This window comes from Beta vulgaris, chromosome 1 (assembly GCF_026745355.1).
Source record: "Beta vulgaris subsp. vulgaris cultivar EL10 chromosome 1, EL10.2, whole genome shotgun sequence".
NCBI classification, from domain to species: domain Eukaryota; kingdom Viridiplantae; phylum Streptophyta; class Magnoliopsida; order Caryophyllales; family Amaranthaceae; genus Beta; species Beta vulgaris.
Window position 1 is genome coordinate 54,589,186 of NC_079202.1, and position 144,179 is coordinate 54,733,364.

General features: G+C 35.1%; 10 protein-coding genes across 15 annotated transcripts; 7 read left to right on the plus strand and 3 right to left on the minus strand.

The window, feature by feature from the left end:
- Positions 1–6,543: 6,543 nt before the first annotated feature.
- On the minus strand, positions 6,544–12,686 carry LOC104905261 (hypothetical protein). Its single transcript, XM_010693734.3, has 5 exons — positions 12,108–12,686; positions 10,281–10,718; positions 8,437–8,529; positions 7,722–7,861; positions 6,544–7,181 (listed from the first exon to the last, which is right to left on the minus strand). Exons 1-5 carry the CDS (start codon positions 12,555–12,557, stop codon positions 6,740–6,742), a joined length of 1,563 nt encoding a protein of 520 aa, XP_010692036.2. The 5' UTR covers positions 12,558–12,686; the 3' UTR covers positions 6,544–6,739.
- A 15,907-nt stretch (positions 12,687–28,593) lies between these two features.
- On the plus strand, positions 28,594–34,017 carry LOC104905259 (ribosome production factor 2 homolog). 2 transcript variants are annotated; one of them, XM_048640168.2, is made up of 7 exons: positions 28,594–28,753; positions 29,374–29,450; positions 29,540–29,743; positions 32,723–32,968; positions 33,054–33,296; positions 33,488–33,553; positions 33,802–34,017. In XM_048640168.2, exons 2-7 carry the CDS (start codon positions 29,382–29,384, stop codon positions 33,922–33,924), a joined length of 951 nt encoding a protein of 316 aa, XP_048496125.1. In that variant the 5' UTR covers positions 28,594–28,753; positions 29,374–29,381; the 3' UTR covers positions 33,925–34,017. The 2 variants fall into 2 exon arrangements, with proteins under 2 accessions (XP_048496125.1, XP_048496122.1); XM_048640165.1 differs by lacking the exon at positions 28,594–28,753 and adding an exon at positions 29,114–29,199.
- Positions 34,018–39,427: 5,410 nt separating this feature from the next.
- LOC104905258 (uncharacterized) lies at positions 39,428–45,323 on the plus strand. Of its 2 annotated transcripts, none has more exons than XM_010693732.4 (9): positions 39,428–40,066; positions 40,844–40,953; positions 41,343–41,411; positions 41,595–41,710; positions 41,801–41,855; positions 42,975–43,095; positions 43,844–43,891; positions 43,991–44,085; positions 44,520–45,323. In XM_010693732.4, exons 1-9 carry the CDS (start codon positions 39,985–39,987, stop codon positions 44,619–44,621), a joined length of 798 nt encoding a protein of 265 aa, XP_010692034.2. In that variant the 5' UTR covers positions 39,428–39,984; the 3' UTR covers positions 44,622–45,323. The 2 variants fall into 2 exon arrangements, with proteins under 2 accessions (XP_010692034.2, XP_048496112.1); XM_048640155.2 differs by lacking the exon at positions 39,428–40,066 and adding an exon at positions 40,414–40,540.
- Positions 45,324–46,391: 1,068 nt separating this feature from the next.
- Positions 46,392–49,024, minus strand: LOC104905257 (nucleoside diphosphate kinase 1). Its single transcript, XM_010693731.4, has 4 exons — positions 48,840–49,024; positions 48,522–48,570; positions 48,021–48,252; positions 46,392–46,728 (listed from the first exon to the last, which is right to left on the minus strand). Exons 1-4 carry the CDS (start codon positions 48,888–48,890, stop codon positions 46,614–46,616), a joined length of 447 nt encoding a protein of 148 aa, XP_010692033.1. The 5' UTR covers positions 48,891–49,024; the 3' UTR covers positions 46,392–46,613.
- A 7,870-nt stretch (positions 49,025–56,894) lies between these two features.
- Positions 56,895–63,116, plus strand: LOC104905256 (hypothetical protein). Its single transcript, XM_010693730.4, has 7 exons — positions 56,895–57,438; positions 58,663–58,951; positions 59,043–59,108; positions 59,243–59,375; positions 61,174–61,335; positions 61,420–61,473; positions 62,627–63,116. The coding sequence occupies exons 1-7, from the start codon at positions 57,249–57,251 to the stop codon at positions 62,801–62,803; spliced, it is 1,071 nt and encodes a 356-aa protein (XP_010692032.2). The 5' UTR covers positions 56,895–57,248; the 3' UTR covers positions 62,804–63,116.
- A 100-nt stretch (positions 63,117–63,216) lies between these two features.
- LOC104905255 (ras-related protein RABD2a) lies at positions 63,217–67,661 on the minus strand. Its single transcript, XM_010693729.4, has 8 exons — positions 67,370–67,661; positions 66,415–66,487; positions 65,483–65,530; positions 65,351–65,398; positions 65,092–65,163; positions 64,814–64,969; positions 64,608–64,711; positions 63,217–63,530 (listed from the first exon to the last, which is right to left on the minus strand). The coding sequence occupies exons 1-8, from the start codon at positions 67,381–67,383 to the stop codon at positions 63,437–63,439; spliced, it is 609 nt and encodes a 202-aa protein (XP_010692031.1). The 5' UTR covers positions 67,384–67,661; the 3' UTR covers positions 63,217–63,436.
- A 2,348-nt stretch (positions 67,662–70,009) lies between these two features.
- LOC104905254 (dol-P-Man:Man(7)GlcNAc(2)-PP-Dol alpha-1,6-mannosyltransferase) lies at positions 70,010–88,351 on the plus strand. Of its 3 annotated transcripts, XM_010693728.4 has the most exons (21): positions 70,012–70,361; positions 73,575–73,629; positions 73,737–73,822; positions 73,929–73,970; positions 74,106–74,151; positions 75,537–75,623; positions 75,877–75,932; positions 76,491–76,608; positions 81,036–81,094; positions 81,701–81,772; positions 83,019–83,082; positions 84,001–84,104; positions 84,273–84,344; positions 84,636–84,722; positions 84,799–84,866; positions 85,238–85,306; positions 85,395–85,477; positions 87,041–87,137; positions 87,516–87,581; positions 87,867–87,960; positions 88,038–88,351. In XM_010693728.4, the coding sequence occupies exons 2-21, from the start codon at positions 73,593–73,595 to the stop codon at positions 88,113–88,115; spliced, it is 1,485 nt and encodes a 494-aa protein (XP_010692030.2). In that variant the 5' UTR covers positions 70,012–70,361; positions 73,575–73,592; the 3' UTR covers positions 88,116–88,351. The 3 variants fall into 3 exon arrangements, with proteins under 3 accessions (XP_048496099.1, XP_048496101.1, XP_010692030.2); XM_048640142.2 differs by lacking the exon at positions 87,516–87,581 and having other exon boundaries at positions 70,010–70,361; XM_048640144.2 differs by lacking the exon at positions 73,737–73,822 and having other exon boundaries at positions 70,011–70,361.
- Positions 88,352–89,878: 1,527 nt separating this feature from the next.
- LOC104905253 (pentatricopeptide repeat-containing protein At1g02150) lies at positions 89,879–93,104 on the plus strand. The gene is made up of 2 exons (XM_010693727.4): positions 89,879–90,423; positions 91,395–93,104. The coding sequence occupies exons 1-2, from the start codon at positions 90,055–90,057 to the stop codon at positions 92,631–92,633; spliced, it is 1,608 nt and encodes a 535-aa protein (XP_010692029.2). The 5' UTR covers positions 89,879–90,054; the 3' UTR covers positions 92,634–93,104.
- A 4,622-nt stretch (positions 93,105–97,726) lies between these two features.
- LOC104905252 (iron-sulfur assembly protein IscA-like 1, mitochondrial) lies at positions 97,727–104,090 on the plus strand. 2 transcript variants are annotated; one of them, XM_010693725.4, is made up of 3 exons: positions 97,727–98,008; positions 100,843–100,960; positions 101,254–101,581. In XM_010693725.4, the coding sequence occupies exons 1-3, from the start codon at positions 97,822–97,824 to the stop codon at positions 101,357–101,359; spliced, it is 411 nt and encodes a 136-aa protein (XP_010692027.1). In that variant the 5' UTR covers positions 97,727–97,821; the 3' UTR covers positions 101,360–101,581. The 2 variants fall into 2 exon arrangements, with proteins under 2 accessions (XP_010692027.1, XP_048496093.1); XM_048640136.1 differs by lacking the exons at positions 100,843–100,960; positions 101,254–101,581 and adding exons at positions 101,743–103,538; positions 103,664–104,090 and having other exon boundaries at positions 97,872–98,008.
- Positions 104,091–135,922: 31,832 nt separating this feature from the next.
- Positions 135,923–137,825, plus strand: LOC104905251 (cyclin-U4-1). The gene is made up of 2 exons (XM_010693724.4): positions 135,923–136,309; positions 137,194–137,825. The coding sequence occupies exons 1-2, from the start codon at positions 135,963–135,965 to the stop codon at positions 137,498–137,500; spliced, it is 654 nt and encodes a 217-aa protein (XP_010692026.1). The 5' UTR covers positions 135,923–135,962; the 3' UTR covers positions 137,501–137,825.
- Positions 137,826–144,179: the final 6,354 nt, after the last annotated feature.

Sequence of the window (144,179 nt, forward strand, 5' to 3'; positions counted from 1 at the left end):
GCGGTGATATTGTTGCGGTTTTACCCATACGCAGCAATATATCACGTAAAAAACATAAAATATAAAATAAAGATATTGTTGCGGTTTCTACATAAAACCGCAGCAATATGGTATCACCAAAAAAAAATTCAAAAATATTGACAATTTGACCAGAAATATTGTTGCGGTTTTTGTCAAAAACCGCATCAATATGTTAAAATAATATTAAAAAATAATATTTTAATATATTGCTGCGGTTTTTGTCAGAAACCGCAGCAACATAATTAAAAAAATTATAAAAGACAAAAATTAGGGTTTTTCCTCACATTCCCCCTCTCAAGTCTCAACCTCACAGCAGCCTCTCAAGTCTCAACCTCACAGCAGCCTCTCAAGTCTCAACCCTCTCTTCTCTAACCTCACGCACTTCTCTCTCTCAGCCTCTCAACCCGTCTCACCTTCTCTCTCTCTCTCTCATCTCTCTTCGTCGTCAACTTAGCTTCGCCTCTCTTCATCTCTTCATCGTCAACCTTCGCCTCCCGTCGACCCGCGTCAACTTTCGAACATAGCGACGCGACAAGCCGACGCGATAAAGCTGCTCTCAACCGCAAGCGACGCCCATTCGCCACCTCCGACGAGTTCCTTTTTCGATTTTTTTCGGTTTTGCTTTTTGTTTCCTTTTTTTTCTTTTTTTAGATTTGTTGGTAGATTTTTTAGATCTGTTTTTTTCGTTTTTCTCGACGTTCACCAAACAGGCGCCATCACCGTCGACCCTACCGGCGCCATCGTCGGCCGTTGTTGCGGCCAGATCTTTTAATTTTGTGGAATTTCGTTTTTTATATACTTCTGTATATTTTTTAATTCCTCTTTTATTTCTGTTATTACTATGTAATTTTGTAGTTATGGAATCGCTATGTAATTTCATAGAAAGTTGCTATGAATTTCTGTCGATAACTCATAAAAAAAATTTGTTGTTACCTATATGGACGACTTGCTATGTAATTTTCATAGTCTGATTTTACCAGTTTTAGAATTTTTTTATTAGTTTATATAATTTCATAGTCTGTTTTTTCATCTTTTAGTTATTTTTTTGGATTATAAGTTATCGACTCATTTCATCTTTCTTTTTGTTTGTGAATTGGGTAGATAGTGGATGGATTAATGGCTTAGTTTTAATATTTCAAATTTGATTATAAAATACAAAACACAAAAAAAAAAAAATTTAGCTGTACTATGACCTATTGCTGCGGTTTTTGACCAAAACCGCAGCAATATGTCTATTTTTTATTATTAAATACAACATATTGTTGCGGAAACCGCAGCAATATGCTTTGTAAATCTGATATAAAATAAATATATTGCTGCGGTTTCTACCCTAGAAACCGCAGCAATATGTTCAAATATTGCTGCGGTTTAAAACCGCAGCAATATAATTAATACCTATTGGTACCCCCTTAATTGATGCGCGCCCAAAACCGCCGCAATAGGCCACTTTTTGACCGCAGCAATAAGCATTTATTCTACTAGTGAAGTATCGCTCATTTACAAGAAACCCAAAATTGGTTATGGTATTATCAAATTTTTGGTACCATTTGTTTGGGGGCTTGTTTTAAACCATAAAGGGATTTTACTAGCTTACACACCTTGTGTTCTTGACCCGAAACTATACATCCTTCAGGTTGATCCATACAGATTTCATCCTCAAGGTCGCCATTTTGGAAAGCAGTATTAACATCCATTTGATGCACTATAAGGCCATGTAACGCAGCTAAGGCAATCGGAGTCCTAATTGTAGAAATCTTAGTGATTGGGGAATAGGTGTCAAAATAGTCAATTCCCTCCTTTTAAGTGAAACCCTGATAATTCATATTTATATATAGTTTTTAGGTGCATTTAGGTTGCATTTTAGAGCATTTAGTTTCATATTTAGGTTCATTGTTGCATTATATTCTTAAGTTATACTTTTCTACTCCTATTCGATATGTTTTCTTGTTTTTGATGAATTTCAGGCATTGAGGACGTATTTGGAGTATGATTAGCTAAGCTTGAGGATTAGGAGCACTTGGAGGGAAGCTACAATGCATAAGGATCGTCATAGATATTTAATAGTACGAATTCGAGCGAAAACGAAGCGGAAAATTATTATAAGAAATGTGAAAAAGAGTCATGTCTACTCTTCTGATCATAACTTTTGATGTGTTTCTTAGAATCGAGTAATTCTACCAGATTTGGAAACTATACTTGAAGATCTTTCCAACGATAGGTGGCATGCCCCGAGGAGACTTCTAGTCAAGGAGTTAGGCCTTCTGGAAGATTGCACTGTTTCTGCTGGAATCTGCCACGCGTACGCGCGGATCACTAATCCGCCTATTAATGATTTATTTAAGACTTTCCTTATCTTGTAAATTACTTTCCTAGTGATATTAGGTTAAAAGATATTATTTAGATGAGTTTTCATTATTTTTCTCTCTCCTTCCCCCCTTTCACGTTATTTTCTATTTTCTAGGTTTAGTTTAGTCGTCTCTTTTTCTCTCTAGTTTTTAGTTGTAAACCCTAGTTTTCATCTCTTTCATTAATTCATGATTTCTTTTATAGTTTTACATATGATCTTTTATTTCATGTTAGAGTAGTTTTTTATTTCTAGGGTTTTGGAAATCCATGTTCATATAATATGATTTGATTGATATTTATTCATGGTTTGATTAGTTATTGATTTTTCTAATTGATTAGTGTTTTTCTTGTTAATTTTGCAATCTGATCAATTGTCTGATTAAATATTGCTAATATCGAGTCATAGATCGAGAGATAGTACTCTTTAGAGGCTTACCTACAATTAGCAAATCTGATTATGTTGAGCGACCGTACTAGCATATGTTGATTTGAGAGCGTTAATGCCTGACCAAGGATTAACCTATGCTCTAGATATATGATTAATTGAACTATGATGATTTTTGATAGTTTATAAGTATAAACATGGTGAACCATTCCCTAGATCTTTTTAGTTTGATTTTCCTAGTTTAATTAGTTTAGACTTTAATTCAATTATTCCTGATCTTGTTTAGTTTCTCCGTATATTAGAAGCTAGATTAAAACAACCATCTCTCTAAGGATTCGACCCTACTTACCCTACTACATTGTTAGAAGGTTTTGCATGAATTATTTTTGACGGGTGTACGATAACCTATCAAACCCTTCACAACTAATCTTGCCTTATACTTCTCAATTGAACCACAGGCTTCAATTTCTTTTTAAAGATCTGTTTGCTAGAGATAGGCTTACAACCCCTAAGAAGGTCGGTTAATTTCCAAGTGTTGTTACTCATAATATACTCTAGTTCACTATCTATGGCCTTTTCCAAAAAAACATCATCAACGGATTTCATAGCCTCGGCATAGGTCTTAGGGTCTTCTTCTAAGATAAAGACAGGCTCTAGACTCTCATTAGGACACAACTTTTAGTAATGAAGGAGGTGACAAAATGAGAACCAAAATTGTTGTCTTTTCTAGGTCTTTTACTCCTCCTAGATTCTCTACTACAAGTAAAGTCACTTGAGGACTAGGCACAAACAAAGCATGATCAGTAGAAGAGAAACTAATTGAAGCAATATAAGAACATTTCAAGGAAAAACATGTTTAAAGAATTCAGCATCTCTTGAGTCAACAATAGAACCATAAGCATAAGAACCTCTAGCATCCTTTATTAGAAAGCGATAAGCACCAGTATGAAAAGCATAACTAATGAATATAGATCACAAGTCTTTGGTCCTATCTTATCCCTCTTAAAGGAAGGTATGGCAACCTTAGTAAGACACCCCCCATACTTTCAGGTACTTGAGGTTAGGGATATATATAACCTTTCCACGTCTCATATGGGGTTTTATCTACCTTCTTATGAGGCACATGGTTCAAGACATCACAAGCAGATAAAATAGCCTCCCCCCTCCCACATGTTATCAAGAAGTCTAGAACTAATCAACATAGCATTCATCATGTTCTTAAAGGTTCAATTCTTCCGTTCAGCTATACCGTTTTGCGGGGGTATAAGGGGCAGTCATCTCATGTATAATCTCATTTTGTTCACAGAAGATCTTAAGGGAAGTAGGGTCATACTCTCCTCCCCTATCACTTCTAAGTCTCTTAATTTTTCTATCCAGTTGATTTTCAATCTCAGCTTTATACTTTAAAAACATTTCCTCTGCCTCATCCTTAGATTTCAGAAGGTATACTACAGTGTACGGGAAAAATCATCTACAAAGGTTATGTAGTACTTCTTCCCTCCCCGACTTTCATGGTTCTTAAAGTCTCCCAAGTCAGAGTAATGAGTTCAAGAAGTTTAGATTGCCTATATCAACTGATTTAAAAGGCTTCCTAACAAGTTTAGCTTCAACACAAATTTCATAATTTAGGCAAACCAGAATTGGAGAAGCTAGGTATCAAATTCAAATGTTTAAGTCGTTTTATGGAGGCTGCATTCACATGACCTAATCTAGAATGCCATAATTCGTGAGTAGAAGCAGATATATTCGTGAGTTCAACAGTAGCATCAATAGTTAAAAGCCCCCCATTACAGTATGCATTTCCCCACAAATTCTCCATTATGAGTGATAACAAGTCTATCAGAATCAACAGACAACCGTAAACCAGCCCTAATTAACAAATTTCTAGAAATCAGAATCCTACGCATTTCAAGTTTATCCTTAAGGCAGATTTCTTCCTCAATTTTCAGATGACCAACAAGTTTTTCAAGGATAAGGTCTCTCTTTTTGTGCATAAGCTAGTTCCTATAGTCCTTTCAAGAAGAAGGCAGTTTCTCAATAAGAATGATAGCCTGGTTATACTCACAAATAACAATACCCTTAGTAGCAATATTGGTGCAAATAGTTTCATAGTCATGGACATGATCAATAATGGATTTCCCATCATCTATCATAAAATTAAGCAACTTACTAATGCAGTAGCGTCTAGATCCAGCATCATCAACACCATATTTTTTTTAGGGTATCACAAATGTCCTTAGCATGATTATAAGTAATGTAAATATCAAGCAGCGCATTGGACATATAGTGTAGTAACATCCCCTTACAGGTTATGTCATCCTTGGCAAATTTGGTCTCAAAAGCCAGTTTCTCATAGGACCATCAAGAACATAAGTCACATCAATTTGTTCAAGGTAAAACATGCAGAATCCTGATAGCCCAACGTTTATATTTTTTTCCCTCAAGAGACTCAATCTTAGACATATGAGGAATGGATTAATGAGAAGCCATGATAACAGAATAACACAAATCACCTTTAAGATTGTTGAAACCAGTGGCGAAGCCACATAGCAAGTTGTGGGGTCAATTGACCCCACTCAAACCTAAAAAGTACGAAATTTTCTTTTTTGAGATTGTGGTGTATTTCCTTATAAATTTAACTATTTGACTCTCTGAATTTCTTCAATTTTATTTTGACCACTATATATATTTTTTAGATCCGCCACCGGTTGTAACTAACACGCAAGGAGACAGGATACAGAAAAATAGTTAGAACGATCTTACTTGAATATGAGAAATGAGAATGTTGTGATGTGGAGATCCATTGTCCTTAAATGTGATTTCGCCACAGCACAGGTGCAAACTTCCTCCCGACGACCACCCTACAGGATTAAAACATCGCCGCCCGTTTTTGTGCACTCACAAGCAGACGGATGGAGTGACTGAACTTATCTCGAAATGGAAGAGAAGCTTTTTGTGTAAAGAGGAAGACGGAATTATTTAGTGTGTGTATAACCAGAGAATGAGGTTTTAAATAGAGTACAGAAACAAGGAAAAATGGCAAAGAAATATTCTGGGAGAAGATTAAAGAATAATAGGTGCGACAAAAACGACAAAAATTGATTTGCTGTTACAAACTGATTGCGAGAATCTAAGCAAAAAAAATCTCGAAAAAAACAATCCCAAAAATATAGCAGATCATAAAACAGGTCACAGCTCGCGCCTGGTCCGACCGGCACGCACGCGTGTGGTTTGACATTCTTTTAGCCCATTGCCAAACAAGGCTTAAAGGAACATAATAGTATATAAACAAGTTAGAACCTATATATTATTTCCGGTGGAACTTCGATATTATCATGAATAAAAGCAAACAAAGAAATACTCCATGAATATGGGCTAACTTTGAGGCTTTAATTCCAACAACATGTACTGTAAATATTGCAAAAATGGTCAATGCTAGGATAGAGAAAGAGATTATTGCCAAAATTGTCAATACTGCAAATAAGCATACAACTTTCTAAAATGAAAAACATCACAAGTAAAAAAAATGAAGGAAATATATATTCTTCTTATTGTTATCATTATTCGTACTATAAATATAATTTTTTCTATAATTACGGTCAATAGACCGTTATCTACACCTCAACAAACCACTCGACCCAAGAAAACTACACGACCCAACTTCGCTCACTCTTTCAGAAGGAGCAAGTTTTGATATAACCGTTTCATACTTTTTTTTTTTTTTGGTGCGAACTGTCTCGTACTATATCACTGTGAGACTAAACAATTAAATCCCAAGATAGAAAAACACCTTAAAAAGAAAAGAGTGAATAAGATATTGTCAGATTGTCAAGCTCAGACCATCTCATATAGAAGTATGCACTTGGAACATATAAAGACCACTCCATCATCCACTACTATTCAAAAAAAAAGGGGGGGATGGAATTATTCTGCTCAATTTTAATTTACACTAGAACTAAACAATGTACAAAATTCATATAAGAAACTTTACGCAAGGAGAGGATCTGACCATCTCCTCTTCACCTCCGTTTTCGACCGAACCTCTCGCAGTTTTCCATCCGTTTCATAATCTCTCTCCATTACAAGATTAATCCCTTCATCAGAATACCATCCGACTCCAATGCAAAGGATTCCATCCTTATTGACATCAACATAAGCAGTAACACCACCTGGGAGCCAAAGAACCGCCACGTCCTGCATGTCTATCATCTCTTCTTCCCCGAACCAAGCAGGGTTTTCAGGCAAGTTTCTCTTTTTCATGGTCTCCATGCAAAGGTAAACGTAAGGAGGGCCATTGCTTTTCTCTGCGGCTGTCTCATCACCAAAGATTGGTGTAGCGCTCATCTCAAACACCTTCCATGATCCTGTAAGCTCCGATGGCCGAGTTCTCTTTCTCTGAGAAAATGGCTTCATATCAAGCTCAACCTCACTGATTCACATAAGTTCGGGTTGAGGGACTTGTTAGATTTCAGCAGAGTATTATGAATCTTGAGTTGTTTCACTTCATCTGTTGTGCAATAAACTTAATACTTACTAAAATGGACGTTTAATAAGCTTAACATTGGAATCCTATACAGCTAACCTTATTTGGGGTTCATCTTTTATTGCTGTCCTTATCACATGGGTCTATGTTTACTTCGAATCTATCTCTCACCTTTACTTGTTTTTGTGCCAACAGAATGAAGGTTCTTATGAAAACATGCAAGTAAAACGGATACAAAAAGCTACTCCGTCAGAAACTCACAGGATCAATTTTGAATTGATTCACTTCAAAAAACTGAGGACCCACCAACCACCCCGCCTCACATCACTCACACATCCACCCGACTCCACTTATTAGTTATGAATTATGATGATATTAAAATTCCAGCTAAATGTAAAATATATATTGAATTTGACCCTGCAGATACTGCAAACACGAAATTTGCAAGTTTGCTCACACATTCAAGAATGGAAGAGTTACGAATACCTTTGCTCGTCGATGTTAACAGGACTGACCCATTGTTCTTCATATACAGCAACCCTTAGTATCTGAATGTCCGCTCCACCATTGCTAAATTCAATAGTATGCACAATACGCAATCTCTTGTGGCAGCCCTTGACTAAACACTAAGAACAAAATCAAATTTAAACCAGTCAGACAATCAGGCAAAAAATTGACAGGGAATGAGGGAAGCATTGTTTATAAAAAAAAACAATAGATCTTGGAGCATCAATTCAGGAGTCTAGAGATTGACCGAAGAACATGAGTGTTCAACTAGCACTGATGTTGTATGTATTAATCTAAACGTAAATTATACCAAATATAGTATTCATTCACAAAAACTGAGCATAGTGATATAGGGACAGTATTTGACGTCAAGATTAAATACTCCAAGAAGCAAAGGAGAACAGTAATATAGGGACAGTATTTGACATCAAGATTATATACTCCAAGAAGCAAAGGAGAACATCTCTGGATGCTATATACAAGAAAGCCAAAGTGATCAATCCCCCAATAGAGATGGAAACATGCATAAGAGACCAAGTGCGATAAAAATCAGGCTTCTGAATTCATGAAATTAGTTTCATCATCACTCCCTAGAACATCAATTTTCAGCTTTTTACAAAAGAACAGAGTCTACTTGGCACAATTAAGCCTTATTGAAACAATTCAAAAGAAACTTTCGTAAATTAGAACCTACTTGTTCAAACTTATATGTTGGAGAAAGATAGTACTCAGACTCCTCAACTTCACCAACTGGAATGTCAACTGGCCCTCTGGAATAAGATCCATCCTGCAAAAAGAACAAAGAGAAAATTGAACTTTTATCCTGTAAAGCTTCAATCACATAGCCACATAAGACTGCTGATATACTCCAAGATGACAGCAAACAAAACAAGCTCAACATTCAAAGCTCACCCATGATACGGTTTCATGTCTATGATCCATCACTGTAGGTCATGATCAGATTAACAATATGCATGTGCACTTCCCTACCTCTACAATTTCATGCTTCCAGTCTGATAATGATAATACTTCTCAGATTTATAAGGCTGAGGAAGATTTAAAACGTTAAAATATTTAGATTTTCCCATTAGCAAAATAACTAACGGAAACAGCATTTAAATATCAAAATTGGAGCCAGATATGTAAACAGCTTCATAGAGGGCGCTTTAGTAATTCAGTGGAGCAACATAGATAATGTGGTGAATAGCATTACAAGAGCAGAAATATTACAATAACTTGTGAGACTACCTGTGAGAACATATCTAGCATGTAAACTAAAAACATTCTACAGAGACTAGCTCAGAATTGAGTAAAATTATTCAAGAGAAGGAAAAGGCCACAGCTCAGTGTGGTTTAGTTTGCAGAACAACACACTTGAAGTTCATGACAAACAATTCTGAGGACATACCAGCGAGCACAGTTGCTCTCAAAAAGCCATTGACATCAACAGAATGGTTTTAGAACAGATGAGTTGCCTTTACGATTTAAAATAGATCTGATATCAAATTTGTCAGATTTGCACAAGAAAGAGATCCCACAACCATGACTTCAAGCCTTTCAAATAGCTTTGTTGGTGACTTCTACAGAGCGTGTAAGAAATCATCCTAGAAGAAACTGAAAGATTAGAAGTACTGTCACAAGCAAGTTCGGGACCAATCACGGGGGGCCTTTTTCATTGGTTTGCCTTAGACATTTTAAGACTACATAAAAGTCTAAGGACTCGACCAAACTTCTGCCAGGCATCAACAAGAACGGGTACAAATTTCAGTGCACTGTAGGCAAATTCCTAGGTGTAAACAAAAACTACATACGAAAAGGGGATTCTCTGAGTGACCTTAGAATGCTTACCTCAATCTCTACTCTTGTTTTAGTCATACCCTCTGAATGGACTTGTCAGAAACCCATCTAGAAAGAGGTGAACTAAAATATGTCAAGATTTTCATGTGGGTGCAAGGGATGTAACAATCTTGTACGAGCCTTTGGAACAAACTTGCTAGTGGTCCAATTTATGGTCCTTGATCTTGGCACAGTTTCCAACTCAGGATTCTGTTTGGGAGAGAGATCAGCACATATTTTCAATTTCAGGCAATAATTACTATTTTTTCTTCATTAAGCTGCTATCAGAAAGTTCAACACAGCAAGTCAGCAAGTCAGCAACCCTTAATGCCAATGAGTTCCTTGATATTTATGAAGTTGTTCAAAGTTGGGATTTCTAATCATTTTTCAGGACTAAGGTGTCAATATATAAATAGGACATGCCAATTCTAGACATAATCGATAAGATCTCATTCACCAAAGACCTCTAACAACAACCTCAGATGTAATAAAATAAACATATTCTTATAAGCCTCTTATTGTCCAGGACATGGGAAAAAATACATGCATTAACACACCACAAGGATAAATAAAGGCTAAATTATTTACATCAAGCAGTAGTAATGTGGCAAGAGTGATACTTTTTAGCATTCCTTATACTGTACTATCAACATCAAAAGAAAGGTTTTATAATTAGGGTGGAGAAATAAAGAGTGAGATTACCTCAAAGAAAACAAGACCAGGCTCCACACCCATCAAATCCTCTTCCATCAAATCACTCTTTCCAAAATCAAAAGACTCAAATTTCGGCATAATGTGACCTGCCTTGCTCCTGTGACCTTTTTCTTTCATGCCTGAAGACAAACTATCATGTTTCCCCTCACCTTTGCCACTATCATTGCCTCCATTTTCTAGTGCTTTCTCACCGTAAGGATTTAGAGTAACCCAATTGATTTTCCTCTGGATTTGAGATGCATTACCTCCAGGTTGTGCAGCTTGCAAGCGAGAAAGAATATAGCAATCATACAAGTACTCGCTCTTACCTCCCAAGTCAACCGGCTCCATTTCAGCAGTAATTGGTGAAAATATGGCACCAACTCCCTTCCAAATCCCACTTACACTACTCACAAATGTGTTCCATGCTGGTCGAATTACAGGCTCCTGTGAGAAAATAAACACTCATTAACATAATTAAAAGGGTAGCCAAGGCAGCCCATAGGCTCCAGAAAACCAACAAGAAAACCAGAGCTTGTAGGTACAATAAACCAGAGACCCCAAACAAACAAGGAGGCCGAAGTTCGCACTTCACAAAGGCTTACTTGTACAACAGTTTAAGCCTAATAAGAACAGTGACCTACCTTAAACCACGAATTCATAAAAAACTGAGCATATTATTTTGGCCTGAAGTTAACCACTTTTGCATAAAAAACTGAGCATATTACTTTGTACACCACAAATCATATTCATGCTATTCAATTCTCCATAAAAGACACTATAAGAAATTTTGATCAGATGGAACTCTACATAAAGACACTTCATAGTTTCAACCGCCCATAACTTATTAACACCTACCTTAAACCACGAATTCAATACATAAACAAACACTTCAAATATTCACATTATAAATTGAAATAATACTAAATCATATAAATATACAACCTACATCAGCAATCAGCATAGCACCAGAAACCATAATAGCAACCTTCTATAAAAATCATCCTCTCCATAGAATATTATTCATATCTTCTACAAATCAATCCTATATCATCATAGCAAGCCATAAAAAACTTAGCACTTGAACTCATGCCACCACCGGCGCATGTAATACATGTGTTCATATGAAATTTCTCATAAAGAGACACTCACTACCTCATACTATTGAACGATTCAACCAACCATACAACTTATCAACACTTAGTAAAAACTCCACAAATTCCACACATAAACAAAAACTTCAAATTTCCATGTTATACACTTCTATCAATCAAACCATTACCTGAGTTTGTAAAACACTTTCAACCTCCATCAACATAGCACCAGAAAATCATCCCATATCTTCTAACAACCAATCGTACATCATCATAGCAAGTTATAACTTATAAGAAACTCCAAACACTTTAACTTATACCTTTACTGGCGCATGCAATACATGTGCTCATATGAAACCTCTCATAAAGAGACACTCACTACCTCATAGTGTTGAACAATTCAACCAACCATAACCTGTCAACACTTAGGCTTTGTTCTTTTGGATTGAATTAATGGAAATTCAGTTCAATTCGGTTAGTTTTCTCTCACAGTCTTAAATTCAAATTCAGTTCAGATAAATTAAGTTGTAATTTCAGTTATTTTTCTCTCAGTCTTAAATTCAAATTTAGTTCATACAAATTAAGTTGGAAGTTCAGTTCAATTCAATTCAGACAAGACAAATTAAGTTGAGTTCGATTTGAGTCCAAACGAACAGAACCTTAGTTAAAACTCCACAAATTCCAGAAATAAACAAACACTTGAAATTATGAAGTTATATACTTGTATTAAACAAAGCGTTACCTGAGTTTGCAAAACAGTTTCGAGCTCCATTAACATAGAACCAGAAACCAAAACATTATCAGCTTTGACAACCTTCTTCACTCTCTTACCACTCTTTCCTTTCCCCCTCCTTCTCCTCTGAATTCCTCTTTTCTTTAATTCCGCCTCTTCTGCCACCTCATTATCGATGCTCCAAACATTGTCCTTTCCCTTGGCCTTCAATCTCTCTCCTCTACTTTTACCGCATTTCTCTCTCCTAGGGTTAAGGTTAGGGTTTACTTCGCGGAAGTTGCAGGAAACCCTAAGAGAGAGATTCCGGTGAGAAAAGCAAGAGAGAGAATTTGGAATTGAATGATGATGATGATGATGATGGAGGTGGAGGGAGTCGGAATTGAAGACTGGAGATTGACGGATGTGAGAGATTCCGGCGAAGTTGTTCAGTGCGTCGAAAATTCTTGTCGGAGTTTGCATATCGACGACGGTGAAGAGAAATGTGGTTATTTCCGACCGCCGGCGAACGAAATTTTATCTGAATGGACCTTATCTTGATACCTTCAAATGTGGGAAGTGGGTCTTTGGGCTATGGGCCTACTACTATACGGCTTCCCGAGTTTGGCTATATTCTTTTGAACTGAGTTAATAAAATTCAATTAAATTCAGTTCAGTTTAGTCCATTTTCTCTTATAGTTTTCATTTATTTCAGTTTATTTGAGTTCAGTTTACTTCAGTTCAATTCAAACAAATTCAATTTTGTTTAGTCCAATTTCGTCCAAAATAACAAAGCTTTTTGTCTTACCAAAAATAAGTTGGGGTAAGCAAAACTAAGTTATATTTACTAGAACGAATGGAAGATTGATTGTATTGAGAGGAATTTTGGGGAACGAGATCAAAAATGTATCCTGTCGATTCCATTAAGCTCAAGAGGAGTTAAGGATGAAGTGATTTGGGGTCTGACGAAAGATGGTCTCTACTCGGTAAAGACGGCGTATATGTTAGGTAAGGGGGGAAATTTAGACGACTTCCATTGAGCTTGGGTTGTTTTGTGGGATATTGATGTCTCGCCTAAGGTGAGGCACTTTCCATGGAGACACTGCACGATGTCGTTGCCAACGAGAGATATGCTTCGAGCTCGTCACCTGATCGACAACGACTGCTGCCCATGGTGTCCTAATAGGACGGAAACACAGCACCATGTTCAGTGTGGATGTTATTTGGCATGGAATATTTGGGCTGAAAGGAATCATTTTGTTTTTAACAATACAAGCCAGCCATTAGCGGATGTTAGCCGACAAGTGTGTCGCCAAGTAGAGGAACACAATGAGTACAATATCCGGATTTATGGCCAACAACGCGGAGCCACGCAGGATAGCCCACGGTGCTGGCGGGTTCCCCCCTAGGCTTCATCAAAATCAACACCGACGCATATCTTGGTGAGGAAGGCTGAGTAAGCATAGCGATGGTAGCTCGGGATTCATTGGATGAGGTTCTTTTTGTGAGTGCTCGAAGGCGGCGAGCATGGTGGCCCCCGGATGTTGCGAAATGTAAGGATATATTGTTCGCTACTCGCCTTGCCATGTCTCATGGTCTATTTGACATTATAGTTGAGTCTGATGCCCTCGTAGTTATTTCTAGACTGTCAAAAGGTTCTCTATTTTTTTCAGATTTAGATTCAGTTTTAGGGGATGTCATTTCAGTAGGAACTTTAATTCCATTAGTTGTAATCATGTCAAGAGAGATGGGAATGTTGTTGCCCATAATCTTGCTAGAGTTATGTCATTTGGTGTGGAGCAATGTGGAGGAGAACCATTGTCCAAGAGAAGTTGCTCCTTATGTATTGATAAACGTTTTGTCCCTTGATTACTTCACATCTCTTTTCCCCTCAAAAAAAAAATTATGCTAAGCAAAAATAAGTTTTAGATAAACAAATATTTAACTGATAAAGTCTTGTGAAATAATATGGAGAAACCGAAACCGAATCTAATCTATATCAATGCTTTTAGTCGCTTTATAACACCAACAATAGTACATATATCTCCTAAAAGTTCTTGGTAAGTTTTATGTTTGTCAAGATGAATGATATTATTTTGAAAATAGTGAAAAATAGATGTCTTTTGTCAATAAATCCCCATGTAATAAGTAAATTAGTCAATAAGTTTAATGTGTATTATATCTTTTGTCATGCACTATACATTTATTTTTTTTAGTTATTTTTTTCTCTATTTATATTATATTAGTGTCCTTATTTGTATTAGATTTTTGCGCAACCTGATTTTTAAATAGACTATTGATTGCATTGTCAATGTTCTATTTACTTTTCATGGATTATGCATCACATGTAGCAACTTTCTATAGGTGATCAGTCAATTACTGGGAAATAAAATGTTATCAGGATAAAAAAGACAACTTAAATCTGAGATAGTTCATTGTCTTTTACGGTAGTTGTGGCATAAAACAAAACATTATTATATTTCTACTACTTTGTTCATATTCTCTTATTAGGAATATAAGGAGAAAATAATACTTCCTCCGTTTCAAAATAGATGATACATTTTGACTTTTCCACTATTCATGAATGAGGTTTGACCATGCATTATTTACTATTAGGTAAAATCAAATGTTATAATGTAATATGTTGTTGGATTTGTCTTAATGTATATTTTCAGAAAATCAAAATTTTCTACTTTACTCTAATACATAATTAAAGATATTAGTAGTCAAAGTAGTGCATCGAAAAGCGTTTTAGTCAAAATGTATCATCTATTTTGAAACGGAGGAAGTATGAAAAAAAAGGGAGTGTCAAAAGTAAATAAAAATTGTTTGTTGCCTTAAAATTACAATTTTTCCTTAAAACGCAACAATAGAGTTTTATGTTCCATAAAATACAATTTTGACCATTGACATCTATGATAATAATAAGTTTTGAAAATTTTAAAAATTGATAGTGTACATCAAAATGAAGTTAACAAGATCTCACACTAGTATACTTTTCTTTACATATAAATCACAATAGCTGATCAAAAGAAAACATATAAATAGTGTAAAAGACCAAACGTGATAATGAGTTAGGTCGATTCGTGAACAATTATGGCTTAACTCGGACAGAATTCATCTTAGCATCGGGCTCGACTCGAAACCTTAACGAGCCGAACCAAACTAGGCCAGACTCGTGAACATGCTCGGTTATTATTTTATTTAAAAATTATTATACCTTAAAAAAAGGTTAGTATACATATCTTTTTATATAATTTTTTTCATTGAATTATTCATGTATTTTCTTTTGTGTCCTTTTGGATTTATCGATTTTTTATGTATATTTGTAAGTAATTCATTTGATCAGCATGTAAACGAATTAAAATATGTTTATTCATATTACTTTTTGAAATTAGTTCATAATTCTACCAAATCTGTCAACAAGTTTTTAAAATATTTGAATGTGAAAATTCTTTGGTCCAACATTGTGCTTTTTTTTATTAATTTATCGAGCTCGAGTTTAATCAAGCCAAGCCGAGCCGAGCTCAAATTTTGAGAAAAACTCACAAGCTTGAGTCGAGTTTCACTCACGGGGCTCATCGAGCTAATAAACCGAGCCGCGTCAAACTAAAAAATAAACGAGTTGAGCCAGGACAATAACGAGACCGATACAATTCGAGCTCGGCTCGTACTATAAGCACCCCTAACGAAAACACCGATAGCGATAGTGACAAATTTTTCCCCCTTATCGACGCGACACACAAAAGGGGAAAAAGGAAAAACAGTAGGAAAAAAGAAAATAGGTTAAGTTCCTCAAACCCTCCCTTGTCCCCTTTCTTTTGCTACCGAAAAACCTCCCGCCTCTCTCTCCTTCACTAACACCTGCGGCAGCCGCAGAATACCGTCTCTGTAATTCGTCGTTGGTACGTTCTCTCTCCTCTTTAATTTTGCGATTTCAGAATGTTTTATTTTCGCTATTTTTTTATATATATATATCCCGAACTTTTGCTAAATAATATTGATTGAATGCAAGAGAAATTTATAGAGTGAGTAGATCAAATCGAAAATGAAATTTTGTTATATTTCTCGGGAATTAGGTATAAACTAGTTGTTGTTCGGGGCCATACTTCCCGAATTATTTACCGATGTGCATTTGAAGTCTTCGACCAACATGAGTATTGTAGTGTAGTTGATTTTTTTTTTTTGAAGGGAAACGTGATTTCATTAATCCATGGACAGAGTGTCCATTAAAACATACGGAGCTACATCACTTGGGCAGTGAAATTCCCAACGTTGTTCAACACCAAAAGGAACTATTCTAGCAAGATTATGGGCAACAGAATTCCCATCCCGCTTAACATGAGAAAAACTTACAGAAATGAAATCACGACAAATATCAAAAACATCCCCTAGGATCGCATCAAGATCGGAAAAGAACACCGCAGCTCTTGATAATCGGTTAGTCACCACTTGGGAATCCGACTCAAAAATCACCTCTTGCATTCCATGATTCTTAGCCAGGCGAGCAGCCATATAAACCGCTTTACATTCAGCAACCTCCACGGGCCAGTACGCCCTTACTCGTTTCACCGCCGAGAAGAGAACCTGTCCCTCCGCATCACGCGCCACCACACCGAGCCCTATCCAACCATCTGCGCTGAGGCTTGCATCGGAGTTGATCTTAACCACACCCCTAGGCGGAGCTGTCCAGCGGGACGAGCTAGCTCTCCCCTGCTTCATCGGCCCACCATATATGCGACGAGAGTAGTCGCTAAATTCCTCCACCTGCCTTCGCACTCGCTGACAGACTACTTCGAATGGGGGGCAAGAATTCTCAAACAGAAGGCTGTTTCTGTTAGACCACAAGTTCCACATCAAGTAACACCCACGCTGCACCTTTCCCTTTTCCATCATTCCCCATCTAACCATCGTATCGCACGTCCCTTCACCCTCAACCCCACACACCATCTCGCCACACTCCAGCGCCTCCCAAAATCGCCTAGCATATGGGCAATGAAACAACACATGTTGGGCTGTCTCCACCTCATCCACACACCGCGGGCAGCTACTCTCTTCGACCAAGTGGCGCTCCCTAAGGACTGCTCTCACAGGGAGTGAGTTTGTTGTGACACGCCATAAGAATTGGCGCACCTTTGGTGATACTTCCATACTCCACAAAATTCCCCAAGCCTTATGAAAATCATCTAAATTTCCTCCTTTCCCGAGCATGTAAGCGGTTTTCACAGAGTAGATGCCGTCTTTGGAGTATGCCCACATCAATGTGTCTTGTAAAACTCTGGAACTCAGTGGAATAGCTAGGATACATCGCTGGTCACGAGCCACAAAGTTGCTCTCTATCACATCAGTTTTCCATTCCAACCCATTATCTGTTATTAGATCACTAACAACGTTCAAATTTGCCACCTTCTCACTCATTAGGAATCTTCCTTCTTCATCCCCAACCCATGGATCACTCCAAATATCAATCGATTTCCCATCTCCCACCTTCCACATCATACCTTCCTTTACAAGACTTTTAGCACTCCAGATACTCCGCCAGGAATAGCTATTCGAATATCCTAACCGAGCCTGAAAAATGTCGCCTTGTGGATAGTATTTTGCACTCATAACACGACTCAAAAGGGAATTTTTGTATTGCAGTAGGCGCCAGACTTGTTTCCCTAGTAAAGCATCATTAAAGACTCTGAGATCCTTGAAGCCCATACCACCCATACATTTAGGCCTACACATTTTCTCCCAGCTCAACCAATGCATTTTCCGTTCATCTCCCTTGCCACCCCACCAAAACCGCGCCATTGCCGAATGAACTTTGTGGATAATTTCTATTGGAATTTTATAGACCCCCATGAGATACGTTGGCAATGCTTGAATCACAGCTTTAATAAGCACCTCCTTTCCTGCTCTAGACAACAACTTTTCCTTCCAACCTCTCAGTTTCTTCCACATTCTATCCAAAAGATCCCTGAAAATTACTTTTTTCGAGCCGCTACAGATGGTCGGGATACCAAGATACTTCTGGTGTCTGTCAACTTGCCGCATATGGAGTAGATCAATCAATTCTTCTTTTTTCTCAGCTCTAATCCCTTTACTAAAGGACACTTTCGACTTTTCATAGTTAATTTTCTGCCCAGATGCTGCTTCATACTTGTTGAGAATATCAGCTATAATACCGCATTCCTGTCGGGTAGCCCTCGTAAAAAGGAGGCTGTCATCTGCAAAAAGAAGGTGAGATATTTCTGGACCATTCCGGCTAGCTTTAGCTCCATGAAGCTCCCTAATATTAACCTTCTGCTGTATCATTTGAGAAAAGGCACATCAAGCACAAGGATAAATAAAAAGGGGGACAAAGGGTCTCCTTGACGAAGGCCCCTAGTAGGACAAACCGAACCACAGATTCTGCCATTGATGATGAAGGAATACTGCACTGACGACACACAACTCATTACCAAATTCACCCATCTGCCATCAAAACCCATCGTTAAAAGGTTACGCAGAAAACCCCATTCCACACGATCGTAGGCTTTACTCATATCCAACTTCATCGCCACTAAACCTTTCCTGCTATTATTCCTCTTTTTCATTGTGTGAAAAATTTCCAGCGCTATCAGGGAGTTATCAGAAATCAGTCTCCCAGGAACAAAGGCACTCTGGTTCTCAGTAACAATTGCAGGGAGAAATTGTTTAAGCCTAAGCACGATAGCTTTAGAAGCTATTTTATACAGCACATTACACAAACTGATCGGTCTGTATTCAGAGACAGACTCAGGGGATTTTACTTTTGGGATTAGAGCAATATTAGTACAATTAACATTACCAGTGCAGGAATAATTATGCAGAATATGGCTCACAAAATTAAAAACCTCATCGCCAATAATGTGCCAGAACCTCTGATAAAACATAGCATGCATACCGTCAGGGCCAGGAGCCTTGCAGGGGTGCATCTCACTCAAAGCCGCGAAAATCTCCTCTTTAGTATAGGGTCGGAGCAGCAAATCATTATATTCTTGGGTGATCGACCTCCGAACATGCTGCAAAACCTCCTGTAAACAGTCTGTAGAAGGCAACGTCGAGGTAAATATGGAGTCAAAATAGTGTTCCACTTCCACCTCGATCTTCTCACTCTCCGTCTGCCAACCCCCAAATCTATCACGAATGCCGTGGATATGATTTCTCTTCTTTCTCTGCGATGCTTTATGATGAAAATATGAAGTGTTTCTATCCCCGTATTTAACCTCAGCAACCCGGCTACGTAGGTACCAGTATGCCTCGTTTTTTGCGTGCAAAGAGTCGAGCTCCCTCTCCAAAGCCGAACATTCCTGACAACTCTCTTCCGTTACCGGTTTGCTCTGCGCCATATGCAACCGTTTTTCCATGTTTCCGATTTGTTTACCCAAGTTACCAAAGCCCTTTTTACTCCATGCTTTAAGCTCTCGAGCCATTTCGCCTAATCTGTCCGTGATCACCCCACCAGATGACTTAGCCCATGCACCCAGCACTACCTCTTCACAAGTAGCATCAAGTAGCCAGCTTGTTTCGAACCGGAAACCAGTGTGTCCCCTGTTATTTTGCCGACTCACTTCCCCTCTCAAAATGACAACAGAATGATCGGAGCCATATCTCAATGTGTGATCGATGTATGCCTGAAGAAATAATTGCATCCACGAATGAGATACCACAAACCGATCCAATCGTTCCCTGATACGAGTCTCCGGACTCCTCCCCCTCTCCCAAGTATACCATTGGCCAACAAACCTCAAATCCCCTAGACTACACCGGGAAAGAACCTCACGAAACCCCTCCATAGCACGTCTCTCTCTGGAAGCTCCCCCTTCCTTCTCGTCATAACTTAGAATTTCGTTAAAATCACCCCCAAAAACAATAGGACCCTCGAAATCTGCACAGATAGAACTAATTAAGTCCCACGTCTTATATTTATTTTCTTCTTCAGGCCATCCATAAATACCCACAAAACGCCAATTCACATTTCCCCGACTCTCCACATCACCGCAAATATGATTTTGAGAGAACGACACAACCGAGAAAGAAATCTTCTCACCCTTCCAAAACAAACACAAACCACCAGCTCTACCTACACTAGAAACACCAATAGCATTTGAAAAACCCAACACTTCCTTTTTCTGCTCCACTACAGCCTTAGTCACCTTTGTCTCCGACACAAAGAGTATGTCGGGGGTATTAGAAGAACACATCCTTCTCATTTGTCGAACTGTCCAAGGGTTACCCATACCCTGACAGTTCCAGCATATTATATTCATAATGCCCGGCGGGGTTGGCTATGTCCAACCTCCGCCTCGACAACTCCAAAGTCATTGCCATCAATGTTAGTCCCTGTCACTTTCTGTTTTTTACTGTCATTCTCAACTAAGTCAACATCATCATCAACTACCATATTATCCACAAGTTTGCGTTTTTCACCAACATCAAAATCATTAAAAACATCAAACCTTACATCCACATTTAAGTCACCTACTGGTTTTGGGGAATGATGCTTTAATTTAGTTTTCTTAAACTTTTTTGCAATTTTACCCGAACATGCTTCAAAGAAAAAGGGGTTGGACTTACCACTCGTGATAGGCTGAACATGCATGGTAGTCCCTTGCAGCTCCCCATGCACACGTTGAGGGGATACCAACGCTATCTCCTTGGAGCCTTCACTATTTTCGCCCAACTTCACCTGCTCTCGCTCATGTGGTAGATGGGAAAGAATTGGAGCCTCCTGCTCGCTCGTCTCTCCCTCAATATCCGAGCCGTATGGTATCGCCCCCAAGTCATCTTTCCCCCCTTTGGTTTTAACCTCCAACTTAGAATCTTTCCCAAGAAAATCAAGAACCCGAGCCCCCTTCAAGAAAGCCTTAGCCTCCTCCTCGATCTTCTGACGACCACGTCGAGGCGAAGCTCGAATCCACGACCCCCATTGCTTCTCATCCTCCTTGTTTTCCCCCAAATCCTTCAAACAATCTCTCTCGATATGACCTATCACACCACACATATAGCAGAATGTGGGTAATCTTTCATATTTTATCTCAATAAGGGCCGAGGACCCTCCCTTCAATGATACTCGCTGCACTCTTCGAAGGGGCTTGGTAACATCCAGCAAGATGCGCAATCGAGCCGATTTATCCCATATTATTCCATCAGAATCCATCTCTATAATCTTCCCAAGACTACCACCGATCAGCCGAATATGGGCCTCCGACCTGCTCCGCAGCGGCAGATTGTATAGGCGCACCCAGAAGGGACAAAGTTTCATAACAATATTTGAGGGTTGCACATCCTCTTCAATCTCCTGTAGCATGACCAGGTTCTGATCAAAGGACCACGGACGACCCGCTAAAACCTTTTCTTTATCCCGTTTACACGCAAACTGAACGACGAAAAAATCATTTTCAATTGATCGGAAAAGGGCACGTTTAGAAATCGCCCATATCTGATTAAAGGTCCTCTTCAAAGCTTCGAAATTATGGGAACGACAGGTTAAAATCTTCCCCACCAAGGCTAAAGATAAGTCCTGTTCGTATTCAATCTCCGGAACTTCGTCTAGGGCAATAACCTGATCTTCCTCCTCCGTTATTTTAAGGTTTGAAACCTTCGCTGCTATGTCATCATCCATCACAAAATCCCGACCAATCCCACTAGGGATCATAATTCTCGAACGATCGAGCCCTAGATGTGGAGAACCACGACTTCGGAACACTCAAAACCCTAGCGCAGCTAAGGCAGAGACTTTTTTCCCAAATCTCTTTTGTAGTGTAGTTGATTAGTGCATTAATATATCAAATGAACAGCCCCGTTTCTGAGATTCTGGAGGCCCAAGGGCGAGCCTACATAGTAGGGCCCTGATTAAGTCCAAGTTTTTTGAACGTTTTATTTTTCAGTCTAGACCAAAAAAATAAACAATTTTTTTGTCCAAAATTTTTGAAAGAGACGTTAAAATAAGGAGGTAAGTACTTGATCAGTTAATATGTCAATCAGAAAACCCAAAAAAAAAAATTGAAAAAATGCACAATTAAATGATTAATAAAGAAATTTCAAATAAAGTTACAACCATCGAAACACCAAAGGCGGAAAAATTTAACCTGGACCGAAATAAAGTGATAAAAAATAATTGAAATTTATATTAGATAATATCAAAATTTTATTAAAAAAAATTATGGATTAAAGGTCTGTTCTTTTTAATTAATTTGTTTTGCATTATTTTAATAAAATATCATGAACTACTCTAAACTTATTCAGAACAAAAAACAATAGGGGTAAAATTAAATTTATCATTTTGTTAATAGTTTATATTACACTTATTGATTAGAGTAAAAAGATCCGTTTCTCTGTGGATTCGACCCTACTTCCCTATCTACTTTAATTAGAGATTTAGGTTATTACTTTTGATTGGGTGATATGACTTTAGCCTGTCAGTTAGCAATACTATATTTGCTACATAAACGTCTTATTCACGCCGCTTAATGGATTAAAATTTTTATCAATTCATAAGTTAGACAAGTAGGTTGCAGTTGCTTTTTTTCATCACTTAACAAAGACAATGGAGGAATAAATTTAAGATTGGACAATGTTGAATATTTCTTGTCCAGCACAAGTGCATACTCACTCTCTAACTATCTCAATAAATCCACAATCTAGTGGCTGTTTTGGCCTCCATAGATTAGAAACTCTATGAGAACTACTCACCAAGTAATGGCTAAAGAAAACTAATAGTCTAGATATTGCAATTTCACAAATCAATCTGCTAACAAACTTTCTCCAAATCAAAATAAGATTCCAACCAACACTAAATAAAATACACAATCTGAAGATAAGCCCTCAAATTATCAACAACAACCCCAGAATTACTTCGAATTATTTATATTATTAAATTAAATGCACAAAACAATACATAAAAACATAAACCAAACCACAGATTTTACAAGAAATTACTTCGAATTTGTGTTTATAACAACCAAATAAACTACTACCAACAATATCAAATCATCATAAACTGCATTTTTGAACAATTTCAACCAAAAATTTCAAGCAAATTAATGTACTTCAATTTAATTAATGTACTTCAAATTCGAACAATTTCACACAAATTCACAACAATTTCGACCCATTTCAACCAAATACACAGCATGTTCGAACAATTTCAAGCAAATAAATGTACTTCATTTTCGAACAAATTCAAGCATACATACAACAATTTCGTTCCAACAATTCAATTGGTAAACCCGCACTCACAATTTCGAACCACCAAAATTCACCTTCTTCAGATATAAAGGGTTGTCTGTTTTCCACGACCTACTTCTGAACGCCACCAGCAGCAACGTCCTTCGCCGGCGTCAATTACAGCAGCAGCAGCAACGACCACAAGCCCCACGACCGCCGGCGGGAGTGATTTGGGCCGTCGAAATGTGGGAGGGTTTGGGTATGAAATTTGGGAGGGAAGAAAATTTGGGTTTTTTTTAGAGCAAAATCGTGGATGAGGAGTATATTGAATTGAAATCGAGAAAGGAGGGAAAAAAACCCTGACATTTCATTTCCAATTGGGCGACGGTTTGATTGGGAGGCGGTTCAAACCGCCGCCCATTTCCTACGTTAGATATGGGCGGCAGTTTGAACCGCCGCCCAATTAAAGTTTTTTTTTTTTGAATATTTTGGGTTGCGGTTTGGTTTGAACCGCAGCCCATATACAATTTCGAACGGCAGCCCAAATGCTTTTTTCTACTAGTGGACTCACACCGGAGCTGGACTGTCCCGCCTCATAGACTGAATCAGTGAATAATCTACGAGGTAATGGATGAGTAGGAGTCCAAGAAAAAGGAGGCACAAAAGACATGCTTGAAGCCAAATTGTGTAAACCATTTGTTGATATGGAAAAACCAGATACGGTAGGAAGAGAATCAACGATTGATATTGTGACTTGAGAAGGCACAACTGTACAAATAGGAACCATAGAAGGTTGTGAAACGCTGCTAGGTACATCAATGGTTGACACCGATGGAGAAGAGACATATTGAATCAAGCACGTAAAGGAGAACGTAAAAAAAATTAGGGTTAGGGTTTTTAGAAAAATTTGTTGGCTCTTGATACCATGTGAAAAATAATAATAGGAGGCTCTACCCAATTAGGGAGCCCTGGTATATATATATAAACGAGTAATAATCACAATTACAAGAATAACCTTAGGGTTACACTATTACCAACCAAAACCCACCTTAACTCCGACCCAAAACCACGAAGTTATATTCTTTGTTGTTTCCTTCTTCGTATCTTAAATCTTCTTCAATTTATTGTTTTTATAGAAATTCTTTCTCAAATATGAGTAATTGATTTAGGAGGATGAAATTTATGTTGATGCAAGAAGTTGAGGTTGAAGGAGGAGAGAGAAAATGAAATTGGTGTTGATGAAAATGGTTGAAGTTGAAGGAGGAGAGAGAAAATGAAATTGGTGTTGATGAAAGTGGTTGAGGTTGAAGGAGGAGATAGAATGAATGGAAAAATCTGATTTTCTTGGTGAAATTAGCAAGGAGATTAAGTTAGATTAGAAATTTGATTAATGTTGGATGAGTATACTAATTGTTGGTTTAAGTTTTATGATAAGGGTACTTTGGTCTTTTTATTGAATTTTTTTTACTAAATAAGGATAGTTTGTAACTTGTTTCACATAATTTTAACATCCCTTTATAGTTATTGTTGCAGATAAAAACTAACGGAGGTAGTATAAAACTATATTAGCCATTCAAATGAAAAATCTGCAGTATAATATTTATGTTGAAAAAACAATTAAAAAAAATACAAACTACACATTTTCAATATCTAAAAAACTTGTAATTGAACAACCATATTAAACAAAGCACCACAACGCATAAAATACATATATTTTGGGTTCTGATACAAAATTAATAAAGGAATATTTTGCCATTGTGTTATATAGAATGGACATACAAGATACCTTGATTAAAATTGAAGTCTTGCTGCAACAATTTGGTGTCAACGAATTTCCAACAATATATTTATTTATGGTGCTTGAAGGTGTAATTACTTAAGGTGATGTAAATATATCTACCATATGATATCAATTATACATCACTCGCTTAATATTTCATCATCTTTTAATGGAACCCTACGTTGTTTGGCGGAGCATTATCAAGATATTATGGTTGTAGTTTGTGAGTTGAGTTCTCCTAATTTTTTCACAACTTTCACTTGAAATTGAAGGTGACTAAAAAAAGGGTCACAAGGGGCCTTACGATTGAGTTAATATGTAATCTCATGCCCAAATATTGGGCTAACAAGTAAATTAAAATTGTACTTTTAGTCTTGCCAAAACCGCCATTTTTCTAGCAGATCGGGGGGACCATGAAATCCGAATAAGAAAGATACAATAAATGATTTATTGTGACATATTGGCTGTCGTTTATATAATATTCTCCAAAAGAAAGAATAGGAAAATAAGAGTGGCGGTGGTACCTCAAGTAAGATGGAAAGGAAAATATTATTACTTAGAATAAGACATCCACAAAATTAAACTATCTATTCAATCCTTTTCAATGTTTCTTTTTTTCGGCAAAAGGTAAATAACCGCAGCTAGGAGCCCTTCCTTGCCTTTATGGCAAGATTGTGCCTTTTCAATGTTTTAACATTTTATATATTTTATATTAACCACATAGAAATAAAGTGATGCTTTTTTAAAAAAAAACGGAGTAAAGAAAGGGTAAATTCATGTTTCTCTTCATGATAAGCATAACATGTTTCTCATGAGGGTCGGGTATTTGTGTCATTTCATGTAATAACTGGGGCTAATATTGTAAATTGTTCTTCTTCTTCTTCCTCTATTCTCTCAACTCCATCAATGGCAGCTGGGTCTTCTTCCTCCATTCTCTCACGGTCTCACCTCCATCAATGACGGTGGGTTTTCTTCCTCCATTCTCTCACCTCCATCAATGGCATTCTAAGACTTCAATGGAGAAATCAGTGGCTTCAATGGAGAGATTGACACTCACAAACATCATCAATGGAAAAGGAAGATAAATCCTACCCTATGGGGTTAACCATGCCATTATTTCTCCAATTTTGTTAGGGTTTTTTGTTTAATTCGATGACGAAGTCGTCGGAATCGTGAAGGAGGAGGAAGAAGATAGAGAACGACGAAGAAGATGATGGTGAAGGTTCAGCCATTACAGATGAGGGAAGGAGGAAAGGAGGAGGAAGGAGGGAAGGAGGAAAATGATGATGAGTAAGCAAAAAAAAAAATTATAATATTGGTAAGTTTCACAAGAGAAACCGGGATTTGCTCGAAAAAAAATATATAAAATTGTGATGCTATTTCTTTTCCCGTAATTTGTGTTTAAAAAACATTATTCTTATGTTATTTTTACATCAACTATTTTTAAAAACAGATTTTCATCACCTATAACTAAGTTAAAACCCGTGCATTAGAACAGGTACATGTTCGCATACAGTTAAAACCCTCTCTAAATATTTCAACTGGCGCTAGACAATTTTACTTGGCGCCAGACTATTGCACTTCGCTCCATTTTAAATAAGTAAATTATACTAGCAGTACTGCAGCAGTAGGCTAGTAGCCGACTAATTCTATCTCACTTCACTCCTCAGTCCTTACTACTCACTTCCTGTTACTCTTCATTTTCTTTCTACCTCGCTATCTCGACTCTCGCATTCTCTACTTCTCTCTCAGATTAATTCTCAGTCTCTCTGCTTCCTCTCAACTTAGATTATGGTAAGCATCTAATTCAACTTTTTATTCATAATATTTTACTTTAATTTAAGCTTTCAATCTAATTTGTGGATTTTGCTCAAGCATCTCAAAAAACGTTGTGAATCATTGAATCTAAATCGGGAAAAAAGATATAATAATCGGACTGGACTGGACTGGATTCGGACTCAAGAAAAAATTATCGGACTGGATTGGACTGGACTCAAAAAATATTTGGATCGGACTTGGACTCAATTTCTCGAGTCCAAAAAACTTTGGACTAGATTTGGATTTGGCAAAGTCCAATCAGTCCAATCCATTTACACCCTACATAAAACTATTTCTAGAACCAAAATTATCCTTTTATGCATCAATCTGATTTATATTGCCTCTTTTTTACTCTAACCATTTGACCTTCACCTGGAGCAAATGGGAATCATTGGGATGTACTTCTATAATACCCTCAGATTCACCAAACTCAGTAACAAACCAACTCATGGAGCCCGTCACAATGGGTTTTCCTTCACAATTCTTCAAAAAAGCCTCAAGGATTAGATAACCACCTACAGGAATTACACCCCTTAGCATAGCAAACAACTGAAAATGAGAGGAAAAGGAAAACTAATTTTCATGGAAAAATATTTTACACACTACCAAACGGAGCATGAATCCAACTGATTGTAACTGAATTGAAAATAAGATGGAGAGAACAGGCTAGGAATAATAACCCTATTTATATGATAATATTTAGAATTCTAACAGATCATCGATGTACAATAAGCTATTACTAGTCTCATATGCATATTTATGTTAATGTATAAGTTCTTACTTTTTAATTGTTTGAAATTGCTTTAGTTAGATTAGTTTCATTTTCAATCAAAAATATCTCTTTTAAGCATATTATTTTGGAAAATATTTTATGTGTATTATATCTTATTATAAATTAAACAATCTTAAGTTTCCTTATTAGTTATTACACATAAATATAGATCAAGAAAGAATTGAATATTTTATAATTAGCATTTTTTTAATAAGTAAAGGGGTAGAACAGTAATTTTACAAGACGACACCGTAGTTCATCACTTTGCTTATATAATAGAGATAAACTCGTCAATTTATGTTACATCTTCAAGTGTTGTGCATAAAAAAAATGAGTTTTGCTATTTGACGCCCTAAATTTTTTTATTAACGCCCTAAATACATTGTATTTTTATACGGTATTTAGTACTTTACCTTTTCTGTTCCTTGCTCGCATATACCCTTAAACGCGAAAGTGGTGACTAAGCCCCCTAAGTTTGCTCAAAAGTGATACTAGGCCCCTCAAGTTTCTCTTGTGGTGATTAACTCCCACAACTTTTACCCAAATGTGAGATTACACACTTATTATAATATTCAGCTATTTTTCTTTATTAAAATAATTTTTTTTAATATTAAGATATTACATTATACGTATTTTTATATAATCTATTCTTCCTGGCAAGGCTATGAGGAAGATGAGAATGATTGCATAGTGATAGGGCCTAATCTGGCAAGGCTATGAGGAAAAAGAGATGCACGTCCAGTGAAAAAGTTTTTTTTATTTATGTAAATTTGTACTTAATATGTATAATTTATGTATTTAAGATATTTTATATCATCATAAATGATTTTTGAATTTTTTTTTCAGGTATTTTTCCTTAAAAAAAACATTTATAAAGAAAAAAATGATTATATATACAAATAAGTGTGTAATATCATATTTGAGTAAAGTTGTGGGAGTTAATCACCACAAGGGAAACTTGAGGTCACTTTGCCCTAGTCGTAAACTACATAGGTATATAGCCTATATGCGAGTAACACTCCAAAAACGCTCACGGTGCCGGCGCCAAACTCATAAGCAAATTAGAACCTCTGGAATCTGGAACCTCTCATATGTGATACGCAAAGCTCGAATTGCAGAAGCTCGTTCCAGGTTGTTGTTTTGTTCCTTAGATGAATCTACTTGTTTTGTTGCGGATTTTGGTGTGGAATTGCGATTTTTGAGATCTACTTCATGTGATTATTCATGCGATTGGTTTTATGCTATTTGTTTCATGAATTCAACTTATTTTTTCTTTCTCATACATGCTATCTCATGTTTTTAGTGCTAATTTACATGTTATAAACTTAGTTATGACTCGAGTTTCTGGTTTAACTTCTTATCTCATCTCATCTTTGTTTCATGGAAGTAAATGATAAGAAAATTTATGTTACAATTTGTAGATGCGCATATTTGTGTTCACTTGTTCTTGTTTAATTTCATGAGATTAATTTTTCAAGTGTTGTGGCTGGAAATCAGTAATGAATGACCTGTCATTCCCCGGGACCAGGGCGGCCGCCCCTCTTGCCCTGGCTCAGGGACGGGCCTGCAAATGAAAGGTTATGAATTCGAGTTTTGAAACACACATTTATATTGTTTGATGTCTCATTTGAATTGGGGGGATAGGGAAGACTACATGTGGCTGCGTGACATTTGTTTGTCTTGGGTTTTAGACTTATATATGGATAAGTAATTATAGTCTTCCATATTAATTTTTAATAATAATGGTGCAGTTGTAGAAATGTTGAGAATTAAAACGGCAAAAACACACAGAGGTAGACGAGAGCTTGAGAAACGAGCACCAAAACTTGTAAGTTTTTCACTTTTCTATTTGCTTGATTTTTCCGCTCTTTTTTGTTATGATTGTGTGTGATTTCTGTAATTTTGTTGTTTTGGTAGGTGGAAGGTCAGAAGAAGACACTGATTCTTCATGGTACAAAGACAAGTAATGTACTTAATTCAGTTTTAACTGAACTTTATCTTCTTAAGAAGGAAAGTTCGGTGAAGTACACTAGGAAGAATGATAAAATTCGGCCTTTCGAAGCTGGGGGTGAAACTAATTTGGAGTTCTTTTCTCAGAAGACTGATTGTTCACTCTTTTTGGTGAGTACAGCATCTAACAATTTTATGATATCGCTTATGGCACGATTACGATGTGGTTAATTGGATTGTGTAGTTGAGATTTGAATGGGAGCTCGTTAGGTGGAAGGGATGGTATTGAAATTTATGTGTTAAGTTTCATGAAAAGGCTCTTATTGAATACTAAGATATAGCATATCCACTAGCTTGTATCGCGTGTTGTCTTTTCTTATCTATTTTCAGTAGGGCAGTTTATCGGCATCTCTATTGAAAATAGTGAAATGGATATGTGTTTGCTAGTAATGATGCAATATCTTCAACATTCACGTGAGACAGTCAGTTCACGTTAAAAAACACTGATCTCATTACCTTTCCTTTATTTACTATCCACATGTGCATGGACTTGGAGAGCTAAGCTGTTGACTATGGTATTTAAGCTCGTAGATATGCTTTCAACTGTCTACGGCACCTTTGTGTCTTTTCTTTCTCTGGACAAATGTTTTTGGGCCTTCCATATCTAGGCCAAATAGGGGGCGCCACACTGCCAATGTTTTTGCACTGCAACTTGTTTCTTTTTTTGTGCTGGGATAAGGGTAGATCATCATTTTGAGCAACTACCTTGACTAGGGGTTATTGATGCAAAATGGAATGGAGTATAGGTCTCGGTCATCTTTTTTTCTCACAAATATAATGTTTTCTTAAGGGTGTACCTTGTAGCATCTCTGGGTGGTGTGGGGGGACATCTAAATTAGGGGTCTCGTTTTAGATTATTATCACATTACTTTGGAGCATATATTCCAAGGTGCACCTAAGGGAAGCTGCATATATTGGTGTCAAAATGATTAGACTAAAATATATGTGCTCTATGCTATGTTTTATTTTGGCATTGTTTTGTCAGAATTAGCCTCTATATATATCTAGATCATGCACTTGAGAACATGCCAATGATGAAATTATAATGTATATATTTGGATATTGTTGTTGATGTTGTTACTAATCATGGAGAAACAAGAAGAGATATCTAGGAATGAATGTTGGGGATGAGACATAATATTTTATGGAAAATGTTTGATTTATAATTAAATTGGTTGATGGTTGCACTTTTTGAACGGTATTAAGTGATAGATACACACTCTTTGGAAAAACATTTTTATTTTCTTCGTGCTTCAAATTTTAGTTTAGCACAAGCGATATATATTTTACTGGTCTTTTATTTGTAACACTTTTCCGTTTTGAAGGTTTTGAATTAGTAACAAAGAACCTTTTTTAGCTTGTGGCTTCACATGGTCTTTTCACCTTTTCTCTACATCTCTCCTCATCATGTTCATCTCGTAAAATTCCATACTTCACTTCATGTTGCAACTTATGAAACAAAGGAATTATTTACAATGTCATGATGTAAAATTTTGCCATTGTTTTGTGGCCCTTTTTTATTTGTAGTGGTAATTCTCCTATTCAAGTAATATGACGGGTTTTCCTATGCTATTTGGATATTCTGAGTTGGTTCATCAATGAGAGGAACTAGGTGATTTGGCAAGGTTTTCACAGCTGATAGAAGTTATATGTATATAGTCTCTATAAGGTTTGTTACTAGTGGCTTGATGGTGGCTAATTGCAGTTGGAGACAATTCTGTTTGGTGTTATTGCTTGAAAGACTATATAATATGTTACTTGGATTCGTAAAGGTTTTGTATTTCCTTGAAGATGTGCACTTTCCCTATGTGTATCTAGATAATTGCTTTTTTTTTTCTTCTTTTGACATCCCACTTGGGTGATCTTGCCAATTGTGGCAGCAAGGATAAGAGTTGGACTTTCGATATTGAAACAAGTTAATGATTAAGTTTGTATTTGGTGTCTTCCAAGCATTATGTTTTATTTGATAAATATGAAAGGAGATAGTCAATTTGCTGCTTTAGCATTTTGTACTCCTCGCAAAATATTAGAAACCTACGCTAGCTTGTTACAAGTATTAGTCTGTGATAAGCATGACTTTGTGGTATATCTTACTATCTTAGTATGCTTCAGGTAATTTGTTGAATCACAAACCCTGATTCACATAGATCATAATTCATAACCTAGTGCTGCACAAGAATCGTGAAGGTTTATGGTAAATTGCACAAATAGAGTCTAGTGCCTTACTGTGCCATGTTATTGCAAACAATACTCTACTCCTATTCGGGCCTTGTAAGGTGGCATTAATATTTCGGCAGGAAAGTTCCATATAGATTATGGACTAAATTAATGGGTAAGGGTTTTAGGGGTTTGCCTGGTCTTTGGATTGAACAGTTGTCTCCATGATTGTATCGTTATGCCAACTCTAGCATTGCTAAATACATTTTTTATTTTCTAGGTTTTTGTTAAAATTTGTGTGACATACATATAGTTTCGAAATGTATTCCCATGTTGTGGTTTGTAACAGTGAGTAGACCTTAGTTGGCTTATTTGGGAACCAGCTAAGATAAGGGAGGAGAAGAAGTTATTTGATTCCTAGTATATATATGAGCGACTTTCTTTTTGAATGAAATAATATAGAACTAGTGACATTACGTTTTGGGACGGAATATGAACTATAAACTTTTGTTCATATTAGATGAAACTAAAGCTTGGGTTCATAACTTCATGACTTACAAGATTACATTCTTTTGTTCCAAAATTTAATGTCATTGCTTCTATTTTAGGTTCTTCCAAAAAGAAATATTCAAGCCAAAAGTTGTAGAGGCTCACCAAAATGACGTCTTTTAGCACAATTGGAAGCATTCATGCCTGTCTGTAATTTTTTTTGAGTTTTGCTCCTATCTCCATAGTGTTTCTTGTCACTACTGGAAGCTTATGCTCCTTGTTTACTACTTTGTTACTGTGTTGAACCTGTCTCTTGGGTGAGGCCTCTACCTGTAATGATGGGATTGAGCACTAGGGTTCACAACTTACTTCTGCTGGCTTGTAGATTTCTTATTTATGTGGTGCATCAATTTTCTAAGTTGTTTGTTTGCTTTGTATTGGCAGTTTGGTTCTCACTCAAAAAAACGGCCAGACAATCTTGTTATTGGGCGTTTTTATGATCACCACGTTTATGATCTGGTAGAAGTTGGGGTTGAGAATTTTAGGTCGCTCCAATCTTTCTCATATGATAAAAAGATTGTTCCGAAGTTGGGGTCCAAACCTCTCATAGCTTTCATTGGTGAAGGATTTGAGAATGTTGACGAGCTGAAGCATTTAAAGGAGGTTCTCTTAGATCTGTTAAGAGGAGAGGTATGTATATATGACCCTGAATTTCGTTCTTATTATTGTTTCTAATAAGGCAACATGATGTTTATATCGAATTCAACTGTTGCAGGTAGTTGAGAATTTGAATATTGCCGGAGTGGATCGTATCTACGTATGCACTGCTGTTTCTTCAAATAAGGTGTACCTCACTCACTGTGCATTGAGGCTAAAGAAATCTGGAACTGTTGTTCCAAGAATGGAATTGGTTGAAGTTGGCCCTTCTATGGATTTGGTAGTCAGGCGACATCGTCTTCCTAATGAAGGCTTGAGGAAAGAAGCTATGAAGACTTCCCCTGATCACACAAAAAAGAAGGTTCGCTTGCAAAACTTCTGCTTTTTTCTCCCAAGTGCTGAAATGCACTCTTCTATTAAATAGGCAATAATAACGTGCTGAGAGATTAGGAATATAAATGGAAACAAAACGCACCAAGATTACAGTTTCTTCCCCTGCTTCAAGCAATAACCTTGGGCACTTTGTGTCTTCTTTTGTTTATCATAATGCAGCTCAAAAATGTCAAAGGAGATCCATTACTGGGCAAGACAGGAAAGATCTATATGCCAGATCAGAAGGTTAGTTTGATTCATATCTATTTAGTTTACCAGTTATGTACTTCTTTAGTCCTATATCTTGGCATGACTTTGGCTATTGTTTCTTGGGAGAAGTATCATAAGAATACCCGTGTTTAATTCAATGAGATTAAACATTTGCTTTAAGAAAACAATGTCACTGTAATTCATACTACACAAATTAGTCTGAGTGTCTCAAATTCCATGCATTACTTTACCATGAGCTAATGTATCTAACCATTGGTCTTTAGCTTGGAGAAATGGCCCTTCCTTACAAACCGAAGGGAGTGAAGAGGGAACGCCGAGAAGCCAAGATGAACAAGGGCTCGATGACTCATGTTTCAAAAAAACAGAAAGGCGAAGAGTCTACTTGATATGTTTTCATGCTCGCACAATTTTGACTTGTAATACTAATTATTCAAGCTCTAATTCAAAGACATTACTTTTGGACTTCCAAGTCTTTTCAATTACAGAGCATATGGGTTTGTGGATGATTATAATGATAGATGCGTGTGGACCAAAACAAAGGGGCTTTTGAAGCTATATGTGATATGATCATGCGCAAACAAGTAGAAGCCAACTTTCGGTGGGGTAAATGCGTGGGGTTTTAACATCATATCCGACATGGTGTATGCTATCAAGCAACCCATGTGGTAAGAACCCGGTCATCTCTAGTTTCTTAAAGTGCTTTTTTTTGTGTTGTTATTTGTTGCAATCTAAGGCAAACCTAACTATAGATTATCTTACCATCATTCTTAAACCAGTGGTGCCCATTGACTAAAACCTATCATGGGGCACGCCACAATGTTCCATGTTTACCAACCTTTATGTAGTAGTTGAAGCACCCAAGCTGTTGAAGAACTAGTATAACTATTAACCCTAGTGCCTCTTTTTTTTTCTAGTTAAGAAGGTAGCATATATTAGAATCAATTTGTTGATTGGCGAACCAGTCCACATCGAGATTAGCCTCTTGAGAAGTAGCTTTGAACGGACTTATTCGAAACGATCAAATCATATCCGAATATCTTCAACACGACTTGCAATTTGTCACGGGGATTAGAAAAAATGGTTGAGAATATTGTTGTGAAATTTTCAGCTTTGTTCTATGACTGATTTCCATTAAAATAGTCGACTAAAATTTATCAAATAGGGTTGTGGTTTTAGGGGACACCACATAAGGAGTATGATATAAGTTGTTATAACAAACAACCTTGTTATATCAAAAAATAAGAAATGTTAAAACAGGTTAGAGTTGACATGACATAACAAAGTTTAGTTTGAAAAGTCTATGTAGGTGAAAATTCTTATAGAAACGAAATATATATGGACATTATTTCCGTTTCAAAGAAATTTGCATGGTCATTTTGCATGTAGAAATTAAAGATGGGCATAAATATAAATTAAATATTGGACTTCGATAGATTAAAGGAAAAAGACATACAAGATAGTGTTAGGATAATGTAATAAAAAGTGGGTAATGAAAGAGGGATATTTACCAATAGAATACTATAAGAGGAAGGTCTTAGGTTAATTGGTGACTTGCAAAATATGACACGAAGCGGTTTTTCTAAGACAATTTTTTTTTTTTTTTGGAGGTACTAGTGGATCCCTATCTCAGGGAAATATCCACCAGGAACCTAAAACTAGTAGAATCCCTATCTCAGGGAGAGACTACTAGATAATTAAATTACAAGAAAGAAGAAAAAGAAAAAGAAAAACTAGTTCTAGCTTCTCAGGGAAGCTTTACATTCATATTTCACAACTAAGCAACATCCCCACATCGGCGGAGCAGGGACTATGAGGGGTGGACCATCAACCACCTAACACTGCACCTACCAGATTAGGGATGAGTCGGTTGTGGCGGTAGATCGGATTTTAAGAATTTCGGAGCCAATCCCGGTATGAAGGATGAGTCACTTCAGATCGGGCCATATGGTCTAATACTCTAGGTTTTACCACTATGTACAAGACCGCAAGTGATAATAGTCATTACTTATAATAACAGTACTTGAGACTTGAGAGGTGATAATCATATCGAGTAGGACTTGCCATGAACCAAACTGGACCAAATTCTATCATGACAACAATTAGAAAATTGTTATGATATTGTTTTTGAGATTACCGGTCAAGTTTAGTAAATGCATAATGTTATTAGGTAAAATATTTGAAGTTAAAAAATGTGGAAAATAGTAAAAATGATAAGAATAGTATATTTTAAAAATATACATTGTTATGAATCCAATAAATATGATATACTAATAATTATCTTTTATATTGACAGGAAAAATTACTGTCAACATAAATTTATACATAAAGCAAATCTCAAAGAATTTCAATATAAAGTAAAACTGGTAAGAGGAAACTTCACATCAAATTAAAATGAAATGTAATGCTCAAGGTGCTTTGGGAAAAAGTCTAAGCCCACACACACTTGACCACCATTGAAAAGAGACCATGGTCAACCATGCATGTGACCATGTCATATGTTGAATTAGTGACTAATGGATTAAAAAACAAAAGCCACCTAAAGTTAGAGCACGTCTACCCTACATTTCTTTCCCTAGTTGCTAGGACATTTTAGAATGAGATTACTTTTCCCATATATTTATCATCATTCCCTCTAATCCATAGGAGCATTTGTTCTAAAACATTTAGCAAAAATTAATAAATCTCTAATGTAAATCATAACGAATATAGAGCATTGGTATATAAAAGTATAAGTGATTTACATTTTTTCTCTATAAGTTTAAATCCTCAAAGTTTATAGGATTTGATTGTTTTTCTTAATTAATAGTTCCTCTATTTTAAAATATTTTTCCTTCCGTCAAAAAAAAAAAGTATTTGTCCTATTTTTCTTTTGGTGACTATTGTTTCCATATTTTCTTTAAAGTATGGGCTCAAAATTACCTACCTACTTTTTTTCTCTCTACAAGATATTTCATAAAACGTATAAAGCAAAAATATTTTTCTTGTTTTTAATTTTTTTTCCTTATATGGTAAATAGTTTTTGCAATTGTAAAAAAGATATAATTTAGATTTTATTGGATTTGTTTTAATCAATATTTTTAATATGTTATATCATATATTAATGAGTTTACTGGCATTTAATTAAAAACAATAATAGTCGAACTGGTAATATATTGATCATCACAAATGTTAACCGATGGATAGAGAAATGTAGATGGATTTGGAAAGTATTTAGTTTACATTGAAGTAAAGAAAAAGTAGGTTTCATCCCATTCTTAGATCAGATGGAGGTAAATTGAATGCAAGAAGTATATACAAATTTTTAATAAATTTCAATGTCAAAAATTCTACTTCATGAAAAGTGTAATATCTGCTTGTTTAGTGTGGAAAAATAGAAATCCTCATGGAAAGATCTACAAACAATCGATATAATTAAAAAGTATTGGTTCTAGGTTGGAGGGAGCATCCATTTATTAGAAGTATACAATAATTTCAAATAAGATAAGAATTTCCGAAAGAATGAAAGAGAATATTACCTAATTTTTAATTTTATTTTTTAACTAACATGCTTTCCATTCCTCTCATCTCACAATCAACTTTGCTTTAATATCATCCCAAGGTCCACTCATTCTCAAAATACACAACCAATTTTTAGGCTCGGGCTACGTCCCAAATAATTATATCTTTAATTTATTAATATTTTACTTTGAAATAATAACATGATTTAGTGGTTAAGACATTAATATATATTCTTGTGATCTCGGAATCGAATCTTACACAATGCATTTTCTATTTTTTTAAATGTATGTGGGTTACATAACATAAAATACTCAAAGCGAGCACGCCATGTGTTAAAAACGCATTTTATTGCTATAAATCCTTCATTTCTTGTGTCTTCCTCCCCCTCGCAAAGCTAAAGCCCAAAAGCAACAATTTTAATTTATTAAGCACCTTTTAAGAAATTTTTTCTAATATCATAAACAATCCGACTTGCGTGGACCCGGTTCACACTAAAAATAGTGTGGACCAGGTCCAGGCACGTGACCCGTTATATCACTTTAACATACACTATATCATTTTAGAGAACGTATTGTGTCGGACTCGTCCGATCATAATCTTTGGTCGGACGACTTTCAGGTGGTTCCAAATTTTTTTCAGTTAGTCTTAATTTTTTGTCAGGTAGTCTTCATTTTTTTTCAGGTAGTCTTCATTTTGTTTTCAGTTAGCCTTCTTCTTTTTTTTCAGTTGGTTTTTGTACTTCAGTTAGACTTACTTTGGGTTTCAGTTGGTCTTTATTCTTTTTCAGGTAGTCTTCATTTTTTTTCAGGTAGTCTTCATTCTTTTTCAGGTAGTCTTCATTCTTTTTCAGGTAGTCCAACTGAAAGAAAACAAAGTCCAACTGAAAGAAAACAAAGTCCAACTGAAAGAAAACAAAGTCTAACTGAAAGAAAACAAAGTCCAACTGAAAAGAAAACAAAACACTAACCTCTGCTTTCTCTCACTTTCTCCTTCTTCTTCATGTTGTCACCAGAATTATCACCATCTCCACTTGAAGGACGCGTTATTATTGTTGGTGAATTTGCTTAACCATGTTACTATCTAATTGTTGCAATAATACCGGTTTCAGTTTTGAAATTGACGGCGATTTTCATACCTGCAAAACCAAGTTTCACAGCTGCAGATGCAGTTAGATGTTGCGGAAGCAGAAATAATGAGCATCCAAATGCAGCAAGACCCAACAACAGCATTACTTCAAAACCAGATAGAATTTGAAGATGAGAAATCGCTTCTTTTAGCAACTAGTAACAACTTTAGTAATCTTCAACACTATCTTAATGACTTTGCTGCTTCTGCTGGCAATGTAATTCAAGACCCTTTTAAAAGAGAGTCTTTGTGGACATAATATTTCTTGGCTAACATTCTTTCCATGGGGGATTTTGAGAAGGTTACGAAGAAGAAGGTTTCTTTTCTCCTTTGCTGTATATTATAGTACTGGGCTCAGCCCGTCTGACGAGAATATTGGATCAGACGGTCTGACCCAATACTTTCACATCATTTTAACATACACTATATCATTATAACATACCCTATATCACTTTAACACACCCTATATCACTTTAACATACATTATATCACTTTTAACATACACTATATCATTTTAACACACACTATATCACTTTAACATACACTATACTCCCTCTGTATTTTTTTATCTTTCTCACTTAGAATCTTGACACTATTCACAATTAGAGAGAATCTTTTAAATTTTTCTCAATATATAAGAAAAAATATAGTCATGTGGGTCTTGTTTGATTCGTCTCAATGAGTACTTTATTAATATTCAATCATTCTAATTTTTACTAATATGTAATGAGAGATATTTAATGTAGAATAAGTGCATTGGCAAACGTGCAAAGTCAAAGTAGAAAAGATAAAAAAATACAGAGGGAGTATCACTTTAACATACACTATATCATTGTAACATACACTATATCATTTTAACACACACTATATCACTTTAACATACACTATATCATTTTAACATACACTATATCATTATAACATACATTATATCACTTTAACATATACTGTATCACTGTAACATACACTATATCATTTTAACATACACTATATCACTTTAACATATACTATATCACTGTAACATACACTATATCATTTTAACATACACTATCATAAACTCACGTGATATGGATCGGGTGCACGCTAATTAGTGTGCACCGGGTTCATATTAGTTTTTTTATATCATAAATTTATAAGGGTCACATTACTCATTAACTTACCATATTAATACAAGATTACAAGTCCATAAATAGCATTATTACAAGTAACTTACAAGTTTACATCACACTATTATTAGGAAATATACATAAATGAAAATCTAATTTCCCTTTCATGCTCCAAACACACACAAAAAAGTCGTGAAACACTGCGCTGTCCCATCCTAACAAACGCTTAACGCCTTCGAGGATTTAGAGAGAGAGAGAACGCGAGGTTGAAGAGAGAGAGAAAGTTTGGCAATGGCGATTATCTTGCAGATCTCGAAACCCTAACTTCTCTCTCCGAAGAGATTTTCTCTCTCCATTTTTCTTTCATTCAAGAAATCCTTTCTTGTTTTCTGCGTCGATTTTGAGTTCGAGATCGGCGTTTTTTGGCGGTTCGATTTCTTGGAGACTGTTCATTTTTTACAGACTTTTTTTTTTATCATCACCATTGATTCTTTGAATTTTTTTTTCTTCGCATTATCTTTTCATTTCTCTTTTTTTCCGCATTTGATTGAATTCGCGACTTTCGCATTGATTCCTTCATCTTTCTTAAAGTGTGAAAACGAGAGAAAGTGACGAGAAAAAAAAACTTTTCTGCCGAATAATAATAATCTCGAATTTTCTCAAAATTTTCCATATGAGTTCAAAATTTGAGTTCGTTTAAACCTTAGTTTTCGCCTGATAATGGAGGACCGAGGTGGTTCTTTTGTTGCTGTGCGAAGAATTTCTCAAGGTTTAGACCGCGGTTCTTGCCATTCGAATTCCGGTACTTTCTCTCTCCTCAATCTCTCTCTGTCTTTTGTAACTGAATTATTGATACGGATTACGCAAGCGAAATAAATAATTAAAATGACGCTATATGACGAATTCATTCATTCTGTAATTATTTTATTCAAAAGAAATAATTGCAATTTGTTGAACTAAGTTGCTTTGTTGTTAGTATAGTCAATTGGTGGTAGGAGCTGTGCGTTAGCTGGATATTGATAGTTCAGAGAATGACTGAAGTCTTGAGAATGTTTGGCCTCACGTTGGTCGTTTACTTAGTCACAACAAATAATATTGTATAAAAGTTGTTTTTGTAAGTTGTAGTAGGCTACCTGCTCTAAATCCTAATCGTGTTTTGAGACAAGTTGCTGGAGTGGAGGAGCTGTTGTAATGATTCTTTCTGCTCATTTGTCAGGAAGTTTGAGCAAAAAAAATATGGATCAACTGCACCCACCCATAGTCTTCTATGGAAATGGTGATGATCTTTTTTTAAGTTATTCAAACGTTCGTTGTAGTCGTTCATAATTTGTTAGGTGCTTGGTATGTAGTTGATATACTGTTGAGTGGATGATAATTGGTAGCATTGAAGTTGATTAGGTTGAGAACGATACCGAATGTCTGCTGTGATGCGTTAGTATTGTTAGGTGTTTGTTTATTTATTTATTTTAGAGGTTTTTGTTCGCTTTGTTGGGAATTGATCGTGTTTATATTGGTTTTTTTTAAGAATTTAGTACTCTTGAGGATTGTAATTTCATCAGCTGATGGTTGTGTATTGCAGCTGAGGTTGTTGCAGGATCAACAGCTTGGCTAGGTAAGGGTCTCTCATGCGTTTGTGCTCAAAGACGAGATAGTGATGCTCGACCGTCATTCGATTTGACTCCGTCACAGGTGTGAATTTGAGATTAAAGCAGCTGACCAAATAGGATTCTTGCATTTTGTTTGGGAAAGCTCTTAGCAGCTATGGTTACATGGCACTTTTCTTAGCTGCTTTGTTAATTTCTATGAATGGTTGTGGAGTGTTTTCACTAGTTATGGTTTTGGTACTCATTTAGCATTTGCTTATGTTGGTGGTAATACGTATGGCAAGATGTTTCCCGTGCTGATAGCAAATTTCTTATTTAGTTTATGCTTTAGATGTTTTGAATGTACATGTCATTGAATTAGGAGGAATGTTTTTTCATGTCTTTCATCTGGTATTTTTCTCTTACTTGTTGGACATGCTAAGATTTAGAAGATTTATACGATCCCTGGCTTTGTTTTGGCTCATGCTTTTTCAGGAAGAGTGCTTGCAACGGCTGCAGAGCCGTATAGATGTTGGCTATGATAGCTCAAACCCAGAACATCAGGTACCTTCTCCCATGTCTTTTTGGATTCTTAGAGTTTTGATATGGGTTACTGTTTTAATGTGCCATTTATAATTGCTTTCTATATTTTCTGTCTTCTTAAGTCTGCAAAAGTGGCATGTATTATATATACAGAGCAATGCTTTTATGCTGCTACTCACTATTCTTGGTGATGATGTTGAGAAGGAAGCTTTGAAGGCGTTGTGGAATGCTGCCTTTCCAGATGAAGAACTTCTTGATTTAGTATCTGAACAGTGGAAGGAAATGGGATGGCAGGGGAAAGATCCATCTACAGATTTCAGGTACCTTAGCATCTTTTTGTTTGTTTGGGCCTTCCTTTGTTTTGGTTAATCTTGATAACTGGAAATTACTTGTTCTGCAATTCTTAACAGGGGCGGTGGCTACATATCTTTGGAGAACTTGTTATTTTTTGCTAGAAATTTTCAGGTATGTTAGCATCTTTTTTTCTTTCTTTCCATATTGTTCCTATCAAGAAGCTATACATTAGATCACTGGCAATCAATTTTTTTTTTGACGAACATTTATCTGTGCAATAATTACTTTGCATCCATTCCTTTTAAAATTTTCTGGTTTTGTTTTATTGATTTGGATACATGGAGAAGCTGGTCTCTTCTCAGTAGTTTTGACAAATCACGTCATGCTTCCTCGACTTTGCTGAATGGTCCAAATTATATTTGACTCTTTGTCATGGTATCTTGGCACATTATCCTATTAATATTTTTTTCCATGGTATCTTTGCACATCATCCAATAAATATATTTTCTCATTGTAGCTTGACTCATTATTCCGTCGCTTTTCTTCTTATTTTGTTGGTCTTAGCATTCCTCAAGATATTGCATAAGATCCTGCGCAAAGGCAGGATTTTGGTATATTCTTTGAACCAAATATAAGATATTGCCAATATGGGATTCGAAAGTAATTATTGCATGCTTGGAATTACGTTGCTGTGTAAGTGCAGTTTGTCATGTTGGAGCTCATTTACGTGAGAATTTTATTTTAATTAGTGTGTTATGATGGGCTAGTTGATATTTTGGGTCTGCCCTAGGATTGGGACACCTAAGGTAATGTTGATAATTCTTACAGGATTATCTGAGTCGAATAGGTTTCTTGCCCTCTACTTCTAGGTTCCAGCCCTTAATTATAAATAAAACAGACTTGTTTGATAAGGACGTGTGTTAGGATTACTCATTATACAGAATTGAAGCACCTTGATTCTGTGCCAATGAGTTTAAATTACGAACATTTAATGGCAAAAGTATGATATATATGTTACCATGGTGTTTTGCATACTATCAATGCACCCTGTTGTTATATCTGTTGTTCTCAATACCGTTTGATGTATGCTATACTTTTCGACCATGAGTATGTCAAATCAATTACATGGAGATATTTTATTTAGATTTATACAGACGGAACACCATTGCATGTCTATGTGCCAAAGCCCATCATTAGCCATTCTAAGGCTCTAGCTCACTGCCTTTTTTTTTTGCTTTGTAGTGTTTTTGATAGGTATACTGACATGCAAGATTCGATTATTTTCTCCAGAAATCATTCCAGGACCTTCTGCGCAAGCAGGAAGGAGAACGAGCTATGTGGGAATACCCATTTGCTGTAGCTGGTGTGAACATAACATTCATGCTGATCCAGATGCTAGACCTTGAAGCAGGTATGCAACTTTCTTTCTGTAAGTTTGACTTGTCTAATAAGCAGTCTAGATTTCAGGGTCTAGACTACAGGTTCTGATCGCATCCATTATCTGCTACTCCATTTGAATAGGAACTAGTCCAGAGTTCTGTCTGATGTTTCTAGAATTTAGACAGGTTTTGATTGCATTCATATGTGCTATTTGAAGCGGAACTATTCCAAGTTCTGTCTGATGTTTCATAGAAGTTGGCCATATTTGAATTTTGTATCTAATTATTAATGGTTCCTAGGTTTCAGAGTTATATGTTTTATTGATATTAGCAGTTTGAAATTTATCTTCTTCATCATCCAATATTGCTCTTGTAGAACAGTTGATGTGGGATTGGACATTTATATGTGTAATGTAACACAGGATTTGTGGTGCCTGAAACGTATCTAAGTAGCTGTGTTCCTTGAACAGATTCGTAAATTTCTAACTTGAAATCAGTCAATGCTTTTGATTTATATGTCCTTATTGTTGATATCCTGTTATTATGGTATTCATCTTTCTCTTTTCACAGGTATTGCTCTAATATTCTAAGCTTCGACTTCTGTACTAATTGCACTATATAACTCCTGAAATAATGTGGATTTTATCGTTAAATTGTGATTGTTAATCTAAGTATCTTCTCAATGCAAACTTACTCTTGTGCTGATAATCTTTTTCAGTAATTCTTTTAGAGGAATATTGCTAACTTTGGGTATGCTAACTGTCTGTCTAATATTTCCAGTAAAGCCACGAACACTGGTTGGAGCAATTTTTCTAAAGTTTCTTGCTGGTAATTTCACTTCCATTACAGATGATCCAATATTGATGGGAATATTGCTATCTTGTGTGATTGGCTTTTCTTAGAATATTTTGCGTTTACCTTTGGCAGAGAATGAGTCGGCATTTGATCTACTGTATTGCATCACATTCAAACTGCTTGACCATATATGGCTTGAGATGCATGCTTCATACATGGACTTCAATGTAAGTTCTCTTCAGCAGATATATTGTAGAAGTTGAAAAGGTGGCCCTTTACATGTGTCTTTTCACGCCTAAGTTTGTCTAATCTGCCATTCGTCATAACTTGAAGCTCTGTTTAGCTCCTTTTTCATAGTAATTTGTCTTTACACTCAGTGATCATCCTGTGCTTGCTATTGCTTATTAGATTGTGAGGCTACCTTCTTTTGCTTTGTGCAGTGTGGAACAATTCATCATGTCATTTTGTTACCAACGTTACATGGTCTTGAAATCTTTAGTTTTGGTTTGAGTTTGTGTTCTGGTTCTCCTTTTTGTTTTTTCTATCACTTCAGTGATAAAAAAAATTGAAAAGATTATCTGGGCAGTTCTTCGTGCTTGTTTTCTACCTGCACTGGCTTGTATATTCACTCATTTGCTTATTGTCCTTTTTTTGTGTGTAGTCGGTGATGAAGGCTACGCGTCGTCAGCTTGAGAGAGAAATGATGCTTGAGGACATTGTGCGGCTTGAAGACCTACCATCATATAGCCTTCTCTCTAAATAGGTAGCTTCAAGAAATTCAAGATGAAATCTGTTGGAAACCTTTATACCCTTATTCAATTAGTACATTCCTTCCACGGGTATTTCTCTGGCTTTAGGCCTAACTGGATGGTGCTGGTCCCAGAAGATTTGGTGCGCCATCTTCACAACCCGAATTCATTGTCAGTTTGGTTTTAGGAGAGTGCCTTTTCAGGTTCCCAAGATCATAAATCAGCAGTTTTAGTACCTAACTGAATTGCTTTAGGTGGCCAGTTTTATCTTGTCGATGAAAATATGCCATATTTTAGGGCTTGGGTTTTCTTAATTGGATGTTTCATGTAGTTGCTAGTTCGTGCATCTTTCTTTGTATTTTCAAGAGGCGAGAATGTGAATGTTAAATATCTTGGAAGCAGGAGCAACTAGCACTTATCTGGCCTGAAGGGCGGATGGTATATGTTCTGCTGCCTTTTGAAAATTCATGATGATGGATGCAAAGTGATTAAGAGGCACTTCTGGCTCAAGAATAGACTCTCTTAATGAAGATCAACTGTCGACCTCTCAATTTCTCTTTAGTGGAGCATCTCTTGATTCTGAAATAGAACTCTTTGCTCATACATACGTAATCCTATTGTGTCATCCTTGTATTGTAGTACGAATGGCGAACAGTTAAGCTAGAACATCAAGAACATGCTCATTCCCAATTATCCGGTTATTAGTGTTGGTCTTGCATGTTTTTTTTTAATTGTGGATGCAAGTATCGTGCATCTTTGAGTGGGTGGCAACTGGTAAAACACTTAACACACATACAACAGGCTAGCAGCAAGGCAATTACCGGCTAGGAACTTTGACGTATTCTGGCAATTGGTAAAACACTTAAGACTTAACACACGTAGTAGCAGGCTAACAGCAAGCCATCAAGATGACAACAGTATACTATAAGCATTGTCCCACTGCGTGTGAAATGAGTTCAAAATATAGTCTCCCACAAATTTCTTGCATCCAAGATCACCAGTCTGGAATTCTACAATAAGTTGTAAAAGAAAAGCAACCTACTTGGTTATAGTCCAATGGTGATAGTTGTCAATGAGGCTGCAACCAAAATAAAACAACACAAGCAATAGAAATTTGCCAAAATAATCAGGAGAGAAGAGAATTGAGAGAAGATTAACAATGTAAGAAAAAGACGTGAATAATAACAAGAAATCATGTAAATTTTAAATACAATTCGATTTTAGCTTGGATGATTAGTCAAACAACTTTGTGGTTTTCCTCATCATTTAATCCCACAAAATCAGTTTAAAATATGAGTACTTCCTTTAATGAAATTATGTCCATTAAGATTATGTGTAGATAATACGATGAGAAAATAATATCATTGTTTTTGGACAATGCATAAGCGAATCATCAGATGTACAGCATGTACTTTGAACACAAGCTAGTTGAATTAGCAAATAATCTGGAGTCTACTGGAAGGGAAGGTGTGCATTGGCGCCTTCGTTTGGCATGAGATACTTGATTCCACGGTCCACGCAGAAATTGTAGAACAAGAATTGGCGACTTATTATCATACATTTGAAAGCTAACTTGTTAGAGCCTGTTTGTTTAGGAATTTCTACTTGCACTTTTTCTCAATCTTCTCCAAATTAGCCTTCATCACATGTTTGGAAAAAGCCAGGCTTTCCCAATTTTGGACAAGGAGAATTCAAGACATCAAGTTATATTTTACGGCATTAAACATGACGATTATGCAAAAAAGAACGGCTTATGTAAGCATAAATCACATTGCAATGCCGTATACGGAGCAAAAACACGATCAAAATATTTCATTTAATAGTATAACCAGTCACCAAACTCTCCCGCAAACATACATTAAAGGCAACAGCACGAAACAGAATCACAAACGAAGAAAAAAAGGATAGAATTACCAACCAACACTGTTTTCTCAAGAAATTGACAAGTCTTAACTAATTAAGTTCTAGAGGTTGTGGCAAGTAAAATATTTCAAGCTGGTAAAAGTCTATTCATAAATCCATGAGTGGAGGCTGCTCTGCCAGTGGACAACACCCTCAGGGAACCACAGAGCAATCTCTTTGTTTCCGCTCTCAACGGAGTCACTTCCGTGGATGACATTTCTGCAGAGAATTTAGATTTGTCAGTGCACATTGTGCATGAGAACATATCGATGGAACAACAAGATGTAACAGAAGTGAAATCAAAGCTTTGAAAGAAAGAGGACCAGCAAGAGAGTACTAATGGTTGCATGCATGTAAAATGTAACTAAGCTCATACTGTATCACAGCCTCCAAAGACAAAAACACATAGATTGAACTTATACACAACTGAAGATCAAAAGAGAGGCCCTCAAATATAATTTTTCAGTGACTACACCTGATGTTAAAAGCAAAGTTTTTACTCTATCACCAGCAGCTGCTTCATGCATATAATACTGCTGTGTAAATTGTAATCTCTAAAAAGGGCTTCTATACATGTAGTCTTCTAGAAAAAGAATTAACTGCAGTGGTAGCCCAAAAAAAGCGACCGGTCTTCATGTGCATTACAAAACAAATTCACATGCACATAAAGTGATACATAAATAGAAGTTCAAATAAAATCTAGTAATCTCTTAAGAGGTTTTCAAAAAAAATTAGCCATAAAACTTAAATGGATAGCAGAGAGTAATCATTCAACAGATCACTGCCTAATTTATGTTAAACTTCTCTTTCTCCCCAATTATAATATTAATTGATCCCATTTAGTCATTTACCCTTCTAGAATCCCTCTTCTCTCTATTTCCCATAAGCTTTAACAGGGCGTTTAACATAAAGTAGGTGTTATTAACAAAAGTACTCTCCATTGATAAGGAAGGGTATGTAATTTTTTGGCGATCTTGAGTATACTGGGCGCATTTTAAATAAGTTGACGGTAAACAGTGAATTCTCTGGAACCTTTGGGATACACAATGAAAAATGCTCTAGTCTTATTCATCATTATATAAGAGGTTAACTTTTATTTAGACTTCCCACAGAAAGTTTATGAATGAGTGTGATGAAATTCAATCCATGGTAAAACAGTTTTCCAACATTTTCATATGAACATAGAGCATTTAGTTTCAAATTTGGCATTTCAAAATTACTTTTGATCTTTATTCAATCCCCTGTTAATGTGTGTGTATCCCTTGTGTTTCCGCATTTTATCGTATTAACTCATGAATACACATGCGCAAATCTTAGGATAAGAAACTAGAAATTTAAAGAGTACTAATTGTCTAATTCAGATAAATCATCAAAGCAATAACAGAAAAATCGTTCTCTAAAAAATTTAAACATGTATTCATTAATGATCATACTACATAGGGTAAATCAAAATATGTCAATATGCATAGCATAATTATCAAGATATACCCATCAGAATGCATATAAGTTACCTGCCAATGTCAATGGCAAAATCGCCACGGATGGTACCAGGCTCAGAAGCAAGAGGGTTGGTGGCTCCGATGATCTTCCTTCCGGTTAGCACAACACCCTTACCCTCCCAGACCATAGCAACCACGGGTCCGGAAATAATGTAGTCAACCAAACCACTGAAGAAGGGCTTTGCAGACAAATCTGCGTAATGGCTCTCGGCAAATTGGCGGTCCACATTCACAAATTTCAAAGCTACAAATACACCCGACATTATTCATTAGCTGACATACCAGCCAAAATGAAGAATTTCAAAGCTCCTATGCAATTATTAATGAGATCATTCTAACAATGGTCGGCAAAATTAATGTATAATTCTATTCATAGAGACATTTCAGCATATATAACAATATGAACATCATGAATGATTGAATTCTAGCGCCACAAAAATGGAAATTTCTCTGTAAAAAAAAAACAGAGGAAATTGAATTTTCTTGCACCAAGATTGCAAATTTAGAACTTACCTTTCAAAGAGAAACCCTTCTTCTCAAATCTGCTGATGATTTCACCAACCTAACCATTAAACACAAAAAATTGATTTCAAAATCACAAATGACAATCTGACATTACAAAGTTCAACTGGGTTCTACAGCGAAATTAAACCCATTTCACAGTTTACATTATCCAATTGAATTTGATATCAAACTATAAATTGAACTATGTTTCATAACCAAATTAAGTACCAAAAAGAAAAGAAATCTCTAAGACCCACTTCATAATTTGGAATTTCTAACGGAAAAAAAGAAAAATTGAGAAATATAAAGGTGAAAAATTGAATATACCAGTCCCCTTTGGACACCATCAGGCTTGATCATGATGAAAGTCTGCTCCATTTTGGATAGTTTAGAGTTTAGAAATTGGATGCAAGAGGGAAAGAAGAAGAGTATACTACGATGATCTTTAGTAGAAAATGACGGAAGAAAGAGTATATATATGAGGGAGGGTGAAGCACATACAAAACCCTAACCCTAGTTTATAAATTGGAATATACCTTGGCCAAACCCCTTTTATTCACTTGTGGGTTGTGTGTTAATAATTGTGGAGTTGCACTTCACACGTTAATTTCCCACACGATTAGATATGGTAATTAAGTCCGAATGCGATCCTAGTCCGCTCTGATTCGAAAGAAAATTTTTGAGTCGATTCCGACAAAAAAGTAATAATCCGACTTCGTTTAAAAAATCCGACTCCGAGTTGGAGGAGGGTCGAAGTCGGAGTCGGATCTCATAAAATAATCCGACATCTTAATCTAAATCCGACTTTGAGTCAATAAATCCTTTCTTCTTATTTATATTAATCAGTTAATGTATTATTTATGTATAATCTCACTTCGACTTTCAACCAATTGTATTATATAGGATTTTCCCATTGAAGAAATGATTGTTAAAAATAATAGTAATATTTAGATTATTTGTACTATATAAGATTTCCATATGATGATTATAATAAATTGTAATGATTAAATTATTGTATTATAGAAGACTATTCTATTATAAAAAATTGGCAGAAAAATAAGTTGGCTCGGGTTCGGAGTCGGGTGTTCGAATTTAGTCGGTTGTTCGGATTTTAAGTCGAATTCGGAGTCAATGCTCGTCTTTTAAGTCATATCTGATTCGGATTTTCAGAGTCGAATGTCCGAGTCGGACTCAAAATTAAAATTCGGCTTCTTGTAGGGTCAAAGTCAAATTATGCATAATCCGATCCAAGTCCGGCCCGTTGTTATTCCTACACACGATTATAGAACTATCTCATACCATAAGTTACAGGTTTGAATCTCCCTCCTCTTCTTTGTATATTGTATTGTATTTATTATGACTTATATGGATCGGAAAAAAAATACAAGTATCTTAGATTACTTCCTTAGTATCAATAATGTCTTAGCCTAATAATTAAGGTTGAGTTACTGCGAACGATAATCCACATGTTCGAATCTCCTTCCCTTCTTTGTACTTTATACTGCCTTCGTGGCTCGTATGAGAACTTAAATTCTAGTTGACTTTGTTACATATGAAAACAATGAAAACAATCGATGAAAGTTAGTGGTTTGATTTTCCAAAATATAAATGTAGCAAATAATAAAATGAGTAAATACTAAGGAAATAAGTCATGTTGTTTGGAACAAAGAGGAAAAAATACTATAGATTGAAAGATAGCAGAGAAATGTTTGCTTTCTTACCGTTGTATATTTTGCATCTTACGGCAAATGTCATACTTATACTACAAGAATACTATTACAAGTCAATGTACTTACATTAATCTTAATATAGGTTTTTGGAAAAATTTATCATACATTAAATTCATGGCAATCACTTTTTGACTCATAACGCTCCCCTTGATTTAATAGGATATTATTTGTCTCGTTAAAAACCTTGTTACAAAAAAATCCGGTGGGAAAAAAATCATAACTAGGGAAAAAGAGCACGAAACTATATATCCTTATATGTTTAAAATTAACAGTCTCATTAGAAACCTTGTTAGGAAAAAAAATGTGGGATAAAAACCTGATCAAAAGGAAAAAAAAGTGCAACATAGATAATACTCCCTACATCATGAAGGTGACGCATTCCAATTTATTAGTTGGTAAATAAATATGCAAGATTCTCACATGATTGGCTCTGTTGGATGTTTAGTTTCCTTTTCTTTTGGAGGACATGTGTCAAAAGGAGTTTTGGTGATGAATGTTTAGTTGGGTCTTCTCTAATATAGTCTTTGCTTACTTGGGTGATGCATGCATTATTGCTTTCGTAGATGATAGTTGGATTTGTTGTTATTGTTTCTATTCCACATTCTTCTTGGATATTGTTGATCATTGACCATAGCTATACACATACCTTCCAGGTTCATAATAGAGCAATTAGTTCTACATGATTTGATGATGTGGCCATCAAAGTATGCTTCGTGGATTTTCAAGATATTACAGTACCTCCATAAGTGAATAAATACTCAGACTAAGACTTATCCTTTTGTGGATTTGATAGGTGCCAAATATCTGCATGTTAAGTGACGCATTTGGTTTCGACTGATAGAATAATCCAAGATCTTATGTTCCTCGAAGATAACGTAATATAAATCCACTACAAAGTCTCTTTTTAGGTGCATTGTTGTGTATAGCTAACAACTTTACTGAAAAAGCTATGAATGGTCGAGTATTGTTAGCCAAGTACATTAAGGCATCAATCGCACTTAAATATGGTACCTCATGACCTTCGTTTTCTTCCCGTGGTCTGAATAAGTCATCTTTCACATTCAGGTAATGCACTAACATTGGAGAACTTATTAGGTGAGCTTTATCAATGAAAAAATGTTTCAGTTTTTTTTTTATGTATAGTTTGCTTAATGGACAAAAATCTCATTTCATAAATGTTTCATTTGCAAGTTAAGGCAATATTTTGTCCTTCCAAGATGTCTCAAATTATTTCATCAAGTACTTTGCAATCACTTAAAGTTCTCTACGAGTTCCAATAATATTCAAATCATCGACATGGACAAGAACAATGGCAAATCCTGATTTAGTTAGCTTAATGAATATACAAGGACTAATTTGATTATTTTTTAATCCTTCTTTAAATAATCATTCACTAAGACAATTATACCATATTCCTCCATATTGTTTTAACCCATAAAGTGACTTCTCAGTTTTATTGAAAGCATCTCTTTGAGAATGTGATTTTCTGGTAGTTTTAGTCAACCAGAGACTTCTGTATAAATATGTGTGTCAAGTGATCCATATAAGTATGCAATTATTATACGGTTTTTTCACCAAATACCCCCGACAAATCAAAAAATTCACAATATACCCTCAATGTTTCAACAATTCACCATATACCCTTGACTTTTCATTTTTGTGCACCAAATACCCTTTTTTTAACCGCCGTTAAGTCACCGTTAGCTTTATTTACGATTTTGTCATTATTAACTCCTAACCCTAACTTCTAAACCTAATTCCTAACCCTAATCTAAACCCTAATCCCTAATCATAATCTAACCCCTAAACCACCCCACCAACCCACCCACCCCCACCCAGCCCCCTCCCCCACGCCGGCAACCCCCACCAGCCCCCTCCCCACGCCGGCAACCCCCCACCCAGCCACCCTCCCCCTCGCCGGCAACCCCCCTCCCCTTCGCGCCAAGTTTTCCGGCAGCCCCCCTCCCTCACTCTCTTCGCGCCTCCCCTCCCCCTCCTTCCTTCGCGCTCCTCTTTCCGGCAGCCCCCTCCCCTCCCTCGCTCACTCTCGTCGCTCGTCGCGCGCGTCCTCCCTCCCCCTTCGTCGCGCGCGCCTCCCTCCCCCTTCGTCGCGCCTCCCCTCCCCCTTCGTCGCGCCTCCCCTTCCCCTCCCTCACTCTCACCGGCCGCCGCTGCTGCTGTTGTTTTCGCTGCTGTTGAATTCGCTGCCGGAAAGAGAACCGCGAAGGAAGGAGGAGGGAGGGGAGGGGGCAAGCCGGAAAGGCGGCGTGAGGGGAGGGGCCGACGGTGGGAGGGAGGGGGATGCGGCGGTGGAGGGGGAAGGGGTGGGGCTAGGGGTCAGGGTGGGGGTTGGGCCTAGGGTGGAGGGGTGTTAGGCTGGGTTAGGGTTAGGGTTTGGGGTAAGGGTTAGATTAGGGTTAGGGTTAGATTAGAATTAGGGGTTAGGGTTAATAATGGCAAAATCGTAAATAAAGCTAACGGAGAAACAACGGACGTTAAAAAAAGGGTATTTGGTGCGCAAAAATGAAATGTCAGGGGTATATGGTGAATTGTTGAAACATTGAGTGTATATTGTGATTTTTTTGATTTGTCAGGGGTATTTGGTGAAATAACCGATTATTATATCAATTAATCTCATTTGTTATCCTTTTGAAACTAATAAACTTACATGAAATCGATCTTAGTATAGTTGCATCAACTACTGGAGAATATGTCTCATCATGATTAATCCCTTGCATTTGTAAGAAACCATGTGCTACTAGCATTGCCTTATATCTAGTAACCTCATTTTCACAAATACCCATTTGTACCCAACTAGTTTTACACCTTTTGGTATTTGAGTTATTTATCTGAATATCTCGCGTTTGTAAGTGATTTCAAATGTGTTTGAACTGGTTCTTTCCATTATGGCCAATCTTTTTTGAGAGGCGACTTTTATCTACTAATGTATTCGGTTTTATATCATTTTCATCGTATGTCACTTCAACTGATACGGAGTACGCAAATATTTCATTCAAGACAACATCTTTTTTATTGCACATTGTTTCTTTGTACAAACATAATTAATTGTTGTTCATGTTTTCATGTTCCTTTTCTTCTGGAACATGCTTATCTTTATTTTTGTTTTCATCTTGATCCGTTGGAGGATCTATATCAATTTTATTGTTGTTTTCCCTTGCCTTTTCATTTTTTTTTCGTTTTTGAGTCTGAGTCGGGTGGTCTACCACGTTTTCGATGCACTATTGACTCATTTTCAATGGTCTTATTGTCACTAGGAATTTCAATTTGTGCTCGGGTAATTCTTAGTGGGTACATGTGACTTTGTCACTTTCTTAGTATATGTGAATTCATCTGGCAATTGGCTTACAATACTTTGAAAATGAACAATTTTCTTGACTTATTGTTCACGTGAATTTGTTTTGGGGTCCAATTTGACATTTGTGATGCATTTCACATAATTTATGTCTTTATGTTTCGTGGGTCCACTTTCTCTCCCCATAAGGATGTATGGGAATAATGACTCATTATAATGACAATCGACAAAATGAGCCGTATATAAATCACCGGTTGTTGATTCTAAATATTTGATAGTTGATTGAGAATCCAAATTCAACATATATTGTCATCCTTCTTTGTGGAAACGTTTTGGTACGTTGGGGCGGAGCAATAGGTACATGTACAATGCATCCAAAGATTCTCAAATGTGAGACATTTGATTCTTGACCTGATACTAGTTAATGTAATGGTCAAAATTTGTGTTAGGTTGTCAGCCTTAATCACATCAATGTTGTTGCATGTAATATAGCATGACCCCAAGCAAAAGAGGGCAATTTTTATCTCATTATTAATGGTATTGCAATTAATTGTAGTATCTCGGTTTATGATTTAGCAATATCATTTTGTGTATGTACACGAGGCACATGATGCTCTAAAACAATCTCAATAGACATGCAATAGTCGCTAAAAGTTTGGGATGTAAATTGTTCAGCATTGTCTAATCTTATTCTCTTTATTGTATGATATGGAAATTGAGTTCTTAATCGAACTATTGGAGCCAGAAGTTTTGCAAAAATCTTAATTGTGCTAATAACGTATTGTAGAACAAAGTGAACTGAAATATTATAGACCGAATTATAGCAGAAAAATGCTTGCTTTCTTCTCGTTTTATGTTTTGCATCTTATGGCAATGCCACTACTATAAGAATACTATTACAAGTCAATGTATGTACATTAACTTTAGTATAGAATTTTGAAAGAACTTGCCATACATTAAATGCATGATATTCACTTTTTGACTCATAAAGGGGTAAACAAGTGTTAAAGAAATCATATGGGTTAAATAAGTGTTAAAGAAATCATATGGGTAAATATTAACTCTTCATCTCTTCAACGGGTGTGGACCATTGTGACAAGAACTAAAGACTGACCTGATATAAGATCATCCCCCCACCTATGAGTGATCATAAATATCCGATCAGTGATCTGATCGATCCGATATGACGAAATGGATATTTGACCCGCTTTTAGTGTTAGGATGTTTCGGAACAGATATTCGGAAGTTGTTATACCGCTATGGATAGTAAAAGTTCATTTTCAAATATACGAATCATGCGATCACTTTTGAATATTTTTTGGATTTCTAATTCGAAAATACCTAGCTTCATGATCTAATTTGGTTTGGAACCTTTTTTTTTATCCTTTTCATATAAAAATTCAAAGTTTAAAGTTGTGGGATATCAGTCTAAAGTTTTGGGTATATATTTTCAAATTATGAACAGTTTATCATTTTTAATTAAAGATGATAATAAATACCAATTATCAAAGTATTGCATTGGCAACTGAGAAAATCAAATTGTTGCAACCAAATACGAATATAAAAATTAGTATGTAAATGAAGTGATGATACAATGTAAAGTCTCGTGGGTGGTCGTGCGTTTGAATACGTGACTTAATAAAAACTATAAATTATGTCACGATTATATTTTACTATAGTCATGTCGTGACTGCATATTAAGAAAGGCTTGAAGAGTGATGCATTAAGAATTGCAAGCCACTTTTTTCCAAATAATAATAGTAGAATAACATTTGATTTATGCAATGCACGATAATTTCATCATGTTAACTAAAGAAGGAGAACTAGTAATTAAGGAGCTTTTGATAATGTTGGTCGAAATTTCCAACAGATGGTGGTGTAAAAGGGTGACAAAAGGAAAATGTTTGGTTATCATATCACTCATCTTAAAGTATAACGTCTATTGTAACTCGTCGTTTGAGAAGGTGGTAAATCTGGCTAAAGAATCAAATAATATATACTTATTATTTTAAAATAACTTCGAAAGACGTTTGTGATTTACATATTACCTTCCAAAAGAAACCAAAGAAAAAGTAAAAAAAAAAAATATTACAAAAGTAAAACACTTGAAAAGAACAAGACATAGTAAAGCCAAGCCATTAATATCCTCAACTAAAGAGAAAACAATATTCTTCTAATCTTCTTTCCATGACTTCATCGTCTCATAATGAGATCCATATTTATTTTCCTTATTATCATATTCTAATCATATTGACCCGTATTTTCAACTCTCCCCATATCCTTATAATGTATAACCTCTATCGATATTTCAATCAACCCAACATTATAAATATTTGTGAAATTATAAGCACGTAAACTTTAAATCAACTTAGACTCGATAATCGGATATTTAAATTTAATAGGATATATTAACATAAGAAAAAATTGCTAAAATTGTGTGAATCATCTACGATCTATGTTATGAGTTTATTCATTTTATTGTTCTTATTCATTTTATAGAGCTTTGGATAGAAAGAAATACTCAAAGTTACAACTATTACACTTAATGGTATGTACTCAAATATACAATTGAGTTTTACTAGATACATTTGGTACTATAATAAACGTGCGACGTTAAAATCACCTTAACTCTTTCAATTTGCACTAAGAAAGTATATTGCAAGGAAAAACAACTTAAACACAACTTGTATATTAGCGTGTCTTTGAATCTTTATCCTTTTAGAAAACTAGATAAAACAAATAAAGTCCTTGTTTAAGAATTATGTTAGCTTTTATCTCAATTTTATTAGTCACCCCATGGTCATATCTACATTTGTAGAATTGCCAATTGAGTAGCTAATGCTATAGGTCATCTTGCACCCTTTTCAACAATTATTCATTTATTTCCTAATTATATTCATTTATTTCTTAATTAACAACTATCAAGGAAGATACAACATATAACTCGTTCGCTAGAATACCTAATTTTGTAATACTTCAATTATATATCATGTAAAAAAAATCCAACATAATTAATCCTATTGTTAAATTGTCCATAGTTCACTATTTCAAATTTGATTAGATCAATTTTTAACCATATATTATTTCATAATTTATGAATGTTAAAAAAACAATAAATGAAGATAATCTTCATTCAATCTTTGCAACAAAATCTTATTGGAATACTCCAAAAATATTTTGTAACAAAAGAAGATAACTTCCAAAAATATTTTTGTTGGATAGATTTTCAATAACGAAGTTTTATCCGCAAACTAGAATTGATGCAAATTTAAGAATATTTAAGAAAATTGATTCAGAATTGAAACACAAATAGTAATTCGTAAGAAGTAAGTAAATATGGAGTAAACAAATATTCTATCATTTCAATTTTCACCAGCAATTGAGCTCCATAGAACACGATAAATTTGGGTTTGTAGAGATTCTCTCTCTTCATTCACTGTCAATTGCGGCTAGGGTTTTAGAGCCTCGTCACTCATTTCTCCACTCTCTCTCCTCTTCTTGTCCTTCCTCTATCCCTTTTTTTTTCTTTTCTTTGGTGGATGTGACATTTTTTTCCCTGAAAAATATTGTGCCGATCTAAATCTTTAATGGAATCTCAAAAAAATTAAATCTTTTTCACTTTTTGTTGGGTTAATTTGGTGGGTTTTGTAGCATTTAATTTTTGCTGAAAAACCCAATTCATATTTTGAAGAAATGACAACAATGAACCCTTTTGATTTGTTGGGTGACAATGATAACGATGACCCATCTCAGCTTTTAGAGTCTGCAACTGCTCAGTTGCAGAAAATTGCTGTTAAAAAAACCCCAACTCAGGTTGCTCAACAACCTCAGCAACAGAAAGCTGCAAAGTTGCCCACCAAACCTCTTCCTCCAACTCAAGCTGGTGAGTTTCTGATCAAGTTTTTGTTGTATTAGTATTGATTTTTGTTAGTTTTGAGCATGTTTTTTTTTTTGGGTCTGATTGGAATTGTTAAGCTGTTTTTGGTGTTTGTTGATTGATATTCTTTAATTTGAGTTAGTTTAGTGATGTTTTGTATTATATTATTAGCTGAATCCATTTCTGTGTTGGATCCTATTTCATGTTAATTTGGGTTTTCTGTATGTTTGATTTGTTCCTTTGATTGCAGCAGTTTGTTTTGAGTATTTTGGTGCTTTGAAAGTGAGATAATTGCTTGAGTTGTGGAAACTAAGGATGTTTTAATGATAAAAAGGAACACTTTCAGAAGTTACTTTACATATCATCCGAATCGTCTTAAGTGACCTCAAGCTTCAATATGCCCAGTTGCCCATCTAGACTTAAATTCTGTTAATCTGTTTAATGTGATGGGTATTGTATTGAGTACATTAGGATATGTATGGTGCTTTATGGCTCTTGCTGGGTGTTTCTTAGATGCATAACTTTTTTGGCATCTGAACTTAGGAGGTTTGGATGTTTAATACAATATTATCGGGCTTGTGGAGATTTCATTTTCTTTTCAGGTCGTCAATTCCTATATCAATAGTAAATTGCATTATTCCATGTCATACCTTTGGCGGTTCCGTTGGTGATCGGTACCAAAAGATGTTAATCGTAATGATTTATATGTAATTTTATGAAGAAAGTCTCATGCTAATTCCCCTGGTTATGCAACTTCATCTCCAAATTTGTGTTTTTCTTATAGGTTTTTATTACCACTCAATACCACCTCTAAAGTGGTAATAGATGGTGATGAATTTTTATGAGAGAAAGAGGTACTAAGAATGAACAAGCCCTATGATAGATATTGACATGAGACTTTCTTTGCAAAATTAGCTATTAATTAATTATCATTACCATAATTTATTACCACCTACCGGACTAATAGTAAGAGAAATAAGAAGATGGTTATTAAAGTCTTATCAAGTTTGAAGTAATGGGTTTCTTTGATGATTCATTGTTGTATCTTTTATGGGTAGCTGATTTTTGAGTTTACGTCATACATTTTTTTTATAGTTTTGTTTTGTCTCCATAGCTATTAACTCCAAGTGATATGTTATTTTTTAATTTATATTGTGCTTTCTATATTCATTCCTTTTTTTGTGTTTTTCTGTTTCATCTCATACCCTGGTTTTCATGTGTTTGGTGTAGTCCGGGAGGCAAAGAATGATTCCCAGCGCGGAGGGGGCCGCGGAGGAGGTCGCGGTGGTGGCCGTGGGCGTGGTGGATACAGTAGGGACTACTCAAACAATGAAAATGCTTTTAACAGCACTGGAGTAACTGCCAGTCAAGGGGATGATGGGGAAAGGGAAAGGCGACCTTATGCGGGACCTCGTGGCCCTTATCGTGGTGGTCGCCGAGATGGGTTCAACAATGAGGAGGGAAGAGACGGGGAACGCCCGCGTAGAACCTACGAGCGACGAAGTGGGACTGGGCGTGGGTAAATGATTTTTTCTCTGCTGGTTATAATATCGTGTTTTTTTTCTTGTTAATATCTTGCTGACATTCAATGTTTTTTGTCTAATTTGTAGAAGTGAGATCAAACGTGAGGGAGCAGGACGTGGAAACTGGGGTGCTGAATCAGATGAAGTTGCACCGTGAGATTTCTTTGCACTTGTGTTACTGATGGTCTCCTATGTTACTAGTTCTTCTCCTGTTCCTAGGTTTCAGAGTTTTCTTATTCTTGCTTGGCTTGGTATTCAATATGCCTCATTTGCCTTGTGACTCTCAGGGTTACTGAGGAAGCTGGAGAACAAAATGAGAAAAAGTTGAACCCTGAGAATCTTCCCGTTGTAGAAGATGCTGCTGATGGCATCAAGGAGGGCCAGCCAGATGAGACTGAAGAGAAGGAACCAGAGGAAAAGGTAAATGTCTTTTCGGTGGTGCCATATTCCTTTTATAAAGTTGAGGTTGAATTTATTTGTCGCCTTATCATCTCTGGGTAGAATCATCACTTGGCAATGCACACAATGTAACACTTCTTTTTTTCTACCCAGCTTGAGGATAATGTTCTTCAACATAAAGCTGGCTGTATTTTTTTAGCTGTAAAGTCCACCTTTCTTCCGTTCAGCATGGTGATTTTTGTTTGATGGTCTGTTTGCATTCTTTGTCATGATATCTACAATTTTGCTGTGTGGCTAGGAGAGTATTAGTGGGTGATGTGGGATATATGTAAACTGTAAGAAATATGTTTCTGTGACGAGGACAGCACATCTAAAGCGATTTTTGAAGGAGCTAACAACCTACATATGTATCTTTCATCGTCATTTCAAAATTCATTTCAACTCGCTTTTGGTCAAGCAACACTTCTCACAGTAATTACGCTTTCCTCCACAATATCATAAAGAGAAGTATCAAATACTGAATTATAGGATTATAGGTCTATATCGTCCTTCAATGTCACGATAATTGGCCTAGGGATGGTGAGGTAAAACCGATATTATATGACTTTACAAGGAAAGGGAACAGTGAAAGTAAGAGTATTTTTGAGAAGACCAACAACGAATGCGAGGACAACATGTGTTACTAGTTTGTCTGGTGTTAGTTCTTTTGATAGAGTATTTTACAAAAGCCGGTTTCTTATGGATGGGAAAGGGTCAATTCTTAGGCTTGTTTATATTATAGTGGCTTAGTGGTGTGATTTACTCCCTCAGTCTCAGAATAAATGAGACACTTCCTTTTCCATGCTTATTAAGACGAGGAGAAAGATAGTAAAAGAAGGTAATCTTTGTTTTTTGTGAGGAGAGATGGAGTGGACCCATATACCCAAAAAAGTGTTCCATTTTTTTCCGAAAGAACCAAACTTGGAAAAGGGTTTTTATTGTTTTCAAAATGGATGGAATAACAATCATTTGCTTGTATTTTATCGAATAGAATATATCAGTACAACTGCCAAGGAAGTTCCTTTTAATCCTTAAGCACCAATATGCTTTATGCCTTCTCTTGCAAGTCCTGCCCATCAAGCTGCTCAGAGTGTGGATTTTTGCCTAATAGTCACGAAGATAGCAATCAGAATGGTGCAATATTGAAACTCAGTTTTTCCATGTGATTAAATTAGTACTGGAAACTGGAAAGCCACAGCAATCAGAATGGTGCAATATTGAAACTCAGTTTTTCCATGTGATTAAATTAGTACTGGAAACTGGAAAGCGACAGTGGCTTTGGGAAAGGATAGTTGATTATTTGCTAATTCACATAACATACTGAGCTAGGAACCCAGGAGATGTATAGAATACAATCATTGCTGATTTTCTCGGAACTAGAAACCCGGAATTGGCATGTAAGCTCTTATGTACCTATATGCCTGCTGACTTCTCTAGCAAAACCCACCTGCCAGGCAGGGCAAAAGTGTAAATCTTTTCCCTCTAGGGGAGAGGGAGGACAGGATCGAGAATAGAATATATGTATAGAACCGAAACTTGTTTTTCCATGTTGTCAATTGAATACTGGAGAAAGATTTCTGGCTTTTACAAATCTATCCGATTATTTGCTAATTCACCTAACGCACTGTGCTAGAAGCCCAGGAGGCATATCAAAGATAGGTATTGTTGACTGTTAGCAATTTTCTCTTTTCCGTTTAATTTCCGAAAATTAGAGACTTGTTTCTCCATGCCAGGATGTTGTGCTTGACAATATGTTTTTATGAACATGTGTTAAATATAGGAGATGACACTTGAAGAGTATGAGAAGTTGCTGGAAGAGAAGAGGAAGGCTTTATCAGCACTCAAGGCTGAGGAACGCAAGGTGGAGGTTGACAAAGATTTCGAGTCCATGCAACAGCTTATAAACAAAAAAAAGGATGAAGACTCAGTTTTCATCAAATTGGTAAACTTCTTGATTAATATCTTTTGAAGGTACTTTAGTCATTCTGAATGTGAAGGATACCCTTTTACATCTTCTCCTTTTCAGGGTTCTGACAAGGATAAGAAGAAGGAAGCAGCTGAAAAGGAGAAAGTGAAGAAGGTACATATATGCCATGTTGTTTACCAATTATCAATCCGACTATGCTGCCTATCTTTACTTTCGAGGATGACAAGAGTTTATAACGAGCTTCATTTTACCTGCTCTATGCACTACACTGTTCATGCAATGAAGATTTATTTTGATTGTCGTATTCTCTTCAAAACGAGCTTCGTTTTGCCTGCTCTGTGCACTACACTGTTCATGCAATGAAGATATATTTTGATTGTCGTATTCTCTTCAAAATGAGGGTTTGTCATGCATTTCCAGTGTAGCTTCTCCACACCCATCTTAAGACTTGTCCTTACGCGTCCTTGATTCACTTCTTGTGTTTTGCTTTAGAGAATTATTAAATTACTGGTTCTTTTAGGCTTTTCCAAGGATTAAATGCCAAATTCCTGGGATGACACTCCTGCCTGTCATGTGGTGGCATGATATTCTTATGTCATTGGAGCCAGATAACAATGATGGTTGTAGTGAATGTGGAACTAGAATATTCTGTCATTGATTGTCTGATGTGGATTATGGAATGTGTTTTGCCAGTGTCATTTTGAGGAGAAGTGGTCACAGAATCTTGTATGGCCCAGTCCACAATCAGTTTATAGTTGACCTGTGCTCACTTTTGCACAAGTTACCTCTTCTGTTAAGTTAGTGTTTTAATGCTCTGAGTTAAGCTTACCCCTTCTTCAAATGGTACACTTAAGCTTATATGCCGACTCTAGCATATGGTCACTACAAAACTTAATAAGGTAACTTGTGCATGGGTGTGTTAATACAAGACTTAGTGAAAATTGGTCTATCCATTGCTGTATTAACACACCTCTAATAGACTGTTATAGGCAGTGGGTCTGACTTAAGAACAATAAATATTTTTTTTATCAGTCTATTAAAGCCTTAGAGGTGGGTTTTGTATCCTTCGGGTAGATGTAGGCATGTATCTCCTGATTTTGAGCCCACATGCTTTTTTTATGGGAGCAAATTAGGAAAACATTTGTTTGACCTTGATATCTTTCAAGCCCCACTTTATCTATAATGCTGATCACTGTTAACTGAAAAAGGGTGCTATGAAGTTGTACTTGACTCGATTGAGAATACTTCTCTCATTTGTTTTGAGGTTATGTTGCTGACATAACATTGGTTATACTGTTATGTGCAGTCTGTCAGCATTAATGAATTTCTGAAGCCTGCTGAAGGGGATAGATATGGTGGTCGTGGCAGGGGACGTGGTCGTGGCCCAAGAGGTGGTGGATATGGTGGAGGTAATAGGATGTTTAGTACGGCTGCTCCAGCAATCGAAGATCCAGGGGAGTTCCCAACCCTAGGTGGCAAATGAGGCTACATCTTTGAACTTTGGTCTCTATTTGGGGTTTTACTTGACCCCCTCTGATTTTAAGTCATTTGAGTCACAGGAATGGACTTCCAGCTGTGGGTTTCCTGTACCAAATCCACTTTTAAGAAAATTTTAATGCTTTTTAAATTTGTATATTTATTCTGTTACCTCTCCTGTTTTTTTCTTTTCAATTTCCTTTTCTTGTATTCGATGTTTTAATTTATGGCTTTTAGTTTTTAGGAAGGAGATAAGGTACGAAAACAGAACGATGTTGTGCTCAATTTTGTTATTGATATAGATTAGTCTTTTTGGTCTATCAATTATTATGATAGTGGCCATTGCTCAGGTTTTACCACCGTAGAATTATGCGATGGAACAAAAAGTTGATCAGTAAAAGTTGGTCAATTAGGCAAAAATTAAGGTAAAAGAAGTTCATGCTAAAATTTTCAGTATGATTCATCATTTTATACAAATCTACTTGTAGAAAAGAATGAAAACCTTCAAATTAACAAATTGCAAACCACTAAGAACACGGAACCTAGAAGAGATCATGTTGATGAATATTGAATTTCAAATAATGTTGCAGAATATCAGATTCTTACATGCCACAACGTGGCATCAAATTTCATATTTTCCCTAGGTAGAGCAGCATCCACTCTTCTGTGCAACGGGCTGACCTCGGATCTGAACTGTTGGAGGCCTTGCATTGTTCATCGGTTGGCTGGCCATCCTATCATTACGAAATACATGTAAAATAAGTTATTCTCGAGTGAGAAAATAGAGGCATGACAAAAAGAAAAAAGCAGTAACTGGAAATAGCAAGAAGCAGCAATCCAATTGCAGGTTGAAGTAACCCTTAGGGTGCTTTCTACCTTACCAAGGTAGGTTCAAGGGGTGAAAGTTATTCGGATAAAACCCGAAATCCAATCCAATCCAATCCGAGCTAGTAATTCAGATCGAATTCGAAATATGTTTGGACTAGATTCGAATTGAGATTTTTGGAAAAATTGGATTTTCGGATCGAATTGGATTGAGAGTAATTGAATCTAAAAATCCAATATAACCAAATAGTCATATGCCTTTGTATTATGTATCTGGATTGGGATTAAGTGTTTAGCTGGTTTTTTTTTTATTATTAAAAAAAGCCTAGTCCATAGCTTAGTAGGCGTAGCACATGAACCTTTTCCCTAAAACCCTAAGATCACTTAGTTCAACATTTCCTAAACCTACTAGGATGTTGTTGTGCTTAATTTGTTTAATCGAAAAACTAGAGTTTCAAAAAATCGAATTTTCGGATCAGATCCAATTTAGAGTATGAAGATTCGGATTGGATTGGATCGGATTCAAACTCTAATTGGTTTGGATTCGCATTGGAAAATTAAAATCCAAATTTTGTTCGGCTTGGATTAGATTAGGCCCTTATCCAAACCGTATACCGAACTTTCCCCTAGTTCTAAGGCCTTATGGAAATAAACTTTCAACTATAAGTTTCAATAAATTTAGACAAATTCAGGAAAATAAGGTGCCACCCTAATGAGGTTGCACAACCATTACTCTGGAATAAAGAGAGAGATGCAAAAGGTGTCAATGTGATGAGGAGAGGGAAAGAGCTCGTATGCCAAAGAAAAGGTAAGTTACAACTAATATAAAGTGTTGCAACAAAGAAGGGGTAAAGCGGAGTATGTGAGGAAAGTGACAATGTATACAAGTCACCACTTTATCACATAGAAGATTCGCAGCAGCTGGGAAAAATCATTCCTAATCTATATTCAACCACCATAATGAAGGTTAGGTCAAGAACACATACCTGTTTTTGATTGAACCAGTCATAGCCATGAAAGCCTGTTCTACATTAGTAGCGTCCTTTGCACTGGTCTCCATAAAAGGTATGCCAATTTCATCAGCAAAAGCCTGATTAAGACCATGAGGTGCAAAGATGAGTAAGCATCCCATCGAAAGGCAAAACTAAAATTGAAGTAAAAACGAACACAAAACGTAGGTCGGCTTATTCACCTTAGCAGTTTCATATGGTACAGCCCTGTTGGCAGCAAGATCACACTTATTTCCAACTAGAAGTTTGTTAACATTGTCACTAGCATAACGATCAATTTCATTTAGCCACTGCTTTACATTGTTGAAACTTTCCATATCTGTTACATCATAGACCACCTGTGACGCCATACAGAACAGTTGAGTAAGCAAATCAGCTGGTGATTAAAAGACATTGCAGGAAATAGAAAAGGCAAAATAGCCAAAGCACAAGCATAAGCTACAGTTATTAACCCACTCACAATGATGCCATGTGCTCCACGGTAGTAGCTGCTAGTGATTGTCCTGAAACGCTCTTGTCCAGCAGTATCCCACTGGATATCAGTGAAAGTATTTGTGTAAGATACTTTGCTTAGATGATCGCTAGAGTAAAAACATTTCATAAACTCACTCAGAGGCATAAGCGCCTGACTTCCATTTTAATGATTCCCACTTGTAAATACAATCTAAATAAGTTTTCTGAAAAGATATTGCTGACAGATGGGTAGAAAATAGTCTTACAATTTGAAGTTTAATGGTCTTTGCATCTTGCTCCACAGTGCGTATTTTCTACAGCAACAAATACAAGTGAAAATAGAGCTAAGAAGATCAAGGACTAATCAGCTGCTAAATGTTGAGTCAAGAAAAACATACGAAATCAACTCCAATAGTGCTTATGTAACTCTCCAAGTATGAGTCATCCTGCATCAACAATTGAAGAGAACTGGATGTAAGAACAGGCAAAGTGTAAGCTGTGCAAAAAAAACATTAATATGACAACTGCAAGTTTGCAAGTGCCTCTCAGCAAAACCAAGGTGAAAATCACAAAGATATAGAGGCAAGATTGAGGAATCAACTGTCAAAAGATTGAACATCTAAAAATGCCTTTACCAAAGAGTTCGATAACAACCAAACATAGTGGTTCTGGATGTCTGGATATGAACCACAACCTAACAACTATAAATTCGCAATCCAAACGAAAGAAATGGTCAACGGCAGTATCTAATATCCCAAAGGACAGGAAAGTCAAAGAGGAAGGTTTCAACAGCGTAGAGCACACATGCACAGAGCAAAGCATTGAAGAGACAGTAATGTGAAAGCTTAGTTAATAGACAAAGTCCAAAAAACTTGCATGCATGACACAAGCTGGAAAGAATGGAGGAATCACTTTCTCAAAAGTGAGATTCAAAGCTCATTCTAGTGTTTGAAAGCCTCTTTTCTGAATACAATTACTTATCAGTTCTCATCACACTTAGTCACTAATCATTTCTTTGTAGGGCCTCTGAAGAACTAGGAGAGGAAAGCATTGATAATCTATTTATGAGTGTCTAGATTATCCTATCTTCATCTCTAAAATTGGGAAACGAATTAAGCTAATGTGTCGCATTCTTTCTTGTCAACGTGTCTCATCGATAACAAAGCCTTAGGGTTTGTTCTCTTTGACATACAACAACTAACTTTTTTTAAATACAAACACTACATTTGACTATTAGCAAAACCACAACCACCAAGCACAAAACCACGTTCAGAGATAACAACCTTAAACATATAAATTCACTGGTCAGCATAAAAATTATTAGGCTTACCGCAAATCTCAAGAGGAGGCATGATTTTCCGACACCAGAATCTCCAATAAGCAAAAGCTTAAACAGGTAATCACTGCAAAAGGAAGCATCACCATAAGTAAGGGGAAAAAGCATTTTCTCCAAAACAGAGAGTAAGAAGCCAAGAGCCAAAAGCAGCATAAGGCTGAAATAAACCCAGACCAAACTTAGCCCACGCAATTTCAAACTAACAAAACTTTTCAAGATGAGATCCCAAGCTATGGCCGAGCAAAGGAGTGTCTTCTAATTAAATAGTAGTGAACTTATCTAATGAACAACCAACTAGAGAAATGATTTTCGCGCTTCGAAAATTGCATTTTGCTATCGAATTTCGACAAGCCTGATAAGTGCATAATGGCAAAAAGAAGGCTCCAATCAACTTGAACGTTGACAACCTATCTGCTTCTACGCTAAAAGTCCCCTTCAACTAAATCCTTTTGTCAATTATTTCTTTCTAAAAAAAAAAGTAAAATTGGTATGAATGCTTCCAAAAATCAGCGGCTCAGATAGCTTTGACATACAACAGTATACTGTATATACGTACAACCGTACAAGCCCTATATTCAAAAAGTAGTTCAAAACCCGCCACAACTGAGAATGATTTAAATCCTTCCTGAAATTTCATCTCAATCACGTAATAATCATGTTTCACAGAGTAAATTATTCCTACTTCAAACCTCAAAACCTCAGAATTTTCACAATTTCAACCAAAATTTCACGTTTACGACAAACTTCAAGAAGCGATCCAGCAGAGTAAATACAGTTCCATAATAAATCTTAGCAGCAGTTCCAAAAAACAAGCAAACATCCAAATCTATCAACAAGCATCACAGATCAATCAAATGAATCAAAATTCTCAATCAATAATCATATAAACAGCTCTAAAATCACAAAATTACGAATCAAAACATCGAAATTCAGATCAAATCAAACTTACTACTCCGGATTCATGATTTTTTAAACAAAGACGAACGATCGAGACAACAAAATGATTCGACGCGTGAATTCGCCGGAATAAAATTTTTCGCCGGCGAAAAGATGAGCGTGAAACTGCGGATCTCCGACGAAGTGAAGGTCAGCAAAGAGAGGAGAGAGAAAGATATAGAGAGAGAGAAAGAGGGGTGAAGGTGTGGGAGTAAATATAGACAGAGAGGAGAAAGAAAAAGGCAGGAAAGAGACGTTTTGGTTTTCTTATGAAATTGGGAATGTGAGTTGAGAAATGAGAAGACTAGTAGTTAGTTGGCTGCCTTGCATCACACAACAAATATCTTAGTTGTGTTTTATGATGAGCATGGGACATGGGTTAGTCAACGCGTGAAACGTAAGGGGAGGGTAAGGGTATGGGTCGACCAAGCTGATTTAGGTTAGGTTCAGTTCACCTTATTTTTACTTATTTCAGATCAGATCAGATCAGAAAAAATAAGTTCAGATCAGTTCAGATCATACTTATATTTAAAAATCATTATATCTTTCATTACATATTAGTAAAAATTATAATAATTGAATATTAATAAAGTACTCATTGAGACGAATCAAACAAGACCCCACATGACTTATATTTTTTCTTATATATTGAGAAAAATCTAAAAGATAAGATCTTGTAATCAAATCAGTTCAGATCAGATCAGATCAGATCAGAAAAAATAAGTTCAGATAAGTTCAAATCAGAAAATTTTAGGTGAACTAAACATAGCCTTACAATGCGTTATCTTCACCTGAACTTATGTGAATTGAACTTATTAGATTCAGCCGATTTTTATTGGAATTTAGTTTTGAGTGTTTGTTGGACTTGAAACTTACTTTTTTAGGTGAATATAACACGCATAGGGCCTGTTCTCTTCGGTATAAAACAGTTGAACTGAATTGAACTGAACTGAAATGAATAGTGATATGTGAAAGTAAATGTATTGTCCAGAGCTAAACTGAGCTGAACTGATATGAACTGAACTAAACTGAATTGAACTGAAAATAAGATGGGGAGAACATGCCCCTAGTGACATGTAATGTGGGCAGTTGAGGTACACACATTGGTAAAAGCTATGTTGCTCATAGATGGATTGAGTGTTTATTCGAATACATGTGCCTAAGTGTCTGACTCAACTATTTTGTAGAAAAAAGACAAGTTTTTAGTTTAAAATGAAATATCCAAGTGAAGTGTTGTGTCGGACACGACATGACACATGATTTTTGAGGTAAATGAAGATGTCAGAGTAATATAGGGTAAAAGTATGTGTTTATTTATGATTGTTGTAAATTTCAATAAAGTTTAAGGGTAAATGGATTTTTGAGACTATATATGCTGTAATATTATTAGTTAGGGAGTAAAAGTGATATCTCGCTTACTTTTAAATCCTTAACTAGTATTTGAGCCCGGGTGTTGCTCCGGGTTGGTATTGTTTTATAAATTTGATATGCATTTTTTTCCATTCCCATCAAAATATATTAAGTAAAACCCAATAGTTAAAAGGTACAAGTATAATAATATGGGCACTTAAAATATGACTAAAAGTTGGTTGAGATGGTAATTGTGTCATATATAATTGCAAGAGGTCACATGTTCAAATCTTGTTGGAAGTTAATTTTACTTTTGTAGATGACATGACTTGTCACTTGTTTACACATTGGACAATTTAAGTGGAGTAACCGAGGTGCCACATGACGTGTATACATTGTGTGGAGGTGCCATGTGGCGTGTATACATTGTCACGTACGCTTTTTAATATATTTGTATGGATATTGACTATGGTTATTGGAGAAGTTGAAAAGTATATAGACGGTAATCAAGGGTTAAAAATTGCACTATGAACTATAGTTTTGTGTCGTCTATATGATCACATAATCCTTTGAGGATTCCAGAGCCATGTCAATTAGAAAAAAATAGATTCACTAAAAAATTTTAGGCGAAAAAAGAACATGTCAATTGTTAGTAGGGTGGTCATGGGTCCAGGGCCCTACCTGGACCCTGTTGGACCCAACCCTAATTTAAGGGTCTGGGTCCAACTTTTTCAGACCCTAAGGGTCCGGGTCTGGGTCCAAGTAAATTCTTTAGGGTCCGAGTCTTAAAGTTTTGGACCCAGACCCGACACTTAGACCCTAAACTTATCTAAAAGACTAAAACAAATTATTTCGGACCCTAAAGAATTTGTTTACTTGGACCCAGACTCGGACCCTAAAGAATTTGGACCCAGTCTTGGACCCTAAAAAAAGTTAAAATGTAATACTTTGAGTCTTAAAGTTTCATGGTTGATAAATACAACCTCACTTTACTACTACAACCTTACAAAATACCTAAAATACCCTTAACCTTAAAACCTACTTCCTCTGTTTCTTTTTACTTGCAACAGTTTGACTTTCACGCTTGCCAATGCATGATTTCAATAATTCGTAAGTTTAATTACCGATAAATAAAAATTATAAAAAGTATATATTCGGAAAATATACATTCAGACGAATCTAATAACATCCCACATGAATATGTTTTTCCTTAACTATAAATCACCAAACATAAACTAAGTAGAGTTGGTGAATAGTGCAAAAGTCAAACCGTTGCAAGTAAAAAGAAACGGAGGAAGTATTTCTCAAAACCCATTTCTCCCTCTAACTCCTCCTCTCTCCACTCTCCCCTCTCTCTCCTTCTTCCTTCTTCGTCCTGTTGAATCTGTTTCTGATTCAATATGTTTAAGTACCCAATTCTCCATCATATGGGGCGATTTTCACATTTCTCTCTCTAACTACTCCTCTCTCTCCATCTTCCCTCTTCGTCCTCTTCAGATGTTGAACAAATTGGGGTTGATAGCTGATTCAAGAATAATTTGTATCCAATTCTCCATTTTTTGGGGCGATTTGCATGAGTGATTGTGTTATTGGCTTCGTGCAATGCGAATTGGGTCTTGAATTTTAACCAAATTTCACGACTTTGGCGCAAATCGGTTAGTTCTTCGGGTTTTTTTAAAAAAAAAAAAAAAACTGGCTGGTTGGCGGAAATTGAAGCGTTTTGCTGATTTTTTGGATTGATGCGTTCTTCTGATTTTCTTATTGTTGATTTTTTGATTGCTACGTTTTTGTGATTTTCTTATTGCTGCATTTTGGTTAAATTTCTGGCTCGTTGGTCATGTTTCTTTGGAGCAAATTGTTGCGTTTTTTTTAATATTTCATAACCAATATTTGTTTTTGTTTGAAAATACCATTGATGAAAGAAGCATTTTTTTGTAGTTCAAATTCTCTGAAATTGACTTCTTGTATAATTGAATGGAATAACTCTTACTGCTTCATGTGAATTGAACAAAATCAATGATACTGTTTCATATAACTGGGATGAAATGGTTTATCCTATTTCATATAACTTAGATGAAATGGTTTATCCTATTTCATATAACTTGGATGAAATGGTTTATCCTATTTCATATAACTTGGATGAAGTATGTTACTATCCTTAGCTAACTTTTCTTCTTCTTCTCTTATTCTCTTTCTTCTGTGTGAGTAGAGTTCATGCACAATAACTACATATTGCCAGTATAACACCAAATTTCGATCCAATTGTTTAAGTCCTAATAAACCCAGATACTAAGCCGAAAAACTACAAATCATTTGCAATAATGTTGTTATCACGAACCCTTATCCTACGTGTATTATCATGAACTCTTATCCTATGTTTATTATCATGAATTCTTATCCTACATGTAAGATCAACCTAATCAAATGTCATCTACCTACAGGTCAGAAAGATTGATATTTGAATTTGAAATAAGGTTGTCTTATAGTTTACTATTAGTAGTTCTCAAACCAACCAAGTTTGGAGTTAGCCCCTGTTTTTGTGTAAGGAGAGGGGTATTGTGACCCTCATTTACCCACCACCCCCAAGGGTAATGTATTATTCCTAGAGTGAGGATAATAGTCTCCCTTTCTATTTTGCTCTATTTGCATTTTCTACATCATCTCTTATACTACCAGTATTATCGAACCTATCTTTATTTTATCTCCATTATCCCCCTTTGTGCATTATCCCCAATCCGAACAATCTAACATGCGCTTGGAGAAAAAGTGATTGTTTGATATAATATGGTTTGTCTCAATTATAATATAAACATCTAATAGTAAACTATGAGACAAAGTGATTGTTTGATGGGATCATGTTATATCAATTATAAACATGAGAACTTATAAGAAGCCACTGTTTATATTATGCTATGACTTTGGGCCACTGTCAAACCATAATTGAAAATGTGATTATAAGTTTATAAGCTCTCATGTTTATAATTGAAAGTGATTGATATAAGTTCTCATGTTTATAATTGATATAAGGTTTATATGTTTATATGAGAACTTATAAACATTGCCTCGGTTTTCAACTTCTGACGGGCATTATAAATATGTTTCACTGTAGTCAAAGTCTCTTCATCCACCTTTCTAAGAACTTTCATGATTTGACTAGGCGGTACATGAGATTTAGTTAATTCTTCTACCAAATTGAGCTCATCTTTACTTAACATGCCAATAATTGCACGTCCCTCATGGAAATCGGGAAGATCATGATTGTGCTTTCCATTAATGACATAGACACTCCAACCACCACCAACACACTCAATCGCTTGAAGTCGAAAAGGACACAATCTCTTTTTTGTACCGGTAAATTTCTCCACATCTACACGTTCTCTAGACTTATGCAGTCTATATCTCCCGCTTCTTTCACAAGTGAGGGTAGCTTTTGCATTCCCCAAGTCTTGCCCTTCACCATATTGTGATCGAGCGATGATTGTCACCATATTATGCAGCCTACCTACTTCAGTAATCCAATCACACAATGCTTTTCGAGTGGGAAATATAGTTGTAGTGGTGAAAAATTCACTATAATCAGGTGTATTTTCATCAACCTCTTCAACATGGACATCATCCTGACAATTTATGAAAACCACAAAATACATGTTATCATAAATTTGATAAACATCATCAATCATAAATTATACAATGGCACGAAACAAAATTAGCCGATTTCGTGCAATGTGCACGAAACAGAACATAATATTTCGTGCAAGATGCACAAAACGGATTCAATTGTTTCGTGCAGATTGCACGAAACGGAATCATCTGTTTCGTGTTGTCTACACGAAACAGACTAATCATGGATTACGAATTTGCGAAAAATTCTTCACAACTTGAATCATAATTTGCGAAAAAAAATTCACAACTTTAATCATAATTACGAAAAAAATTTCACAACTTACATCATATTGAAACTCGATTGGGTCAAAATTATCGCCCATTGAATATCAAATTAAAATTTTTAGATCTTCAATGAAGTTTTTTATATCTAATAGTTAGAAAGATGGAGAGAATATTTTTTAGAGAGATAAAGGGTTTTTAGAAAGAATATGATAATAAGGGTTTTTTGGGGTTTTTTTTAAGGCTGCGTTAGTAAAGTGAGGCTGCGTTTAGCAACCCCCTAAAGTTTTTCAGACCCTAACTTTTTTTTGAAAAAACAAATTGATTTTCTAAAAGACTAAAACCTAAACTAAAACACCAAAACACCCATTCTAAACTCTTATGTAAGTTGTGTTTATTTCGTTCTTTTTCAGTTTGTATGTTTGTGTTTTTGTTTCGTTTTTTTTTTTCAGTTTATATGTTTGTGAATTGTGTTTGTTTCGTTTTTTTTTTTCCAGTTTATAAGTTTGTGTTTGTGTTTGTTTCGTTTTTTTCAATTTATATGTTTGTGTTTGTTTCATGCGATTTTTGTGTTTGTTTCATGCGAATTTCAGATGATTATTGATATTAATAATGTTGAAAATTTAGCAAAATAAAAAATTTAGGCCTGGACCCTCCAGATCCTAAAGGTCCGGGTCAGGATCCAATTTTTTCAGACCCTTAGAATCCGGTTCCGGGTCTGGATTTGCAAAAATATTTAGGGTCCGGATCTAGGGTCCAGCTGGACCCGACCTTGACCCTACCCTTGCCCATCCCTAATTGTTAGGTAACAATAATCAATATAGGCAAAAATTTTAGTTAACTTGTCTTAATTAAGGGTCCAAATCGAGTCTGTGTTTGGATCATTTGGGTTCAGTTAATTCTTTAGTCCAACTTCCTCTCTATGCTTTGCGTTTCTCACTTTTACATACGTTTGCGTTTCTCTTATTTATGGTTCACTGAAGGTCTATGCTTCAGCTTCAATGGCTCCCAAATCTGGCAAATTCCTTCACAATTACGGTGAATTTAACTTCCCAAAATTTTATAACGCATTTTTCATTGTTTTCATAGTAATTGGGTTTGATTTTTATTATGCGTATCTTCTATATTTGTATGATTCTTTCAAGGGTATGATCTGATTTTGGGTTCAGTAGCTGCATTTTATGTATTTACCATACCCTATACTAAAGTTGAAGAGAGCTTTAATATGCAGGTACTACTATAACACTAAACCTAGAATTGTCTATTTTGTGGGTTTTTGCAAAATCCCCAATTATGATTTTGGTAGCTTAATTGTCTCTTGTTGCTTGTTTTTACAGGCAATGCATGATATATTATACCACCGGCATCGCTTGGCTGAAGTATGTTTCTTCCTGTACTAGTCTTTTTTATATTTGGCTGATGTTTTGTGGACTGATCATATAGTGATTATGCTAATTTCCCCTTTTTGTTTTGCTTCATCTTGGTTTGTAATGGTTTATGTTTATTCATAATAGTATGATCATTTGGAGTTTCCTGGTGTTGTCCCGCGCACTTTCATTGGTAAGATTTTAAGATTGTTATTGTCAATTGATTGTCATTTTCTGTTGTGAAATTTGTGTTTTAGTATTTCAAGTCATGTGCTTTTGTGATTATGAACATATATAGTTGTTTACTAGAATGAAACTCATATTATAATCTAGACGGCCAAATGATTGAGAAGAGAAAGCTATCTCAGTTTGTTGCAACTTCTTTGAAGTAAAGGTAGATCGTGGAGGTGATGCTCGTGCTAAAGCTTGTTTCTTAAGTTAGATAGCAGTAAACAGGGAGATCCCTGCAGAAGATGCTCTTAAGAGATTGTTACAGCTAGAGAGTAGGTGGAGCCATTGTTCAAGAGGAAAAACCAGTATTTTACCTCTTAATTTCACGCCCTTGGATGTTGATCTGATGCCATCGTAGCTTTTCTTTATTTGTGGGTTCAAGTGGGCCAGGTCTTAGATGTGCTGCTGGTAGCATGGAAAAGAAAGCTAGTGAATAAGTGAAAATAATAGTTGGTTTATCTAGCTATCCGGTTGTGTGTAGTGGAAAGAGGAATTGTAGGCCTTGGAGGGTTTCAAGGAAATAGCTTGTTTATGAGAGCTTTCAAGTTATCTACTTGACCGTTTTCTGTATAGTGGGAGAAATCGTGCCATTTGCAGCATTGCTTATTACTTCTTGATTTTACATACAAGACCATGAGCAAATCTTTAGCTTGAAGCTCCCTTTCTTTCTTGCTGATGTAGTGATGTGTATGCTTGGCACCTCTTTGAGTTAGAGGGTTTGTTGTTTTTGTGCCTAACCCTCCTATTATAAATGGTTGTCACCTGTTTACTGATTGATTATCTCCCCAAGAGACCGACTATATTTATAGTTAGGTATGTTTGAGATTAGACCAAATAATTGCATATTTTTAATAGGCTTTGCATAAATAGTTGGATTTAGAAGGAGTATCAGCAATGGTTTGGAAATAGATTTTTCTTCTTTTTTTTCGGCTTCATGCCCTCTATGTTTTTACTTTATAATATGTATGTTTGGGAATCTATGGAAAGCTTTGCTGGCTTTGACATGAGAAATGTATGTGGACCACTGAACCTGAATTTTGCAGTCCTTATCCTGTTTGTTTCTCTGTATCAACACTGTAAACCTGCCTTCTATTCATGTTGATGCTTACAACATGATACAATAAATTTGCGAATCTTTGTGATGGATTGTCATGGGAATAGAACCAACTTGATAACGCGATCAATCACGATGTCGAGTAACAGCTACAATTTTATCCAAAGTTTCACTGCTCATAGGTTAAACTTCATGATGGTTTTATGACCTCGAAAGTTTCAAATGCAAGTCTTACTAGACATACTTTTTTTTGTTTATTATTTATTATTCATGTTTTTTTTTTTTGTTGATAGGTGCTTTGCTTGTGTCACTTTTGGCATCTCCTGTTGTATCTGTCATCAATTTTCTACACTTGCCTAAGATCTATAGTCTCTTCATAGGTGAGATTCCTCAGATCTCCACTATATATCTGAAGTTTGTATTTCTGTCCTACAATTAGTATCTGATGATGTTGTCATTTTTCTGCTGTTTGCACTTTCTTTAGTTTAAGTGAGTCACCAGGTTTACAAGACACATTAATTGGTCAAATTACCCAAATCCTGCCAGATGTCTGGATTTGGTTGTGCTTGTCCCTTTTTTTAGTCTAAGTTCTGTTCATCATTTTGAATCTAATTTTTCAATTTTCACTTTTAGTCCGTTTGGCGTTAGGCTGCCTCATACTGTCCACCTTACGTTTTTTCCGGCTTCAGGTATGTGAGTTCATCTCTTAATGTTATTGTTCAAAGTGGCAAAGCTTATTTAATTGTCCTGGTGTGCTTTTTGCCTTTTGATTTCTGTTTGATGTTTCATCTAAATCTGAAATCTCATGTGTTTGGCAATCATGGGATTATAGCTATGTGGTGATAAGACTAGTAAGTGGTTGGAGAACCCTTCTATTGAAATTTTCTAGGTCTAGGTAGTGGGTGATTTCATGTGGCATCTTGAAAATTTTAGAAGAATTAATTATCTTCTGGTTACCAATTGCTTTCTGCTTTTTTTTTTCCCCGGTCACAACAACGGTCAGAAAGTTATTTCGGCCAGGTTCTTCATTCTTGTCTATGAGAGCCTAACATAGGGAGGAGATATTAAATGGTAAAACAGGTGCTAAATTTTGTTTTTGAAATGCCTTCCGGAACGAGAAAGTTCCGTAGTGTTATGCTTTACACTTTGAGTATTAGCTTAGACTCTAGGAATTTTAGATCATTACCATATCTAAGGTTGTTGTATCATGCCTATAACTTACAGTGAGTGTTACTCTGTTATCACAGATCCGAAGCAAGTTTGGTCTTCAAGTAGAAGCTTTCTTTGTGATATTAACCGTACTTCAGTTTCACTTGCTATTCTACTGCACACGTCCTCTTCCAAACATACTGGCGTTGGGTTTAGGTGATTACTTTTCATATCTCTCTTTGTCTACATATTGACATGGTTTTCCACTTATCTTCTATTCAATGTTCTTCATTTCTCATTTCCATTCTATATCTTATTATCATAAATGACCATAAGTGAACTTTTGTATCTATTCAATTAATGTTTTATTCTTCCAATGTTTTCCCTAATGGAGGTCAAGTTGTTTTTTTCTTTTTCCATGAAATATAAATCATTCCTTTCTTTAGTTTCTTTCCTCTCTTTTTTAATGTTTTTTAGAGTTCATTTTATATGGCATATAGTAATTGGCCTCGAGATCTTTGAAACCAGTCTTTTGATTGTCACCTCTGGGGGTGTTAACGAGCCGAACCAAGACTGAACATGTCCAAGCTCGGCTCGGCTCGAGAATGGTTGAGGTTGAGCTCGGCTCGAGCTCAAGCTCGAAGCTCGTCAAGCCCGAAGCTCGTCAAGCCCAGAAATTTCGGCTCCGCTCGAGCTCGAAAAGATCTAAGCCAAGCTCGGCTCAAAAACTTAGAATTATAAACATAAAAAAAAGTTCAGCTTAACATGTAAACATTCACCGGATGACAACCTTATCTTCAATAAATGTGCAAGGCCGGAAGGGCCAACATCCATACATTCTTCCCTTCTCTATACAAACCTTTTAAATACAACAGTTGCTTGTTATTCTTGTCTCTTTTCCGACGTGGGGTATTATGAATCCCACCAAGAGATTCTGCTACAGCAAGAAGAGGTGCGTGCATTTGTTGTGTGTCATGTTTTACTATTAAATTTGCAATTATAATGTTTTCCAACTTGTACGATGTAGGACTTACAAAATCCCAACAAAAGAATTTTATAGGCAAGAGAGGTGGTTCCTGCATGTTCTATTTTATCTATATACTTATATTTGCAAATGTTATGTTGTTGGCCTTGCTGCCATGTGTTGCTCATTTCTCCAAAATGTGTATATATACAGAATACTGAAAGTGATTGAATTAGTTAGTGAAAAAATTAATTTTATATACTTCCTCCCTTTTTTTTTACTTGCAACACTTTCCTAAAAGGGAAATAATTAATTACTTGCAACACTTTCTACTTATGCTTTTCCTTTCTCTCTCTCCAATCATAATGGGCCCTCTTTTTTTTTCCTCTCTACCTCTCTTCTACCCAAATTTTGCATTGGAGTTGATGAAAGAAAAATGTTGCAAGTAAAAAAAACGGAGGAAGTATACAAATGAAGGACTACATAAATAGTCCAACATAAAATAAGACAAATTAAACAAGAAGTGTAGACAAAGGGTAATAAGATTATGTAAGGAAAAGAAGGTTGGTGTTTACTTTCTCTATCGATGTGGGACATTACTATTTTACATAAAACTATCTAAAATATTTTCGAGCTTGTTCACGAGCTTTCAGCCAAACTTAAGGAGGCTCAGGCTCGGCTCGTTAAGGTCTCGAGCCGATCCCAAATTCGAGTCGAGCCCTCTCGAGCCGAGCTTTGATCGAGCCGAGTCCGGATAGTTTGCGAGCCACCCTGACTTATTAGCACCCCTAGTCACATCTCTGTGATGACTATCATAGTAGGATTCCTTTAGATGGTCTCTTCTCCATGCTCATATAGTTGTTATGTTGACATCTCTTTTGTGGTCAAAGTGAAGAGTTTTTTGCTCCAAATACTCTGTAGTCTGTCTGTTGTAACTCTGCAATGGGCGAAAAAGAGAGTTACATAACTCTCACATTGTAATGGTTATTGGTGTGATTTTTGGTTTCTAACAATCTTGGGAAGTCAACATAGTTCTTCCCAAGTGCTAAATATTTTTCCATAGCCCTGATTTAAAGGATCACTTCTTTTTCACAAAGTCTATGCCAAGAACTTCATTGTTATTTACTATTTAGGTTTGGATTGAAAACCTTGAAAGTGAACATTTAGTCCCGCATTAGGCTTGCACCCTTGTAGCTGCAACACACACTTGAGTTTCAAAACATTGGGACCTAGACACTGAGATTAAATGTGGGCTAAATTGAATGCTGTCTACTGTAAAAAAAAGTACTCTTGACTTTACTGTTTTGACTTTTGAGACTAGCAAGACTAGAGATAATACCCTAAACAAGTTAACTGGGAGATAGAGGAACTTTTTTCAATAAATGAGACGAAGGGGTGATGTCAACTGTAAAGTTAATGAACATATATTAAGCTGAACACTTAAACATTGATCATTTCTTCACCCCCTGCCCCCTGCCCCCTCCCCCCTCCCCCCTCCCATACTCTATTAGACTGACAAATATGCTCCTCTCCATGTGCTTGTGTAACATGCAAGAGCACCAGCAGCTCCCGAGATTCATGGTGGGCTCGCATCACTCAGGCGATGAACCCCAACTTTTAGCTCTCCTTTTCTTATGGCGCCCCGACAGTCAGATTTATGGTTTTTGATATCCTATCAACATTCTCTTTTTTTCCCTCTTGACTTTGTGCCATGTCTATTTCCCCTCGTGAGTCCAACTCATGCCGCAGCCACATTTGACGCCACACGACGCTCCATTCAGTCGAAGTCCGTGTCCAAGTATAGTGTTGTGTTTTTTCACATTTAAGAAAAGGATGAAGGTATCCAACATTTTGCATTCAGTCACCAACATAATCACACAATTATGAGTTATACACTTTTACTATACAATTACTCTCTTATAGAAATGGGATTGTTAACTATTGGTTTGTAGAACTAAAAGATACTTGTTAAACAACTATAAAATGTTATGACAGCTTTTCTTTAAACTTATGACTAAATAACTCTTTCTTAAATGAGAATTAATATTAATTGTAGAACCAATTTTTATCTATCATGAAAGCACTTTTCCACCAATTACTTTTACTTTGTATGTATTGACCAAGTTACTGGCTATTCTGAGTTGGGCACGTGCGACGTCGATCAAAAGGCACCATTAAAGAAACTCGAGAGCTGAGACTATGGGGTTTTCAGAAGAAGCCGAGAGGGATCAAAGGCGATTTGGATAGAGGGGATCCAAAAGGATCTGAAGAAAATGGGTTTGCAATAGCATATAGCACTCGATAGAAATGAATGGAGGAAAAAGGTCTTTTTGCACGACCGTAGGAGATAATTTTTTGGTTCATGCAGCCAACCTTATCTTTTGGTATTTAGGCTTTGGCGTTGTTGTGATGTACCAACTAAAAGTCAAAGTGAAATTTTTTCTATATTACCTCTAATGAACAATGTTTAAGTTTGCAACTAATAATTACTACTCGAGTATTCTGGATATAAATATCCATACTGAAAGATCTGTACTTCCTATTTACATTTATCAAAGTAAATGGCGTTATTCCTTAGATGTTTTGGCTGATGCACAGCTCTCTATTAGCATTATATGAAGAATAAACTCCAACTACAGAATACTTGGTACATTCATGGAACTGATAGCTACTCATAATTATATGCTAATTTTCTGCTACTAAAGTGTGATATAAATAGATGTCAATTCTGACTTGGAAGTAATGAGCTAGTTCTCACATTTGATTGCTTATTACCAGCAGTCTGGATTACTGAAAGCAAATATGAATTTTACTTGGGAACATTTTGATTAAAAAAAATTAATGGATAAGGAAAACCATCGATATTTTCTGAAAAGTGACTGCCAAAACATTCTAGTTCCCCTATCAAAGGAGGTGGATGGGGGCAGTGGGAAAAGGTACTCCAAGTACACCACTAGACTGACTAGCTACGACCTGGTCCTTCTGTTCTTCTCTTTGCTTTATTCTCATTGACCTTTACCTAAAATGTTTGTTATTTTTTGGGAAAAATATTGAAAGGAAAGGAAATATAAAATTCAAAAAACACTAGCAATTCAAGGTCAAGATTGTGAATGTACAATGCATGTGGTTGCCTCTTTTAGGGGTTAAGGGGTTTGAAAGCAAGTTCCCGTTTGAGGTTGTGTCTGCTTTGGTATTAGGACCTTGTGACTATCCCTGATTTGGTGTTGATATTTTTTGCATAATTTGTACTTCCTCTGTTTCTTTTTACTTGCAACAGTTTGACTTTCACGCTTGCCAATGCATAATTTCAACCATCAATAACTTTAATTACCGATAAATAAAAATTATAAAAAATATATATTCGGAAAATATACATTCAGACGAATCTAACAAGATCCACATGAATATGTATTTCCTTAACAATAAATCACCATACATAAACTAAGTAGAGTTGGTGAATAGTGTAAAAGTCAAACCGTTGCAAGTAAAAAGAAACGGAGGAAGTATGTTCGAGCTTGGTTTTTTTGTTTTAATTTTTTTCTGTTAAAAAGTTGACATGTGGTTCCAGAATATGCTTGGCACATGTTTGAGTACCTTTTCTTGAACTCCTTAGTGGTAAAGATACTAGCTTCTAGCTGAATGTTTCACTTCCTGAACTGATGTGTCATTTGTACTGCAGTCAATATGGCGTATGGGTATTGGTTAAAGGGGAGCTATTATACAGCATTACAGATTCTGGTGCGTCTTTCCTGCTATGTAAATCCGATCCCTAGATATGTAACTGTCAGCATTATATGATGTTAAGCCTGACATATATTTTATCTATCTGCCTCTTTTAAGGGTCTAATAGGACAGCTATTTCATGAAAGAGAGGAAGCTTTTATCCATCTGCCTCTTTTCGGGGTTAAGGGGTTTGAGAGCAAGTTCTGAGTATATCTATGTTGGAACTGGATGCTGAGAAACAAGTGATCTTACGTTGTCAATCAACTTTTTTTTTTTCCTTTCTTTCTATCTAATGTCAAAGTTATGCAGATCTCTCACACACAACCTAAACCTGTAGATCAATTTTTGATTTTCTTTGGATGTGTTGTGTTTTTGTTCATCAGAACTGTACATTTGTTATTTCTGCTTTTAGTTTCTTGTGAAGAAACTTGTTCATTGAAGTTACCTAATCACTATTTTATGTTTTTAGAGATAAAAGGTTGGTTACATTAGTATTTCTCTACATCCTGTGTACAACGGAGCCATACTGGAAAACTGTTGATAATCCTAAAGCATGCTGCCGTTTCCCCCGCCCCTGGTTTCTTTTCGGGTAAATAAAGTGCTCTGCTCCATTTATGTCAGGTTTTTGCGACGTTGGTTTTCAGATGTGACGTGCTACTCTTAGCCTGCCCCATCGGCCTTCAGCTTTTATTGGTTAGTTAACATCATATGCTTTTACAGACCCGAAAGAACACACTAATGCAATTTATCTCAGTGCTAATGTTAATTCCATGCTCCATCATTTGTTACTGCATCTGCAATTAGATCTGATTGCCTTTAATCTTTTCATGTATTTATCAATCATTTCATGTTGAAGAATAAGCACCAACTTAATATCTTTTTGCTTGTTTTTTATGGCATGAATGGCAATTTAAACTTATGAACATTCTATCTTCAAACGGTCTTGGATGCTCTCTTCTGATTACTATGTAATATGCTCCTATTATTTATGTGGTCTGACTGTGCTCATCTCTGGCAAAGAGTAGTCCAATGCTCCAAATTTGCCATGGACTTTCAGTAAGTATCCTTTAGATCTGGGTATGTGGTGGAACTAGTACAAATTTGTATTTTCAAACATCAATATAGGTTAAGAGTGAAATAATATATGAAGGGCGGTGTGAAATAAGAGAGAAAATAGCAAATTGGGGAAACCATTAGCTAGATTTGGACCCGATGCATGCATGTCATTAGCTGCTCTGTATTATATGCTTCTGGGCTAACATCCAATATTTGACCCTGAATCCACATATAATTATGCAAGTCCTTAAACTTTGGAAGGGGCCAGGGTTCTCATCATTCTCCATCTCTCTGCCATTATCATGCTATGCTGAAGGGAAGTGACCATTATTACATTCTTTTTCACCTTGAATTTTCGAGATATTGTTTTTCATATGTCATATGCTACTTTTTTTTATAATTGCTCACTCCTCAATTCTCTTTGATGTTACTCCTTTCAATGATATCAGTTAGCATTTTAATTTTCTTTTGTCCACTTCTTCAAATTACTGTATACTCCAGAGCCAGATTACTCCTCTGTGAGTTAGAATGGTGAGCAATTGACAAGAGGGGTAACTTTCTGAAGACCTATTGTGGGGCTTCCGTTTGTAATTTATTTTTTATTGATTCTGATTTGTCTGGTTATTATATCAATCACAATTTCAGCACTCACTTTCTAGGCAGTTAAAATTTTCAAGAGTTAGATCGTAGGAAGTACAAGAACATAGAGCTAAATTTTAAGGCGCATTTTAGTGATTCACATTCTTCTAGCCTTTTTAGCCGCTGCATAGTAGAAAATTTTCCAGAACTATGTGCTGCAATTTACTACAACGTACTGTTGTTTACAACTCAGAACTGACAGTTACAATTGTCCCACTGACCGGCAAATTCTTTGTAATTGCAGACCAGATCAGTGTCATTGTGGAAAGCAATTAAATGCTGTATTGTGGCTGCGATACTTTCCATAGGTTGGTACATCTTGACCTTATAAAGAATTTCTGATGTTAAAGTACCACTTATATTCCTCCCCCCCCCCCCCCCCCTCGAGTTTGGATCCTCTAGAGTTTTAAAATAACTCTACAAGGTATAGCTGTATCTGAACCATACATTTTAAAATTAAGAGCTCATATTGGTGGAAAGGAAAGATTTCTGGGTCAATTTTAATGAGATAAAATAGTGGGGATTTTGGAAAGAGAATATATCATTGATTTTTTATTCAATGGTTGATATTGCTCAATCTCTACCTTGTAGAGTTATTTTACAGCTCTAGAGGATCCAAACACCCCCCCCCAAAAAAAAGGGATACCACTTTTGTCACCCTTATCCATTCCCGAGAATATGGAAGTTATGGAAGGACAAGAAGATCAGAAATTAAGTTGTCCTATGGGTTGAAATGCAAATATGATACCGTACCTCTGTTAGGGGGCGTTTGGTTCATATAATGGTATGGGTTTGGAATCAGGAATGAAACCAAGGTGGTATGAGTTTAGAACTTGATACTTAATACCTTGTGTTTGGTTTCATTTAGGAATGAAAAATCTTCTTTTATTTGATACCTAGAGATAAGGTATGAGCCATACCCACCTCCCCCCATGGGTTTCTAAACCCCATACCTTATGGGTTTGAGGTATGGGTTTAAAATTTAGAAATAAGTTAAACAAACACTAGGTATGGGTTTTGTTCATTCCAAACCCATACCTCATACCTAAAACTAGTGAACCAAACACACCCTTACTGTAACAGAAGAATACTCCCTCTGCGGAAAAAAAGACAGATAATAGAGCATTGTATTGGACCTCTAAGCTGTCTAATGATTCCAATCGATGATGTCTTCTTAATTTTTAATATATTGCCGGCTCTCTTGATTTTGTTCAATGCATTTGCAGGTCTTACTGTAATGGTTGATTCATTAATGTGGAGACGGGTCTTATGGCCCGAATTTGAAGTTTTATGGTTCAATTCTGTGTTAGATCGGAGCTCTGAATGGGGTGTATCCTTTCAACTGTGAAATTTTCTCGTCTTATCTTTCTTTTTTCCTCCTATTCTCAGTGTGGGTGCAAATGCTTGGTGTCACTGATCCATATAGTTTTAGGACTATCAATTTACGCTTGTTGAAATCTCTATTATCTCTGTGTGTCCTTAATACTACTGCCTTTAGGTTTCGCCATTTCATTGGTATTTCACTTCAGCGCTTCCCAGGTCACTGCTTGCTGTATATCCTCTCGTTATGGTAAGTGCAGATCTTATAAGTTAATTATATGTTGCAATTTCATCTGTGATGATTTTTTAATGTTGTTCATTCGCATGATAATATTATTACTGGATTTTAGTATTTACTTTTTATGAGAAGAAGTCCCTGCTATCCTTGCTTTTTTACTTTTCTAGTCCTTTTAAACATATATACCTTGTAACTTGATATCTAATTGTTGTTCTGCTCAACTAGAGTGCTAGCGTTTTTATCTGCTAAAGTCTATGTTTCTTTTCCCCCCATAAACGCACTTGACGGTATGTCTTTTTACAGCTTGGTGTCTTGCTTGATAGGAGGACTTTGCGTTACTTAGTCCCAACTTTATCTTTTGTGGTTTTGTATTCCAAATTACCGCACAAGGTATGCCTCATTTAGATGCGACCATATGTTTATTTATAACTACATGTACTGATACGTTGTATTTTATATGTTGAAGGAATTGCGCTTTATCATCAGTTCTCTTCCAGTTTTTAACCTGGCTGCTGCGATATCAGCAAGCAGAATGTAAGGGATTCCATTTTATTCTCTAGGGTTGAGTATTGAGAAAGCCGAATCTATATCTTCTACTCCCTTTTTTTAAAAAGATGCTCCATTTTGACTTGCACACTTGCCAATGTACAACTTTGATCATTAGTATCTCTAATTGTCCGTTACTAAAAAATTGATATTTTGAAAATATATGTGGAGACAAACTCAACAACATCTTGTATGCTAACATTAGGTTTATAAATATGTAGAAAGATATGGTCAAAGTAGTGCTTGTGAATAGTGCAAAAGTAAAACTGTAGCTCTATTTAAAAAAAAAGGAGTATTATTATTAACAAGTTCTCCTTGGGTATTTTTTTTTCTCTGTTGATTCATTTAATTTCTTGCAGATACAATAATAGGAAAAAGAGCTTTTGGAAGTTGTTTTATATTGGAATGCTTGGTCTATTTTTAATCAGGTTAAGTTCTACTATAACAGTAGCATTCTATCAGTTAATGATGGTTGAATTTTCCTTGTTCAATCTAATTTTATATATGTATTTGTAGCTTAGGGTGCACAATAATGTTTTTCATGGCATCATACCACAATTATCCTAGTGGCTATGGTTTAAGGAAGCTCCATGAAATGGGTTAGTGCGCTCTCTGTTCTTCTCTTTTTTCTTTCTATGGATGCACTTATTTTTGAGGAGCATGCATATGCACATAGAGCCTAGAGGAGCCGTTACCCTTTCATTATATCAATTTTAGGCTTATATCTGTATCAGTTTTTGGTGTTAAGATTTTAAAGTCACATGTTATAGGTTGTATATGAACTCAAAATTTGTTATACTAATCATAAAAATTTGGAAACTCTGTATTTTTAAATTGGAAAGTGGAAACTGCTTATGCTGGTTTCAAATTAATTAGACTATTATAGGAACTTTGTGTCCTTTTTGTCTCTCTAACATCAAAACCTATCTTCTTTTAATATTTATTTGCCATTAATGTATAGTAAATTTTCAGCTTGATTGCTGGTTACAAGCTGTTTACGCTTAATTGCTGCTTACAAGCTATTCAGTGTGTGTGGTCCATTCTGTCTTCAAATCTTATTGCATATTTTCAGCTGTTTACAGCTTTAAGGTGAGAGGAGCAAGGGAGAGAACAAAGAGATTAAAGGTCAGGGAAAAAGGGGAAGATGGGGCAGGGGAGAAACGGAGGTAAAAGGAGGGTGTTCGGAATGTATAAAAAGCCTCTCAATTGCAAGGCATGCGTAATATGAAATTTCATCAAGATCTTCCAGAGACTTCACCAATTCTTGTTTGAACCAAGTATCTTTCCGAAACCCGTATGTCTCGACCTTCAACTTATCTTCCATCTTTTTGATCAAAACCAATTTTACTACTCATCTTGCTGCCGTATAAACTCTATACATGGCCCATGAAAGCTACTTTTTATTAAATTCTCATACTGTACTTTCTGGAACCCCATCTTACATCTTAAAATTTTTCTTTCTTTTTGAAAAATATACTATCTTTTACTTCTCTTTCCTCGAGTTGAAGGTTTTACATCTTGCAGACCTATGTTTTTTTGACACCTTTATAAGAAAATTGGAGACATCATTCCCTACTAGTACTAGTTGCTTAATCTTTCAAGATGCTGAGTGATGGTTGAGTTGGATCACTAATTATTTTAGATAATGGAGGGGAGCAATGGTGAATTAGAGGTGTGACAACAATGCTATGATAATGTTGTAGACTTGTAGTGGTCGTTGGCTGAAGAACGGAGTAGGAGAAAGGTAAAGGGGCGGCAAGAGGGAAGATTAACATGGAGAAAGGGCTTATAAGAGTTGTTGGTGATGAGGAGTGTCCATGATAGGCTGGCTGTATAACATTTGAGGCTCATATTTTTGACTCATGTGGTAGTCAATCTAGCATGAAGTGCTGATGAATAAAGCAACTTTTTTGAAGGATTGAACTACAGGGTTGTAAGGGTTGTTGGTGATGAGGAGTGAGAAGGCTGGAACTTAGCTGATTTCCGTGGTACAGGAACAGGAATGTAGTGGTGTATAGTTTTTCGTTGGGAGAGCATTGGGCCAAATTTGGTGCCTGATCATGCATTCATGCTATTTTGTAGCTGTCGTACATGTTCCGCTTTACTACTATTGCTCTTTTGAGAGCATACATATATGTTGAAACTTATGGTGGTTTTGGCAGGCCATTTGAACAACACTGGTGATGTTCGGACTCATATAGACACTTATTCAGCAATGAATGGAATCACACGCTTCTGTGAAAGTGGTCTCCCATGGAGGTACACCTTGCTGTGCCTTTTATCTTATTAGTACATGTCTCGACTCTCATGTAAGGATAGGCATATTGTCTCGACTTCATACCTTATGAAGTGTTGCAGTTCTGTTATTGTCAAATGTACAGGCCTTGTTTTTCTTGTATTTGTGCTTTATTTATTCAACTTCATGCAATAAACTGCTTCATCCTCAAAGGAGCATCACCTGAGAAGGGGTGGTTTGTCTGCCTCTATGTGCACTTCTTTTTCTGTTTTTTTTTTTTTCTTGTTTTTTTTTTTTTTTTTTTTTTTTTTTTTTTGTGGTTTGTTTATCAACCCTTGTTGGGAGCTTTCAATGTTAAGACATGAGACATCCTGTTCATGTCCTTTGTGCTATCGACGCAGGTATTCCAAAGAGGAGGATATTTCTCTTAAAGACTATCGCCATAGAAATTTCACCTACCTTCTCAAGTGAGTCGCTGATTTCTGCATTATCACTTCCAAAAAAATCATTTGTCTAGACAAGTAGTTAACACCAAAGCCATCCCAAAGCGATAGAGGAAAAAAAGCTGTACAATGTGTCAAATTTTGTGTTACTATTATGACTTAATATTTACTACTGGTGAGATTTGGCTGTTTCGAACTTTTCTCGAACACCTATCTGGTCAAGGAAAACATCCTGTCTAACAATCATTAGAAATAAAGGAGTAAACTTCAGATTCTTTAATGTTACTGATACAAGATTTTCTATGATAGTGAGCACTCCTACATTGATGGATATCAGTGCTTGTTCGTTGTGGATGGATTTTCGCGGGTTAATCTTCGAAAAAGTATTCCACCTGTTGTATTGGTAAGAAGCTTCCAATAATGCAGTCTGAAAGGCTGTACTTCAGGCTATGTAATATGGTCCTTATGTTTTTACTGCAGGTGAATGAACCCAAGGTGTATGTTCATGGATGTATGAACAACATGGAAATTTTGAGCAGAGATTTTCCAGGATGTTGAAATCTAGATGAGTTTACTCCAGAAGATGGTCCTCTGTAGCTCTCATGCTTTCTGAAGCCATGCACATAATGCTGTTTACGATGTTCTGAGTTGTAAATGTAACTTTAGGGCTGATTTTAGTGATCCATAAATTTTGTAACAAAGTGTAAACTACACATTTTTGTTCTTGTTGGCTTATGTTAATTTTTGGGAAGTCACAAACTATTTTTACAATTTAAAAGAAAATTCTTCTACTAGTTTTTGCAATCGTATGTAATCACATTTTTCCTTAATCCCAAGCTACCAACTATTGGAAAGTTGAATTTGACCACTCATGAAAATTGGGAAAACACTGAAGTTAATTTCAATTCGGAAGGACACAAATAAAACACAACCCACACTTCTTCCTCGGCCAGGCTTGATCAGATGAGCAGAGCAAGTATAAGTATTAGTAGCATAGCAAAAATGCGTTCCTTTTCCAACTCATTTCTATATTTTTATGTAATTGAATTTCTTTTTTATTTTCTAGCTCGGCTATTTAACCTAGCCGAGCCATTCTCCTTATTTTATAAGTTTTGCTTGGTCTGGGTTTGAGGTTGCATTGTTGACACAAACAAAATACACCCTATTGAGTGTCATTTTACCCCTAAGTTGGATCCTATGTACATCTACTATGCTTTTGAAAGTACAAAATTAAAGTAAAATAATATAAATTTTAATAAAAGGGGAAATATTTAGAGGTACTTTTGAGGTTTGGCTTAATTTTCAAAATATCCTTGAAGTTCAAAGTTTAAGTTTCAAGAGTACCTTAAGAAATTAATGCACTTGAATTTCGGTGTATAATAAGGGTATCTTGAACCCAAACACAAAGTTCAGGGATATTTGAAAATTTTCCCAAATATAATGGGTAATTTGAGAATTACGTCAAATTTCAAAAGTAGCTTAAGAAATTTCCCTAATAAAAAACACATGTTATCCTCAATCATAAAAGAATATGTAAGGATCGAGTTGGAATTTAATCGTAGAGCTCTAACCTTCCAATCATGAGCTTGATATCAACTACCCCAAGTTTGGAATACTGTTTTTTGTGGGTGTACTTGTACAAATACCCAATTATTTACAAAATATGAAGTAAAAGAATATAATAGTATGACAAAAGAAGGCACATTATTATATTTGATAAACATTACATTTTATGTTATAATATAAATTTGTATAGTATTTTCTATTTAATAAATATATTCGACTTTTTCCTTTTTCTTGACATTATATTTGTATACGTGACAGACTTATATGTCAAAAGAGGATTACTTTTTTTTCGTGTAAAATTAAATTACTATACAAATATAAAACATATCTTGATCCATCATGTTGTTTCACAATTAAATAATAGATTACTTAACTTAGAAGTAATAACCGAATATGAGTTTGTCAAAAATCGGATTCTATTCAAATCCTACACAAGACCCCAAATCTCGCCGAAATTAGTCGAAATTTTAGATAAAACAACCCTCGGCGATCAATTTCAATATTGAAATTGCATAACATATTTGTTTTTGGGTTTTGAGATATTTCCTCACACATGTGAGAGGAGAGAGATAGAGAAAATTTATTGTCCAAAAAGGGAGTGTAGCAAGTAATGTGAAACTTCCTGCAATAAAAAAATATAGCGAGTATTATAAAATGGAAGAAGTATTTTTATAGCGCCTATCTCAAGTCCTCCTAATTCACTCCATATAGCAATCACTTGTGAGTTGTGAGTACTGACTAGCGAGTGCTGACTGTTCACTAATTACAATCAACCATAAACACATTAACACAAGTCATAATAATTTGACCCAAAACCAAATAACGCGCACTTTATCTTCTTTTCATTTCATCCTCCTTCAAAAACTGAGTTCAACAAACCCAAAAACCCAGAAACTAAAATCTAAACCCTAAAATTCACAACCAATAAAAAATGATTCTACAATCCACACTTTCACCTTCAACACCTCATTCTCTCTCCTCAACTGTGTCATATTGTCCCTCTTTCTTCCCATCTGGGTCTCGTTCCTTCATCTCTTTCTCTAATGGCAGACCATTCAATCTTTCAATTCAGTGCTCAGTTCCTCAAGTTTACAGCTATGGAACAATGGACTATGAAAAAAGACCTATGCTAAAATGGGTTGATATTTACAAGAGAATTTCTTTAATGGAAAACCCACAAATTGGGGTTGCTTCTGTGTTGAATCAATGTGAAAAAGAAGGTAAAAAAGTTAACAAATGGGAACTTTGTAAGATTGTTAGAGAGCTCAGAAAGTTTAAAAGATTCAAGCTTGCTCTTGAGGTATTATTAATCTCTCTCCTCTTTTTTTTTTTTTGTGTGGAAAATGGGAATTATAGAGGGTTTTGATTGGTGGGTGTTCTTTGATTGATGAATTTTCTTAATGTAATTTGGGATTTTTTTTTTTTGGGTTGTGATAAGTTTTCATACAGAAATTTCATATTTTTATGCTTGTGGAATACTTCTATATGTAATATGTTGGAGCATGTTGTTGTTTATATGAAATGTTGATTTGAGTGGTTGAATTATGATTTATGGGTGAAGTATGTTTCTTTTTGATTTCTGTGAGGAATTTTATGTTTTACACTGAATTTACAAGCCTTTCAAACCCTTGCATATTGCATCCCTATATGTATTTTTTACTAGTGTTCTGATTTCTGAACAGAAATTATCATGGGAGAAGATGTTATGTTGTAAGAGGGATATTCTTTAGGACTACTAATTTACCATAACTGAGTAATATGAAAGTGACTGTGTTGGTCATCAGTTAGTAGAATCTAAAAGATATGCTGATTAGTTTAATTGTTACATTGAAGGGAAAACTTTTCTGATGTAGCTCCTCGACTTATATATGCTCGGATATACCGCGAAAAAGTGAAGCATGTAGGGGATGTTAGGTTAAAAGAAAGTTATGTCTGAATGTAGAGGTTGAGTAATGAATCTAAGGTTAAGATTAGAAGAAGGGATTTTGAGAGATTCTTTTGCTTCTAGAGCAAGTTCATCTGAGCTACTTTAGAAGTGGGAGTTCCTAGTTCTGGAATTTATGTCAATCCATTTCTTTCATGTCGCACAAGATAGCGATGTGGCCGTGTTATTGTTTATTAATATGTGATCACTGTCTCATACCGTGTAGCTGTTCGTCTTTCAATTACTCTAGTGTTTTCATGCTGTTTCAGCATGCAATTACTGTTAATTCATAAATTAAACCTTTGAAAAGACTAACTATGGATATATGAATTGGGGGACGTGTCTAGGTCTATGAATGGATGAATAACAGAATAGAGAGGTTCAGATTATCCAGCAGTGATACAGCCATCCAGCTAGACCTAATTGCCAAAGTCCGTGGAGTTTCAAGTGCCGAAGATTATTTCACGAGGTTGCCGGACACACTTAAGGACAAGCGAATTTATGGAGCTCTCCTAAATGCCTATGTAGGGGCTAAAGAACGAGAAAAAGCGGAGTCCTTGATGGAGCGAATGAGAACCAAAGGTTATGCTCAACACCCACTTCCCTTCAATGTGATGATGACTCTTTACATGAAACTCAATGACTACGATAAAGTTGATGAACTGATAACTGAAATGAAGCAGAGAAATATACATCTTGATTTATACTCGTACAATATTTGGTTATCTGCTCGAGGGTCCCAGGGTTCTGCTGAAGGGATGGAGCAAGTTCTTGATGATCTGAAGTTGGTACCAACTATTATTCCCAATTGGACTACTTTCAGTACTATAGCTTCTGTTTATATAAAGTTAGGCATGTTTGAAAAAGCAGAACAATGCCTTAAAGATCTTGAAACGAGAATCACAGGGCGTGACAGGATGCCATATCATTATCTTATAAGTCTTTATGGTAGTATAGGAAACAAAGAAGAGGTTAACCGTGTTTGGAACACATATAAATCAACTTTCTCGAGTATCCCAAATTGGGGTTATCATGCTATGATTTCTGCACTTATCAGGTTGGGTGACATTGAGGGTGCCGAGAAAATGTATGAAGAATGGCTTCCGGTAAAGACTTCTTATGACCCTAAAGTTGCCAATCTTCTCATGGGATGGTATATTAGGGAAGAACCTTTTGAGAAAGCCCAAAATTTTTTCAATAGCATGATTGAAGGAGGAGCGAAGCCAAATTCAGGCTCATGGGAGATTCTTGAAGAAGGTCATATTAAAGAGGGGAGGATTTCTGAAGCATTATCTTGCTTCAGGGAAGCTATGTTAGCCGAGACTCCAAAAAATTGGTATCCCAAACCCTCAAATGTATCTGCCTTCTTAGAGCTATGTGATCAAGAGGGCGATAACGCCAGCAAGGAAGACTATATTGTGTTGTTGAGGCAACTCGGTTGCTTACAAGATGAATCTTATAGGTCACTTCTAGTCGGACATGTTGACGTAGAAGTTGGTGAGGGTGAAGGGAAGAGTTTTATTGACAATGGAACTGAAGAGACAGAGGGTGAAGAATCTGATATGTTACTTTCAATTGCGGAGTAATCAATGATTGTTTGTTGGTGATGTGATCATGTGATGCTCTTTTAACTAATGGTTCAACCTTCAACGGCAAAGAGATGTCATGCATGATGTGAATTGCCTAGAAGCTGGTTAGAAGCTCAGGGAGGTTAGAGCAATGCGGGTTTCCTATGGGAATGCCATTTTGAACGTGTATCGATTTTGTGAGTGATAGGTTACGTAGTTTTCTAAATTTATTCGAACACATAGTGTGGTTGAATTATGTAGGTTACAAGTCTTGTATATGAGCTTTTGATTTTTTTGGCTGTTACTTAGAGATACTTGAGATGAAATTACTGATAATCTAGACTTCCAAAATGAAGGATTAGTATAAAGTTGATCCTCCACAATTTTGGCAATTAGTTGAAGTATCTATCTTGTGTCAAAGAATTTGGCTTTTTGACTGTAATGATATAGCCTCTTGATTATTACCAAAGTAATGGCGTTGTTCTTCTACTTCATGCGATTTTGCCTACTTCTTCACTATATTTTATCTCGACTTAGTTTCATGGTTAAGTGCATATGTCTGACTTAAGCTTGAGAGGTGAGCTCAAACACTATAATTTAAGAGGTTGGTTAAACATTTCATCTCAAAAATGTTGCAACATGTCTCCATCGAAAGTAGTAAGGATCACATCCCATTTGTGATTCAGGCGATGGTTTATTCTATTTAACTTATTTTGATTAATCTGGACCTATTTTATCTAAATTTATATAAAATTATTAGAATTAAACTTATTTTTCTGAACTTATTCAATTAGCAAAAGAATCAGCACAAAGCTCAAGGAACTTTGATTAATGACTTTTTTTTGTAAGACAAATGGAGCTAACTATCATGCTAGCCTGGGTCTTGTTCATAGAATCCAATACTTTCGCAACTCAATGATGGGCAACTTTCCGACTTGTCATCAAGAGTTGTTTGTATATCTAGTGTTTTGTGTGATTTAGCCAACCTAATTATTTCCTTTTTTGCCATAAAACAAAAGACAATTTCTACTACACTATAAAAAACTTAAATCATTTCGATTTTTTTCTTGGAAAATTCAACGTACCTAGAATCATGAGTCATCGAGCAACATAGACTGAACTAAAGAGATGTAAAAAAAAAAAACCTCAACTATCAAGATGTTCAAAAAAGTACATTTGATAATGTCTAACTAGAAATTTCAATCATCTAAAACACTACATAAAACATCGAACGAGTTTTTCCCGAACAAATTTCCTCATTTGCATTTTTAACCCTAACATCATATTACTACTTCCTCTGTTTCGTTTTAAATGCAGCAAAGAGGTATTATTTGTGAATTGTGAGATATAAAATGCTCCCTCCATCCTAAAATATAGTCCCCATTTCCCCTTTTTCATACTAATTTATGTAAGTAGAATTTAGGAGGGATAGTAAAGATTTTTTGTTTATTTAAATAAATTGTTATGCGGAAGCGTTTAATTAAACCAACAAGAATTCACAACAACCAAGCACACACACAAGAAAACAAGAAAGCGAATAAATGAACACACAAAATTTAACGAGGTTCACTATCAATGTGATAGCTACGTCCTCAAGGCAGGGAAAAAGATCGTTTCACTATGAACGAGACGATTACAAATACAATAGGCAAGATTCAATTGAATTGAATCTCAAAGACTCTCTCTAATCTTCTCTATTGTGTTTTCTTTAATCTCTCTCTCTCTAACTTTTGTGGTTAAAAGCCCTAAATATGACAAAACATATTTATATGAAGTCTAAGATACAAGCCCTAAGTCGTAAGATAAAAAAAAACACCCGAAAATTTCGCATCCCCCGATAGGTGCGGGAGCACCATCATCTGGTGCGGGGGCACTAGCCTGATGTGCGGGCGCACATGCCTCGAGTGCGGGAGCACCAAAGTGTTCTGCCTCAACTTGAAGAAATCCGTCGTAGCGAATGCGCGGGAGCACCACTACTTGGTGCGGGCGCACCGACATTTGGTGCGGGCGCACCACTCGTGCCGAGCCATTCTTCTCTTGCGCAAGCTGCTGCCTTCCTCATTCGGCAAGTCACAACTCACAAATCTCCACCTTGACTTGCATCTACCACACGACTCCACCTCGAAACCATCAACACATCATGTACCTCTGCAACAGTACGCGAGATACTCCTTTCCCCTCCTGCTCATGCATCTTTCACCCGATGCCAGGCTTGCCCTCATATGAGTCTCACCCAATCTCGCCAAGATCGCCGACCACTCATCATGAACGACCCTGTCTCACAGCCTATGATACCCATGTTGCGCATTCACCTGAAACCCAATTTATTACCCGTCGGAAATCAAATCGCCTTCACTGAACCGCAAACACACTAGCTCCACCTTAATCAAGACGAGCCAGTACCCTGCCAGTTGCTCCAACTAGAGCCATTGCACTTACGTCTAAGTACCCAAAACAAATCACCCTTGGCGCAGGGGAACTTCCGTCGAAGTTCTTCTATGCTCGCGCCGGAGCACTCCACCCCGTTCTCACTGAACGCAGGCAACTCCTCCTGGAGTCCAATCTAGCTACTCTTGGTGACTTCTTGCAGAATCACCTCTTAACCCAACACTCCCTGGCAAAGACATGTCGCTCGAGATCCCATAGCTATAAGCTGGCACGCAAGTATCGATAGAACCGAACCTTATCATACCAATCTGCTGCTGAGAGATCCTTGGTTGTTCTTCTTGACGACCCTTAGTTTCAACCAGTTGTGTAGAAGTTCCCACAAACTCTACCTCACTGTTGACACTCTCATCCTCAGCCCAAGTAATACTCTCCAACCCGGTTGTTGAACTCATTCTCGTTGACTCTGACCCCTCAACATGTGTAGAAGCCCCCATAAGCTCCACCTCACACTCAAGACCATCATTTTTCAACCCAGAATGCAGCTTCAACTCAGAATCATCTCTAGCCAGTGCGTACCCTGCAAATCATACAAGTTACCCACACCTGACTTCACGCCACGAAGTAACTCACAAGAACCCTTCACCACACGCAGAACTCCATCCCCTCCTTGGAATCGAAAACCCTTAGCTTGAGATATAAGATTTCTCTTAAGTTGTGGAACATGCCTCACGCCTCTAAGATCCTTAACTCTCCCATCATGCATTCTAAACCTCACAGAGCCTACTCCAACCACCTCACACACCGTATTGTCACCCAAAGTAACACTACTCTTGCATAATATAGGTCGAAAACATCTCTTTGTTAGAACACATATGTGAAGAACATCCACTATCAAGAACCCACTTATCTTCTAAGCGTTTCTCCTCATGGACAATTAGAGCTAAATCCTCCTCAGAATCGTAGTCAACCTTATTTTGTTTTGCAAAAGAAGCGAACCATCCTTCTTAGGACATTCACTCTTCCAATGACCCGGTTCTTTACAATAATGGCAAAGGTCACTACTTTTAGGGCCCTTCGACCTAGGTTTTCTCCTATCCCTACTCGAATCTCCCTTATTTTTCTCAGCATTTGCTACCAAACCTGCAGAATAATCACGATTTGCTTTATGACGCAATTTCCTAGTATAAAGTGCCGACTTTACCTCCTCTAGGGACACATTGTCTTTTCCAACCACAAAAGACTCTACAAAATGTTCATAGCTACTTGACAATGAAACCAACAATATCAACGCAGCATCCTCATCCTCAATCTTAACATCTAAATTATGCAAGTCCAGTAAAATAGAATTCAAACGATCGAGATGATCTTTTAGGGACATACCTTCTCTCATGCGTAGGCAAACAACCTTTGCTTCAATAGCAATTTGTTTGTGAGCGACTTTGTCATGTACAAGCTCTCCAGTTTCAACCACAAACCTGCAGTCGTGATTTCATCTGCAACCTCTGTGATGACATCGTCCGCCAAGCATAGCAAGATAGTGGAGTGTGCTCTTTCCTCCATAGATTCCAACTCAGCCTCAGTTAGACCAGTCAGATTTCCCTCTTTTGATGTCGTTGTGAAACCCTTAATCAATGGTTTCCAGATACCTTGTTGTTTCAATAAAGCTCTCATCTTTATCTGCCATAGCCCAAAACTATTCCTTCCTGTAAACTTGTCGATCTTTAAGGTTGTTGTTGCCATGTCCCAAAAGCGATTAACCCCGGTGTTAACCTGTAACTCTTGATACCACTTGTTATGCGGAAGCGTTTAATTAAACCAACAAGAATTCACAACAACCAAGCACACACACAAGAAAACAAGAAAGCGAATAAATGAACACACAAGATTTAACGAGGTTCACTATCAATGTGATAGCTACGTCCTCAAGGCAGGGAAAAAGTTCGTTTCACTATGAACGAGACGATTACAAATACAATAGGCAAGATTCAATTGAATTGAATCTCAAAGACTCTCTCTAATCTTCTCTATTGTGTTTTCTTTAATCTCTCCTCTCTAACTTTTGTGGTTAAAAGCCCTAAATATGACAAAACATATTTATATGAAATCTAAGATACAAGCCCTAAGTCGTAAGATTAAAAAAAACACCCGAAAATTTCGCATCCCCCGATTGGTGCGGGAGCACCATCATCTGGTGCGGGCGCACATGCCTCGAGTGCGGGAGCACCAAAGTGTTCTGCCTCAACTTGAAGAAATCCGTCTTAGCGAATGTGCAGGAGCACCACTACTTGGTGCGGGCAGCGGGCGCACCTGACATGGTGCGGGCGCACCGACATTTGGTGCGGGCGCACCACTCGTGCCGAGCCATTCTTTTCTCGCGCAAGCTGCTGCCTTCCTCATTCGGCAAGTCACAACTCACATAAATGTTGTATGGGAAGAGATGATCTTAGGAGAGAGAATGGAGAATATTTGGTGAAAGAGCATTAATTGGAATATTTTGGTTGAATAAACAAAGGAAAAAAAACAAAATTCAAGAAACAAATAAATAACCAAACACTATTTTTCCAGTCAAATTACGGAAGAAATGTGGAACTAAATAAGAAAATGGAAACTATATTTTGGAACACCCAAAATAAAAATGAGAACTATATTATGGGACGAAAGAAGTATTAGTTCATTGTATTTAAAACGAAACGAAGGAAGTATTATAAATAGGTACTAATCTACTCCACCCATAATAAAATTGGCTTGTGGCAAACACAACCTCCTCCTCCTCTTGAATCTTGAGTTCTTGACCACCAACAAGAAATCACAAAAAAGAATGTCAGCATTTCTGGCTAAAGCAGCTGAGCGAGCTGGCCCCACCATCCGGCGCCAAGCCCTCAGCTTAACCGACGCCGCCGCAAGCCGTATAAAGCAGCTTCTCCAACAACGACAGCGTTCTTTTCTTCGGCTCGGCGTCAAAGCTCGCGGCTGCAACGGCTTGTCCTACACCCTCAACTACGCCGGTATTCTTTCTTCTCTTCTCTTCCTTTAATTTTATTTTGGTTATTTGCAGATATTAATTGTTCTTCCATTATTTTTAGCTTTTATGGATGATTTGATTTCCCTTGATTTATTGCTGAAGAAAAAGTAATCAAAATTGAGCTTTTGTGTGATTCGTTGTTTTGCGAAATTCTATGTTTGATCTTGCCTTTCATGGATATCTTATAAAAGATTGAGGAAATATATAGTATGAATTTTAGTTTTGTATGTTTGGTTTTTATATTACTTCATCCGCGTTATGAAATAAATGAAACACTTATCTGGAAGGTCTCTCACATAAAAAAGACCGAATCGTTTCATTTATTTCGAAATGGAGGGAGTATATCACTAATAAGGGTGAGCAAAAATTCCCCGGAAGTGGATCCAGTTAGTAATGAATTCTCTTTTTATGATGGCCTGATGAATGTACGTGTTTAGTCATGTATGCTGTGATAAAGAAAAAGGGGATGTTTTTGGTGCTTGGTGTGTGCTATTTGTTGTGATCGATTGTTTTAATTGGCAAATCATGCATAGTAAGGATAGTTGTAAAGGACCACAAGTAATTGAGTTCGATAGAAATTTGCGTAGAAATGTAGAAAACTGTAATTAATAATTAGGGAAGTTAAATCGTCAACACCAGAGGAGGTTAGTGTTGGCGGTTGAAATTTCTATAGGAGGATATATTCGATTCACTTGAGATGTCAAGTGGCTGAAGTGGTTGATTATATACTTTGGCCAGTTTGTTGAACTGGAGCTCAGAATTGTTACATCATTAAGATAAGCGGGAAAAGTATCAGTCGAATAGGAATGAAGTGCATAACCTTGATTGAGTATGCTAGCTCATGTTTGCAAGGTTAATTTCCTGCTGTCAGATACCTGATGAGCATAGGTCTTTTAAGTTTCAAGTATATATCTTGGAGTAATTACTTTTCTTATGAGTTGAAGTGGGAGTGTGAGAAGGGGATGCGTATGTTTTTAGGTTTTGTTCAGGGATTGGGGTAACTCTGTATGCTATGTGTATTTAAGTTACCTAGTGAGTATCACAGAGATGTACAAATCAAATGAAATATTATGTTTGTATAGATGTAGGCAAATAGCTATGTAGGTATCTTAGTCTCTTAGATAGACATGATGTGGTTTATTTTTTGGTTTATCTGCTATATTATCATTGTTACGTTCATTGTGGTGGAGACTAGAAGATGTCACCATAGCCCATATGTTGGATGGTTCTTGTCTTTGTTGGGAAAGCAAGGCTCTATAGTCTGAGATAGTATAGTTCTAACTGCCAAGGTACATGTATCATGGATTTTTCTTTGGATTAGTAGTGTAGATATATTATCAATAAGATTATAATAGAATAATTTTTGGGACATAGACATGTTCTGGAAGAGTTTCTTCCAACTGATGTTTTGCTCTGTCCTAATGACTATGTAACACGAGTCCAGCAAGGTGATAAAGTTTTTAACAAGTGGGTTTGGCCAAATAGGGAAGTACCTGGATATGCATTAGTAAAGAGGGTAGTAATCAGCTAGCTGCATAACTGGGCTCAATTAGTTGGAGAATGAAAAAAGTAATAAAAGATGCAATGCAACTGTTGGATTCTGCATGACTGCATATCTATTATTTGAGGTGATATCCTGAAAGTGAAGGGCCACAATATAGATTGATTACTTCTCTCATATGCCAATATCATAGAAATGTCATTTAGGCTATGTAAAATGATGATGTGTCCTATTTGTTGAAAGAAAACGAATAAAGTATCAAAAGAGAGCAGAGGAAAGGGGGCTGCTCCACAGTGAAGCTATCTTCGGATGCTTAGTTTATGTTAAGGAGCAAGGGAACCTTTATTTCAGACAGGGAAAGTGGAAAGAAATCAGGAAAGGGATATAAAGGGGGGATGAATGAAATTAGAGATATCAGAGGAAAGGATTAAGAGATGATGGTGCAGATGAAGCTTGAAGCTGGAGTGTGGTGGTAGATGAAATTGGTAGTGCTGGTGGCTGTCATGTATTTTTTTGGTTGTGAGGGTTAATAGATTAGTATTGGTCATGGCCCATGGGGTCAGGGATAGTGGTATAGTGACGACGAATTGTAATTTTTGTTTATCAAACTTTTATTGTTTTATGAAGTTGGAGAAATCTAGTCTTGTTTGGTGGGAGGGGGGACTAAATTAGGAGCAACCCATTAAGGCAAAAGGGGATAGGCGATTTGAAAAGAAAGTTCATAGATCAAGCATGAAATGTGGAGTTTTCTCTCAGAGGATTTTTGTGTATTTCTTTCTGTGTTGTATTATATTACAATCACCTAGAAAACGGCGATTTCTGTGTGGTATGGGTTTGGGAATATCAAACTTCAAATCTTGTAGTAATCCATCAATCCACACCAATTCACTCACTGCTAGTCTGAGACATACACCTGTATTCTGCTTCAGTAGAAGACTTAGAGATGGTTTTCTGCTTCTTAGTCTTCCAGGATACTAAATTCTTACCAAGAAAAATGCAATAGCGTGTTACGGATCTCCCACTATAGGCACATGTCTCCCACTCTAATTATACCTCACTCTTTGGAACCTTTTTCTAATTTGAGTTCTGTAGAATTCTCTTGTTCTTGTGTCAATCTGATTGAGACTTAAAATATGATCACTAGTTTCTGCACTTGAGAGTTAGTACTTGTACTTCAATAAATGTGAGGTGTAATTTATAGGACTTTTGTTGATAAGTTTTGAAACAGTAAAAATTGAAATCAAGAGAATAATGAGTGAATTTTGAGTATGTGAGGTTCTCATGACAGATTTTTTACATTATAATTCTATGTTCAGATGATAAGGGGAAGTTTGATGAGCTAATTGAGGACAAGGGAGTCAAGATCCTTATTGATCCCAAAGCACTAATGCATGTCATAGGGACGGAAATGGATTTTGTTGATGACAAGCTGAGGTGCGTATGATTTAAGTGTCTATTTATTGCTTAAACTATAACCAAACATAGGTTGGCTTAAGCTGATCCAACCAGATAAACTAACACAAAATTGGCGAGCTAGTGCCGACCCTTTTCTATTCAATGGGTTGACTCAGTTAACCCCTTTAATCAAAAGGGTGAAAACTCATATAATAGTTTGTATGTTATGGTTAAAGTTAGAAGCATCAACCATGACAATGTTCCTGGTCCAAAAAAAAAATTATGACAATTTTATACTTTAGGTTTGATCCCTGTAAACATTTTTATTGCAGGTCAGAGTTCATTTTCATAAATCCAAATTCTAAAGGGCAATGTGGATGTGGAGAATCATTCATGACAATGAGTGGTTCAGACGCTGCTAAACAAGGTCGTAGCTAGATCTAACGACTGAAACTTTTTGGTAGTTCACTCAAATTGAGGTTCCTTTTTTCGATGTTTGGTTGTTTGTTGTAACCTTCAAAAAAGAATCTGATAGCAATGACATGAGGAAATTGTCGTAGTCTTTTACTTTAAGTACGTTCAAGTAATGTATGTACATTCTTCTGGTGATTATGTGAAACTGGTTGTAAATAATAATAAAGCATGCTGTACATTAGATTATGTCGTGATCTTGTCCATTTTACATGTGATGAATGAAATTCTGTTTAAATTGGTAACTCGGAATGCTGGAGATTTTCATGAGGCTTAATTTGATACTTGTGGTCTTGTGGAATGCTATTGTATGATCTTCAAGTAATGTATTCTGCATTCTACATGGATAGCTGCTTTTAGAAACTCAAGATATGCAAAAAGAAAGAAAAAGAAGAAGGATATAGTGAAAGAAACAAAGGCTAAATGGAGAATGAGAGAAATTGTTTCATGCTGCTCAACCTTTTCTATGAGTTTGTGCTCATATGTGTAGAGATACTCTCTTCGTCTTTTTAGTTGTTTCACATTGATCTTGCATTATTCGCATTAACACATCCTGGTTATATTGTTTTAGTAATATATAAAAACAAATGTGATGATGTAAAATATTGTATTTATTATTTTAATGTTAGGCCCTTATATATTGTTTAGTGGGTATATATTTTGTTTGGGCTATTGTCAATTAGGGCCCTAAATTGTTTATACTAGGTTGTATATATACTTTACTCACATGATCAATGAAAACCAAGGAAGATTATTTCCTAACATGGTATCGGAGCCTAAAACAAACCCTAAAATCTGATTTTTTTTTTTTTTTTTTTCTTAATTCTCTCATAAACGTTCGATCGCTCAACAATGGGGGATGAAGAAAAAATTGCTATGTCTTCTCCGTTTTACCTTGGCGCGGGAGACCAACCCGGAAACTTGATCACTCACGTGGTTTTGAAGGGAGATAATTATTTGGCATGGTCTAGGGCAATTACATTGTCTCTACGATCTCGAAGAAAATTTGGATTCGTCGATGGTACGATTACCAAACCGACTGAAAAGAAGAAAATACTTGATTGGGAGACGGTCAATTCGATGCTCGTTTCTTGGATACTACGATCTATGGACCCTAAATTAGCGGCGTCAATGCCCTATTTTGATGAGGCTAAACGCCTATGGGATTATTTGGAGAAACAGTTCTGCATCTTCAATGGTCCACGTCTTCGACAATTAAGATCGAAGATCACTGATTGCAAGCAAACGAAGGGGATGACGGTAGAGGACTACTACAACACGCTCATGGCTTTGTTTGATGACCTCACGAGACTCAAACCTCCTCATGGCTGTGAGTGTGGCCTGTGTACGTGTAATGTAGCGGGAAAATACGCTGCAGACAGGGAAGAAGAAATCCTCCACCAATTTCTGATTGGTATAGACGATGATGTGTATGCGGCTGTGCGTACGAACTTGCTATCCCAGCAGCCTTCTCCTGATTTAAACCGCGCTTATCAGGCTCTTCTTCAAGAAGAGGAGTCGCGTGGCATTGCTAAAGGGAAGGCTGATAAAGAAGCCGTGAAGGATGCCCATGCCTTTGCTGTTTCAACTGCTCGACCGAAGGGTTTTCCGGATCGTCGAGATGAAACAAAATTGTTCTGCGCTCATTGCAAGAATACAGGACACGACTATGAAGGCTGTTTTGTTCTTCACGGCTACCCCGACTGGTGGTATGAATTGAAGCGTGGGAAGCCTGCTGCTGCTGGTACGAGTGCAGCGCGTTCCTCCTCGAAGCCTGCTGCTGGGGCTGCTGCTGCATCCTCTGATACGGGGTCAGGGAAGTCTGCTACAGGTGCTGTAGCTCGTGCCAATGCTGTCCATTCCACTACGGCTTTGGCAGCTTCTGGAAGTAGTGACAATGTGTCCCTTGCTGACTTAAAACCCGAAGATATTCGGGTTTTACTGAACATGGTCAATCATCAGCAACAAGATCGCTTGATAGGTGAGTCTTTGTCCAGGTCTTGGATTATAGACACGGGAGCGTCTCATCATGTCACGGGTGATGTTTCTTGCTTGGTGGATATTATTTCGATTTCTCCATGCCCCGTCGGCCTTCCTAATGGTGATCAAGCCGTGGCAGTGCAAGAAGGGCGTGTCTTTTTGGATGGTAAATTAACTTTGGAAAATGTTTTATTTGTACCTCAGTTACAATTCAACTTAATATCGGTGTCGAAATTGATTGATCATTCACACTTTTTTGTTCGTTTCACTAATACTTTGTGTGCAATCCAGGACCAACGATCGGGGAGCCTGATTGGAGCCGGTGAACGGAAGGAGGGACTCTACTATTTAGTATTTACGGCGACTTCCAACAGTATGTGCGATTCAAGTGTCCGAGATTTCTGTCTTTGAGCTATGGCATCGTCGTCTTGGTCATCCGTCGGATAGAGTAGTCAAGTTAGTTCCTGCTGTTCAAACCAGTATTACTAAAAAATTACATAAAGCTTGTCGTGTGTGTCCACAAGCCAAACAATCTAGGAATCCTTTTCCTACTAGTGATAGTAAAGCTAGTCGTATTTTTGAATTAATACACTGTGATTTATGGGGCTCGTATAGAACCCCTTTTACTTGTGGTGCTCATTATTTTTTGACATTGGTTGGTGATTATTCCCGTGGTGTTTGGGTTTATTTGTTGAATTCAAAAACTGAAGTTTCTTCTGCTTTTTGCTCATTTTTTGCTATGATTGAGAGACAATTTGAGGTGTTTGTTAAATTAGTACGAAGTGACAATGGTACTGAGTTTAAATGTATGCTTCCATATTTTGATCAAAATGGTATCATTTTCCAAACATCCTGTGTTGGAACCCCTCAACAAAATGGTAGTGTCGAGCGTAAACACCAACATATTTTGAATGTGGCCCGTGCTTTGATGTTTCAAGCAAATTTACCGATTGGGTTTTGGGGTGAGTGCGTTCTCGGTGCTGTTTATTTGATAAATCGTACTCCATCTCGTTTGCTGCAAAATAAGACACCGTATGAGTTTTTATTTAATGTGGCACCAAATTTTGATGAAATAAAAGTATTCGGGTGTCTTTGTTTTGCTCACAATCAAAAGGCAAAAGCAGATAAATTTGCTCCTAGGGGTAGAAGATGTGTCTTCTTGGGATACCCTCACGGGAAGAAGGGTTGGAAAGTATATGACATTGAAACAGGTGAAATATTTGTGTCGCGTGATGTCATTTTTCATGAAAATGAATTTCCTTTTGGTGAAAATGCGGTGGATGGTGACAATAATATGGATGATATTTTTGGTGATAATATTGTGGGAGTGGATCATGATTTTTTGAAGGATTTGGAGTACACATTGGAGGGTGAGAGGGCTGCTGATTTGCGCACTCAAGAGACTGCTGGCAGGGAGGTCCACAGCCCCCCTGCGGTGCTTGATGATGGCCGCAGCCAGCCCGCGGCAGGGACTGCACAGCAGCATCCTGTGCAGCAGCACCGTGAATCTGCCACTGCTGCTGGCAGCTCCTGTGTTCACGAGGCTGCTGCTGCTGGCAGCCCTCATGACGCCTCTTGTACGGAGGAGAAAGTCACGGTTCCCGTTCTTAATCGTGGTGATCGAGACCGTCATCCACCGGGTTGGCATCGAGACTTTTACTCACATGATCAATGAAAACCAAGGAAGATTATTTCCTAACATTTAATCTTTTTGATACGAATATTTATTATTTTAATGCATAATGATAATTAAATATAGTAATGAGAAAAAAAAAGGCTAGATATATTTTTAATGGGAAATATCAAAGCCAAAGTAAAAACATCTTAAAAAAAATAGAATGGTGTATTTATACAAATAAAATATTTATGTAGATGTCGGTATACTCTTTATATGTAAATTTTGTTCTCTATCGAAAAAAATATGATTTTTTTCTTTTTGAGTAAGGAGAATTTCCTTAAAACAACGGGGGAAATTAGGGATTCTTCTCGTAGGGGTGAGAATCGAACTGATGTCACAGGGGTGGAAGAATTAATGAGAGTCTTACAATTTCTAGGTCAATCATGATCCTCAAATTGGGGAGAACTCATGTCACAGGGATGGAAGGATTAAAGAGAGCCTTACAATTTCTAGGTCAATCATGATCCTTATTCCTCACATGAATTACTGTAATGTTCCCTGCTTACATCATATATGATATGGACAAAAATGATTCAAATAGGCCTACTAGCCAAATGAAACAAGAAGCAAGGATGAAGATGTAGACTTGAAGTCCGGCATACGAAGCAATAGTGGTAGGCGTGCCGCGCACCTATCAAAAGTAATTACCTAACCAACTACCCAACTATATAACAGAGCAAGTCAGGGTCGAATCCACAGGGACAAACGTATCAAACACTAGATATCTTGACTCAATTTAACTAAACGAGTGACAAACAATGATGAAAAGAGGTGTTGAACTAATACTAACGCTAAACTATGACAATCACTAGAGACGCACAGGGTATAATCAGTTAATTAAAACATCTAGAATTAAGCATCACCACTAGCATGACCAATACATGAATATTTTCATCCCAAATAAACATAATCAACGGTTCAAGAGGAGTAATGCACCCTATAACTACCAAAGACCTCTCCCGAGTACCAATGGCTACTCTAAACAAGTAATCAAACATATTCCCATACAATCATGCATGAAAGAGGCATTAAGCATAGCATCACAATTAAATTCCTAGCAATCCCATCTAACTATTCCCATAGAAGATATTCATACCATTGATTGGATCAACAAAACCATCTAGATTCAATTCCCATTGAAAATAAGATATACGGAGTCAAATCAAAATCACCTATCCCTAGTATGATAATGAGCATAAGAACAATCCAATCAAACAAGAACAATTGATCATATAAATTGGGATTAATGGAGGAATTCACATATTAAACCATTGCTAGGGTTTTACTTAACCCTAGATTAATGAACTACTCACACATAATTGAAATAGCAAAACAAATAATAAATAAATTGAAAGACATAATAATAATAAAGGAAAAGAAGAGATTAGAAAAACTTATTCTTTACTTGAAGGAATCAAACTTGTAGAATTCAAGGTTCAATAATGGAGTTTCCTCTCAAAAGCTCTCTAAAAAGTAATACTCTATTCTCTAATAATTAAAAAGTACTCAAAAGTATGTTTTTAAAACCTAATATATCGTTTACATAAACTAAGAAAAAGTAATTAAAAGTCGCGGATTAAACCGAGCAGCAGCACGCACGGTCGAGCCAAATGTTGCACGGGCGTGCAGCACCACGCACGGGCAAGCAGAAAGTTGCTTGGGCGTGCGTGCAAAACAGAAGGTTTTCAGCGATTTTGTTATGCTTCTGCACGGGCAAGCGAGATCTCGCTTGGGCGTGCGCCTTGGTGCGTGGGCAAGCGAGATCTTGCTTGGTCCCGCAAAGAGGAAAATCTCTAAAATCATCATTCCTTTGACTCCAAAAGCACTCAAACTCATCTTCTCGCGTCCGAAAACCGCCATCTAAACCATCTACGAACCATATGAGCTCCTCTTAGTCACAATCGGCCTCAATAACCTGAAAACCACATGAAAAACCCGAAAGTACCTCGAAATAACACAATGGTTTAGAATAGTGTCCAAATCATGCAATTAGACCTAATATGCACTAAAATCTTCATGAAAATGAGACTTAATACCTACCTATATGCAACTAAAAACCGACTTATCAAATAGCAAGTTAGGTGCTTGATACTATTCACTATTGTCTATTGCCGTGCATTTATCTTGGTCATCAAATGGCAGATGCACAGTTAGTATTAAACTTATGATTAATGTATGAATGCAACATCTTCAATTCTTCAATCTTCAGTATAGTCAACATCACTTGAACATGCAAAAATGGCTAGTCAGTAGTCACCATCTTCATTGAAATTTACCCCTTCAATTTACTAAGCACTTTTGTTCTTTATAATTTCTCTGTTTTTTTTCCCATTTGATATTTTGATTGCAATATACTACTTCCTATTTTAGCTTGTTGGACCTCTGGGTGAGTGGCTCTATGCGAGGGCAGCTCACAGGAAATTCATCTTACCACGGATTCCCGAAAAAGGCCAAAAAAAAAAAAATCACAAATGTAACAACCTGCACCTTAATTGGGTTTCAGTTGATTGAAAGACACCAAATGCGTATCCAAAACCAATAGATGTCCCATTGTCTCTATAAACAAATATAAGTTTTCTCGCGGCATTTGTCCTTGCTCGAGCATATCTTTAAAAACCTCCCAAAAGGTCATCCATCCCAACATTACTCCCAAACCCCAACCAAACATATGAAAATTGTGAGTGTCTTAGCATATGAGTTCTCCAGAGAAAGATGATTCTTGTTAATTAGGATGATTCTTGTTAATTAGTATAAGTATTACATCAAATCTCTTCCTAAAGCAATGATGATTAGTAGTATTACAACAGAAGTCAAAACTATTACAATTAAAAGGATATATTAAATATTTTTATATTTGACGATTATTCTCTCTCAAGTATTGGTTTTTGACTTTTATAATTAAAATCAACGACTGTTTTTTAATTTTTTATCATTAGTACTCAAAAAGTAGAAATTATAAATCTACCTATATAATCTAATTAACAACATGTCCAAAGAGAGATCAATAATTAGTATATTTTATTTCACATTACAAGTTTACAACTTATACTCCATGAGTCCATTTTAATAGAAAATCAGCATTAAATTAGTATATAATATATATTGACCATTGAAAAAAAATGTGACTTCCTATTAATATTATGCTTTGGAATATACTACTAATGCACCGAATCTATTTAGTTCCTCATTCCTCAATGAGCAGATAGCTAGAGAATAACTGTTTGTTTCTGATAATGTACAGGTTGTTGACGAGGGCTTTTTCAGTGAAATCGTGACATTTTTTAAGATATTTGTTATTGAGTTTGTTCGTAAGAGACCGCCTATTTTTAAATTAAAATTATGTAATAGTAAATCCAATATTAAAAACAGAATAAGCCTAATCATGACTAAATTAATTTTTTTCAGAGACTAGTTTAATCCGTTTAGTGACTAAGTCTACTTTTATATTAAAATTAGACTGTTTCTTTTAATAATTTTTGCTTGTTATTTTCTGTATAAGATAGTTAATGGTGATCTGTTTACAGTTGACACCCAATTGATGGACGGCTGTTTTTTTTATGGTGTTTGATAACGCAATCAATGTATACACATTTTGTGTATCTTGTACTCAATCTTTGAAACATGGCACACAACTTTGTGTTTACTAGAACATTTCATTTGATTTTCTCTCTTTTCTTGTTCTTTTATGCCTCAATAGCTTGTAGATTTTGCTGTGTCGAGAGGTGAGAGTTGCCTATTTCTTTTTCGTTTTATATATACTTTTCCAGTTTCTTAATAGAGGCATTATATTGACTGGACACACTTGTTGATGCACAACTTTGACTATCGATATTTCGATTATATATTGTTATATTTAATACAATAATATTTTTTTAAAAATGCATTGAGATTAATCCGACAACAATTAAAATAAACATAATAGTAATTATATATGGTCAAAATTGAATTTCGGATCGTGTAAAAGTCAATATGATGCCTTTATTAAGAAGTGGATGAAGTATAAGGGTGTCTTGGAAAGTTTGTTCAAATTAATTAGGAACTTTTTGAGGAGTTTAAAGAAAAGTCTATTAAAAGATGTGATTATTTCACTTCGTTTTATCATATCAAGTTTACAATATATATGCCAAATATTATGGCTTGGCTATAAAATTTGCCATGTGAATTTCTTAAATAAAAGTATGAGCAAATTGCATAATGTTATAAAGATTTATTTTCTAATCGAGGGAATGATGTGAAGAGATGTGAAATTTAATAAGTTCTCTATGAATGCCTCCATTAAAGGTCCTTGGAGTTTAACGTCTAGTGGATATTGGGGTCTACTAGCTGTAGTGCGACAATCTCTCTCGGAAAATACTCAGAATTTTGTATCACAACAGGCTCCCTCTCATATCAGGTCTTTTTCATCAAGACATAACATCCAACCTCACCCGTTATCCCTCATGACAAACTTTTTTTGGATTAGACATGTGATTAGGGCTAACAATCAGGTCGGGTTCGTGTTCGGGTCGATAATAAATGGGTCAAAATCCCTCAACCCAAACCTAAACCATTTAATAAGCAGGTTACCCGTATAACCCATTTAATACATTATATTGAAAAATAATTATTTTCTTAAAAAACAAAATGAGCAAGTTTACTACTAAAAGTATGTATGTTTAGAGTTTTTTGGAATAATTATGACTTATTTTAGAGATATTTTACTATATTTTAACCAAATTTTAGATTTATCAATATATTTTTTCGAGAATTTTCTATATGTTTAAATTAATCAGGTCAAAGCATGTCATTTTCAGGTCGGAAATGTCAACCTAAACATAACCCGTTTAATTAAGCGGGTTAAATTGTGTCAATCCATTTAATTAAATGGATGAAAAATACAAAACATAACCCGCTTATTTGGAGTAATTAGGTTCGGGTCGGGTTATCGAGTTAGGTCAACTTTTGCCAACCCTACATGTACTAGTTAGTTATTTCTTCAAAAAATATGTACGAGCTAATAATGCTCTTGTTACTGTTAGCTTATGTCAAAAAAAAAGTTTGCTTCACAAAAGTAATTATTGAGACCCCAAGATAATGTAAGATTTACCCTACAAGATTCTATTTGTGGCTAAGTTAACAATTTGTGTCGGTTGGAATCCATACTAGTATATTTATTTGCTCCTTTTGAGTAGAAAACATGCAGCACAACACTACTACTGTACTACATGTTCTGCACGTTGGCAGGCTCTTTTCCTGAAAGCTTGTAAAAGTAACACTAATTTATTTATTTAAATGATCATTTTGCTGAAATGTATGCAATTATGCATGATGGTCCGTCGGTTTACAGTTTACATCCAGTTGTTTGGACGGCTAATTGCGTGTGTTGCAATGGTGTAACTTGTTGTATGCAATGCACCACATCTATCCTTATTGTTTTCTACTTTAAAGGAGCATAAAGTTTGATTGGTTGTCAAGTGTCCAATTGACATAAAGTTATTATAATTTACATAATTATAGTTATATTTAGTAGAAAATATAGTTAAAGTAGAACATAGAAATAGTGAAAAAAATGGTATTATGTGGGACAAATGGTTAAGCTTTCATCTTAAAAATCACGTGGGAGTCCAATGGTTGGAGCTCCCACCTCCCAACTTCATGGTCGGGAGTTCGACTTTCATTAATTCCAAATTTGGGGTGTTTGTATGGATATTTGCTTGTGGGTATAAATTCTCACTTTTCAGTAGCCTACTTAGCCAGTTAATTACCGAATCAAAAAAAATGTAAATAGTGAAAAAAAAAAAGCTGAACACATAGAATAAACAAAGAAACTATACATGAAGATCAAAACGAAAATAAAATGTAGAGAAATGGAATTCAAAATGACGAACGATTAGTAGTAATCACTCTAAAACTGTTAACTAACACCCTTATATGGGGTAAACACTACTGTCGTGGGAACAACAATGGCCAAGACCGTCTGCTCTGATACCATCATAACTTCATTAGGCTTCCACACACACAGGCCCATATCGGACAAGATAGTGACCACTCACAAGCTCGGATGATATTCCATTCTAAAACCAAGTGACAATAGGAGGAGTATTCCATTAAGCTCATATGTTAATCATCTTCTCTCTCTTTCTTTAATGTGGTACAAGCTCGCTCACATGTGGATTAACATCTTAATAAATATAATATCATAATTATAATTTACAAGTTTTCTTGCAATAATCCGGAAAATAACCCGACTTGTTTTTAGTTGAGGATTCAGATCTAATATCATAATTATAATTTACAAGTTTGCATGCAATAATTAGGAAAATTACCCAAGATAGAAAGCTTTGTTAGTAGCTTAGTAAGGGATGAATGTAACCGTGATGGTTGATGTGATATTATGATGTTATACATATATCTTAAATTCTTGATGACTCCCCATTTTGCCTGTAATTGATGTAGCCAAAAATCTGATGTGGCATGTTGGGAATGGCAGATACCCTTGAAATATTCTCTTCAGAAAATAAAATATATTTGTGGAAAATTTCTCATAAAATTTAAAAAGGTTGTAATTAGATTGTGTAGGTGATGATGGGTCATATTATATATGATTTTCGGAGGACCACGACACCATTTACATGAAATTTTATTGCATGGACATGTGGATGTGGCTAGTTTTTTTTGGTCTCTATCAATATATTCAATATTGAACATGATGCCAATCTTTTTTATTCTTTAAAAAAATGCCAATGTTTGTGATATATCACCAAACATGAATACAATTGCAAATATGAGAAAGACGTTTTTGTTTTGTGGTGGGCATTGGGCAAGCAAGGGGAATAACCATGTATTAGTGGGTGATGGGGGCCTCATTTGCTCACATTGTGGTATGGAGGAAGTTGGAGTACATAAATCAAATGAGTCGATTTTATTCAAATTCAATTTGACTCTAAAAAATCCAGGTTGACATTGTTAATTGGCGGCTCTTTTTCGAATTCTATAATACGAGTTTGATCCTTACTCGCTTATAAAGTAGGATTCGCACATTCCCCTCCTTTATCAGGAATCTTCATCTTATTTTTAAAAGAAATTTAAATTTGACTCTATGATCATCACCCTCTAATCTGAATATCTAGTTAATTAGACACATAATTTCTAGTTTGTTCTACATAAATGATTGGTTAATAGGTGTATTTCTTTTTCTTTGATTTTGGAGGCTTATGAATTATGATAAGGGTGGGAGAGGAGGGATGGGTAGGCCTCGGGGTTGTAGCTCGTGACTCGACAGGGAAGGTTGCTTTCTCGGCTGTGAGACGAGTTCGCGCTTTTTGGCCCCCGGAGGTGGCCGAATGCAAAGCTATCCACTTGGCAGTTAGGCTTGCACGATCACATGGAATTACAAATGTGATAATTGAGTCGGACTCGCAGGTGATCACAACAAGGTTATCCAGAGCTGCTCTTTTCCTTTCTGATATGGATACTATTCTAGGTGATGTGCTTGAGATGTGTAATAATTTTCACTCCATTAAGTTTGTTCATGTGAAGAGAGATGGGAATACTACTGCCCATAATCTTGCTAGAGTAGTGCCTTTCGGAGTCGAATAGTGGTGGGAAAATTATTGTCCTAGAGATGTGGCTCCTTATGTACTCATAAACACTTTATCCCTTGATTAATGCACTTCTCTTTTCCCCTAAAAAAATATGATAAGGGTGTTAGTGGTTGGTGTATCAAGCGAAAACTAATCATAGTCGTTGTTTAAGTGATGCTATAGATTTTGTGTCCGATATTTTGTAAGTGATGAATGACTTTTTTTTTAGCATGTTGATAACTAATCATAGTTTAAGGGTCGCCAACGACCTTGATAGTGAATTTATTAAGCTATTTCTCTTTACCTTTGAAAGATTGATATTCAATGAAAATCAAATTTAAATTGCAAAAGTGGTCATGATAATCATATTCAATTTTATTTGGAAAAAACTGTTTTGATGAGTAAGAACTAAGAACCACTAAATTGCATATGAAAAAACACTACTAGAGATCGCTAATAAGATTTCTCATCTATAAACCCTTTATATGTAGCAAAAAATAAGTTATTTAGAGTGAAAATTGTAATTAACCATAATTAATCTAATTTTATTAATATAAAAAAAATGTTATTATGTTAATTATTGTTACGTTACTTTCAGTCTATACATGTTATTTGAATATCAACTTTTCTTAATAGATAATAATTAAAGTTACTAGTAAAATCAAAGTTTATTATTCTGGAACGTATGAACTATTATTTCGCAAATATTTCAAATAATTTTTTAATATTATCTTTGTCCGCTAGAAAAATTGAGATGAAAAGTTTATAATGTTATAGACATCAAGATTATACAAAATTAAAAATTTCAAATAAAAGAATAAGCATCTAATTTAACTATTCTTCTAATTTAATGACCTTATATTAGTTATATATTCTTCATGAAAATCCATCTCTTATACTCCCTCTGTTTCCTAAAGATCTTCCCTCTTTTCGTTTAAGTGCGTTTCCAAAAGATCTTCCCTTTTTTACTTTATTCCTTATTTGGAATTTTTTTTCCCTTTTTACCCTCTCATGTCCCTCTCATATGGTCCACCATTACATAATTAATTCAATTTTACTCCTTTTATCTCTCCTACTTTAACCCCTTTTTATTTGTTTATTTATCTTATCTTTCTCTCTCCTACTTTACCCATCCCACACCCCACACCCCACACCCCACACCCCACACAAGTGGATTCTCCTTGGTATTTGTAAGAACAGTAACAAGGAAGATCTTTAGGAAACGGAGGGAGTATATCCCTAGAGCTGTCCAAAAATGATATGATTTTGTTGTGTTTTCAATTAACTAGAGTTCCTGGAATCTGAAATGATTCGATATGGGTAAACTCGAATGTTTTGTAGTAGGGTTAGGGTTGAAAGTCGCTCCGTTCAATTAGCCTGAAAGTCTAATTAATTTTTTTAAAAAATATTTTCTTAAAGTAAAATACAATATTTTAAATAATATAACTATTGCATAATAATCATATTATATTTTTACATAAAATAGATATTTACTTTCACATCAACTTGACAACTTCGATAAATTTGATTTGTTATGATAGAACATCGTTTTATAGTACCATTATTGATCTAAATTTTGCCAATTCAGGTCCAATATGTTATTGAATACTCGCGGATATTTCTCTTTCTAACCACACAATCACTAGCTAGTACACCTATTGTGATTCTCCATACGAGAACCAAAATAGGGAAATAAAACATCCATATAATCCCATAAACCTCTTTTAAGGATTCCAATATGTTGAATCATATATATATTATTAATATAATCGTAATATCATACTAGATATGATATACTAATTACACTATCGAAAAATACTCATTTTATATGAAAAATAAAAAAATGAAAAAGTTGACAAAACACTTCATCAATGTATTTAGACCCTAAGCCAACCCGCAACCCATATAACCCGACTCATATTCAAACCGACCCTAAAATACACCGAACCCGTATTTAACCCATCCAACATCTAGGCCATGTTTGGTAAACGAGATTTTCATTGGTTTTTGGCTTTTTAATTTGGTCAAACAACCAAAAAAAGTGTTTGGTTATTGGCTTTTTGGTTGGCTGAAAAGCTAGCATTTAAGCCGAAAAAGAAAAAGCTAGCTGGAGCATGTTTTTGGATTGACTTTTGGCTTATTGACCCACAAACTCTCTAATAAACAGCCAACAACCACAATTAATTTTGCTAAACGCTTTTGCAAACAGGTGGTTTAAACAGCCAAGTTACAAAGCTAATACATACAACTAATGATTCCAGCCAGTCAAATAAGCCAACTAAACTAGCCAAAAACCAACAACCAACTGCCGATTGCCAAACAACCTCCTAACCAACCCATATTAGAACCGGCCCACCCGACTCATTGGACAGGTCTACGTATCAGTTATCACACTTTCGCTTCAGATTCTCTCTCTCGTATCATATCGGCGTGATAACGTCAATATCAAAAAAGCTGCATACAACTATATATAGAAACTAGAAACTAGAAACTTGAAAGTTGAAGGTGAAAGAATTGAGAGACAGCTTTCGTCCTATGGTTAGCGAGTACTTCCTAAGTAATGGACGAAGCAATTAGTAGGTGCGGGGACGAGGCTGGACTCACATGGAGACATCACATTCACATGTCTTTACGAGCACTACTTACTTCTTACCAATTACGTCCATCAATCTACGCTCTACCTACTTATTACCTATTTATAATTATTGATGCCATCTATATAATTGTCTTCACCCACTAGCTACGAAGATCTTAATTTATCAAAATTCAAAGGACCTTCACACATACAAGTCTTTGATAGAGTAGACTAGTAGAGTCAAATCACACACGTAGTACGAACTCTATAATACTCCTTCCGATCTTTATTAGTTTACCCGTATTTCTTTTTGGATGTCCTTTATTAGTTTACTCTTTTCTTTTGTTTCTATTTTTGGAATGGAACCACTAACTTTTCATCACACATACATTCAACTTTAATATAAAATAATAATTCTCTTTTTTTCTATGACTCACAACATTATTATATCTTCTAAAACACTGTAGAAAAGAAAGGAGTAAACTAACATAGACTGGAGGGAGTATTACATCCTGAAATTAATTGATATTTTTTTCCCCTCAATTCAGTGGGTAGAAGGTAGAACTCACAACATTATATCTTCTAAAACAGTGTAGAAAAAAAAGGAGTAAACTAACATAGACGGGAAGGAGTATTACATCCTGAAATTAATATTGATATATTTTCCCCCTCAATTCAGTGGGTAGAACTCATAGAAGGCCCTGCTTATAAGAATAATGAGCTTATTACGTTGGGCCTCTCAACTCTTAAGTCTTAACTCAAACGCATTAATTTACAACAATAATATTTGTACTCGTGTTCCAATCACAGTGGTCTGTATGATTGTATCAACTATCAAGTGATACTGTTGATGAATGACAGATATTTTCCATCAAAATTAGGCTACGAATGACATGTTTGCCTCTAATGTTTTGGATGTTCCCACCACTATATGTACTTGTATAGTTGTATATATACGTGCCGCCAACTTGGTCTTTGCTTTCACCTTGATCTTTAACTTTTAAGTACTCATTTTGCAGCATTAAGCAAGCAATTCATTTTTTAGAGGCTTATATTATTGGTAATTTGAAATTAATTGTTAAGGCAATGTTTAAATTAACGGTTTTTCCACCAAATACTTCCGACAAATCGCGAAATTCACAATATATCCTCAATGTTTCATAAATGCACCGTATACCTCTGACTATTCGAAAACGTGCACCAGATACCCTTTTTCTAACTGTCGTTAACTCACCGTTAGCATTATTTACAATTTTGCCATCATTAAACCCTAATCCTAAAATCTAACCCTAATCTTTAATCCCTAACCCTAACCCTAATGTCCACCCCCGCCCCTCTAACCCAGCGCAAACCCCACCCTCTACCCTGCCACTGTCGCCGCCACCCCATCCCCATCCCCATCCCCTCTAATCCAGCGCAGCCCCCACCCCATCCCCCTGCCACCGCAGCCCCTTTCTCGTCCTCATCTTTATTTCGAATTCGAAGGGGGACTCGAATTTCTGGCAGCGGTTGGAGGGGGAGATGGGACTCGAATTTCCGGCACCAGTTCGAGGGGGGGGGACTCGGATTTCCGGCAGTAGTAGAGGGGGAGAGGGGCCGGTGGAGCGATTTTCGAATTCGAAGGGGGACTAGAATTTCGACAACAGTTGAAGGGGGAAGGGGGACTCGAATTTCCGGCAGCAGTAGAGGGGGAGGGGACCGGTGGAGTGGTTTTCGAATTCGAAGGGGGAATCGAATTCCGGCAACAGTTGGAGGGGGAAGGGGACACGCGAATTTTCGGTAGCAGTTGGAGGGGGGGAGAGGGGAGGGGGACCGGTGGAGGGGAGGGGTGGGGGTGCTGCACCGGTGAACGAAGAGGGGGAGGGGAGCGGTGCTGCGACGGTGGGGGAGGGGGAGGGGTGGGGGATAGGGTGGGGTGGAGGGGAGAGGTGGGGTTGCCAAAGGGGTTAGGGTTAGGTAAGGAGAAGGGTTTAGGGGTAATGTTAGATTAGAATTAGGGTTGAGGTTAAATTAGAATCAGGGTTAGGGTTTAATGATGGCAAAATTGTAAATAATGTTAACGGTGAGTTAACGACAGTTAGAAAAAGGGTATCTGGTGCACGTTTTCGAATAATCAGGGGTATACAGTGCATTTTTGAAACATTGAGGATATATTGTGAATTTCGCGATTTGTCGAGGGTATTTGGTGAAATAATTGTTAAATTAAAGGTGGCCTCGCCTCCTGACTCATTTTCATTAAAAATTTCTAAAAGTTTTTTTTTTTAAAAAAAAACTAATTTTACTAATTTTTATTTATTTTCACTTGTCCAAAATAAAGTTGTTGAAATTTATTTTGATTTTCACATTTGAATTTTATTAATTAGGGATACAATTTCAAAAAAAAAAAATTGTTATTATAATACGGTTTTTTCATCATATACCCTAGAGGTGATCATGGACCGGACCGGGCTACAGCAAAAAAAAATGGTCCGTTTCGGGTCAAAATCGTGGGTCGGGCCAAGGTGCAGGGCAAAAAATCTATGCCAAAGCCCGTTATTTAGGACTGGGCCTAGCGGGATTTTTGGACCGGGTCGAAATTAAACATATTATTTCAAATCTAGGTTGCTCGTAGTCCCGAAACTTTTCCGAAAAAATCAGGTCGGTCCCGATCACGGGCCAAAAACGTGTGCCCAAAACCTTAATTCCCATTTTCGGACCAGGCCGGGCTCACCTCTAATATACCCATGACAAATTTTTTTATTCACTAGATACCTCACTTTTTTCAGAATTCACCATATATACGACTTTCTTCAAAATACATTAGAATGTCCTTAATGGCTAATGCAATTTATTCCATTAGTCATTAACCCTAAGTAATCCAATCAAACCTAACTCTTTCTACCCCTGCAAAAGTACTTGTTGTATTAGCTGTAAGCTGTCAGATATTAGATATTAATTGTTAGAGTTTGAATGTGAAAATTGCCTTTTATAATTATTAGTGTTTGTAAAACTAGTTATTAGTTAAAAAAACAACAAAATAAACTATAATCAATATTCAAAAGTTACTTCAAAAGCTAACTCTACCCCAAAACTAATATTTATAGCTTTTCTAAATCACTATTTCAAATTTAAACATATATTACCTCTATTTCTTTTAAATCTACATAATTTGACTTTTACACTTGCCGAAGTAAAATTTTGATCTAGATTATCTTTAATTGAGTACAAGTACAAAAATATAAAAAGTTGGTGTTTGGAATATATATGTGGAGACGAATCTAACAAGATTTCATATCACATATTATGTATAAATTACAAATGATGATCAAAGAAAAATATGTGAATATTGTCAAAATACAAATTTTGTAGTTTAAAAAGATACAGATGAAATATCATCCGTTAACTAATTAAAGTCACGCAATATATCTTTAGTATCTTACGATAGTCTACCTTTATCACTATGAATCTATATATGATAATGATATACCAATTACTCTGGATATTAATAATATATAAGCTTCCAATTTTAAGCTCTAAAATAATAGAGTAGTTGGTAACACATCAAGAATAAAGAGTAAAGTTGTAGACTTGTAGGAATTATGTACAAACTGGACTCTTTTTTGTGTGTGTGACTAAACTACCTTCTATCCGAAAACTGTATATATGTAATAATCTGGAGATATCTACAAGAGAAACGTCATTTGCCCCATTAAGATTGTCGTGTACATTCTTCGTCCATAATTAGTAAGTGGAGTAAATCTATACAAATTAAAAGGCGTGCATAAACAAGAAATTATGTTACGTGACACTCTTTTTAGGGAGTTTTAGTTCAGGGTTTGATTCCGAGACCTCAAGTACTTATACTAAAGTCTTAACCACTCGACTAAGTTGTATTTAGTGTTATTATCACAAAGTATTATATTAATAAATGAAATTTTTTCTTACCCGAAGCATAGCTCAGGCCTAATAACTAGTTTTTAAATAAATCCCGTATGGGTTAACAATTTGGATAATTTCACAATGGTATACCATTTTTCAATCTAAAATCAACACCACTTATTTAATTAACTTTTATAATTAAACTAAAATTAATAGTTATTGTACATTAATACATTCAAAATTAACATTTTACCTGGTTTTCGACAAATTTCTTTAAATGTCTTAAAGATCAACGAAATGAATAAGATGAAACATTATAAATAGAGGGTTGAGATTAAATGTTTGTAGTGACTGACGATTTTCATACTTATAAAAACTACTCACGCGATTTAAAATTTGTATCTATGCACTTTTTTTTATAGTAAAGAAAAGAAAAATGATAGGAACAGTGCATTCGTCACCAAAGAGGCAAAGATGCACATTATTGTTCCAATTAGATTGTATGGCATTTCTCCAACTATTGTTATTACTTAAATGCTTTCAAGTAACAAACTCAAAAAGAACCTACAGATAAATAAATAAAGAAGAAGAAGAAGACTGAGGTTATATCATCATTTTCAAGACGTACAACACATCTTTGTTTGGCCAATTAGCTAGTTTGGTATAAATATAGGTAACTTTGTCATTTTATTTGTTTCTTTAAAACATATAACTTGGTGGAGTATTATCTACTTCCTCCATTTACTTTTAATAGTTGAGCTTTATCTTTTCACGCTTGTCAATGTCATATATAGACATTAATATTTCAAATTTATATTTTGTAAAAAATATAAAAAGTATATATTTTCATAGAATATAATATATTTAGGATAAATTTTGTTCTTAGTATTCTAATTTGGATAGGTTTCCTAATTCGTATAAAACTATCCTTAGGATGTGTAATTATAAATGTTGATCCCACATGACTATATTAAAGTACTTGTCGAGATGATTAAACAAGCTTCCACATATATATTTTTTATTACCTATTAACCACAAATGATAGTCAAACATAATTTTATAATTTGTGTCAAAACTCAAAATGTAATTATTAAAAGCCACAGAGAGATATTTACATTTTTAAAGAAAGACAATGATCATTTAGAAGTTCAACCTTTAATTATGTGTTGTCCTTTTTGAGAAAGTCATCATGTAGGATGAATATATAGTATTATGTTTCCAATTTTAATCATATGAAGGGTTGAAAAAGGTGAACGAACAAGAACACCTATCTTTTTTTTCCCATTTTTAGATTATTTGAATCTCAGCCTATTATTCTCTATGTCTCTTAAATGATTTTTTCCCAGTAACATTTTCATTTCTAATTTTGACTCTTTTTTCTTCCTAATAACGGTAGTTTTCTATGTGATGAAAGAGGGAGGATGTTATATGACCCTTTCATTAATGTATCAACTAGCCTTCTATGCACGCGATGCGTGCGTCGATTGTTTGAGTCTGTTCTTAATAAATGTCATCTAAATATAATTTTAGAAGTATGATTTATAATTATTGTTGTACAAACTAATGTAAAGTGATTAAAAATTGTAATGAACATTTAGATATAAGGTCTATAGTCAATTTAAATTTATAATTTGTAAAAATTAAATAATCATTTTTCTAATTATATCAAGTTACTTTGTTAATGCTTATGCAGTCTAATTTATCATTAGAATTTTGACTCCATCTTTAAATTAGAAAAGAATATATTGTAGAAGATTTGAATATCCAATTATATATATATTTAGCTAAGGACAAAAATGACTTTTTAAAGGAGGACACCATAGATCCCCTTGACTTATATAATAGAGATTTTACATTGAAAAAATAAATTACATTTTCATTTCTTTTCTTACTTTGAGTTGACCAGCAATATAATATATTCCACTAGTTGCATATGCACGCGATGCGTGCGTCGACAATCGTATATAGTTATTATATACAAATTGACATGTTTTTATTTAAAATTATTTTGATAGTGATGTAATTTATTGAGGTTCTGTTAAACTAAAGGTAAATGATTTTTAACTGTTCAATACTGTTAGGGTAAAAGTTGGTCGATGAATTAATAATTTACTTTTCAACGACTTTAGTAAAGTTCTTTAACAATTATAAATGTTAATAAACCATATTGTTTGAACTTTGTAAATATGAAATATTATGTTATCACGATATATGACTAACTTTTGTTGGTTGAAGATTCTAATTGATTTCGTGAATTGATTGTGTCAATCTAGTTTGTCAAGTTATTAATCTTATTGCATATTTCATTTTTGACCTATTCATATGGCAAGTTTCATTGATTCTCATTTTTCAATTTTTATAAAAAGAAAAAATTGTTTTAAATTATTAGAGGGTATTTTAGTCACTTCAAAAGAGGACACCACACCTCATCCCTTGGCTTATATAATAAAGATATACGTTCTTTTTGCATTGAGTTCAAACACTTTCCTCTCTGACATGCTTAATTTATATTTGCACCTAACTGTCAAATTATATATCCAACTCTTCTGATGCTAAATATATGCACCAAAAATTAAGAAAGTAAAATCCTTCAGACAAAGGAGTGCTTAAATTTTTTTTTTTTATGCTTAAGAAGAGGCAGCCCTCACGAAAAACTAGAAACAAAACAACTACACTACTAAAACCAACTAAAGAAAAACACACTAGGGAGAAATGTAGCGGCCTAGCGGGGTATATTAACACCCACGACATCTTCAAACAAAATACGACCTAAATATAACGGGAGGACTTGAATCAACTCTATCTTCTTGTTATGATAAACTCCTTGATTGGCTAGCCAATCTGCAGCTCTCTTCCCTTCTCTGTAACAAAATGAGTGCTTAATGAAGTACATCTTTCTTTAAAACCAGGGGTGAGGTTATTAAGGGGCCTACGAGGGCCCGGGTCCCTACTAGCCTAACCGTATCCATAATATATAAAAGGCACAAATTTTAAAAAAAATTATGAATTCCAGTACTAAAGTGGCCCTAAAAACGTAATAATAAAATAAGGGAAAGTATACTTGATCCTCCTCCTTAACCAATTCTGACTTCACGCCTGTTTAAAACTTGTATGCATGGCATAGCAAACTGTTTATGTCATGAGTCAAAATCCAAAATCAAAATACTTGTTCCTGTAGCCTTCACAAATGGGGTATATAGAAGAAGAAAACAACGAACAAGCCAGGGCTGCATGGCCCCATAATATTTATAGTGATAGATTAGGAACATAATATTGGCTCAAAATATCTGGCACGATGGTTACAATGTTAAAGAACGAACCTTCCAAATTTTCTCCACTTAAATGATTTAGATTTTTACTAAATGAGAAAAAGTTGACAAAAATTTTCCTGCTTTTTGTAGGGGAATGTGAGAACTGTTATTGTGTTCGTACTATAAATAAATCTCCTGATATAGTAATTCTAAGCATATAGTACTAGAAGTATATCATTGATTTTGATGATCGACAATGCACTATGTTATTATTTTTTATTTTTTTTTTGAATGCGAATCCGTTTTATTAAGTTAAATCAAGTTCCAACAAAGTTGTAATACTTTAGGGAAAAGAATACGTACAAACTATTTCAGCATTAAAATTAACATCCCATGCACCTTGCTACTAGATGAGCTACGGTGTTTCCCGCTCTTTTCACATAACTACAAGAAAAATCATCAAAACCCATACTCAAAGAGAGGACATCCGAAAATAAAGAAGAGATAGGTGCATAGCCACTCTTTTATGATAAATAGCCGACACCACCGTGAGTGCATCCCCTTCTAAGCACACCTTGTGATATCCAAAACGTCGAGCAATCATCATCCCATAACGGGCTGCTGCATCTGCCATGCAAGCCTCCCATCCCATAACGGTCTGCTGCTGCCTCTCCCACGCACTTTGTTATTACTTTATTAATTCTTTTTTTAAAAAGACTTATTAATTTTGACATAAGTGTAAATTACGCTTTTGAACTATTAAAATTTCAAAAATCATGTATTAAATATAAAAATTTTATTCAAAATTTTTTATGATAGTCTGTGAGTATATATATTTGACAATATTTTGTTTATTCATGTGATGTTAATTACCTTACACTTGAACTCTTCTTTTGAGATGAGAGTGTATATATAAAAAAAATTATAATTCATATGTTATTATTATTGATATTGCAACACTTCAACTTTTATACCATTTAACATACAATTTTGACTATTTGACTTTCTTTTTTATTTATAAAATTTATCTTTTATGCATGAAATTGAATAGAGAGGGATATGCAGTTTCTATTAATTATTCATGTGCATTAGATCAAACACAACTACTGAATTAGGATTCAATTTCAAGTATGACTCTATAGTTTATAATACATCACTTATTCTATCTCCAATTTTTATCGGAAAGAGCAAAAGGAGAGTTTCGAGGTAACGTTAGTTGCTTCGATCAAATTTACCCGTGTGCTTCCGATAAGAGAAAGAGCAACAACCCCGTTGGAGTTAGTATATATATATATATGCAGCCTTAGTTTTCTTATTCCAAAAGGTTGATTCAAAAGAATAAAAAGTTCATTGTCCTACATTGATAGTTTAAAAACTTTTTCACTTATTTATTTCTTTTTTGTACATTTAATGAAGGTTGAGTAAGAAGAAACTAGTCACTATACATGTGCTGGTCATGAATTAGCTCAATCTTTATATAGTGGCATAGTGTGTGCTTCCATTCTTTAGGAGTTCCTAATGTATCAGTCATGAAGTTGGTCATGAATTAGCTCAATCTCCTACTAATGAAATAAATAACTGCAGAATTGGATAATAAGAGGGTTACGTAGAGTTGTCCGAGCTGTGTCACAACTAATCTAATGATTTCTTTCTAATTCGTAGACTCTTGAATTCTTCATAAAAGTGAACAAATAACAATATTACAATGGTACACAAACTAATTTTTCCAATCGAAACTTTCGGCCTTGAATCCTTTCCGCTAGTGACTTTTTCTACTATTAGATGATTTCAAAAATATACATATATGTGTAATTATTAAAATATTAGCTTAGTACATCATCCAATAAAAAGATGGGTGTCAAAATCATCAAAATTCAGAGGATACGGTTTCTGAAAAATGCCAGGCTTACAAGCAAGGGAATTTAATAACTTATATTACTTGCACACTTTTATTAACCTCAAAAATTATATGTCGTGTCCGACGCAATACAATACTTAAATATTTCATGTTAAATTAAAATCTTGACTTTTTTTTATAAAATAGCCGAGTCCAATACTTAGACACACGTATCCCAGTAGATAGTTAGGATCGAGAATCTGTATAGTAGACCTGGGTATACCATGAGCGTGATACACCCAAGGCTATTTTCAGCAAATGAGCAAAATGAGCAAATGAGCAAATGAGTAAAATGAGCAAATGAGTAAAATGAGCAAGCATTTCTACTCATTTAAGAAAATGAGCACGCTTTTACCAAAACGAGCAAACTTTGTCATTTGATCATCATCTTCTTTCTCAATTTCATATCTGAAAATTTCTTTTTTTTTTCGCGAATTTTGACTTTTTGTTGTGTTTGGAAGGAAGGAGGAGAGAGAAATATTGAAACAACAACATAACAACAACAACAGATCAATTGAATAAATGAACAACAATGAGCCAAAAAACAAGAACAGAACAAATGAGCAACAATGAGAAATTGAACAAATCGACGAATTTCGCGAATTTCAGATCTGATCTGTTGAATTTCAGATTGTGGAATTTCAATCGCCTCATCATCATCATCTCGCGAATTTCAGATTGTGAAAGTTTTGATTTCTTTGTTTCCGACGAGAAACAAGAGCGAGAAAGAAGAGAGAGAAAGAATTGAGAGAAATGAGCCCTGAAACAACGACGACGACAAAAATGACGAAGACATGAACGGTCACCGCCGTCGTCGCACACCCCGTCGGAAATGAGCAGCGGCAGGCTCGACAGCATCGCCAGAAAAAATAGCAGTGAGAGCACGCGGAAGAGAAGAACACACGGAAGAGGAAGAGGAGAGAGAGTATGCGGAATTACAAACGTGCCCCTGAAGTTGTAATCTATTACAAAAATACCTAGGTGTACCATGCTCATGGTACACCCGGGTGTACCATGAGTGCTCTCCTTAGGCTCTATTCTGTTCGAGTTATTTTAACTTATTTCAGAAAAAATAAGATAAGAACAGATAAGATAAAATAAGATAAGATCATTTAAGACAAAATAAGATGTCAGACACACATAATAATCTATCTTATAAGATCAGATAAGATAAAATAAGATGTTAAATACACATAATTAATAATCAACATTATAAGATCAGATAAAATAATAAAAAACAAGTTAAATCAAACCGACGTACCTACAAATAGAAACTATCTCATCATTTTTCCAAGTAATAATGGTGGACTATTTATATATTTTTAATTGTTCAGTTTATATATTAAACAAATTTTATTTATTTTTTTAAAAAGAGGGGAAACTTAGGAGTATAGTTAGCAATCCCCAACAATTTTCAGCTGTGATTGTCAGATGATGCTTGCTGGATTGGGATTGGCATCAAAATTCTGTAAGAAGACAAACTTTCCAGATAGTAAATAAAACTTTACGAACACTCTTTTTATGTATTCTTTCTTTTATTTATTACCTCTATTTTTATACCCTAAAAAAAATTATTTCTTCCCTAATCTTCCAACATGACAGCTTCCCATAAATCTGCAAGTAAATCCATTCCACTATATTAAATTATGTAAGATGCATGTGTTAAGTTATAAAGATACTTTGTCACGTGATTTAATTTTGGATCATTTAATTAAGTATATAATTATGATTAAGATCAAGGATAATAATAGATGAGAGCATTTGCTAATTAATGTTATAAAAGGAAATATTTATAGGCAAAAGGTCAGTTCAAAATTAACACATATAGGCCTAATTGATGCTATAGTGTCATTAGTGTGTTAGATTCTAAGACACCACATGCATTTGGGATCTTTACAAGTTGGTACGTACAACCTTGTATTTTTTGTCACAATTACTCCCACATGTAATCACATGCTTAGGTAATTGAAATTTAACACTCAATTTTTACAATTTTCACTTTGATATATAGTATCTTTTTGTAGTATATTGCATTTGTTTATGAAAGAAAGAATGTAAGGTTTTTTACCTCTTTCTTGGTCGGTGGAAAACCAAAAAAGAGAAAAGAAAATGCACATGATAGATTGATGTTATATTATGCACATAACCCATAAGAGCATGTACAATGGTTGGTGTCTCTCCAACTAGCTCTCCACACTCTCTCTCCTATTCTCTCTCTTCAAGCTACTCTCAAGAGCCATGTCTAAAAACACCCAACAACAATAAAACCCTTTAAAGAGCTCTCCATTCAACTTTTCATTATTTTGTGGTCCCCATGTCAATAAATGAACTTCATTTCATATTATGATCAAAGTTATATAAATTAAGTTATTCATGTAAATTAAATATAATTACAAATTAATCTTTTTCATAATTTAAGCAAAGTAGAATTTTTAAAAAACAATATAATTATGAGTGCTAATATTTAATTTTCATAAATTTGGCATGGAATGAAGAATTAACCTACAACATGAAAAACTAATTTTTAAATATCCAATATTAGGCTCATTTTATAGATAAAGGAAAATTATACTTGTTGGCATAATAATTATTACCATCTTTTTTTTAATTTTTATAGAAAAGATCATTAAATGGTTGCATGAAGAAAAAAGAATTGAAGTAATTACAATAAAAAGTGGGTCCCACACATTGGAGAGCCATCTCTCCATCAACCCAAATGGTATCTCCCCCAAGAGCCCTTTGGCAAAGTGTCTCCATGGAGAGACACCCAAGACACACCCAAGAGCCCCATTGTTGGGTAAGAGGTGGCTCTCCATTTTCTCTCTCCTTGGAGAGCTAGTTGGAGAACTAGTTGGAGAGCCCCATTGTACATACTCTAATAGAACTGTTTTGTGATAAAAAAATGTTTTTTTTATGAGAAGGATGGTAAATGTGTACATTTAAATGATAATTAACCCTAATCCAAATATAAGTAAATCTAAAATATATTAATAATTTTGATCAGTTTTTTGTGATGCTAAATTTGACCATATTATTATTGATGTTAGAACATCTTCCCAACAAAAGTGTCCACAAGTAATTGTGATTTCGATTTATGAACAAAACGGAATCATATTCTCACCAAATGAGAAAAAATTATTAAAATCAAAAAAAAATTAATTAATAATAAGGACCAAAACCTAATGATGTCAAACAATGAATGACAAATACTTATTACTATTATTAATAATAAATACTTACAATATAGTGACTTTCATATTTGTCAATGTACAACGTTGACTATAATTAATTTATTAATAGAAATAATAAAAAAGTTTATATTGTGAAAATAAACATTGAGATTATCCAATAATATTTTTGTATAATAATATTCTTCGTCTATAATACTCCCTCCGTTTCCTAAAGATCTTCCCTCTTTCCGTTTAAGGGTGTTTCCAAAATATCTTCCCTCTTTTGCTTTATTCCTTATTTGGAAAACAAATTTCCCTATTTACCCTCTCATGTCACTATCATATGGTCCACCATTACATTATTAATTCAATTTTACTCTCTTTCTCTCTCTTACTTTAACCCCTTTTTATTTGTTTATTTATTTTAACCCCTTTCTCTCTCATGCTTTACTCACACCATGCCCCACACAACTTGATTTTCCTTGGTATCTGTAGGAACAGTAAGTGGGAAGATCTTTAAAAAACGGAGGGAGTATATAATTAAACTTTGTCAAAGTTAATATATGAATATCGCAAAAGTTAATTAAAAATATCGCCCCTATTCATTAAAAAATCGAGAAAATGCATAATACACCACTACTCCTTCCATTCATATTACCTAAGGCTGATCTTGTTAACTCATAAGCTTTGCTTCGTTATCACCAGTCACTCCAGCAATGACACTAAAGATGAAATATGAAGTTTTTATTGGGACATTTTGTCATTTAGGGATTTTTTATTATTGAGACATTTCCCATTATTTTGAAGAGCCGTTGGTTCCTCTCCTTGATGAGGACATTACTGTAAACGAGATATCACTAGTATTAAGTCGTATAGGTCAAATATCCAGTAATTACTTACTTTTATTTTATTTAAAGAAAAATCACAATGTAATAACTTATACAACTTTATATATATATATATATATATATATATATATATATATATATATATATATATTTACGATAATGAAGATTAATTGGCAATTTCCCCTTCCCTTATATGGTAGATTAACTCATCACCACTCTCTTACTTAATTTTAGTCCCGTCTCTTTATTTTTTTTCACTTTTATCCTTACTTTTACTATATTTTTCTCTAATTTTTGCATTTTTCGTTTGGTCCATGCACGAAAGTAAATGTCCTAATTAAAATAAAAGAGGTCATATTTTATAGTATGAAGATTGTAAATACTCCGTATTACTCTACCTGGCCTTTTCTTTTTCATCTTTGTCACACTTTAACTTTTGTACTATTTATATGTCCACTAAATGTACATTTTTAATAGATAATTATGATATTAACAGTAAAATTATTTGTCAAAAAAATAATACTTCCTCCGTTCTCTTTTGTTTTTCCTATTTAGAATGTTGACACTATTTTCAATTGAATAGAATCTTCTAAATTATTTTCAACATATGATAAAAAATATATTAATATGGGATCGTGTTTGATTCGTCTCAATACTTTATTAATATTTATTCATTATGATATTTACTAATACACAATGAAAGATATTTAAGCTCGAAGACGTACATTGACTAACGTGGAAGTTAAAATAGGAAGAACAAAAAGAAAGGAGCAATAGAGTATAAAGTTTATGATTGAACAACCATTAGCAAGGGGGGAGTTAGTCAAGATCATTATTCACAACATGTAAGCAATATATTTGCCTTGATGAGAGAAATTTTGCCAGGATTAATACTCCCTCCGTCTCATAATATAGTGCTTATTTCTTTTTTACATGATCTCCAAGAGTCAAGATAAACCTTTTGACCTTTGATATCTTCAATTTATTATTAGTAAAAAATATAAAAAATTGATATTATGAAACTACATATTGAGGCGAATCTAACAAGATCCCACATTAGTATGTTTTATTGTATATATTAGTGAAAATATTTAGTCAAAAAACAATTAAACTTTGACTCATTTAAAATGAAACAAGCACTATATTATACTCCTATGATCATACTTTCTTTTTAAGATTGACACTCTTCTTACTACTTCTAGTCTTCTATTTCCTTTCTGTCATAGTATGTTAAAAATTATTCGTCTACTTTTGGGATATGTTTTAAAAAATATAGTACACATGCTTTACAGCCTTTGAAAGTTAAGACATGTACATAACTTCATTGGGGAAAATTATGCATTATACTCCTTCCGTCTCATAATATAGTACTTGTTTCTTCTTTACACGTTTTTAAAACGGGTCTTTGACCTTTGATATTTTCAATTATTTATTAATAAAATATATAAAAAGTTGATATTATAAAACTTTCATATTGAGGTGAATCTAACAAGATCCTACATGAGTATGTTTCTTCTACTCCCTCCGTCACATAATATAGTGCCTATACATTTTTGATGGGTCAAACTTTAAAATCTTTGACCTAATATTCTCATTCATATATAAAAAAAACCTACTCATGTGGGATCTTGTTATATTCGCCTCAATGTCTACTTTCATTATATAAACTTTTTATATTTTTTATTAATACAGAATTGAAGATATTAAAGGTCAAAGTTACATCTTCAAAACCGTGTATGTAATACTCCGTATTTTTTAGTAAGTTATTATTTATATTTTATAAAAGTTTTAGTTTTTGAAAAAGGTTTTATTTACTAAAAAGGCTTATTATTTATTAGAAAGGCTTTTATAAGAAAGGTTTTGGGTATTTAAAACGAATTTTGGCCCAAATGAATTTTGGGCCTAACTTTCCTAAGTTTTACATTCAAGTAGTTGTTTCAAAATAAAATTAAAAATATTTTAAAAACAAATTCAAAAAGGTTTGCAAAAAGAAGAAAAAGGAAAAAGATTTTAATGAAAAAAGAAAGAAAAGGAAAAAATGTTCAATTCGACGGCAAACTCATTACTCACGCCAGTGAGTTTACATGTTTACCAAACTTTTGTAATCTTTTTCTTAAACTTATCTTTTAGTTATTTTACCCTCTATAATTATGTATTATGGGATAATTTCTATCTTTTCCTAATTTTAGTTGGATAATCATAAATATTAGATATATCTTAGTTAGATTAGTTTATCTTTTCCCTAAATCTATCTTTTAGTTTCCTAATCCTTTTCAGATTCTACGTGCCAACTAGTATAAATAGGGGTCTCTACCCATCATATTCTTCACACCAAATTTGAGAAATAAATCTATTTTCTCAAGTTTAAACTTTCCCTCTCTTTTTAGCCTACCTTTCTATTCTCCTTAGTAGCTATTAATTTTCAAGGTACGTGTATTTGTAGATCTTTAATAATTGTTTTGCAAGTGTAGTATCATGTTTTTAGGAAAATACTTTGGATTGAAATATATGTTTTTATGAGTTTTATTATGAACTGCATCTATTTTATATGAAGATGTTTGAATGTTTATTAAATTTTATTTATGAACTTTGAATTATGTCTTTCATTTAATATATTTATAAAGTTTTATCTTTGAATTTATATTCAAATATTTTAGAAGGAGTTTGATCTTTAGATTCATGTTTATATATTTAAAAAGGAGTGTTTTTGAACTATTATTATTTTTCAAAGGTTAAACCTTAAGCAAGTTATTTTATTTATGCCTTTATATGGCTAAAGTTTTATATAAGAATTATTATTCTTTTTAAAGGAGGATTATTTCCGAAGGATTTTTATTAGTTATATGATCTTTTATGATCACAATTTATAAAGAGGCCACGGCTTGTTATTTATTAGCAAGAACGGTAGCTATTATTATTTACCAAGGCAACGGCTTGTTATTTATTAGCAAGAACGGTAGCCATTATATTATTTACCCATGTACTTTTTGTATAAGTCATGTGGACAAGGTAGTTCCCCTCGTAATAGACTCAGTAAGGAATACTAAACTTGGGGGGTGTGCACACTTTAGGCAAGGTACCTAGGCAAGGAAAAAGGATTTTTATCAAAGGTTATATACTTTATATTATATAAGTATTATCAAGTATCTAGAAAGGTTTTTCGAAATTAAATATTTCAAAAGTTATGTTATACAAGTATTATCAAGTATCCAGAAAGGTTTTTGAAATTAAATATTTCAGAAGTTTAATTAAATAAAGTGTTTAATATTCCGCATATACATGTACTCAGTATTTTTACTGACACGCGTTTTGTTTTGTTTTGTTTTATGGCTTTGTCCCTGTGATGACCCTTTTGGTGAGCAGATTTTACAGGTTGATTGATGCATACTTCATATTGGGGAGCTAGTGAGGAATCATAATTAGTCAAGGAGTTGTTATTTTATTTTCTTTATTTCCATTGTTATATAGGTGTACAATAAAGTTCATATTAATAAAGAGAAGTTATTTAAGTTATTTCCGCTGCATTAGTTTAAAGTTCAGTTAGTAGTTAGTATTAAAGCCTTTAACGTTATCACGTGGCGGTAATACTCTCAAGTTTCTCAAGGAGTTTTATATTAAAATAAGTTTTCCAAAAGAGAGAAATTTGGGGGTGTTACAGTGTAAAAAAGAAACAAACAATATGTTATAGGACGGAGGGAGTATATCTTAGGGTGCGTTCTATTCAACTTATTGGACCTGAACTTATTGGAACTTATCTGAACTGAACTTATTGAACCTGAACTGAACTTATTGGAACTTATTAAACCTGATTGGACCTGATTGGACCTGATTCAACTTATTGGACCTGATTGAACCTGATTGGAACTTATTGGACCTGATTGAACCTGATTGACCTTATTGGACCTTATTGAAACTTATTGACCCTGATTGAAACTTATTAAACCTTATTGGACCTGATTGAAACTTATTAGACCTTATTGAACCTGATTGAAACTTATTTGACCTTATTAGACAAAAACATTGACCATGAATAACATAATATTACCACTAACGTAAATACTACCCCTCAAAATTTTTATGGAATAATAATTATTATAATCGTCTTTAAAAAATAATGATTATTAATTATCGAAGATGAAGAAAGATACTCCGATGAAGAAAGATTACTCCAGTGATGATAATGAAGCAATCAATTGATAACATTTATATCTTTCATAGTTATTAGTAACGAAAATATGTTATCTCTAGTTATTTAAAGACGAGCGAATTGCAAAATATTGTAATCATAATAATAATAATAATTATTATTAACCTTAATTATTTGACCATGATTATAATATTATTCGATAGCAATATGAATAATCAAATAATAGACAATAATACAAGTATAATACTATACATTGTGGTACTTTAATAAAAAATTCTAATAATAACCTAATCAGCTAATAGTAATATGAATAATAAATAATAGACATAATACAAATAAATAATAAAATAATAGACATAATACAAATAAATAATAAAATAATAGACACTAATACAAGTATAATACTATATAATCATGTGGTACTTTAATTAAAATTCTAATAATAGCATAATCCGCTAAATAGTGATATGAAATTATGAATAACAAAATAGTGGACAATAATACAAATGTTTATTGAACATTAACTTTTTGGACCTTATTGGACCTTATTAGACCTGATTGGAACTTATTGGAACTTATTGGAACTTATTGGACCTTATTAGACCTGATTGGAACTTATTGCACCTGATTGGAACTTATTGCACCTGATTGGAACTTATTGCACTTGATTGGAACTTATTGGACCTTATTGGAACTTATTGCACTTATTAGACCTTATTGCAACTTATCTGAACTTATCTGAACTTATCTGAACTTATTGGACCTGAAACTTAATTTTTTAAGTTGAACAGAACGCACCCTTAATGAGAATATTTGGTCAAAGATTTTAAAGTTCGACCCAAGTAATATGAAATAGACACTATATTATGGGACGAAGGGAGTAGGAAAGATATGTATAAGTGAAATTATATGTACTCCTTCCTTTTCGAATTAAATGCAACAAATGCACTTTTTCACTATTCACACTTTTTACTTTGACTAAAATTTGTGATTTATACATAATGAAAAAGATAGTCAAATTAGATCTTGTTAGATTCGTCTCATGACGTACGTACTGTCATAAAATTTGTAATTTTTATAATTTTTACTTATATGTAATTATAGATATTTATGGTTAAATAATGTATCGGGATGCATAAAGGTGCATTTGTTGCATTTATTTCGGAACGGAGGGAGTAATAATCTACTCCCCATTTCATTTTAGTATGCACACTTTTCTTATTGTTCACCTGTTTCTTTTTCATCTACACACCGTTGTCTTTTTTATTCTTGGTAACATGTCTCATCTACTTTCTCTTCTTTCTCAACTCATGTCATCTACTTTTTAATATTTTAACCTATTTTTCAGTTAGTCTCTCCATCTTTTTAGGATCTCTCTCATTGTACTTTCTCATTGGTTCTCTTCCAAAGTAAAGTAAGTAAACTAAAAAAGAAACAAAGGGAGTTTGTATCTATTTCGGGAATTTTATGGGAAAATAAAGTCACCATTATCTAAATATGTCATGTAAAATTTAAAATTTTAAGTGTAAATTAAAGATTATCTTAGTGATCTAAAAATATATATTTTTACGATAAGAAAGATAAAATAGTGCATTAAGGTGTATTCATAAATTTTTAATATAAAGGAGATTTCGTTAATAAATACCTATGTTGGCTGAAATTTTATATAAATACCAACTTTCTTCTATTTCTTTTGGAAAACTACCACTTAATCGATTTTTGAGAAAACGTTAGTTTTGCTACATTAGTGGCGTGCTATGAAATTACCTTCTTACCTTCCATTAATATTCTATACCACCAAAACCCAGAGAACTCACTACCCTTGCGAACCCCTTCTCTTTCCTAACCACCAGTACGAGGTGTGGTGCTTTCGTAGTTGGTTAGTATCGTGAGGTGGGTCAATTTTTTGATGGGTGTAGGTAGTGGTGGTGGTTTCGTAGTTGGTTAAGGTGTTGGGGTAAAATGATTTTTGAGTGGGTGGAGGTGGTGGTGGTGATGATTTTTTAGTTTGTTGTGGTTGTGGGTGGGTTGATTTTTGGGTAAGTGGGAGTGGTGGTGGCGTCAACGGTAGAAAGCATGGTTGTTGCATGTGGTAGGGCGCGGTGGTGGTGGAGGAAGGGAAAAATCGTAATTTTACATGCCATTGATGGAGCAAAACTAACCTTTTTTGTAAGATTTCGTTAGGTGGAAGTGATTCCAAAAAAAATTAGTCAACCTTGGTATTTATATAATATTTCAGACAACATAGATAATTATTTCAAAAAAATGTCCAAAGTAGGTATTTTTATTGACAAATTTTCCTAATATAAACATGTACAACGCAACTTGAATACCATTTTGAATTAAGATCCATCAATACTATACTTAAAATTTTATGATATAAAGTCAAGGGAATTTTTATCATACAACCGGGTGTACCATGCTCAGGGTACACCCAATACTATTTTTTTTGCTCATTTCTCATTTGAAACCTACATGCTCCAAAAGATAATAGTCACATAATAGGTAAGCTCCAAATGAGCAAATGAGCAAAAAGTAACCTTGAGTATACCATGTAGATAGTACACCCAGGTGTATGATAAATACACTCTAAAGTCAATCGATCCATTTATCTATTAGAAGTATTAAAACTAATAAAAATTATTGTACTACAATATTAATCAATTAATTAAAGAAAAGTATGATATGAGTATGAAACTTTGGAGTATGACTAGGAATTAGGATTGCACTTTTTGAATATGAAGTATTATGATTATGTTTAGGAAAGTAACATCGATCAATATCATTAATTAATTTAAAATTCCTAGATACCATTTGAAAAATTTAATTACTCCCCCCTTTATATATTAAAATTGTATTTCTTCATAAATTTCTCGAATACAATAAAGGCATGTTCTCTTCGACATAAAACAACTGAACTGAAGTGAAATGAATTGAACTTAACTAAATTGATTGCAACTGAACTGGACTGAATTGAATTGAACTTAAATGAATTAAATTATAACTAAATGATAGTTAGAGCTGAACTGAACTGAATGGAACTGAAATGAACTGATTGCAACTGAACTAAAAATAAGTTGGGGAGAACAGGCCCTAAGTTTGTATTGGATACATTTTTTGCCCCCACTAAAGACTCCATAATAAGATAAAAAATCCTACTAAATCGAATTTGTATTATTAAATGCATAATACACTTTATTAATCTCCATACACAAGTATAAAAGTTACACTAAAATAAAACACTTTTTCACCCAGCAAATAAAAAGAATAATCACCCCCACTTTTTATCTAATCCAATAAAAATATCCACTCACATCCCATCTCTTTCCCTCTTTGACAACTTAATTTTTGAATTAAGCAAAATCATTACTATCTTAGAAATCAAATTCTACCAACTTTCCAAATCCCACTAAAATTTGGACTACCCCAAAAAGAAAAGGTAAAGTCACAGTAAAACCCTATTTCAAGAAAACATAGTCTTCTTTTTTAACCAACTTACCGGTCAGTTACTTTTTATTATTAAATATTGTTATGTGTGTGTATATATATATATAACCCTTCTTTCCTTAACTTTCAAAACAGAGTCAATACAAAACAAAAAACCATGGCTGAGTTAGGAACTGAGTTAGAGAACCTAAACTCGGTACCAAAGATGATCACCTTCCTCTCTTCTCTCCTTCAACGAGTCGCCGAGTCGAACGACATCCATCGTCGATTAGAACCCCAGAAAGTGTCTGTTTTCCATGGCCTTACTCAACCTACAATCTCTATTCAAAGTTACTTAGAGAGAATTTTCAAATATGCAAATTGTAGCCCTTCTTGCTTTGTTGTTGCTTATGTTTACCTTGATCGTTTCACTCAAAGACAGCCATTATTACCCATTAATTCTTACAATGTTCATCGTCTTTTGATCACTAGTGTCATGATTTCAGCAAAATTCATGGATGATATGTAAGTTATTCAATTTCTTTCTTGAATTTTTCAATTGGGTTTTACTTGCTTTACTCTGTTTTTTCTTTGATGATCATTATTTTCTGGGAAATTATGCTTAAATTGTCTAATTGAATCCTCAAGTTTCTGGGTTTTTTAATGAATATAGTCAAATTAAGAATTAATAGGTTTTAGTAATTAAATTTTGATACTTTATTAAATTTAGATTAAGTTTGCAGAAAAATCATCAGGAAGTTTAGAATTTTGATTTTCATTAAAGTGGCTTTTTTTAAAAAAATTGAGATTAATTTAAGCAAGATATTTTCTTAAAATTTAGTGGTTCTCAGGTAATTTTGTACATTGACTTTTGCTAAAAACTATAATTATTAGAAATTAGGAGAACATAATTTGGGGAAGAAATGTAAGACCAGCTAATTCCAGCTACCCATTAAGCTGTCTTTTTCTCTCATGAGTTAAAAATTTCACATGAGTTAAAATTTAATTAGAAGCAAATCATTTATATGATCTTTTCACATGGGAGATTCTCAATAATGAGGCCCACTCTTAAGCAAAAACTTTGTATTGTAATAGGAGTACTATAAAATTTATCTTATTTTTGAAAAAAAAAAAGTAAGAATCATTTACTTCCTCCGTTCATATTACTCGCTATATTTCTCAATTTATGGACTCCTAGACAATTTTTGGAGAAGAGAGAGGTAGAGAGTAAAAAGAAAAGGGACCCATGTGAAAGGAGATTGCCCAAAAAGGAAGTGTAGCAAGTAATGTGCAACTTCTCATAATAAAAAGTGTAGCGAGTATTATGAAACGGAGGAAGTAGTATTGGTCTATTTAATTAATCTTTGTTGACTTTAACTTAATACTTTGATATTTTTTTTGTTGTACAGGTATTACAACAATGCATATTATGCCAAAATAGGTGGAATAACCATCACAGAAATGAATTTCCTTGAGGTGGATTTCTTATTTGGTTTGGGATTTCATTTAAATGTGACACCCAACACATTTCATACATATTGTTCATATCTTCAAAGAGAAATGTTGCTACTCCAACCCCCTCTAAATGTTGTTTCTGATTCGTCGTTAATTATGACAAAATCATCGATTAATTTTCACTCATGTTTCAATGACGATGAACCCTCCTCTCATCAACAACAACAGCAACAACAACAACAACGACAATTAGCTGTTTAATTAGCTAATTAACGCGATTTGATGATTAGAACTTAAGTTGTACTTAGCTTGTAGAGATAATCTTTGTCTCTTCTTTTTTTTTTTTTTTTTTCCACTTGTTGGTGAAAATGAGCAATATGGCATTACTCTCCCTTAGTTGGTTTCTCTCTTTTTCTTTATTTCTTTTTTTGTGTCACTTTTTTAGGCAAATATTGGATCTCCAATTAAGTTTAGTCAGATTGTACAGGTGGGTGTCTTTTCTTTACAGACTGGCTAGGAAAGTTTTAAATGTTATATGTGCTCTCACTTTCTTACCAAGTTGTATGTAGTACTGTAGATCAGTAGATACCTTGTCTTCATTCCTTAACCAAGCTTAGATTCTAAAGAAAAACCTTTTATTTTGGACCCTTTTATTATATGCTAGTGCTGAAAAGGAAACTTATCCATATACCAGTACTCACTATACCTTTCCACTTTGCAGTTTACTGCTTGCACCTACCTCTTAAGAAAAGAATTTACCTATGTGCTTTCCCATGTTTTAAACTAACACTTATTATACTATTACACTTTCCACAAATTTAATTTTGACAATCACGTGGTATCTTGTTAGATTCCTTAATATATGTCCTCTCGATGGTCATAATTCGACATTAACATACAAGTGGAAAAATCAAATATATGTACGGTTTTTTTAAAATGTAGTAATCAACACTTTGTATGTCCTAAACTAATAATAGTCACTTTGATAGTGTAAATTGATTTAATTGAGCTATTAACATGCACATATCCTGACGAAATTTGGGCAATAATGTTTCAATAATTTGTGAAAGATTGTTCCTTTTGATCGAATTTACCATATATCTTATAGAATAGTGATTACTATGAATAATACTCCACAAATTTCTTAAAGATTTTCTTACTTTCTGTCTTCATTCACTCAATGATTTTTTTATTTACTTTATTCCATTTTCGGCGAATTTATTTCTACATTTACTCCATCAAATAGGACTCCATCATCTCTCAATTATTAGGTAATCTATTTCCCACTATTTGAACCTTTTTTCCTTATTATTAGTTGCTAGCCAGAAATATCTATATAGCAAAGACAAAGTACATTATATTGGATTCCATGAAAAGCAACACTAAACATCACCCTATACATAAGACTTGACTCTTGAGAAAAGGGAGTACTTTCTAAAAAGATGAAAAAAAAATAAGGAAATTTTCAGGGGAGGGGGAGCTAGAAGAGAAATAAGTGGGGCTGTGAGGTAAATTTTGGGCAAGGAAGAAAAGACAGTATAATGTTTGATGATAGACAGGGTGTGAAGGTTGTGACAAGGAACATTGGGCATGTGCTTGTACATGGAGTACCAGCTCTTGCATGTGCTTTTATGGCCTTTCAAACAAACAATGGGTTTTTGATAATGACAGTAACTAACCATATAGTATTATGAAACATGGCCCCATAAAAATGGAGAATATCTATCTATGTCATCATAAATATGTGCATCATATCATGGATGATATATATGCATGCATGCATGCATGCATGTATGTATTCCTCAAATATCATCATCATTCTAAAAAAAAAGATTGATATGGTGTTTTTAGTAATTTAGGGAAGTTGATGATTATATACTCTAACTGAAGAATAACAAATGATTGGGTATCATATCTTTGACCAATTTTACAAGCAATATGTTGTGCCTTCACAAGTGATTCACATTTAGCTTGTTACAATTAGTATTGATGTAGATTGTGTAACTGCATTGATTTTGAAGTTTTAGTTTCTTAGAGTCATAAAACTTTTATAATTGAGTGTTCCTTGCACTATGGGGATCTCTCAAGAAGGTGTGTTAATATGAAAGGCTAGGAGTTCTTAGAGCCTTTATAATGAAGATAACTATGAGATAAGGTATATGGTGAACCAACTCGACTTCTTAAGTACTATATATAGGTTGTTAGGTTAATTGGACATTGGTGATTATATGTTTTAATAGCACTTTTGAGTATTAGGGTTTTCGTTTCAAATTATTGGTAATATGATTTTCAAAGTAATTAATTTTCAAAATGAGATATGTTATTGTTAGGATTTTATTTTAATAATGCAAGTGAATATTGTCATAGTACATACAGGTCGAACTCAGAAAAGTGCAAGATTAAACGCTAGTTAACCCTAGACTATGAAATAGCTACACAATTCAAAATCAAGATGAGTTTATGTAACTAAAAGCTAAACTAATAACAAAGGATGACAAAATATGATAATTTAAACATTAAGATTAAGCATAACCACTAATATAAATTGATCAATACATAATTCAAATCCCAATCATTCAATTATAGTTGTGAGATTAACATTCCTTCATGACTCAGCAGCAAAGCACAGCTCGAACCAAAACTAAACCCTTAGCCATTTTTCAATACCTGAAGCTCACTTTCGTGATAACAAAAGGCCTAACTAGCTAACATGCACGTCTCCTAATGGCTTACACACATAATTAGAAGCATTAAGAGTCAATGTCATCAAGCAATTCCCAATCATGCATAATCCTCACCTACTTTCATGGAAGCATTCAACCAATGACAAGATTATCTAATTTAAGACCCAACTTTCGTTAATAAACTCGAATAATGAAATAACAATCTAGCAATGAAAAAAATCCTAATGTCAACTTCAACTTTCATTAACAATATAAAGATAAGGCTAAATCTTATCAAACTCTAAGCATATAATTCAATAACATGGAAATTACAAAAAATTCAGATGATCAATACATACTAGGACGCAACTAAATCTTAGGTAAAAAGAATACTCAATTAGGGCTAAAACTAATAATAATGTAATAAAGTCTGAGAAATTAAACTAAAAACACAACCCGAAGTATCTATTTTTTTCCAAAACCAACAAAAATAAAAACAAGAACGAACATCGCCATCCCGGGTGCATCATGGGTCGCGCTACCACCGTGTGTCACAATTTTGCTCTCAGCGTTGCACCGTGAACTACTGCCAAGTCCGCAACTCGTGGCCCTCTGTCAACTCTATTTCTTCCTTGAACTCTTCAAGTATGCGATCTTGAGCTCTTTGGATCTTATGTGAGGGCCATAGACTTCCAACACTGACCCAATAGCACATCAGTTCCACATAGGTTGCTCTCAGGCTTCTAAAAAGCAAAGCGTGGATAGTGCACCCAGGTGCAATACGTGCATAGTGAGTTGTGTGCACCTGGTTCAAAACGACGTGAGGCAAAGAGCAAAACACAAAGAAAGATTAAGTCTAAAACTGGAATGTAGGAGGTTTGCAATTAACTACTTTTCCACTAAAATAGGAGATAGGTTTCATTTTTTTTCCCAAAAATAAGAGATTATAATTTATAAGTTTCCTTTACCACCTACTTTGACTTTATTTGATTGTTACAAAATATCTCAAGACTTGAAGCTGGAAACCTAATTTTTTTCCCTCCATCATTATAGATTCCACTTGTAAGTTGTAAGTAAGAAGAAAATAAGCGGGTGATGAAGAAAATAGAGAAAAAAGAACAATAATTAAATTAAAAGAACATATTATATAAGTGAAAAAATACATAGTTTAAACTTATCTCATTTCATAAAAAATAACAAAATTATAATGGACAAAACATGTGAAAGAACACATACTCAATTTCATTAAAAGAACATATTATGTAGGCAAAAAGAACATATAGTTTAGAATTAGCACATTTAAAAAATAAGATAGCTCATAATGCAAAAAGAAAAAGGTAAAAGAACATACCTAACTATATGAAAAGCACATATATTTTCTAGGTAAAAAGAACACATTGTTTAAAATGATCTCATTTCTCTAGTAAAAAAATAATCTTTGTTCCATAAAAAGAACATAGGTCATAAAAGACAAAAAAAATGTAAAATAACATATACAATTACATCAAAAGAACATATTGTTTAGGTAAAAAGAACACGTAAATCAGATAACTTATTTAAAAAGAACATAACCCATAATAAAATTAAAATATATATAAAAGAACATACCTAAAGTTACATTAAAAAAAACATATTTTCTAGACAAAAAGAACACATAGTTTAAAATTATCTCATTTTATAAAAAGAACATATATCATTATAGAAAAAAAGAACAAGAACATACCAATTTTTGAAAGGAAAAAAACCTAATTCATTAAAAGAATCATATTCCGATATTTTGACTTGATATAAAGAATCCTTTTTTCTTCCTTAAAAAAAAAGAAAAATTACTCAGGTACCCCTGAAATTTGGCGTAATTTTCAAATTACCCTCACATTTGGGGAATTCCTCAGATACCCCTGAGGTTTGTGTTGGTTCTCAAAATACTCTTACTCTTGACAGAACTCTAACGCCGTTAACTTTTTTTTCTATCTCTCTCTAGTTTTCTCTCTTGCCTTCTAACATCCTCCATTGATGAACCTCCAAGCTTTCTCTCTCCTCCCACCATCCTCCATTTGTGACATTCTAAACATCAAGATTTTCTCTCTTTCCTCTCACCATCCTCCATTATTATTTTTCTTAAAATTTCGAGTAGTTTGTTAAATTAACAAAATAAATTCATATTTAGTTTGTTAAGTTAATTCAAAGATCATCTTCCCTCGCAGCTCTCTTTTCTCCTTCCTCTGCTTCCATTTTCGCTGACCACTAAGCTCGCGGGAGATTCTTCCTCTTCTGCGTCATTGCTCCCTTGGTGTCGTTGCTCTCGCTTCTTCTCGTCGCTGCTGCAGCCACCGCCGGAGCTGCACGTGCTACTCAGATTCTCCCTCCTTTGTTCGCGTGTGTCTGTCGCCGGTGTTGTTGCGTCTACCACCGGTGCTGCTGCTGCATCCTGCTGATTCACTGGTGGTGCTGCCACTTCTAGTTGTTGTCACATGTTGGTGGTTCACAAAGTACATCGAATCATCAACAAATCGATGGACGAAGAAAGATGAAGATTGCGACGAGGGAGAAATGCATGGAGGTGGGAGGAGAGAGAACACCTGGAGGTTTTGAGGTTCATCAATGGAGGATGGTGGAAAGAAAGAGAGAAAACTGAAGAGAGAGTGAGAAAAAAGTTAACAGTATTAGAGTTTCGTCAAGAGTAGTAAGGGTATTTTAAGCACAAACACAAACCTCAAGGGTATCTAAGGAATTCCCCAAATGTGAGGTAATTTGGGAATTACGCCAAATCTAAGGGGTACCTGAGGACTTTTCTCAAAAAAGAACCTTTTTTCCTATATAAAAAAGGAAATTAGCCATAAAAAAAAAACTTGCATATAATTGCAAGATTTGCAACTAGCGAGATTTGTGGGGGTATTTCTAGGTATACATTTTTTTTTTAAAAATAAAAAAAGATAGTATTTCAAAGCCTACAAACACCAAAACGACGTAGTTCAATTCCAGATGCAGAAAAGCTATATGCACCTGGGTGCACCTACATATTTGCGTCCAAAAAGGCCTAAAATCCTTAGTTTTCACATAATTTTGCAATTCTACCGGCGCAATTTCCACAACTTAAGCACGAATCCACTAAGGCTCCGTTTGGTAGGGCGTAAAACATTTTCAGTGTAAAATGATTTTCATGGAAAACAATTTACAATGAAAAACACAATTCCAAAATTAGTTTTCCGTTGTTTGGTTTCATGTAAGGAAAATGATGAAATGAAAAGAAAATGAAAGGGAAAGTAAGAAATTAGTGAGAAAAGTATACAAGAGAGATAAGGAAAGTAGTTTTCCCTTCATTTTGAAAGGAAAATGGTTTTCCATCATTGAAAGAGTAATTTTACCCAAAGGGAAAATGGTTTTACACTATTTTGCCAACCAAACAATGTAAAACTGAAAATGGAGGAAAACAATTTTCCGGGAAAACGTTTTACGCCCTACCAAACGAAGCCTAAAACTAACACCAAATACATCAATTCATCCTCAAAGTGCGCCATATAAAATGTAAAATATGGACTTCAAGCGAGTACTCATATGTTCAAGCGAGCTATGATTAAGATGTAAAATATGGACTTCAAGCGAGTACTCATATGTTCAAGCGAGTTATGATTAAGATGTAATACTAAAACTAATTTGGATTGTTCTTAAGAGGGCGATCAATTATCTACATTCATTTGGAATTCATCATATGTTCAAGCGAGTTATGATTAAGATGTGATACAGTTTTTTGTTTTATTATTGTTATTATACGGCAAATAATACATACTTTCCAGACGTTTGGATCAAAAAAAAAAAAACATACTTTCCAGACGTTACTATACCCATCTAATTACAAATTATTGATTATTTGTGTAGAAATTTTATAATTATAGAAAAATGTACTCAGTTTTTTTTAAAAAATAAAAGAATAATCTTCTTCATAGGGAAGCTCGTGAATACTTGTTGAAATATGTTTTCCCTTCCCCTATGTGTTCAGTATATCTAAACGATAACGACAGTATTCACTAAAATGATATGGTGGCCGTCTTTGAAGGCAGCAAAATTGAGATCGGAAATTCAAGCATCGCCAATCCTCACAAATTTTAATCTACATTGCATTCTCTCGGATCACTTGAATGTTGTATTAGATTGAAGTAGATTGATTTAGGTTGGCATGAGAGTGTGACCTATTGATTTCTATTTTTAACTTAGTTTGTTTTGAACCTCGGAATATGTTAGTAGTATGACGAGCGTTATTATTTGATGTCTTTGATAAT

Bases quoted from the DNA above. Each gene is read 5' to 3' on its own strand.
- LOC104905261 (XM_010693734.3), bottom strand. From the start codon at position 12,557: ATGCAAACTCCGACAAGAATTTTCGACGCACTGAACAACTTCGCCGGA. The intron at 10,719-12,107 runs GTAACGCTTTGT...ATTTTCTCACAG, and splicing joins AAACTGTTTTGCAAACTCAG to GAGCCTGTAATTCGACCAGC. The intron at 8,530-10,280 runs GTAATCTCACTC...TTCTTTTTGCAG, and splicing joins CTGGTCTTGTTTTCTTTGAG to GATGGATCTTATTCCAGAGG.
- LOC104905259 (XM_048640165.1), top strand. The intron at 29,451-29,539 runs GTAAGTTTTTCA...TTGTTTTGGTAG, and splicing joins AGAAACGAGCACCAAAACTT to GTGGAAGGTCAGAAGAAGAC. The intron at 33,554-33,801 runs GTTAGTTTGATT...ATTGGTCTTTAG, and splicing joins TCTATATGCCAGATCAGAAG to CTTGGAGAAATGGCCCTTCC.
- LOC104905258 (XM_048640155.2), top strand. From the start codon at position 40,456: ATGATTCTTTCTGCTCATTTGTCAGGAAGTTTGAGCAAAAAAAATATG. The intron at 41,711-41,800 runs GTACCTTAGCAT...AATTCTTAACAG, and splicing joins GATCCATCTACAGATTTCAG to GGGCGGTGGCTACATATCTT. The intron at 41,856-42,974 runs GTATGTTAGCAT...TATTTTCTCCAG, and splicing joins TTTTTGCTAGAAATTTTCAG to AAATCATTCCAGGACCTTCT.
- LOC104905257 (XM_010693731.4), bottom strand. From the start codon at position 48,890: ATGGAGCAGACTTTCATCATGATCAAGCCTGATGGTGTCCAAAGGGGA. The intron at 48,571-48,839 runs GTATATTCAATT...TTTAATGGTTAG, and splicing joins ATGGTGTCCAAAGGGGACTG to GTTGGTGAAATCATCAGCAG. The intron at 46,729-48,020 runs GTAACTTATATG...AATTCTCTGCAG, and splicing joins TTTGCCATTGACATTGGCAG to AAATGTCATCCACGGAAGTG.
- LOC104905256 (XM_010693730.4), top strand. From the start codon at position 57,249: ATGACAACAATGAACCCTTTTGATTTGTTGGGTGACAATGATAACGAT. The intron at 57,439-58,662 runs GTGAGTTTCTGA...TGTTTGGTGTAG, and splicing joins TCTTCCTCCAACTCAAGCTG to TCCGGGAGGCAAAGAATGAT. The intron at 58,952-59,042 runs GTAAATGATTTT...TCTAATTTGTAG, and splicing joins CGAAGTGGGACTGGGCGTGG to AAGTGAGATCAAACGTGAGG.
- LOC104905255 (XM_010693729.4), bottom strand. The intron at 64,970-65,091 runs GTGAGTGGGTTA...ATGGCGTCACAG, and splicing joins GTGGAGCACATGGCATCATT to GTGGTCTATGATGTAACAGA. The intron at 63,531-64,607 runs GTATGTGTTCTT...TCGTAATGATAG, and splicing joins ACTGGTTCAATCAAAAACAG to GATGGCCAGCCAACCGATGA.
- LOC104905254 (XM_010693728.4), top strand. From the start codon at position 73,593: ATGGCTCCCAAATCTGGCAAATTCCTTCACAATTACG. The intron at 84,105-84,272 runs GTATCCTTTCAA...TACTGCCTTTAG, and splicing joins ATCGGAGCTCTGAATGGGGT to GTTTCGCCATTTCATTGGTA. The intron at 85,478-87,040 runs GTTAGTGCGCTC...TGGTTTTGGCAG, and splicing joins AAGGAAGCTCCATGAAATGG to GCCATTTGAACAACACTGGT.
- LOC104905253 (XM_010693727.4), top strand. From the start codon at position 90,055: ATGATTCTACAATCCACACTTTCACCTTCAACACCTCATTCTCTCTCC. The intron at 90,424-91,394 runs GTATTATTAATC...GGACGTGTCTAG, and splicing joins GATTCAAGCTTGCTCTTGAG to GTCTATGAATGGATGAATAA.
- LOC104905252 (XM_048640136.1), top strand. From the start codon at position 102,245: ATGGGGGATGAAGAAAAAATTGCTATGTCTTCTCCGTTTTACCTTGGC. The intron at 103,539-103,663 runs GTAAATTAACTT...TGTGCAATCCAG, and splicing joins AGGGCGTGTCTTTTTGGATG to GACCAACGATCGGGGAGCCT.
- LOC104905251 (XM_010693724.4), top strand. From the start codon at position 135,963: ATGGCTGAGTTAGGAACTGAGTTAGAGAACCTAAACTCGGTACCAAAG. The intron at 136,310-137,193 runs GTAAGTTATTCA...TTTGTTGTACAG, and splicing joins GCAAAATTCATGGATGATAT to GTATTACAACAATGCATATT.